The sequence below is a fragment of the Adiantum capillus-veneris genome, chromosome 3 (genome assembly GCF_014529385.1).
Source record: "Adiantum capillus-veneris isolate H3 chromosome 3, ASM1452938v2, whole genome shotgun sequence".
In the NCBI taxonomy this organism is placed as follows: domain Eukaryota; kingdom Viridiplantae; phylum Streptophyta; class Polypodiopsida; order Polypodiales; family Pteridaceae; genus Adiantum; species Adiantum capillus-veneris.
This window is the reverse complement of record NC_140933.1, coordinates 104,628,508-104,772,686: the sequence shown is the minus strand read 5'-3', so window position 1 is coordinate 104,772,686 and position 144,179 is coordinate 104,628,508. Positions and strand designations below refer to the sequence as shown.

General features: G+C 42.0%; 2 pseudogenes across 1 annotated transcript; one reads left to right on the top strand and one right to left on the bottom strand.

The window, feature by feature from the left end:
• Positions 1-23,226: 23,226 nt before the first annotated feature.
• LOC147461441 (cytochrome P450 709B1-like) lies at positions 23,227-87,708 on the bottom strand (annotated as a pseudogene). Its single transcript, XR_015187594.1, has 5 exons — positions 87,302-87,708; positions 40,288-40,508; positions 39,926-40,170; positions 23,912-24,278; positions 23,227-23,836 (listed from the first exon to the last, which is right to left on the bottom strand). The product of XR_015187594.1 is annotated as a cytochrome P450 709B1-like (transcript).
• A 34,606-nt stretch (positions 87,709-122,314) lies between these two features.
• Positions 122,315-126,530, top strand: LOC147461440 (uncharacterized; annotated as a pseudogene).
• Positions 126,531-144,179: the final 17,649 nt, after the last annotated feature.

Below are 144,179 nucleotides of genomic sequence, written 5' to 3'. Positions count from 1 at the left end.
GTCTTTGCTGGATTGGTTTACCAGTGATAATCATTAGAATTGTATGTTGCACTACAAAAGATGGAACGCCCTTCATATCATGATGTGTCCAAGAAAATATGTCCTTGAATTCCTTGAGGAGCTCCTTAAGTACAACTTCCTCGGTCTCCATAAGGTCTTGAGCAATGAAAACAGGTTTGGACTCCTCACCTGAATTCCTTGAGAAGCTCCTTAAGTACAACTTCCTCGATCTCCGTGAGGTCTTGGGCAATGAAAAAAGGTTTGGACTCCTCACTTGAGTTTGCTAACCCTATTTCTTTATATATTGGTAGGCCATCATAGACTCCATTACTTCCATTGGTAGATGTTCTCTTGGCTTTGGTATACACAACTTTACACTCCCCGTGTTGTAAGATTTGAAATGCTCAAGTGTAGGGTGTAAGTCTGTGGATCTTGTTGTGCTATGGACTTTGATTTTATTTCTGCTTCCTTTTATTGTTGAGCTAACTCTTGGTTTTGGCATCTCCTTGCGGTACGACTCAATTTTGGCTTCTCTATGATCTCTAATTATGCAATGTTAAGGGGTCGCAGACTGCACCACATGACACTTTGAAGGCATTCGCCCCAATTTTCTACCAACTTCAGATGAGCATCACATGCCCCCAAATAACTGAGCCATTTTGTGGTGGAGTACTTCATTCATCCAAGCACACACATTTTCTCGATATCGCCGCCTCTTAAATCTTTTACTCGTCTTGTCTAATTTTTGCGAGTTGTCTCTAGTGAAAAATGATTGGATGAATTGCTCCTCATGTCCTCTTCTCTTTAGGATAGATTGTCATATAGGGTACTACTGGGCTCCAAATGGTTCGTTTCCATATTTGTGCCAATATTCAAGCCAAATTCTCCATAATCTCAGAGTCAATTTCAATTGATGATTCAAACTCTAAATCACATGGGCTACAGTTTTCAGAGACACTACTAGTTTCAACATCAATTAATCCTTCATCATGTATGTCATCAAGAGTTATAGGCATTGCTCCTATCATATTTGAAGATACAAGTTGCGACACTCCATTCCCCTCAGGTGTTACCCAAGTTGTCCCTCTATTTCCCCAAGTATCTATGGTTGTTGCTAGGTGGACCGAGTCCACATTGTCTGACTCCACCATTCTAGGCACAGCATCCTTATAAGGGGAATCTTCCCCAATATCAATGTCCTTTTTACATGTGAACAATACTAAAATGGGTTTGTGTGTATTGCGGTGTCATATTGATGGTCAATTATACATTTATCTCCTAGAGGATGTGCTTGATTGTTTACAAGATCATCTCAAATGATAGAGTCTTGGAACTGTAGGTAGATGTGGTCTTTAGACCAGTCATGCACCATTTTTTCTTCCCTCAGGAAAGGACATTCTAAGATCATCTCAAATGACATAAGATGCTTGGAAAAGTCCATGACAATGAAGGCATGCCTTTCTGTGCATCATGTGTGAGCCACTGAGGCTGCAAACACACAGCTAGGATACAAGTAAGCTCAATAGATACAGTCAGTGTGTTGCTCACCTCTGTGTGGTTGTTGATGAAGTAATCCCATGTGTACAGAGAGGAAGAAGCCCGTAGCTACTGCTCAATCGCCACATCCTCTCTCTCTCATGCTCGCACACTCACACTCACACACAGCAAGGAGATAACACAAGAGAGGAGGAGAGAAAGAGATCTCAATACATTCGAGAATGAGCAAAAACTAGGTTACAAGCCACTTATGTGGGTCATCTCGTTCACGTATGGATGCCCTCACTTGGTCAATGGTCAAAATATGTTATCTATCTCTACTAAATCTGGTGTGCACCTATCATCGACAATCATCGATGATTACAAATGTGGAATCAACAAGCCCGACCCATGACTCAATACAAAGAATAAGAATGATGCTTAAAGCTATTAGAGCTTTTCATTATTCTCAAGATGGGATACATAAAAATACTAGCCTTTGTTTTTCCCATGCATGGTTAGCCATAGATGGCCTCAAACAAGCTTCAAGGATGGGCACATGTGTAGGTCCAACCATGGCTCCTACATGAGAGCTAGTTTTAACAAATATCTACTGATAACAAATGTACAGTAAATGCTAGTAGATTTGTTAACAAATGTAATGGGACGATGATTAAAAAATGGTAACAAATGCACACATTGATAACAAATGTACAAATAATGTTAGTTTCTCTATCGTTGTTGCTTTGTTCATTAGGAAGAGAATGGGGTCTAGGACAGCCTCTTTATTTGGCACTTTAAGGAAGTCAAACCTTTAATATTAAGAAAGTAATCAAAGGAAAGCTTTTGTATTCAAACAAGCAAAACGGCTTGTTTATTTGAATTCAAAGTCTCCCCCCAAAATGGAATTGAAAATCTAGTGAGTAAAATCATATCATTTAGCATATCTCTGGAAAGAGCTCAATGCGTAGGCTGCAGATCTATGATCTCCGCTCAAATTGAAGATCATATGTGGGAGTTATGGAAGGCCGAAAATCATAAAATTATCCACCTCTTTTTTGGGGGGAAAAGTGCATCCTTTGGCCACTCTTATAGATCTCTTAAACACCCACCATTCTTGTACACATGGTGTACACCTATTTGTCAAAATGTTAATCACCTCCATAAGCTCATGACACCCATCCTCTTCCTAATGTCCCCACTATCTTTATATTTCTTTGCAGAATCCCACCTTCTTCTTCCACTGCTCTTGCTTCGGGCTTGTAGCTCCTTAGCCATATCCAATCTTTGATACCATGCTCATACCATGTAAGGACAAATCTTGAGCTCTTCCAAGCAAACATTCACACAATGGAAATGGAGGTTGGAAGTTTCTTCTTCTTCTTTGCTACTCAAAATGATAAGAAGTTCTACAAAGCACACAGGAAAATATAACATAATAAGGTGAATATGTACAATAGACAATACAAACCGATGGAGAGTGAACTTAGAAGATAAGGCCATCACTCTTTGTGAGTAGATCACCATCCATATTAGCAATGATCCTCATGACTCCTGTTGCTTCATACAAATAGATGAATGTAAGTGATAAGTGTGGAGCTTGGTACCTCAAAAAAGGGCAATGTAAGAGGAAACTTAGGTGCAAGAAGATGTTAGCAACCTGGCGATATGTGTAATTGGTGTATGGGCACTCCAGAATCCATATGCCAGTGAGAGTGTTGCACACTCTAAGCTTGGCACCAATAAGATTTACTAAAACTAAAGGAATGACAAGATTGGCTTCTCCACTAACATATATCTCACTCTTTTGAGCATAAACTTCTTTACATAGTTTAGGTTGAGAAGTATTTTTAAACCATAGGTTAAAGTTGAATTCATAGCCAACTTAATGAATCAAACACTTCAAAATTCATTATACCTCTATTGCAAAATTCCAAGAAATTCCTTAGTTGTGAGGATGTAAGAGTGTTTGATTGTTGTCAACTTAAAGCATCAACTCTTTGTGGCTACTTACTTCTTCTCTATTTCTTAAATAAAATACTAAAATGTATCCTATAGGTAGCTATTTTAGTACATAAGAGGTGTTGATATCTATATCTTTCATATAATACACTACTACTCAGTAAATTTTTGTATATCTTTTCATGTGTCTAACCTTAATTGTACAATACATTGTAAAACATTGAACATACTATAAGTAGCAGTCATAGCTATCTATATGGTTTATCAAGATCACTTGCTAATTGTCAAGGCACATTTGTCTACGTCATTGAGGCATGACCATCATGGATGCATAGTAACATACACCAATCATGCTTATCAATGTACCTTATTGATCATGGATGCATATAAACATATGTTTATCGATGTACCTTATTGATCGCTTACTAGCTAGCTATTTTCAAATCAGTCTCTATATATCTATATGTCAAAAGACATTATCGATTGTCAAGACATCTAGCATCATGAAGATGTAAATTGATATATAATTTCTTGTCTTTGTTTTCCGATTCCATCACATGTGATTCTTTTGCAAAAAAAATGGTCTCATAGGTGGTAGTCTAGTTAGTACTAGCTAGAATTTGGTGCTAAACATCCTCTTTCATTTGTATGTAGAATATATATCACAAACAAAATCATGAATACCTATGGTTTTCTAATGTATTGTATTGTTTTGTAGAAGGATGTGTAAATGTGGTATTTTGGAATACAATGTGAGTATTAATGTATTGAAGAAAGGCTATATAATTTTGTAAAAGGTTATCAATCGTTTCAAGAACTTAAAGAGTCCAAGAGCAAGCATGCATGCATGATTGATAATCACTTATATGTAACATTATTATTTTCCTAATTGCAAACAATGATAACTATTCACATGTCCCTTTACTTCATAAGCGTTTTAAGATACGGACCTTCAACACAATTGCAATTTTCCTAATTGCAAACAATGATAACTATTCACATGTCCCTTTACTTCATAAGCGTTTTAAGATACGGACCTTCAACACAATAAAACTCCATTGACGTGAGGTTAATATTATAGGTGGTATAAAGGTCAAGAGATTGGTTGTATACATACACAAGGCTTAGCAGGTTGCAATCAACTTCACACCTTTGATACATGTGCTAACTTTTTCATCTTTGTCTTTAATTTATAACTTTATGTACAACAATTTATGTGCAGCTTTATGTTTTTCTATTTCTTTATTAGTATATCAAATTGATGTATGAACTAATTAAGACGAGGTGATCAATTACTACAATTCTTGTTGCAATTAGCAATTTACAAGACCAATTAAATTTTCATTGAATGGAATATCGAGGGATGTATAAACTTGCTACGATAAGAGATTACCAAAGTGGAAGCGTACCCATTTCAACAAAGCCTTCCTACCTAGAAGTTGAGAAACTACTAGATGAGGAATTCAAAGACCACACTACTATATATAAGTTTATGGCTTATTGAAGCTCTATAGTAAGTAGAAGATTACCAGATGAAACATAACCTTGCTACAAAGGAGTTCAAGAAACTACTAGATGAGGATGTCCAAGAGAAAGATCCTACATATATGAACTTACTAAATGAGCAAGACAATTATTGGCTCAATTGCTGGATAAAATGTTGAAACTCCTATCTATATCTAAGAAGTAAGGAGCATCTAATCTCACTTCCAAAGTTTCTTGTGGGAGGAAAGTTGCCATTGAGTCACACACACAGGCAGATATGTAGCATGAGATTGGAGGCAACAGGGGCTTTTTAGTGGGAACGATGTTCAATAGTACGTACAATGGTGTAGGGCTATGGAAGGGGGATGGAGCCGCATGATAGTCGTGTGGAAATTTGGAAGTGGGTCCTTGGTGATGCAAGTACACTTCAATGACACGTAAGAAAGAAAAAAGAGAGGGCTTGTAAGAAATGCACTTGAGCTTGTAGCAAAGAGCACAGGCAAAACGAAAGAAGAAGAGAGAGTAAAACGGAGAGGAGAGGATTGTGGATTGTGTGGCCATCAAGGGTATGAAGGCTTTGTTTGATTCACAAATTGTCCTACAAGAATTTGTGATCACTGTAACAACTAACTACCAATCTTGCAACAAGTAATTTTGTGGCAAGATCCATCACACAACAATTTTTTCACCATGTTGTTCATGGCCTCTATGAATGTCTTCCATTGGCTTGAAGTTGCCATTTTGGCAGCCATTACAACATGTTAAACAACCAGCTTGCCATTTTTTGTTCAATCAGTGTTCTATTGGGAACATTGATTTAAAGAAATATGGAGATATAGCAAAGCTAGATGTTTCAAACCAGTTGGCATCAGGTCTCTGATAATGTTAGGTTTTTGATTGTAGCATCTTGGCATGTTTGATACATTGAGTGCAAAAGCGGTTTGCAATGTGCTTCATGCTCTAGGGTCACGTAAGGATTTTGCATGGGTCATGGATCAATCATAAAATAATAAATGATGCTACCATCACACTTCCAGGTACCAAAGACAGCATGCCCAGATATCACTCAATGTGAAGTTCTTGCAACTTCTTAGTCAGAAGCACAAATGCTAGGAACCATTGATTAGCCTTGTGCATCTTACCTTCTCCCTACAAAATAATCCAGTATGGAAGGTATAGTCCTAAAATGACCTTGAATATGTGATCGATGTAAGATGATTCTGGTTATGAATAGATATTGGCAGGCATCTTAGCACTAGTTCTGTAATTGGACACTCAAATGTCCTAGGACACTAAAGTGTCCTACTTTTTCACCAACTTTTGGCATTTATTTCTATGAGATAACGATTGACTTTTCATCTCTTGCTCACTGTGTGCATAGGCTATGAGGTGAAAAAAGTACACCATTTTTGTCACATCAAAATATGTACTATAGAGAAAGATATACGATAAGTTTTACAATGAAAATTCACGCAAATTTTTGAGCTGTTTTTAGTTTTAAAAAAACATAAAAACTCTATAACTTTCTAAAGAAATTGTATTTGTCATACTTATAAACCCTTATTGATAGCAAATTCCATCTTGAATGGAAGGTATCATATTTGAAAGCATATATTTACCATTTACTATAAGTAGTAAATGAGAGACTGCTTTTTACAAATGTTGTTTAAGAGGTAATTTTCAGCCTTTCAGAGCTCTTTTCAAACAATTCATGCTATGTTTTTGCAAACTCTTACTCCAAGCTGAATCTATGGGTTAAAAACAAGATACTACATATTTTTTGGGAACTTTAGGAAGCATAAATCCTATAAATAAATTTGGATTTTGAAATTTTATGAGATACGTTTTATAGTTGATTTACTCTTTTCATCTAAAAGATCAAGCAATTGAGTATTGAGATGCTCCAAATGCCTTGTTATCAAGGAATTAGCTATACTTTATTGGTTTTGTCAAAATTTCCAAGTATTACAGGAGTTTTATGCTACTACCTTATGCACAAAGTACCAAGAATGTTTAGCGTGTGCAATGTTACAGCAAAGGAAAAAGTACCTCATTTAGTTTCTTCAATGCTCTTCGATTGTAATCTCACCGAGAATTTAGAATCATACATGTATATATAACATAGTCAAGACTTTATTTCATGTATAGAATTTGTTTTACTTTATATACGATCCAATTCATAAAATACGTCTGTTTGACCCACATAGGTAAGCATAATTAAATACAAATGCAAACTATTTTTTTGAACAAAAGCCTACACACAATTACATAGCATTGGTATAAAGGAGCAATCTAAATTTTTTTCCTAGGCCTTTGGAGTTTTTTTACACTTATGGTACCTATTCTTTGCAAAATTTGAATGCAAATTTGCGCGACTATAATTATGGGTCAATTTGGTTATCCATGTAGGCTCAAATATGTAGAGAGATAAGTTTTAATAACTCTATCACTAGTTTACAAATGCTTCTTAAAGGGAATTGTTTAGATTCTTTCTTTCAAGAACATGGTTTTTTTTTTCAAAAATTAGGTAAAAGGATGTTAAAGTGTCCTTTTAGGTACCAAACTAGTGCTAATTAGTGGATAATATAGAATATCAAATGGGAAGCATGGATAACTTGTTTGCTGAAATAACAAGGATGGTCCCACTGATGCTTGTCTCTCTCTCCTCTATGGAACCTGGGAGATTTGAGAGTGTTCTCTCTCTCTCTCTCTCTCAGTCCCCTAACAGCTTAACGAGCACTCTCTTCTGATCTTCATTTCATTTTCAACGCATTCATGTCATGTACCTACTCGTCTTGGCCTTCATCTCAAATTACTGCACCTCCAACTCATAAAGCACAAATGCTGAAGCACAAATCTCTTGCTTTTGAGAAGTTGCGACCAAGTAAATGTAGCACCTCTTTTCTCCACAATTGTACACATCTTGCCCAATGCCGATCATTATGTGGGGAATCTTTCCCTTCTCTACATTACAAGGCCATCGGATGTTCTAGTGCTTTTGCAATTAATAAATTTAGAGTCTCTCTTAGTGACTTCCTTCACACATTCTTGAGAATGTTTGGCTCTCAATGACTCTCACATAGCAGCTTGTAAGTTTTTGTTATATCACCATGAATATATTACATGAATGTTTGTTATATCACAAACATTCATTTGCACATGAATCCAAGTGCACATGCATGTTTGTGTAGACACATGTGTGCCCTCCAAGAATCGTAATGTGGTGCTATGTTCCATGAATGCATATCTAAATTTAGTCCACATTGACTGTCAAAGGGAGAAATGGCAAGCGATGGAAAAGTGAGAATATGCTCGGTATGTGTTATCGCATATGATATGGTGTTTATCAATGGTAGCTATTACACTATCATCGAGACAGAGAAGTCAATTATGGGATCTTGGAGTTGGTGGGCTTCACATCATGAAATTGTTAAATGGAAAAGACACTTGGTAGGTGATCTTGAGTCACAAAGCAAGAACCTCATTCTTTTTTTAGCAATGGTGTTTTCTTATTAATTGGATAATGGGGTAAATTGTTAAATGGAAAATGCACTTGATGGGTGATCTTGCATCCTCTTAAATGCTGATGATAGGCGTGGCCACAATGGCTAGGCTTAGGTAAGGCACACCCTCTTTTATGTATGTATATTTGCACCCTCTCCTCTAATTATGCATTGTACCAGCTTGATTTGTAGCTTTCTAGCTAGCCATTTTCCCTGATGAATCTTTGCGAGTGTAGATAGGTACAATTATGTTAATGAGAATAGTAGTCATCTATCAATGACGCTTAGCATCGACATGTGTGCATGTACCCATGTGCATGTGTCCCTATCATAGGTTTTGTATAAACTATTGTCAAATGCAATGGAGTGGGATAGAGACTATGGCTAAACCACTAGAGTTACTTTATATGAACACATCCTTACTTTGAACTTCCCCACCTATACCCATATAGAAGAAGTCTAATCAGCACAATTTGGATAAGAAGTTATTTAAAAATTCATAGGCATGAGTTATTCAAGTTTCATATGACTCTCTCTCTCTCTCTCTCTCTCTCTCTCTCTCTCTCTCTCTCTCTCTCTCACTCTCTCTCTCACACACACACACACACACACACACACACACTCACATAATGCAACGTGATTAAGTAAAAAAACATGGAGACAGAGAGAGAGAGAGAGAGAGAGAGAGAGAGAGAGAGAGAGAGAGAGAGAGATGGCAAGGGTTGAAATGAGTGTTCACAACGACTACACTTTATCTTTCCTATGCGATTCACCAATAGTAATGATTAGGATTGTAGTGCACAAAAGGAGAGATTTGGTGGGTAACGTGTGGTGTAGGAAGGTAGCTTGCTAATGATGAAACAAGACTAGATTTTTATCAAATGGATGGGTTGGATAAAGAAAAGAAGTTTTAAGAAGACATCAAAAGATGTAGCTTGAACCAGTGCTTACAAAAATTGACCTAAAGTGTATTTTTTATCGGTTGAGATTACAAAATCTCGACAAGGATTTAAGCTTGTTTTGAAGGAAATTGGCTAAAATTTTACACATTCTAGTGTAAAAACTAGCAAATCCTTCATGTTTTTGACACTAAAATCAAGAAGATTTTAGATGTGTCCTTTTTCCCACTAGCTTGGAATAAAGTTTTTGGTGAGCACTGGCTTGAACAAATTGTACACCATCTACCTATTCTTGGTAGGTAATTCTTATAGTAGTCCTTTGGTGAATCAAACTCCCTTAAATGTTTTGGGTAAGATTCGTAGGCCAATTTGGGCATACATGAGTTTGCACGGTCTCTCTCAATTTTTATTTTTATTTTTATTTCGAGAGGCATTTGGTTTACTTATAGATTAAAAGAATAGTATGACCTTAGCACACAAGCATGGTCAATGCTTATAGCTAGTAAGCAATCAGAGCTCAAAGCCTTTGTGTGACTTGCACTACCCTTCAAAGAGCATCTCAACCTTAACAAAGAGTTCCCTCATCTACTTTTCAATGGGATCTCCCTTAGCTATAGACCCTTTTGGGCTCAATTTGATCTCTCTCTCTCTCTCTCTCTCTCTCTCTCTCTCTCTCTCTCTCTCTCTCTCTCTCTCTCTCTCTCACACACACACACACACACACACAATGCAACACAGAATAGAAATAAACCTACTTCAATGGACAGCTCAAGTCATGTAACGCTAACATTTAGAGAGAATACAAACTATCTAAGGTAGCCAAGGGGAATAATTTGTTATTTGGGTGAATCTAACAACATAGTGTGATGACCACACGTCATGAGAATAGTTATTGTTATTTGGAAAGGGGGGGTAGAGCAACTGCACCTCAAAAGGGTGCAGTTGGTTCACCGCGCTGCTCAAAAAATTAGTTATCTCTCTTGGGATCCTCTACATGGGAATAAAAAAAACTGAACCTCTCCTAGATTTTCCAACTCCATGTTGAGGACATTTGTTTCTAGGGAAAATTACCAAAATATTCCTCTAATTTTTGGAAATTCCCAAAATACCCCTCAAATTTCTAAAATTCCCCAAATATCCTTATATTTGTTTTGGTTGGATTCTTCAAGATTTTTTTATCTTTATTCCTTTTTGACAATTGAGATCCATTTTTGAGTGCTTAGAATGTAATTTGTCACAAATTACCTCACAAAAAAGAGCAATTATGTTTAAAAATAATGAAGCAGTTTGTCTCCAAAACCTACATAACCAACTCAAATTCTAGTTTTAGCATCTGGTATTGATAGACAATTAGTCTTCTTATGAAAAACTACAAATTTTCTAACCTTTGGAGAAATTTAATCTCAAAACCAGGGGTATTTTGGGAAATTTGGAAAATTTGAAGGGCATGTTGGGAATTAATGACAAAATATTGGGGCTAATTTGGGAATTTTTTTAATTTGAGGGGTATTTTGGGAATTTCCACAAATTAGAGGGGTATTTTGGTAGTTTTTCCTTGTTTCTATGTGCAATTTTCACTTTCACTCCTCCCCTTTCACTTCCCACTCCTCCCAAGCTCATTCTAGGTCGTTGCAGATGAAGGTTTGTGCAATGTGCATGGGCGCGAACACCGTGTCTATGCAAGACCATGTAATGTGACCCTATTATGCTTATGGAAGAGATGCATTGGATAACAATATGATGTGCAATATGTACGCACTGAATTGAGTGTTCAGGGGTTTTTTTTTGGGAGGTTTCAGTTAAATTATGTTTTCCGAACAAAAGCTTTTGAAGATGGGATGCTCGTTCCTTATTGGTTGGTTTTGTGAGTATTGGTGTCAAGTTGGAGATTTTACCTGGCTTAGTAGGTATCCACCACTTGTAGTTTGGTTTTGAAGACTGCAATGGCTTTGGTCATGTTGGTTGTTTTAATCTCCATTGCCAAGTTGGTTTTTTGGCAGTTGGTGGCGTCTCGAAGTTTGATTTTGTCCATTTATACTTGGCTTGAGTTGATGTAAAGTTGAGTCGATGTGTGGATTTTTTCTAACAAGTATAATTGCTTTGAGTTGTTGTGTTTCCTTTTTGGACTAAAATGGAAGATTGATTTGAGCTTATGTGCTTGGTTAGCCTATATTTACTTCAGTTTTCACCATTATTGATTTCTTTACCCAAACTTGTTTGACTTATTGCCCATGGTTTTGTGTAGATGGTTGGGGTTTGATTGTGAGCGGTATTGTTTGTGATTATTGTACATTCCAAATATGATCTACATGTGCCAAGGAGTGACATATGACTTGCCCTTAAGGTTGTACGTTAGAGTGTCATCTTGTCAATTTGGAACAACTTTATAAATTTGCATCCATGAGACTCCTAATATGATTGATTCATTCATATCATTGTCTACCATGAGACTCCTAAGATGATTGATTCATTCAGATTAGTGTCTACCATGACGTGAAATTGATGTGGGCATTGATTGTCGTCAATGCTGATTAATACATTGGCTTGTCCTAAGCTGACCATTTTCCCCTTGTTGGCTGCTTTGAAATCAATTTTATTTGGTGTCACTATTTCATAAGACAGCTTGAGGTACATCAAATACTTCATGACATTGACTCATGCACCAGTATCCACAAGTGCTCTTTTCATTGATCCATCTGTAAGCTGGATATTGATTCGCATGTCCATACCTCCAAGCCAATCATCGGACTCGATCTTAATTGATTTGAAAGGAGGAGATAGTATTTCCATATAGCAAATTTGAGTTGTGTTATGTCGTTCTTTGTGCTTCAAAATCCACAACTTTGCTTCCTCCTTGGAATGGTCTTGGAAATCTAGAGCTTTCTGCTTCTGCTCCTTTGCCTGATGAATCTTGTTTAGCATGTTAGCAGCAGTGAGGGGTAAATGGTATCTCTTTAATCTACAACCATTGATCCAATTGGTCATCTCCTGTCCCTCTAATGTTGTAAGTTTACAGCTCCACTAGGTGATATACCGATCATGAATGGGCCATTACCTTGCTTTTTCAACTTGGCGTGTTGCTTCAAGGTATAGACTAATACATAGTCTCCCTTTTTAAACTCCTTGTTGATCACATGCTGGTAATGGAATTATTTCATATACTGCTTTTGCGCATATATGGCCTCAACAGCCTTAAGTCGCAATTAACCTAACTTGGTTAGCTGGACAACTCTGTCTGACAATTCATGTTCAGCCCATCTTAAGTCTTCGGCTACTCGTAGTGTGGGAATAGAGAATTCTAAGGGCAATATGGCATTGATCCCAAACACCAAATTGAAAGGTGTTGTGTCCAATTTTGTTTTGTATGCTACCCTATACGCCCAAAGAGTTCAAGGAAACTTGTGGTCCCAGTCTTCTCTCGAGTCGTCCACAATTTTGGTGAGCATATACATAAAACATTGTTTGTGCTCTTTGCTTGTCTGTTTGCTTGAGGATGATACGGTGTTGACTTCAAACGAAGCACCATGAACCCATGCAATAAAAAACCAATCATTTTTTTTACAATGTGGGTCTCTCGGCCACTCCCTATTTGAATCAAAAGCCCATATTTGGTGAATATGTTCTCATATACAACTACATTGTCATTGTGGCATCGTTCCATTATGTTTCTTTGGCCTCTACCCACTTGGATAGATAATTTGTGGTCACTATGATGTATTGAGCATGTGTCCTATAGGCAGGTGGTGAGATAGGTCCAACGAAGTCTATCCCCCACTTGGTGAAAGCCCTTGCTCCCATAATCGTTCGTAATGGAATTTCATCGCGTCTCATAGGTGCTTTGGTGCGCTAGAAATTGTCGCATCGTTTCACATATTGTATTGCATCCATATACAAGGTTGGCCACCAAATTTCTGCAAGAAGTATCGCTTTTGGAGTTTTTGTTTGTAGGAAAGTGACCGCCTACTAGTCTGGTATGTGCTTGCTCAAGAATTAGTAGGTACTCTTTTTTCGTAGCATAGATCCACAAATGGTTATCATTTTCTCTTTGATAAAGGTTATCTTCAATTATTACGTAGTCTTTTGCTTCCTTTTGGATTGATTTTTGTTGGGATCTACTCATGTCCTCTATCAAGAGTCCCTTTTCTAGGTAATCTATAATATATTTACCCCACTTGGGTACGGCTGCTATTTTGATTAGTGTCGCATGTTCTACTGGAGCCTTAATTGCACGAGTGTCACAAGAACCAACATAATTATGAACACTTTGCTGCATATGAGCCCAATACACTTCAAGTCTCATCAATTGCTAAAATGTTTGCGTTCTTGCATTGTGAATTCCCATGAATGGTACATGAGCTTGTCTCAAGTACACACTTTTCTCCAATGACTCTATACATAGCCTTAGTATTCCATCATTTTTGTGCTTATATAGACATCTTGTTATTAGCACAATTAAGTATGTTTGCACAATGACTGATGGTTGCCTTTCAATATGCAGAGAACCAATGGTGAGCAATGGTATTACATGTTTGCTTCACCTCGGTACCATCTCAATATTAAATAGATACAAGTCAGGTAGGTCATCATCAACTCCATGAGGTGTTTCTCCATGAGTTAATCGAAACAAATGGTCCACCCTCTGATGCGTAGTTCCTTTTTTTACTACTATGATGAAATCAAACTCGAGAAATATAATAAACCATCGAAAAATTTGTCATGTATTGCATTGTTTTTTTTACTAAGTACAATAGTGCTTCATGGTCCACAAAAAACATAAATTTGTTCGCAAGAAGGTAGTGTTTGAACTTTTTGACAATATATACCATTCCCAATCCTTCTCTTTCTGTGGTCGTGTAATTTCTCTCTGCATCATTAAGTTGTCTGTTGGAGTAACAAATAGGAAAATCCATATCGTTCTCTCCAAGTTGTGCCAAGATGCATCTGATTGCATATGCCGATGCATCTATGTGAACATGAAAGATCTTCTCCTAATCAGGAGACTTCAAAATTGGGGTAGAAATCAATCTTTGCTTCAATTGTGGGAACGCTTTTTTGCACTCTTCCGTCCACTCAAACTTTGTGATGAGAGCATAGAGAGGTTTTGGAATGACTGCATACATATAGATGAACCTTTGGTAGTAGAAGCAATGGCCTCTCAAACTTTTGTGGTTCTTGGAAGAGAAAAGATGACTTTTATCTTCTCAAGATTTGTAGATATGCCACTTTTGGACACAATGTATCTCAAAATCTTCCCCTGTCTTACCATGAAGACACATTTTTTTGGATTCAATCAGGTATGATAAGTCTTGCACTTATCGAAGACCTTTTTAAGGTGTTGTACGTGTTCATTTCTTACAAGAGAATGCACACGTAATTTGTCCATGTAAATTTCTAAGAATTGTCTTAGATACTCTTTGAAAGCGTGGCTCATTAGCCTCGTCACTTTTGTCATTAATGTCTCGAATGGAAACATCATCCACTATTTGCCTACAATCAACCGTCTTTTGAGTTTCCATTGTCTCAGTTTCGATTTTTAGTTCCAAGATAGCATTCACCATCTAAAAGGGCATTATATTGAAACAGTCCTCATCACAAAATTTCACGGTTGTTAGTTCATTCATACAAACATCTAGAGTCACCAATGTTTGATCCCATCCAAGGGCTTGAGACAAGTCCTCTGGAAATGGTTCTTGCATGTAGCTTTTATCCTCTACCAATTTCTTTAGGATGCAATCCTCCTTTCTCAAGCTTTCACATTCAGAAGAATCGCACATCCAAATATGTGTTTGTTTTGTCAACCAAGCAAGTAATTGTTCGTTGAAATCTGTAGTTACATCAAATTATTCCACACGGGTTCGATTAATGTCTCTGTAACTATGGTCCTTTGTGTTGACCCTCGTTGTTATGCCCTTATGCATCAAGTAGAGGTGGTCATAGCCCCAATATTAAACCATTTTGATTTGACGCATAAAGTTTGTCCAAAAATAACGCTCATACCCAATTCGACAAGAGGATACAATTATTTATTCAAGCATACCAAAGGGTCTCTCTACAAATCCATCTGCTAGTTGTAATTTCATCGGTGTCTTCCTAAGAGCTAGTATGTCCCACTTCTCCCAAATGTCTTTTGTAGCTATGTCTACACTAGTCCCATTCTCAAGTACGGCTATCGTTTTTACTCCTTTGTACTCTAGTGATAAGGTGGTGTTCCCTTATTTTCCTTCACAATAGTCACCCACCTTGTTTACTGGCACAGGATTTGCTTTCAGTTTCTCAGGTTGAGTTTTTTCCACATTCTCATTTATCGGCACATTTTCAGGAGGGATTTTAATCCCCATCCTTTCCATTTTTTTTTCCCGTTTGATCCCATAAATACGATATGATCTTTAGAAGTTCTAAGAGAGTAATGGTGCATCTTATAGGAGTTGATATCAATTCAAGGAGGATTTTTTTGTCCATCATCTGGAGCTAGACTCCATTGACATGGCACTACCTTCACCTTTGATTTTGTGTCGTGCTCCACTATAAAAGAAGGTAAAGTCATTAATGTTCCACGTTTACTCTCTGCAAATACTTCAATCCTTGAATCTCTGTATAATGATTGTATATCCCCAGGATAAATCTCATGATCCATGATGATTTTTAAAATCGATGCTAATTGTAAAATAGCACTACTATCTTTTGGGTTTTCGATTGTTTCCCACAAGGATTGTGGCCACGGATCTTCCACTTCAGGGATAGGCTATATCACCTGAGACTTGGCCTCATATGTTGTATTTGCAACTACCCTTGTATACATTGGTGTTACGTTTCCCAGTTTCATTGGTTCACTCATTTTGTTTCCATTGTGTGAGCTTTTGTCTTCCTTTTCAAGTATCGGCACTACTTGTTTAGGACTATTAAATGTTTATGGCTGTATTAGAGCTTGGGCTACCTCTATGAGCTGTCTACACATTTTCAGTCAATTTGTCTCAACTTCTAAATGCGGATACGTCAACCATCTTTGTGCTAATGTTGTCTAGTTTTTTTCACTCTTGGCTAGTAGGCTTGCATCAATTAAGACTAAACCACTTGATAAAGTTTTTGACACTTTCACTCTCACACTTTTACCTTTGTTTCCTTGATCACCCTTAAGCTATTTCCTTGTTCGTTGAAGCTCAGTCTCTAAGGAAACCTTTTCTCTTAGCCTTTTTGCTTTACATTTGTCTCTTTTTTCTTTTCAGGATTTTCTTTGTCCTTACCATTAAGCTCTCTAATTCAATTTGTTCAAGAAGTTTTGGCTCGTCTACTACCATTAGGGAAAATTTGGACTCTAAAAGGGGGTCCATAAGGAGGTTTTACTTTTCCTCTCTTGTCCAAAGTGAGCAACCTGGTGAGTACCTAAGCGGATTGTCAAAACCCTATCAACCAACATATCATTGGAACGATATTAGAAAGTAGGTTCTAAAATCTCCCAACGCCGACAAATTTGGACTTGATTTGTAGAAGTTATGGCCTCCTCACTAAAGCTAAATTGTGGGGAGAGATTCCATTTATAAGATAGAGTTGTCGCATCAAAAAATAGAATCTTCTAGAATTTAAGGAATCTCAAAGCATGTTATATATCAATTGATAGATCTCGATGAGTACATTCTAAATTCAAAAGGTCTAACAAGTTTTGATTTTGTTTGTAAAAAATTTACCGTGCACCCATTTTGGACAAGAGAGAGAGAAAGTCAAAGTCCTTATAGGGCCACTTTGAGAGTCCAAAATGTGCCTAATGCGGCATGCTTTTTACTCCTTCCTGAGCTTAGCTCTACTCACTACATTGACAAGAACTATTAGCTCTGACTCAGATCCACTTGAACAAGGCAAAACTCCAATGACGTTCACAGTTCCAGTTACCTTGTTTTCTGGGTTCTTTGGGCATTGTTGGATCAAGTGATCTTTTTTGCAACCCTTGCAAAACCCTTTTTTTTGTATTGCACTTGTGTGTACAAACTCATACCCAATGGTTACCTCCACATTCATAACAAGGACCTTCTTGCTAAGCAGCTAGTGGTGCCCCCATTGGTTGTCCTGTTCTAGAAGGATATCCTCTCGGCTTTTAGTTTTGGTTTGCTATGAACATGAGCATGTTTTCATCCATTGTGTAATTGTTTTTTTGTTTTTTGAGCCACATATGAAGGTTCTATAGCCTCATTTAGGCTTAGCTAAAAAGAATACTCCTCATTGGTATAGGTCACTCCTTCAGACTCTCTCTCGTAAGTTTCCACTGGCTCTTTAATAGGACGTTGGTGGCAACATCTGTTGACTCATGAGTGGTTCCAGTGGATGTGTATAATGAACAATGGCCTATTTTCTTGATTTGAAGGGGATTGTTGGCCCAACACAGGTTGTGGCTTATCTCTTGCTTGTCCTGCATTATTCAGTCCTATTGGGTACCTCGATGGTGGTGGCAAAGGTTGCACCCCTAGAGGTCCATATGGCCTGTTTTTTACGTAATTTTGGTTGTAAAACACACATTCTTCTCGTGATTAGTGTATTTATGTTTGATTGCACTCTACTTCAATGCTCTTGGTACATTTTTTGCCTACAGCGGTTATTGAGGTTAAGATTTTATTGGTAAGCTTGATTCATTCTCTAGATCACTTCCTCGAGCACTTGGTCAACATTTTGTGTGATTGAAGTAGAAGCATTGCATTTTGTTGATGTCTCGATGGCAACTCAAGAGGTATTGTTTGTTTTTGTGTCTGTATCTTCTGATACCTCTTCATAGGTCTTGCAATTGTCAACTAGATACAATGCTTTTCTAGTGACTTGCTGGAATTTGGTGCATGCCGTCAAGTGAAAATCTTTCTTGAAAGTCTCATTTCTCAAGACCTCTATGAAGAGAACTGACAATCGTTAGTCTTGCAATAACTCTCTCGCATGGCATCTCTCAATATATTGCTTGAAGCGAAGAGAAGCTTCCTTCACCTTTTCGTTCCCCTTTTGCTTAAAGGCATAGATTTGGGAAATTGTATTGTGTTTGATTCCTCTTTTGGATAATTTGTCGGCAAACTCTTGCAAGAGTTGCTCGATGTTTGGGAAATCTCTACTATTCATTGGTTGGAACCAAGTCGATGTTGCTCTTTCTAAACCCAAATCCCTCGTACTAACGGAATCTGCAACTTGCTTAGCTCTTAAAACTTACTTAAAAAGTGTAACATGTGCCCTCATCCCATTGTACTTCTTAGCAACACATTTTGCCACTTGAGATGTTTGCATCCTGCCTGTTTAATCTACCATCCCATTGTACTCTTATCAACACATTTTTCCACTTAAGATGTTTGCATCCCCCATGTTTTAGCTACCATTATCATTACTATAGGATCTTCTAATAGGACATCTCTCGCTTCATATCCACCGTTAGGAACTCTGGTGCAAGTTCTTTTAGTCATTCTCTCATTGGCATGTGTGTCTGTAGCTTCACTCTATGTGACTAGAACTCTCGTAGTATGGATAGCTTCTAGAGCATCGCTATCCCAATGTGTGGTCATTGGAACCCTAGAACTCAAGGATCCTACCGGTTTAGGTGCAAAAAAGTGTGGTTGACTGAAAGAATCTTTCACTATAGTTCTACAAGGACTTGCTCTTGTTGTTTCTCGCCTTGACTTTGAGACAGTTTGTCTAAGTGTGCTAGGAATGACATAGTATTGATGAAGCGGTCCTTCAGAGTACGTTTATCTCTCCAACTCCTTACGGTCTACGACCCTGACTAGTTGCAAGAGTTAGAGTAAGCGGCTCAGAGTACTTTCATTCACAAGATTTGGATGCTTGGCAGTTTTTGGTCTTGAATTGCTTTTGTCCACTTTTATCCTACTTTTTGAACTTTATTGGCTACCTTGCTTTTGCAAGTGTTTTTGTAATGTTGTTTGCTATAAGCTAGTAGGATCTCTATCCAAAAAATCAAAAAATGTACATGGATCGCGATCCATGTTCCATTAGATCTCGACCCCAAATTTGGTCTATTAATACTTGTAATCTATTCCCAAACTTTGTTTTTTATTTAAACAAGTTTTGGCCAATCAAAAGCAAGCATTTGTGTATGCATGCGGTTTTAGGCAAGCTTCTATTTTTTTATTGATTTGACAAACTTCTTGTAATTTTTTTCTATGGTGCTCTTTCAGAAAGTTATTTCTAATGGTATCACCTACCTGCTGCTCAAATCTCAGCCTCAAATACTCAAAAGGTACATGGATCGCAATCCATGTTTGACAGCATTTTGGCATAAAACATGTCCAGCTATTTCTTTATGCTATGTAGAGGTCAATTCCCACCCCTTTTTAAATTTGCATCTTAAAAGTTGAAAACCCCAAAAAAATTTATCAATTTTTTAAGATTTTGCCTGGTTTTTCCAATCTCTTGATTTTGAGCGTATTTTCAGTGTCAATTTCACTCCAATGTTGTGGATTGAGTTGCTAGGAGCCACCCTTGACCCACTAGTATCAATCTCTAGTCAAACTCTCACAGAGGTACATGGATAGCAATCCATGCTCCTTCCCCAAACAGGATGAAACTTTGCAATTCGCTTCTTATGGGTTTGGTAATCCCCTTTTGCACCAAATTTTTTAGTTTTGATCATCTTTCAAGCTCTGACAATCAAATTTTCCAATTTTCAGCATTATGGTCATGTTTACCAAAATATGGTTTTAGACAATTTTTGCCCTAAACTTTTTAACCCAATTGGATGGTAATGGTTGCTACTTATCCTACTCCTAAGTGCTGAAATGAATCTAGGAACAAAAACTAACAAACAATGCAAATTTGAAGGCGAAACGGATAATGGAGCAGTACTTTCAAAGTGTCAAGAGAAATGCAGAATGAAATGCTTTTCGTATCTCACTCATAAACCTCTATGCCTATCATGAGTAGCAAGTCCCCGACTTCTAGCCTCTACCAAGCACATAACCCCGCCTCTACTTGCTTGATAGATAAGGTGTAAACGGAATGTATATCAAAATCTAAAGACAAGAAGGCTACAAACACGTCTGGGTCACTTGCCACCTAAGGATCACTATCCATCGATACTAGTACATCTATCACTCTCTACTCAGTCAAATCGCCCTATGTCATGTCTCATCGCTCTCCGTCGTCACGTCATTTCGACACTCGAACGGATTCGAAATACAACGAAACTTTAGAAGGAGGTATAATATACCTAGGGGCACTATCTCAGGGGCCAACCTCATTTGAATTTTTCACCTCTGCCACATGCACATTTGGATCTCGCAAAGGTGGAACTTCTTCCACTCCTCCTGTTAAGGTCTCACTTCATTTGGTCTCTGCAAAAGCATTGGTTGTTGACTAGTTCCTTCACCTACATTCATCACTAGATAATTCAAGTTACGTCTCCCTGACTCCTCACGGGGCCAAGGACAATTATACATCCCATGCCCCAAATTCTCCACAATTTCAACATTGTAATACTTGCCTAGGTTGTGGATCTCGTTCCCCACATTTCTTTGTTTGTCTCTTGGAACCTACAGCTTGTGCAAGGTGAATTGACAAGTTGCTCAAGGATTACTTTTCAATTATCTCAAATGTTACCTCAGACATCTCCCTGGAAGTTGATGCTTGTATTGTATCTTTATGTTTATGACCGTCTATCAGAATCTCTCCTTGAATATACATACTTCAATGTAGTCCTAGTTTCGGCAATATCAAAGGTGTCAGATGAACCTGCTTTAACTTTTACTTTGAGTGTGAGAAATAGACCTGCTATGAATCTCTCCTTCTTTAGAAATTATGCACTATCTATAGAGTTAACAATATTCCTTATCCATATAACTCAAAAGCATAGAAACTCATGCTTGTAGATGTAGTAGTCATCTATGTTTTTTTGCTTGTGGACAACAATGTCTTCCCATACTTTCTGAGTGTTTTAGGGGTTGAAAAAGTATCTCTTGAAGTGATCTAAGACCTCTTTATAGCTTCCCTAACTTCCTCATTCAGAGAGGAAAACCAAGTACAAGTATCTTCCTTAGAACTACCTCAAACATTTCCAAGCGTTCATCATCACCTATCACCCTTTTTATGCGACAAGCCATGTTGAAATTTACTAAAAATAGCTCAACATGCTCACCAAGCTCTCCAAAAAAGAGGAGATATCGTGATATTTGGTGTTGGACCTCCATTGAAGTAATCTCAAAGTGAAAACAAGTTTCTTTCTTTTTCTTTCTTAAAAAGATTAACACACACAATATTTGTTAAGCTGCAATCTATTCTAAAGCAAAATAAAAATGTGCACATCAAATGATCTGTGATAGTAAAAAAGAAGCAAGATAACAGGTTGTGGTGATGCAAAGATTTTTTCTACTCTTTGCACGCCAAACATAAACACCATACGTTGTTGAAAATAGATATTTCTACTTACGACAACGTTTATCCTAATATGTGGTGTAGAGTGTAATGGATAAATCTCTATTCATAATCCATTATCCATGATGCATGCATAACCTAATGCTTAAAATAGAACTAAAATAAAAACATCCAAACTAAAGTTGTACCTAATGAGAGGCAATATAAACAAATTCACTGGTGCATTTATTAGGTCACTTGGAATGTATCGATTGCAAGAAATGTCCAACATGGCTATGGAAAGGAAACAATTCGTTGTTTTAACCAGATGCAAAGTGAGGATTTCTTGCCATACGAAGTCCTTGGAGTGCTCTTATGAGAGGATATACCTAGCAAGACTGATTGAGGAAGCTCTGGGTGGGTTGATTGCAAGATATGTCCAACATGGCTGCAGAAATAAAGCTCCAACACTGCAATAGGTTAAGAGATGATGATGGAGATAGTAGTAGACATGAGCGACATGATGATGGAGAGAGAAGTGATGATAATGGAGATCACAATAGACATGATCGACATGAAGAAGACCATGGTTGACATGGAAAAAGATCACTTGGAATGTATTGATTGCAAGATATACCCCCACCATGGTTGTGCAATGGAAGCTTTTGGCTATTCAAACCAGATGCAGAGTGAGGGTTTCTCTACCAAGATAGAGAAAGGAAGCAAAGAATTGCTCTTATGCAGGGATATGGCCAACAGTACCGGTAGAGGAAGATTCGGCGAAGTGAAGGCATGATATGTTTTCCCAATGTGGTGCCCATACAAAGAACAAGAATGATTCATGAGCCTTTTGTGCAAAACTACATACATGGAGCACATTGATTGCAGGATATGCCCAACATAGCTATGGAAAGGAAGCTCTTGGCTGTTTTAACCAGATGTGAAGTGAGGGTTTCTTGCTAGATGATGTCCTTGGAATGCTCACATAGGAGTATATACACAACAAGGCTGGCTGACGAAGCTTTGGGCGCATTGATTGCTCTTGGCTGTTTTAACCACATGTAACTGAGGATTTCTTGCTAGACAAAGTCCTTGGAGTGCTATTATGAGAGGATACACCGAGCAAGGCTTGCCAAGGAAGCTGTGGGCACGCTGATAACAGGACATGCCCAACATGGCTATGGAAAGGAAGCTATGGCAGTTTTTAACCAAATGCGAAGAGACCGTTTCTTGCCAGATTGCTATTCTGCACTTGATTATGTAAGGCACTTATGTAGTTTGTGCCATATGCCATTACAAAGTTCATCTGATTTTCCTAAAGATATGCAAGGGACACCTTTATCATGAGGTCAGTGCCTCCCTTACATCAAAAATATCATATGGTCAAATATGGGTACTTCCTGTGTCTTGGAATGCGTCAAATGCAGCATGCAGCCCCGTTAGCAATTCTGAACGCGTGCCTAAACAACCCCATGTGGTCTCAACCTACTTTCTATTTCAACGATCAAAATATTTACTTCTCTGAGAAATTGAAAGTCAAGAGTTTCGAACATGTTCATGAATGGAAATGAAAAATAGAATTCCCTAAATAGTAATTTTGAAAAAAGATGAAAAAATAAAAGATTTGAGGTTCTTCACAACATGTGCATTGAAATTTCAGCAGGTTGGGTGTATAACCACAATATACTGGGTTGCTTGCTACAGAATCAACATGGGTCACTTGCTCTGAAACCATCCTGGAACACTCCGCATACTTGACTATACAACAAGAGGCTCCAGCAAGATCTGCATACCATATTCTGGCTGTAAAGTTATCCGACTTATTGGCGCATGTCTGTAGCCCAGAGAAACCCGAAATCGGAACTTCTGTAAGACCATACAAAGAACAATCTTGGCCTCCATCATGGCAAAGTTCTGGCCAACACAAATCCGCGGACCACCCCCAAAAGGCAGAAAAGCTGATGGATGTTTGCAAGCGTTCAAGACCCCATTCGCAAATCGTAGAGGATTGAACTCAAGAGCATCTGCACCCCACAGTTCGCAATCAACATGCAAAGGCAGAATAGGAATCGTCAATCCAGTGCCCTTTGGCATTAAGATGCCACCAAGCTTTTGATCTTTGATGACTTTTCTAAAAGTATTTACAGCAGGTGGATACAGCCGTAGGGATTCTTGTAAAACCATTCCTACCTGCAAAAACCACACATGCATCAGGCCAAAAATGTAGACAAATGTCTGCATGTAAATCTTATTAGCAGAACTTACAATCTTCAAACGATTCAACGAGTCTGCATCTGGGTGCCTGCTGCCAAGGAGGGAAAGAACTTCTTCCCGAGCTCGCTCTTGCCATTCAGAATGGTTGGCAAGAAGCATGATCGTCCAAGTGAGCAGTACAGAGGTTGTCTCATGACCAGCAAAGAAAAAAGTCTTGCATTCATCCATAATTTCCTCCAAACTCATTGTAAGATTCTTCTGGCCTCCCTCTCTAAGAGCAGAGAGCATTAATCCCAACAAGTCACTTCCATAAGCATCACTGGGAAGACTCACGCGCTTTTTCACAATCCCTTCCAAAGTAGATGTGATTTGTTTCCTTAATTTCCACCGATACCTGTTCGTTGCTGTAGGTAGGAACCTACATTTTATGTGAAACAAGAATTCTATACCAATTGCACACATTTTTTGACAAATTTCACATGATCACCCCCAAATCTGAGAAAGGAAATAACTCAGGCTCAGGTCAAGATCTTAAATTCAGACCCTCTACTAAATTTTTTCCGGCATCGCCACATTCAGACGTAATTTTCCACACATGCCTACCCTAGAAAAAAAAAATTCTTCAAATACCCTTTTCAAACAGGAACGATGCTGCTAACTTATACAATCATAATTTAAACAAATAAAAAACAGCCCTCTCTACTGGAAAATGTTCCACGCTTGAGGAGGTTCCATGAGATCTTGTAAAACATCATTTATTACATGCAATCACATATCAAGGGGAAAATGGCAGGCAGTTTTAGAGTTACACGTCATTTGCCCCCTGATTTGATCACTTGCAAGGCACATCTTTTCATGTGTGTTAATTCTCTCTTTTGCTTTCCCATCTACTGCAATGCACTTTTCTCTCCTCAATTCTCTCTCGTGCACGCATTCTAAATTAGATTGGGCTGCCAGATGCCAACTAGTACAGATACTTTTTTAGTATCAAGTGTCAACAAGCATGTCCAATCGCTCAGTGAAACCATCATAATAGGTCCTGGACATGTGTCCAACCGCTAAGCCACGTCTAAGGTAACCTCGTAGCGGGACTGAGGACTTTGTCCGACCGCTACACCAGGTCTATTGTACGGGTCCGAGGACTCTGCCCAACTGTGCAGGTAATCCTTACATCAAGTCAAAAACAGCTCGGAGCGGTTCTTGTAATTTCTCAGATTCCGTAAGTCCAAACAAGTTTAAACAAAGTCAGACAGAGTGAGACGGATTCCAAAAAAACCCAAAGCTCTCTCTCTCTACTGGGGAGAGCTAGAGAGAGGCAGTCCCAGAGACACATTACAGATTTCTTTTCACTAGATATGGGACAGCCAGAGGAGCAGCCACCACTGCAGAGCTCGTCCCACACTCATTCGACCACTACTGGCACTCTCATCGACCGAGCATTGGAGCTACAGAGATACAGACGACCGCGACTGAGGAGAGGAGCTACACAGCATCGACGGAGACTACAACAGAAGATTCGAGCCATACTCTCTCGACATCCAGAGTGCAGATGAGGATGGATCCTCACCATTTCTTCCATCTTTGTTTCACACACTGTTACATCCAGTTTACCGGGTACCTATTGTATCAGCTGCTACACCCACGTAGTTTTAGATTGTAGTAGTAGTAGTAGTAGTATTTTGTTCCACTTCTAGTTCTTTTCTAGTTCTTTTGTACCCAGACATGGTATTAGATTCACTATTTTGTAACTGATTGGTCTCATAGGTCATTTTGGCCTTTTGAAGACGTTAATATAACATTTCATTTCTCTCTCTCTCTCTCTCACTCTCTCTCACACACACACACACACACAAGTGCGGTAGATTGGTTATGCCATTTCCCTCTTGAATAATAGATCTTAAGTTCAACTCTCGTCAGCTGGTAGACATTTGAGCTCTCGTGGATAGTTTCCTACGACGTTAAAAATTCTCTTCTTTTCGGGGGGCAAGGGGCAGGGGGGGGGGGGGGGGGGGGGGGGGGGGGTTAATAAGAAGAGGAATAACCTTTCTATCACCCAATAGAGGTAGATTGTTATTCAAGAGGGAAACATAACCGGTCTTGAGTTCGACTCCCGTCGGACAGACCTTTGAAGTCTCTTGGAATAGTTTCCTACGACGTTAAAAATTATCTTCTTCTCGGGTGTGTGTGTAGGAGTGAGTGTGTTAATAAAAAGAGGAAAATGGTATAACCTTTCTATCACCAAGTGTGGTAGATTGGTTATGCCATTTCCGTCTTGAATAATAGGTCTTGAGTTCAACTCTCGTTAGATAGACCTTTGAGGTCTCTTGGGATAGTTTCCTAAGACTTTGAAATTTCTCTCCTCCTCCTCCTCCTCCTCCTCTCTCTCTCTCTCTCTCTCTCTCTCTCTCTCTCTCTCTCTCTCTCTCTCTCTCTCTCTCTCTCTCTCTCTCGCAAAAGAAGTGGGGCTAGGTACCCTTTTATACTACACAATCAAAATTACAGTCCCGTAGGCATTCAAGGATAACGAATCTGAGAGTGAAAAAACCCTTGAGATATTCAATAATTACAAACCCTACGGGAAAAACTACCAGAGATGCAAAGTTACAAAAGATGGGTGTTATAACAAAAGCTAGAAGCAAGGGAGTGAGGTAAGAAAGTAGTAGAGAGCTCAAGCCACCTTGACCTCAAGAGAAGGCCGAAAACTCCAAATAATCTCCAATAGCCAACTCCAGATCTCCAAGGCCATATGCAACTGCGTATCCCAACAGAAGAGACGACACCACCGCAAGAAGACTCTGCACCAAAAATGAGTGAGAGAGAGAGAGAGAGAGAGAGAGAGAGAGAGAGAGAGAGAGAGAGTGTGTCTAGCCATCCCTTGCAATGGTCAATAAGGCCATGACATTCTTCAACCTGCAAGCTGAAGCAATATATGGTGCAAATCTGAAGGCAAGGCAAAAACCGCCTAACAGACCCCCAACCCACACCCACCAAACTAATTCCAAACCTAAATCACCCATCAAACAGGAGAAAAGAAACAAAGCTAGAAACAAGCAAAATAGGTTAACATACACGCGCACATACCTCAACCACAAGCAAGCATGCAAAACACACTCACTCCAAGCACATGCAGATCCACAAGCACAAGCATCACACAGAAAAGAAACAAGGTGCATACAAGAAATCAAGCTAAACAAACAGAAATCAGGAGAAACAAAGAAAAATACCTCCGAAAGGATAGCAAACAAAACGTAAGGAAAGAAACCGTCGCAGGTAGCACAGGTGACATAAGAAGGGAACCGACATATGGTGAAGGCGACCAAGTGGAGCCCCGCGGCCACCGTAGTCGGAAGTACAGTGGTTGCTCAAGGTAGAGAGATGTTTGTCACAGTGAAAAATGAATCCACTATGTCCAAGGCACCACCACATGGAGGTCACTCCCCTGGGACCTCTCTCTCTCTCTCTCTCTCTCTCTCTCTCTCTCTCTCTCTCTCTCTCTCTCTCTCTCTCTCTCTGCGAGCTCGTCGAAACCCTAAGCTCTCCTCTATGCGTCTCCCCCTGGGCAAGGGCGGCCCTGTGGGGGGGCGTTACTGCCTCAGCCCCGCCCAAGGCCAGCGAGTCAAGGCCCCGCCGACCTGCATCTCTCGGCGAGCTCAAGCACCTACTGACCTGCGCGCTACCCTGTCTGCCGAATCTCTGTACACCCCACCACTAGTGGTGCATCCCGTCACCGGCGTCACTGTGCTGCCCTGTACCCCCCCCTTCCTTTTCGACAGCGCGGCCTCTGTGCCCCAGCCTACCACCGTTTTTTTTTTCCTTTGGAAAAATATTTTTGTAAACCTACCTTCAACAGTAAAAGAGCATGTTCCCCCGAATGGCCACCCATGCCTCATCCCGAAGCAAGCCCACCTTCGCGGGGATCGTGACAACACCCCCTAAAACAGACAGTATTATCCGCCTTCAGCATGAAGTTGACAGGCTCCGCCAAGAGAATGACGAGCTGAAACAAAAGCTCATTGCCATCGAGACCCGGGTAATCGCAGTGGAACCGCCAAAAGGAAGAAATGGAACAGATGCAGACCGAGTTTGACAAACCAAAGGAAGCAGTGGAGACGACCCTTACAAAGGCGGTCAAAAATCAAGTACAGGAAGCCATTATCCACAAGGTGGCCGATCCTGTGGCGGCCACACTACGCGAACGACAACGGCGAGAGGAGATCGCCCTCAATGTTCGCATTGGTGGGCTGCCAAGTGATTGGAAAGGGGAGGGAGACCTCAACCACGAATCCATTGCCCACATCCAAACAACAACCCACATGATAGAGTGGGATCCAGCAACAATCGAGTCCATCACACATGAGCATCGCACCAATCATGCGATCCTCACTTTCAAGACCAAAGTGGACCGAAATAAATTCCTTGAGCAATCAAGGCTTCTCAAGGGCACTAAAATCTGGTTTGCGGAAGATCTTACCCTCGGCCAACTCAATCAACAGAAGATAGAACTACAAAAGGTGCGAGAAGCGCGTACGGCAGGAAAATGGGCAGTTTATCGAGAAGGTAAAGCCATTATTCAGGAGTTCCGCACTCCCAAAATGGTTCCCCTCTCACCCACCCTGTCACGTGGACGTGGCAACTGTTAACTATGTCACGAGAATGGCAACTGCTGACTTTACTTGTTGGTTTCTTTCCAAGGGGTTTTGTTTCATTTTTGAGACCCTCTTCTTGAAGTAGCAAACGGTCGGACATTGCATGGCCAATGTGAACGGTAGTTTCACCCGCAGATGGGTAGTGGTCGGCACTGGAATTCGTATGGTAAGAGGATGTCTAGGCTCAGAGCAAGATCATATAGGTTCCCCTGTCGCACTTGGCAAGTTGTGGATACTAGGAAGCGAACTCAATAAAGGCCTAAAATCAAGATGCGAGTACCAACTGAAAGTATCCGATAGTTGGGCCACATTGCATTTTTGGATGCGGTCCCAATGAGGATAGATGGTCAGAAGACCAGTGGGAGCCCAACGGAAGCATCTCCTAAAATTTAGGGAACTACTATTTTGGGCCGAGAAAGGTGTTCGCGTCATTACCTCCGGTATGACTAGGGGAACATTTTATAACTCTGCCGCGAAGTCAACTCGACAACCGGTCAGGATATTTTTAAGCGGCGAACCCGAAACGGGAAAATGCTTGTAAATGCACCAAGTGGCACATTTCTGTGCACTTGCCTCTTCAAGAAGAAAGGGCGCTGAATTTTAAGCTGGGAGAGGCCTTCACTTGCATTCTATCTCACAGGTTAAGAGCTATGGTGTGCTTCCTTTCCCTCTCATGTACAGTGCGGTGCCAGGAATGATGCCCTGCACGCTACGCACTGCCCTCTCTCTCCCCTACGAGCAGTATGTTATGCCCCACTAGTGGGCTTTTCATTTGACCAATGTACAGTTATGTGGGTTCATGCGCGATTGCCGAGGCAAGAGCCTCTTGCACAGGTACTGGATTAGCTAGCGGCTAATCCCCCACAGGTGCAGGTGAATTCGGAGAGGTTTCACGCCAAAAATCTCGTCCGATTCAAAGGGCAAGTAGCCCTAAAGGTGCCGGAGCTCGAGGTCTTGCTACAGATGCGACCGGCACGCGAAACGGAGCCCAAAACAGGGAATTACAGCCTGCTGTGTATTTTTGCAGGTTTAGGGTTTCGGCCCTAAACGGACCCTAATACCCCCAGGAGGTTCGGGGACGCGAGGGGACCGCTATAAAGGTGAACTGGCCCATTTTCGGGGCAGAAAACAGAGAATTCAGCGTGATGCAGATTCTCGCCACGTTTTGCAAAGTGTCCATATGCATCGGGAAAGTTACCTATTGCGTGGGGATACTGACTGTGAAGCGTCCTAGTACAGTTATGCTGCCGAGATCGGGCCAGAACAAGTGTTTCTTAGCCTAGATTGTGCGGGGCAGCTTGTAGGAGATCACAGATTTTATTCCCTCTGTTAAAGAATAAAGAAATACCGAAAGGGGTGCCAATTTTGGGGCCTACAGGTTGTCGGTGTCTGCTCGGAGCATTCTAGCTTCCGAGCCCTGTGTGTGTCTAAAGGAAAGAATTTCGGGTGAAAGCCAACGTCTACCGCACTACGGGCCGGTTTCATGGTTCCGTTGCCGGGACATCAATCACTTTTTCCTTAAAGAGTGAGCCTGATTGTTTTGGGTAAAGACACAAAGTACAGGAACGCGGGGATTACACTATGGCCGACAAGGGGAAGGGAATTATGGAAGAGGGTTCCTCTTCAAAGGACATGCAGGAGATTCCTATGGTTTTTGAGATGGCGAGAGCTCACGGCCACATCAATCTGTACCTCCTGTCAACGTGAATGTCCCTCCAGTAGTACAGGGCTTTATGACTGGGCAACTTGAGGATGATGCGTTCAAGACTCAGTTAGTTGCCGCGGTGAATGTCTTTTCGCAGCTGGTGCAGAATCCGAGATTTATGGAGTTCTTGCAAGCGCCACCAGTGCAACAGCAAAATAGACAACCTACGCCGCGTACGGAGCTTGTTGATGGGCTTGAGCTTGTTGATGTTCAAGCCCAGGTACCTCATGTGGCGCAGGAGGAAAGGGAACACTCGCATGTTGCGGAGTCGGGGGGCTCCAAAGCAGGTTCCTCCCGAGCTTGAACAGGTGGCTAGAACGCCTATTCCACAGGTTATGCCAGTTCAGCCCGCCACCTTTCAGAGCCAGCATGCTGTCTTGAATGGACAGGGAGCTGGATACCAGGCAATGCACTCAGTTTTTCCACCACCCACGGTACATCCTGGGTATTTCGGGGGTAGATCAGTGTTCCAAAGTATGGCTGGTTATGCGCCTGGAAGTCAGCCGTACATGCCAAGAACAGTGTTCGAGGGTATGCAAGGCATCATGCCAAACCCCATGTATGGTAGTATCGGCATGCAGCAAGGTTTCCACTGCAACCAGGGCCAGTTTGGGGTGCCACAAGGTCATTTTGGCATGGCTGGTTTTTCTGGACAGCAGCCAGATATCGCACCTCTGACGCAAAATGTGAATGGCCAAGATGTGCCGATCATGCCTACTACAGTGCCCATGTTGCAGACCATTCCGTATGACAACTTGGGGGCACTAGAGAAGCCGAAGGCTTACAAAGAAGGTGGTGCAGCGGTAAAGTTCAGTACCTTCAATGGTTTCGAGGATAAGACAAAGGCCCTCACTTTCCTCCAGCAGTTTGATACAGCTTATGCGGGAGGGAATTTTGCAGAGGCCTCGAAGGTCAGGAAAGCTGCCACTTTCTTAAAGGACAATGCGCTTACATGGTGGACGACATTGTTAATGCAAGGACAGGCACCCGCCACTTGGGTTTACTTCAAGCAAATGTTTGCATCTGCTTGGCTATCAAATGAATTTGAAGCTGACGTCATGACAGATTGGCACCAACTTACTTCAGCTTCATGCAAGAGCTTGCCGGAGTACAATAGGAGGTTTTGTAAAGCGTTACTCTCAATGACCTCCTACAGATTTGTGCCATTGACAGAGCAGATAGAGAAGTACTGTTGTGGGCTGCCTAAAGGGCTTCGCGATTATTGTACAAAGAACAGAGTGGCTACCCTTACTCAGCTTATGGAAGTTGCGAGCACTTGTCTTGCCTAGTTGAAAGGAGAGGACAGTGGATTTCCGAGCAGTGACAAAGGAGGGCAGCAAAAGAAAAATTCAGCGAAGAAGCCCTTTGTGAAAACGGCTCCTCATGCATCACAAGGGTCAGAAAAGGCCATTCAGCCGGGACTTCTGGAGCGCAGGCAAAGAAACAGAAAAGAAGCCTTTTGTCCGCAAGTCGCTCGAGGAAAAGAAGGTCCTAATGGCTGAGAACAAATGCTTTATATGCGAGCAGCCTGGTCACTTTTCTATCAATTGTCCACAAAGGAAAAGACCAGCTGACTCAAAGGATAAAGAAGACCAGAAAGGCAAGAAGCCTAAACCCACGACAGGTTTAGTGCCAGACATGGTGGGTGACAGGCCTAGCACAGATGCCAGTGAGTTATGTAGGGCATGGGGTAAAGTTAGGGATCAGACGGCACTCATCTTCTTTGATCCAGGTGCCAAAGCCAACTTTATCTCACCGGAGTTAGCTATGAAGCTGGGCATCAGAGCTGAAGAGATGGGGTACTCAGCAGAGGCAAGGTTGGCATGTCCTGGCCACTTAGAGTGTGTTACTCCCATCATTGGAAAACTGCGTCTGCATATTCAGTCGTATGTGGACACTAAAGAGTTTTACATCATGCCGCTGGAAGGTTGTGACGCCTTGTTAGGGATCCCGTGGATGTTCCGAGTGCATGGAGTCTTGGATGTCTACAACAAAAAGATCACTGTACAGCATAGGGGCAAAACTCACATCTTGGATGTAAAGCTTAGAGGAGAGTCTGTCCCTATTGTATTTGCTTCTGCTATCACTTCTGTAATAAAGAATCATCTTTCTGTGTACTTGATTTTTGCATGTGATGTCTCAGATAGTGATCAGTCAAATTTATATGTGTTAGATAAAGAAAGGTCAGCATTTTTGCAAAAGTTTAGTGACTGTTTTTCTGATTCATTACCGTTGCAATTGCCGCCAGAGAGACCTGAGGACCATCAAATAGATTTGGTGCCAGGGTGTAGCCCACCAAATAGACCTCCCTACAGGGTTAGTGCGGCGCAGCAGAAAGAGATTATGGCCCAGGTTGAGGAGTTATTAGAGAAGGGGCTGATTCAGCCTAGTTCTTCACCCTTTTGCTCCCCAGTGCTCCTAGTGCAGAAGAAGGATGGCTCATGGCGCATGTGTAATGATTACCGTGCGTTGAATAAGAATACCATCAAGAATAGGTTCCCTATTCCTAGAATTGATGATATTCTCGATCGTTTAGAGGGTGTTGCAATTTTCAACGGGATAGACCTTAAGAGTGGGTACCATCAGATTCATATAAGGCCAGAGGATGTGCACAAGACTGCGTTTAGAACGACATTTGGTTTTTATGAGTTTCTAGTGATGCCGTTTGGGCTAACAAATGCTCCTGCCACGTTCAACAGAATGATGGACCGGATTTTCCGCTCGCATCAACAGTTTGTTGGAACATTCTTCGATGACATGATAGTGTATTCGAAGAATGAAGAGGAGCATAGGCGTCACTTGACCATTGTGTTCGAAGAGCTGCGCAGTCTCACAGGTTACTTGTCAATCCTAAGAAAAGTGAATTCTTCCTCGAAGAGATCCACTTTCTTGGCCACATAGTCTCAAAGGATGGTGTTAGAATGGATCCCGCAAAGGTCGAAGCTATCAAGACATGGCCAGACTTGAAGACTGTGCATGATGTCAGAAGCTTCTTGGGATTGTGTTCCTACTATAGAAGGTTTATCAGAAATTTTGCAAAGATAGCATCGCCTCTTCACGCTTTGCAAAAGAAAGAGGTCACTTTCAGATGGACCCAAAAAGAGATTTCAGCTTTTAGTCTCTTAAAGGAAAAGTTGACTTCAGATCCAGTTATTGTTTTGCCAGATCTCAGGAAGTCATTTGTGGTCCAGTGTGACGCGTGTGGCAGTAGTATCGGAGCAGTGCTAATGCAAGATGGACGGGTAGTAGCTTATGAAAGCCGAATTTCGCAAGGGCCAGAGAGGACTATGCAAGTATATGAGAAAGAGCTCTTGGTCGTGATTTATGCGCTTTCTAGTTGGAAGCACTACCTCTTAGGTGTTGATTTTGTTGTCCAAACAGATCATCAGACCGTTCGATACTACTTGACACAGTCAAAGTTATCCAAAAAGCATATGCGATGGGCAAACATTCTTTCCATGTTCCACTTCCAGATTATGCATATGGAAGGCAAGAAGAATGTTGTGGCTGATGCATTATCAAGAAAGCCACAAGTTTCAGCTGTGTCAATTCCTTATCATCATGAGTTAGATGACATGAAGGAACAGTATACTGCTGATGAAGATTTTGCAAGGATCTTTGAGCAGTTACAAGAGGGGCAACATCACGAGCACTACCTCCTCAGAGATGGTTTTATGATGATGCATGGCAGACTTTGTGTCACTAGGCCACTGCGACATAAGGTCATGGAAGAGAGTCATGTCCCACCGTACGCAGGGCATCGTGGCATTGATGCAACAGTTAAAGCAGTAGAGACATTCTTCTATTGGCCTACCTTGAGGAGAGATGTGGATGCGAGCATGCATAGTTTGCCAAAAGGTCAAGTTTGACAGGCAAAAGGCACGAGGGTTGTTACAACCACTGCCGATTCCGGATAGGCCATGGGAAAGCATTGCTATGGACTTTATCTTTGATCTTCCAAGGACGCCAATAGGGAGTGATGGTATATGGACCATTATCTACAGGTTCAGCAAGCAGGCCCATTTTATCCCTGTCAGGAAGAAGATAAAATCTGATCAGATGGCACGCTTGTTCATGTACAATGTGTTTAAGTACCATGGTATGCCACAATCGATTATCAGTGATCGTGATCCTCGCATGACCTGTTTGTTCTGGAGAGGATTGTTTGAGAACATGGGCACTACGCTCAAGTTCTCCTCTTCGTTTCATCCACAAACTGATGGACAATCAAAAGAGACTAATTCTACTGTCTTAGATCTGCTGAAATGCTATGTGTCAGATAATAAGGGCAAGTGGGAACAGTATTTGCCTATGCTTGAGTATGCGTACAATAATACGGTGCATTCATCTACTGGCAAAGCACCTTTTGAGATTGTTGAAGGCGGCAAAAAGGTTCCTCCCATTTTGCATACAAAGGCAAGATCTTTGAGGTAGATCGATATGTTGAGAACATGGATGAGATGTATAAGAAGATTAAAGTTGCCTTGGAGAAGACTCGGGCAAAGCAGAAAAAGGCTGCTGATCGTCACCGTCGTGAATTGTTGTTATCACCTGGTGATTGGGTTCTGTTAAGGTTCGAAAAGGCAAGGTTAAAGAAGATGAAGGGCAAGGAACGGCTGTTTCCTAAGCTCAGCATGCGTTACTATGGGCCTTTTCAAGTGCTTGACAAGATCAGCGATGTGGCTTACAGGCTGAAATTGCCTGATGCGTGGAAGATTCATAGTGCGTTTCACGTGAGTCTTCTAAGACCCTTCGTGGGTGATGTGCCAGACGATATACCAGATGAGGATCAGCCAGAAGTTGAGGAACTTGATGAGATCCTGGTACCTGAGCAAGTTTTGGCACATAAGGACAGAAAAGTTGAAGGACAAGTTGCAAGACGCTATTTGGTGAAGTTCAAGAACTATCCGCCTATGGATGCAAAGTGGATGGAAGAGCATTAACTATCAAAGTCACCAAATGTATTGCAACTTTACCTTGAAGCCTTTGGGTTACAACCTACTTATGCCCCAACCCAACGTGTGCAAATGAGGGCTAATGATAGAGCTAGTACATCAAATGTACATATGAATTCAGTGTAATAGATGGAAATGACAAAAGTATGAAGGCCTCATTAAGTCGTTTGTATCTATATGTTATGACCTTTCTTGCCGATACATGCGATGATAAAAGAGTGTTAATAGCACAAGATCATCAGTGGCGTGTATTTATAATATGCAATCGAGGACGTTTGCGATTTCAAGAAGGGGGTATGTCACGGGGACGTGGCAACTGTTAACTATGTCACAAGGACGTGGCACCTGCTAAATTTAGTTGTTGGTTTCTTTCCAAGGGGTTTTGTTTTATTTTTGAGACCCTCTTCTTGAAGTAGCAAACAATCGGACATTGCATGGCCAATGTGAACGATAGTTTCACCCGCAGATGGGTAGTGGTCGGCACTGGAATTCGTATGGTAAGAGGATGTCTAGGCTCAGAGCAAGATCATATAGGTTCCCCCGTCGCACTCAGCAAGTTGGTGGATACTAGGAAGCGAACTGAATAAAGGCCTAAAGTCAAGGTGTGACTACCAACTGAAAGTATCCGATAGTTGGGCCACATTGCATTTTTGGATGCGGTCCCAATGAGGATAGATGGTCAGAAGACCAGTGGGAGCCCAACGGAAGCATCTCCTAAAATTTAGGGAACTACTATTTTGGGCCGAGAAATGTGTTCGCATCATTACCTCCGGTATGACTAGCAAGGTGGAAAGGTACGTAAGGTACGGTACGTAAGGTACGGTACGTAAGGTACGGTACGTATTCGGTACGTCCTGACGTAGTACCGAATGGATTGAGTTGTTAGGTACGTAAAATTCGTATGGTTTTTTTTTTTTAAGCCAAAAACCTACAATACAGTCTGTACTTGATAGTATATTCATAAGTATAATAAACTACAAAGAGCTTCATAGTGATCTTGATTTAGTATTTACACACTGCATGATTACACACTACACAACAGACGAGACTCGAAAAGTTTAAAGTATTGGCATGACATACTTCATAAATGGTAAACCATAATCTCATCAAACAAAAGGTACATCCAATGATAATTCATCCACAATAAACAAAGGTGGAACAAAGCAAGAACTAGAGACATGGAAAGAGCAAGAGGAAGGCAAAGAAAAGCAAATCCCACCGCAGATCCTCTTCTGAGAGTTCTGACTCTGAGGACCATATGTTTTATTCAAAGAGGAAGCATTTTTATAGAGCAAATCAATATGACTTTCTCGAAGATAAGAACAGAAGAACAAAGAATTCTAGGAGGGTGGACAAGTAGTCAAATTTAATACCTTTTCAGGGTTTAGAGATGCTCACAAAGCCCTTGCTTTTCTTCAGCATTTGACATAGCTTTTTCCAAAGGGCGCTACTCAAAGCACTCAAAGATTAGAAGGGCGACATCGTATTTGAAAGGAAATGCACGGACATGATGGTCCACTCTTCTCTTACGAAAGGAAGCACCAACAAAGGGGCTAAAATTCAAACGAATTTTTATTTCCCCTTGGCTCACTCAGAAGTACGAACATGATTACCCGCCTCTTCCTTCAAAAAGATCAGTCTTAAGCAGCAAATTGAGCGATTTTGTTGTGGACTTCCCAAAGAGATTCGACATTATTGTTTACTACAAAAGTCCGAGTCCATCCAACAAAAACTGATGGGACATGCTAAGCAAGGGTTTGCTATGCATTCGGGTAACCTAACTTATCCAACAGATCAATAGTTGACACCAAGGACCGGACAAAATTCGACCAACGACAACAGAAGGAAAAGAAAGTTTCAAAAAAAGAAAGATACTCATTCTCGATTGACGGAGGAGCAGAAATCCGAGTATCTCAAAGAAGCCAAGTGTTTTGGCTATGGAGAACAAGGGCATATTGCTACACGGTTCCCAAAGGACCTTCGAAAGATAGGCCAGAGAGTTGCAGAGCAGCCGAAGAACACGGAAGAAAAGTAAAGATGAAACCAAGATTGGTACCAGATTGTGTAGGGACCGACCCAGATCAGATGGATGAAAGCACAAAACTTTGTCGAGCATGGGGCAAAGTACGAGATCAAGAAGCCCTTATCTTCTTTGACGGAGGAGCCAAGACCAACTTCATTTCACCCGAATCGGCGGCTCGACTTGGAATTACGCCCGACAGAATGGGGCCACAGGTAGAGGTTGTTCTAGCGGCACCCGAACGAGATGTTTCCATTACACCTGTCATAGGCAAACATTGTTTGCATTGTCAGGGGTATTTAGGGCACAAGGACTTCTACATCATGCCTTTGGAAGGGTGTGCCGTCCTCCTAGGGATCCCTTGGTTCCACAAGAACAATGCACTGGTCGATTATAGGGCCAGGAAAGCGACTTTGAAGAATGAGAAGGGCACAGAAATTGTATTTGATGTAAAACTGAAGGGCGAGTCTGTCCCACTTGTATCAACTTCAGCCATTTCTAAATTAATGCAATCTAGTCTTTTTGTTTACTCGATCTTCTTGAAAGAACTACATGATGAACAACGATCAAATATGTCTGAATTGGTAAAGGAACGACAAGAATTTCTACACGCACACGCTGACTGTTTCTCTTAAGGTCTACCAGGTGAGTTACCTCCTTCTCGTCTTGAGGATCACACGATTGATTTGATTCCCTGTAGTACACAAAAAAAGGTGAGGAACCATGCCGCATGGTGGAGCATACGGTAAGGGCAAGCCACGAGGAGGGCAAGGTTGATCGTAGGGTCAAGGGCACGAGGAGGATGGGACAGAAGGTAAGGGCAAGGCACGAGGAGGGTGGGGCGGGTGGGAGAAGCAGGGATGAGCCAAGGCAACATAGCGCCCACGATGTCCAAAGTAGGCAGTTTGCGAAGGAGGCAAGCAGGCAATGCACGCTAGCAGCAGGCGACTGCAAGGTTTCCTACTCTCTCTCTCTCTCTCTCTCTCTCTCTCTCTCTCTCTCTCTCTCTCTCTCTCTCTCTCTCTCTCTCTCTCTCCATTCCTTCAAAAGCAAGGATATCATCCAAAGCAGATGCCTCCTCATAAGCTTTTTCATTATTGGCCTATGTTTCTCAGTCTATTTCTCTATATATCATTAAATGAAATCATCACAACACATCCATTAGATGTAAGGACAACCTTATTGTTAGTGCTCTCAGGCATTACAAAAAAGCATCAACCTAATATGCAACCATGCATAGACAATCATTGCTTTCATCTCAGCACTGTATGTACAAATTAAATCTAAGTTGTTGGCATTGTTGTACAAGTGAAAACTTCTAAGACAATGCTAGCAAGTTTCTCATAATAGATAGAAATGAAGGTTCACGTAACTTATCGGTTCTCCTTTTCCAAGCATTCTGTGTGTATTCTTTTGACCCATAATACAACATGATGACAAAAACCTACCTACTTCCACTCCCACTATTGGGCACTGAAGATGTTAGTGGGGTAAAAGCTTGTTAAAGCGAAAGGAAAGCTCATTTGGTAGGCCGATAAGGAGGCTTTCATAGAACAACGACTATTACTTAGTGTTCAAGTACAAAGATAATGTAGCCCTAGAATGATGGGCATATATACGAGACACGAGAAAACACCCGCCAAGTTACGAAAAAAGTGCACCAGCCATTCTATGCATGTTCACACATATCATTACAAAATATGATAACAAATTCCCCTAAATGACGCAATGAGTGAGAGCTGTCACATAACGTATAGCGAAGCATCAACCCATCAATTCACAAAGGAAAGGAGGCCTAGCCAATGGCCTCACATTCTTTTGTATTCTTTGCCATGATAGTTCTAGATGACCTTTAACAAGACATGGGGACAAGGAATACCGAATTCAGTGCTCTTCGAGTTGTGTGCCGCCCTTAAGGGTACACCATACTTGGCATCAACAACGACCAAAACATGGTCAAGCATGATGTTGTTTTGCAATTTGACTAACAATCTTATCATGGATTTGTTTGCCACATCAATGCCTTGCATATAGCGCCACATGCCTCCAAAATGCAAGCATAGGTGATCACCTTTTGAAAGAGCCCCTTGGTTTGCATTTGCTTGAAATAGTTCAGAGCACAGTAATGGACATTACCTTTGATGTTATTTGCTGCAGATCCAGTTACTCCGGAGATTTTGCAGGCTAGAGAGCAGATATGGTCTCGCTTACAGCCATCTATTAGAGAGGACATATGTTTCCAGCTTATGGCACCTTTCTTTTATACAAAGTTATATGATACAGTATGCAGTTTGGATGCATCTACTTGCCCAGGGGAGGATGGGTTTACCAGAGGCTGCGTCTTGACACACTCGGAAGTATTGCATAGGTGCTTGTTGAGAGGTTGTCAGGATATCGTCATATCTGGGCATATGCATTAGTCTACTGGATCTTATACATGGCTCACAGACAGGTTTTGCCCTCAGGTTTTATCCGCATTCTCTACATATACCTAAGCAGAGAAGAAGATAAACCAGACATGCTATTAAGGTACCAGGTGTCTGCATCTGTGACACATTGACTTTTACCAATAAGACTATTGCCCCTTCCACATTTGTTGAATCAAAGCTGCAGTATCTATCAACCTGTTTACAATTCAAAGATGCATACACCACACTTCCTACGTACAAGAATGCCTCAAGATATGTAAGTTGAACTTTGAAAGAGCAGCTGATGATGACAAAAGAGTACCAAACGGACCTTATTCCTGGAATAATAGCTGAAACTCCAAGCCTAAAAAACAGACACTGTTGCTCATGTTGTAGCAGAAATACTTGTTTCCCTTCAGCAGAACTACTACCAAACGCAGTATGAGCAATGACATCTGCTGTCAAAGCACGGAACTCATCCCAAGCGTCGATTTCCTTGCATGTAGAATTTTCGGACTCTAATTTCCATTTCTCCAACATCGTACTTGCCAAGTTTGCAATTGTAGGAACCATTGCCTGTCAAAGTACTTGCTATCAACCCCCATGCAGCTCAACAACTTACCAACTGTTTTTTAGCAAAAACTATCAACAGGTGCTCAATTTAGCCAGAAAAACTACAGAATCACTCTTCACCTTCAATTTATCCAAAAAAAATGCAGGGCTCACTATTCTCCTGTGTCGTGCCCACTTCTCTCCTTCTATAGACACAAGCCCCTTTGCAAATAGGTCCTCCAGATGAATTGGAAGAGCCGTCCTTGGATAGGTGCCAATGTTAGACAAGACTTCTTTACAAAACTCAGGATCGACAACGGTCAATCTAGGAGTCCAGCCCAACCAAAAAAAGTATGGTTTGCCTGCCCAAAAAAAAATGGCTTTGATTACTTGTATCTCTCAAGGACATGAAGCTGGATGCAACAAGGTCAAATAGGAAGTGAATCAAAAAGAAGCTAAGACTGTGACCAAAATGTTTGATATCGATGTGCACAATGTCAACACTTGTAAATGTAGAGAATGTGTCATTATAAACATCACTTACACTGATTGCAATTCTTAACCGTATAAAAGGATTGATACTACAGATAAATGAAGCATTACACATTGTCAGCACTTGTCATGTAATTGTCAAGATAATGATAAGAATGCTTCACTAAGACGTCGCTCACACCTTGCCCTTCTATCCAGACAAGAATAAACACTACTACTTGGGGCCTGACTCTGTGTGTAGTTGGGGTGGACGTGGGTTGTCTTTGGTTTTTTCTTTATTTTGGGCCCAGGGGGGGGGGGGGGGGGGGGGGGGGGGGGGGGGGGGGGGGGGCGCATTCACTTGGATTCCGGTCTCTCCTGGTTATTCAATCCAGCGGCATACGAACCCTTCCTCTAAACATTTTTTTCTCCGCATGGGTGCGCAGGCGTATGGAGATGCACGCATGTGTGTGCGTACGCGCGCGCACATACTCTCAAACAGATAACTCCTTGAGACTTGAAGTATACATTGGAGCACCTTTTTTTCTCAAGCCCTGGCTGAAAAAGAACCCCATAGAGCATACTTCATTTCTCAAAAGAATGCAAGGATGATCGAGGACATGGCCAATTATCAAGGCCAGGTCTTTGCTTGTGAGTAAATACAGTCTTGTATGGCATTATAGGCCCTTATGGCACATAATCCAGGAGATATTGTCTCCTTTTTCACTAGTTCCCCCTCTTACAAGTGTTGATAGACATAAGGATTGGCATATTATGCGGGTTTCACTCACGCAAATTTCAGCAGAACATCTCTATCAAAAGATGCAACTTAATCCTGGAATTGCTGAACATACGCATTATGGAACATAAATAAACCAATATGTTGGCGGCCGATAAGGCTACAAGATGCTTCGAAAAGTAGTCTTCCCCTAAAAGAGAGGTTATTCTTGTGAAGATGCATTATAGTGGTATTGCCTCTTGGATGTTCCTTCAAATCTCGCCACATTACTTCAAGGAATCTGTGAGATGTTCTCTTCATGCTGAGACTCTTGCACACTTGCTTTGGAGTTGTCAACATATTAGAAATTGCTCGATCCCTAAGATTACGCTTTCCCTCATTATAGTTTGGAAAACACTCTTGATTGTTTAGAGTGTCACATGCACATGGCTCTGTGTGCCACGTGGACATGCTTCATCGACTTCCAGAGCCATTTTTCCACCTTTCCCTACATAGGAGTGTCTAGAATCCTAGGAGGATTAGTACCGGTAATTTTGTGAGCCTGTTCGCAAGACCTGCACGTTTGGACGAGTCCATTAAATTGGGTTTTCCAGCTTTAGAACCTTCTTGCATAAATGGATTGTACAAGCGTTTTGACAGATATTATACTTCGGTGGGCATCTAGCATGGCATGCATAAAGTTTTAGGATAGAGGAATCCAACAAGCCATTCCCCGCGTGATAGGATTCCCGTGTGGGCAAATGTGCAACAATTTCACCCAGAATTTTGCCGAAGACAAAATAATTTGAATGATTTATTTTTATAACTTTGTCTTTCAAGTTTGCCATACCTAAGTTCTAAAAATTTCTTAAGCCTTTACAAACAACGTTTGGCCTTTACGAATTTTTAGTGATGCCCTTTGGTCTCACAAATGCTCCTGCTACGTTCAATAGGATGATGGACAGAATTTTCCGTCCACACCAGCAGTTTGTTGGTACATTCTTTGATAACATGATAGTCTACTCAAAGAATGAAGAGGAGCATACGCATCACTTGGCCATTGTGTTCAAAGAGCTACGCAGTCATAGGTTGCTCATCAATGCAAAGAAAACTGAGTTTTTCCTGGAAGAGATTCACTTTCTGGGACACATTGTCTCAAAGGATGGTGTATGAATGGATCCTGCAAAAGTTGAAGCGATCAAGTCATGGCCAAATTTGAAGACGGTGCATGATGTCCGAAGCTTTTTGGGACTATGCTCCTATTACAGAAGGTTTATCCGAAATTTCGTTGAGATTGCTTCACCTTTACATGCTCTTCAAAAGAAGGCAGTCACCTTTAGCTGGACACAAAAAGAGATTTCAACTTTTAATCTCTTAAAGGAAAAGATGACTTCAGATCCAGTCATTGTGTGGCCAGATCTTAGGAAGTCATTTGTGGTCCAGTGTGATGCCTGCGGTAGTAGCATTGGTGCAGTGCTAATGCAAGATGGCAGGGTAGTAGCCTATGAGAGCAGAATTTTGCAAGGGCCAGAGATGACCATGCAAGTCTCTGAGAAAGAGTTACTGGCTGTGATTCATGCGCTCTTAAGTTGGAAACACTACCTGCTAGGTGCAGATTTCGTTGTCCAAACGGATCATCAGAGCTTGCGATACTTCTTGACACAAACAAAGTTATCTGAGAAGCATATGCGATGGGCAAATATCTTGTCCATGTTCCATTTTCAGATTGTGCATGTGGAAGGCAAGAAGAACGTTGTGGTTGATGCCTTGTCGAGGAAGCCACAAATTTCAGCTGTGTCGATTCCTTATCATCATGAACTTGATGATATGAGAGAACAGTATGCAAATGATGAAGATTTTGCAAGGGTCTTCGAGCAACTAATGGATGGACAACGTCATGAACACTATCTTCTTAAAGACGGGTTCATGATGATGCATGGCAAATTATGTGTCACAAAGCCATTGCGACGCAAAGCTATGGAAGAGAGTCGTGTCCCACCGTATGCGGGGCATCGTGGTATTGATGCTACAGTTAAAGCGGTTGAGACATTCTTCTACTGGCCTACATTGAGAAGAGATGTGGATGCCTTTGTGCGAGAATGCCTAATATGCCAAAAGGTCAAGTTTGACAGGCAAAAGGCACCAGGGTTATTGCAACCACTACCTATTCCAGATAAACCATGGGAAAGTACTGCTATGGATTTTATCTTTGATCTTCCGAGAACGCAGACAGGAAACGATGGTATTTGGACCATTATTTGCAGATTCAGCAAACAGGCTCATTTTATTCCTGTCACGAAGAAGATAAAGCCAGATCAGATGGCACGCTTGTTTATGAGCAATATTTTCAAGTATCATGGCATGCCACAGTCGATTGTTAGCGACCGTGATCCACGCATGACAAGTTTGTTCTGGAGAGGCTTGTTTGAGAATATGGGCACCACGCTCAAATTCTCTTCGTCCTTTCATCCTCAAACAGATGGGCAGTCAGAAGAGGCAAATTCTACTGTCCTAGATCTACTGAAGTGTTATGTGTCAAAGCATAAAGGAAAGTGGGAGCAGTATTTGCCATTGGTGGAGTATGCATACAATAATACAGTGCATTCATCCACTGGCAAGGCACCCTTTGAGATAGTTGAAGGTGGCAAGAAAGTTCCTCCCATACTGCATACAAAGGACAAGATATTTGAAGCAGATAAGTATGTTCAGGACATGGATGAAATGTACAAGAAGGTCAAAGTGACCTTGGAAAAGACTCGGGCAAAGCAAAAGAAAGCAGCTGATCGTCACCGTCGTGAAGTGGTATATTCACTTGGTGATTGGGTGCTTTTGCGCTTTGAAAAGGCAAGGTTAAAGAAGATGAAGGGCAAGGAAAGACTGTTTCCAAAGCTCAGCATGCATTACTATGGGCCTTTTCAAGTGTGCGACATAATCAGTGATGTTGCATATAGGCTGAAATTGCCTGACAGTTGGAAGATTCACAATGCGTTTCATGTGAGTCTTCTCAGATCCTATGTGGGTGATGTGCCAGAAGATATGCCAGCTGAAGATCAGCCGAAAGTCGAGGAACTTGACGAGATCTTGGTCCCGGAACAGATTTTGGCACACAAAGAAAGGAAAGTGAAAGGCAAGGTTGCTAGGCGTTACTTGGTAAAGTTCAGAAACTATCCACCAATGGATGCTAAGTGGATGGAAGAAGGTGAACTTGCAGAGTCACCAACTGTGTTATCACTTTACCTGGAAGCCTTCGATTTGCAACCTACCTTGACCCCTTGAGTTTCAAAGCTACATGGATTGTCAGTGTGACAATGGCTTCTGAAACAAATGATGTACAAGGTATTTAAAGTGAGCTCAAATGGAATACCTGTTACATGAATGTTAGAGCTGTACAGATTGTCAGTTTGGCAATTGCTCTTATGGAATGTCCAAAAGTTTGGTTAGTGCTATAGAAGTGAGTATTTCTTGTCAGTTTGTCAAGGATACAGTGATTGCTTCTATTCAAGAGTACATGTGTAACTGCATTCTTAAACTGTCGGTTTGGGTATGCTCGAAAGTGTTACGGGATCCAACGTGTACTATAAGACACTGGCAAAATGTGCAAGTACCATTTTGTCATTGGAAAGTTAGTGACTCAAAGCAATGGCAGAGTGCGCAGCTACCACTATGTCATTGGGATAGGGTTCACACGCAGGCAATACATGAGTCGACGAGGTGTTGAATACACCAGGGTTGACAATGAGCATGTATGTGTCGTATATGTGTCGACAAGTGTTGAATACATCAGTGTTGACAGTAAGCATGTACGACATACATGCAAACGAGGACGTTTGAGAATTCAAGAGGGGTTATGTCACCAACGTGTGACTACTATCTATCCTTTTTGTTGATTTCTTTTTTATTATCTATTTACTTTCACTTTTTGGAAACACCCCTCGGGAAATCTAACTGGCCTGCATTGCATAGCTAGTGTGGAACTGTCCAGAGGGAGTCCAGGCCTGAGGGCAAGAGAGCACTAAAGTTGGACAAGGACTATGGTTAGCCAAAGTGGGGTCATTGACTAGCCAAAGTGGGGTCATTGACTAGCCAAAGTGGAATCCTTTGCTACAGAGGCTACATTTCAGTTCTGGATGTGGCCGCAGTGTACAAAGAGGGTCGGATGACCTAGAAAGATACAATGGCAACATCTCCTAAAATTTAGGGAACTGCTATTTTGGGACCTGAAAATGTGTTGGCGTCGTTACCTCCGGAATGACAAGGGGAACATTTTCTTACTCTGCCGTGAAGTCAACTAGGCAACCGGTTGGGAGATTTTTAGGCGGCAACCTCGAAACGGGAAAATGCTTGTAAATGTGCCAAGTGGCACCTTCTGGTGTACTTGCCTCATGCAACAAGAAGTGGCGCTGAATTTAGGAGGGGGAGAGCCTCATTTCCAGATTTGTCACAGGTTAAGAGCTATGGAGTGCTTGCTTTCCCTCTTATGCACAGTGCGGTGCCAGGAGTCATGCCCTGCACGCTACGCAGTGCCCTCTCTCTCCCCTTTGGCAGTATGTTATGCCCCTCTAGTGGGCTTTTCATTTGACCAATGTATAGTTGTGTGGGTTCATGCGCGATTGCCGAGGCAAGAGCCTCTTGCACAGGTACTGGATTAGCTAGCGGCTAATCCCCCGCAGGTACAGGTGAATTCGGAGAGGTTTCACGCCAAAAATCTCGTCCGATTCAAAGGGCAAGTAGCCCTACAGGTGCGGGAGCTCGAGGACTTGCTACGGATGCGACCGGCACGCAAAACGGAGCCTGAGACAGTAAATTACAGCCTGCTGTGTATTTTTGCAGGTTTAGGGTTTTGGCCCTAAACGGACCCTTATACCCCCAGGAAGTTCGGGGACGCAAGGGGACCGCTGTACAGGTGATCTGGCGCATTTTCAGGGCTGAAAACAGAGAATTCAGCGCGCTGCAGATTCTCGCCAGGTTTTGCAAATTGCCCGTATGCGTCGGGAAAGTCATTTAATGCGTGGGAATACTGACCGTGAAGGGTTCTAGTACAGTTATGCTGCCGAAATCAGGCCGGAACAGTTGAAATTCAGCCAAGTTTGTGCGGGGCAGCTTGTAGGGATCCACAGCATTTATTCCCTCTTTTGAACAATAAAGAAATACCGAAAGGGGCGCCTAAGTTAGGGGCCAATCTGGTGTCGGTCTACTCATACAGGTGCAATCTAGCAGCCTGTATCCCTCTCCCCTTTGTTGTGTCTTGAAAGTACAGGTAAAATAGACGACTAATAATGGGTGAAAGCTAAATCAAGGTTTGAAGTAAAGTCTACCGCCCTTTTTGGATTGAACAGGCTGGTTTCATGGTTCTATCGACGGGATTAAATCACTTTTTCCCATAGAAGTGAGCCTTGGTCAGTTTTGGGCTTGAAGACACAGGGGATCATAGACCAGGCACAGGGAATTGCAATTATGGCTGACAGACCAGATGATGTGACTGAAGAGGTTTCCTCTTCACAGGGTCAACAGACATATGAAGTGGGTGAGTCGTCAAGACCACCACAGACAGATGACGATATATTCAGGACCCAGTTGGCTACTGCTGTGGCTATGTTCACACAAGTAATGCAGAACCCGAGGTTTTTAGCCTTTCTGCAACCTCCTGTTCCGTCTCAGCAAGTTGGGTCACTGGATCATATTCAAAAGCCTGTTAACGCTCGAGCACAGGTGATCCATACCGCACAGTCAATGGAAACACCTGTACACTTGACGGAGAACATGCAGTCTCCACAACCTATGCCTAAGGTGCAAGAACAGGTGGCTGAGATGCCAGTCTTTCAAGTTGTACCAGTTCAGCCCGCCACCTTTCAACAGCCTATAGTTGGTTCTAATGGGCAGGGAAGCAACTTACAGGCTATGCAACAGGTCTTCCCACCACCTTCAGTAAACCCTGGCTATTTTGGAGGTGGATCGGTATTCCAGAGCATGGCTGGCCAGGAACAGTGTTCGGGGGTGCTCAAACGATGATGCCTAACCCCATCTACAGTGTCATGGGTATGCAACCAAGGTTTCAGAGCACTCAGGGCCAATTTGGGATGCCACAGGCAAATTTTGGTATGGCTGGAATTACAAATCAACAGCCAAATATGGCATTTCCAAGTCAAGTTAATAGCGGCCAAGGAACACAGATGAACCCTAATAGTTGGCAGGCAGCTAGATGAGTCCAAGAGCGCTGCAACGCACTTGTCGTTGTTTACAGGTACTTTGTCGCAGTTACAGGATTCAGGTTTGCCTCCTTTTGATGATAAGCTGAAAGCTATCTTCTTGCTTATGACCTTACCTGATTCATGGGAAACATTGGTGGTTTCATTGTCGAATAACCCCAATTTGACCTTTGATGGTGTTAGGGGTTCTATCTTGAATGAAGAAATCAGGAGGAAAGCAGGTGGAGAGGGAGGCAGCTCTGCCAACATGGTTAGAGGCACGACAAAGAAGAAGAATGTCTATGCACAAAGGAGTAAGAGTAAGAGTAAGAGTAAGGAAAGGGGAAATGCCAGCAAAGGCAAGGGTGATGTGACTTGCTATCAGTGTGGCAGAAAAGGTCACAAGAAACCCGATTGCAGGTACTACAAAGCCGAGTTAGGACAGAAAAAGAATGGCCGAGACAAAAAGAAGGAGAAGAAGGAAGTCAAGACAGATGCACAGGACAGCTCAAAGGACAAAGAGAAGGCCAATGTGGCTTCTAGTGTTGTGATTGAGGAGCTGTCAGATGTAGAGGAAATCTTGTGTGCCACTTTGTCAGATGATGATGCTTATGACCTTGATGCCTCTCTTAATGTTCATTCACAGGACCTGCAGATCACCAAGAGTGACCTTATTGATGCTTTGTTGACTTTCAATGATGCATTATCCAAGAGTTGGATAGTTGATTCCGGTGCTTCATTTCATGTGACTCCTATCAAGGAGTGTTTCTCTACTTTTGATACAGGCAAGCATGACCATGTATACCTTGGAAACAATCATGCATGTTCCATTGAGGATATTGGCACTGTGCATCTCTCCATAGATGGCACAAATGAGCTTGTCTTGCATGATGTTAGATATGTGCCGGGAATCAAGAAGAGTCTGCTTTCTGTTGGTCAGATGGATATGCATGGTTACAGCATCTTGTTTGAGAGAGGATCATGGAAAATGACTAAAGGCTCAAGGCTGATTGTAAAGGGCACAAAGAAAGGGACACTTTATTGCATGCATGGAAAGGCCATGTTGGGCAAGTTTATTGCGTTGGCTGAAATTAACTCTCACATGGAGTTATGGCACAAGAGGCTTGGCCATATGAACCAAAAGGGCCTTTCTAAGCTATATACTTTGAACAAGCTTGATGCTAAAGGCACAAAGCTTGACTTTTGTAACAAATGTCAATATGGCAAGCAAGTAAAGCGTTCTTATTACTCCGGTGTCTCTCGTAATCTTGTGTGCTTGATCTTGTACATTCTGATGTATGTAGCATGCCTACTAAGTCTATGGGAGGTGCATGCTATTTTGTCTCCTTTGTTGATGATCATTCTAGGAAAATTTGGGTTTATTTGCTTAAATCTAAGGATGAAGCCTTTGCTGCGTTTAAGAAATTTCATGCATTTGTGACCACCCAAACAGATAGAAAGCTGAAATACTTGCGTACGGACAATGGGGGAGAGTTCACAAGTGTTGAATTCAACAAATTTTGTGAAAATTTGGGCATTAAGAGGGAGCTTACTGTGCCATACAGCCCCTCTTCTAATGGTGTGGCTGAAAGATTCAATAGGACACTTTGTGAGAGGGTGAGATGCATACTGTCCACAGCTAATTTCTCTCATGGATTTTGGGGAGAAGCTTTGAAAACTGCAGTGCATATATGCAATCGATCCCCTCACATGTCTTTGAAAGGTGACATCCCTGAAGAGGTTTGGTGTGGCAAGACTGCTTCATATGATCACTTACGCAATTTTGGTTGCGAAGCTTTTTTGCATATTAGACCTGAGTTGAGAAGCAAACTAGATGCCAAGTCCATTAAAGGCCTCTTCATGGGATATGGTGAAGGAGCCGAAATGGGTTATATGATTTGGTTACCTCAGCTCAAAAGGGTTGTACGCAGCCGGGATGTTGTTTTTAATGAGGCAAGGCTGCTTCAAAACAATTGTGCCTCAAAGCATGACCATAAAAGGGTCAAATTTCAGTATGACCAGCCACCATTCTTGACCCTCAGGATGCACCACATATGGTTGAAAATGTAGATGATCCAGTGGTGTTTGAGCCAGATGATGTTGGGCACCAAATTGAGGCTCCTGAAGGGCATTTGCAGCCACAAAACAATGCTGAAAATGATGTACAGCAGCCCATTGTTGATGATTTTATCATGCCACCTGATGTAGACCCATTACCGGATAATGTGGGTCATTGGGTGAGGTGGTCTACTCGTCCAAGATGGACAGTGAGTAGATATGATCCCTCTTTGCATTACATTATGTTGACAGATGAGGGAGAGCCTCTTACGTATAAAGAGGCAAAGACATGTGAGCACAGCGACAAGTGGGAGCTTGCTATGCAGGAAGAGATTAAAGCTTTACATGCTAATCATACTTGGGATTTGGTGGAATTGCCCAAAGGTAGGAAGGCTATTCCTAACAAATGGGTGTATAAAATCAAGACAGTTGATGCAAAACCCCAAGTATAAGGTAAGCCTGGTTGCAAAGGGATATGTTCAAACCAAGGGCATAGATTTTCACGAAGTGTTCTCTCCTATAGTGAAGATGACCACTTCGCGTGTATTGTTTGCCTTAGTGGCTACCCTTGATTTGGAATTGGACCAAATGGATGTACATACTGAAATCTGCATTTTCAATGAAAGACCTTGGAGCAGCTGAACATATACTTGGAGTGAGGGTTAGAAGGCAAAGGGACCAACGCATATTGTATTTGTCGCAAGAAAAGTACATTGAAAAGGTGCTTGACAGATTTAACATGGCTGAAGCAAAGCCTCTTGGCGTGCCATTACAGCCATATGTCAAAATCTCCAAGGATGATTGCCCCAAGTCAAAGGAAGAAGCCAATGACATGCAAAGTGTGCCTTACGCTTCAGCTTGTGGTTCACTTATGTATGCTATGGTTGCTACTAGGCCTGACATAGCCCATGCAGTGGGAGTTGTGAACCGGTTTATGGCTAATCCAGGCAGGTTGCATTGGGATGCAGTGAAGTCCATTATGAGGTACTTGAAAGGGACTAAAAACAAATGCCTCTGCTATGGTAAAGGACCATTGAAGTTGAAGGGATTTTGTGACTCTGACATGGCTGGTGATGTGGATACACGGAAATCCACAAGTGGTTATGTGTTTACTCTTGCAAGAGGTGCTATTTCATGGTGTTCTACATTGCAAAAGATAGTTGCATTGTCTACTACAGAGTCTAAATATATTTCAGCCACCGAGGCTTCCAAAGAAGCCATTTGGTTAGCACGTCTATGCAATGATTTTGGTTTGCCTGACAAGGCACCTATGCTTGGTTGTGATAGCCAGAGTGCCATATGTCTGGCAAAGAATGCCATGTTTCATGCACACACAAAGCATATTGATGTGCCGTATCACTTCATTCGAGAAGTGATTGAGGATGGCCTTATTACATTGGTTAAGGTCCATACATCACAAAATCCAGCAGATGCTCTCACTAAGTGCTTACCCAAAGCACAACATCAGCTATGCATACAGATGGTGGGAGTCACGTAGCTTAAAGGCGCCATTTATGCCTTTAAGTGGGAGGTTGTTGGGTTAAAGGCCCAAATGGCTAGCCCAAATGACCCCTTTTGTGTATAGTTTTTAAAGGTTACTAACCTATTGGCCAAGTTCCCATTGGCCACTAACTTAAAAATGGTCCTATACTTTAATAAAGGGAATGAGAGCCCAATCTGCTCTCAACTTATTCCCCTTACAAAAGCGTGCAGCCTCTCTCTCTCTCCTACTTCAATTTCTCACACCCCCATCTCTGCATATCAACGCCTCCTCTCCAAGGCTCAAGTCTTGCACATCTCCTCGTGCTCTATCACTTGCACACATTGCTACGCACTCATCACTTTGCATGACAGATTTGCTACATTTTGCATGCCAGATCCACATTTTTGCAGCCAGCTTTCAGCCCTTGTTTCCTCTCACATCAGGAGCGCAAATCAGCCCCAGAACTACCCTTGGTGGCCATCAACAACCCCTCATTGAGATGAATCCAAAGGTGCATCAAATCAGCCCGGAGGTGCTTCATTTTGAAGAGTTACTGCAACGACATTCCCCATTCAAGTCAGTTGAGTCTGCATTGAGGTATTGCATGTATGTACATTTCATTTATGCAATCAAAAGTAGATACCACATCGGCAACGGTGTGGGGGGCCCTTGAGAGAGTTGGTTGGGAGCCCATCGGGTCTCTCTCTCTCTCTCTCTCTCTCTCTCTCTCTCTCTCTCTCTCTCTCTCTCTCTCTGACATGGAGCCTGAGACAGTTGCACTACACATGCCACTGCCCCGTCTACTACGAGATACGAGGCCGCTTCCACTGCTTGTTCAGAGAGGGATTTGGACTACTCTCTAGAGATATGCGGTACGAGGATCAAAGATGCCTGGGTTTGTTTTTGCTCAAGCTGCGCAGACACAGAGAGAGCCTGACGAGAGGACAGGCTAGGCAGTCTCAGAGACAGAGCATAGACTTCTTTAGAGCAGACACTCGACACCCGGAGGAGCTACCAGCACAGCAGAGCTCGTCGCCTTACACCGGAGGCACATTGATCGATCGAGCGACCGAGATGGGGAGATCCAGACACCCACGACTGCGGAGGACTACACAGCATCGACGGAGGCTGCATCAGAGGATCCGGATCACTTGGCCCGACATGCACGACGCCCAGTCAGACTACTGACCATGGAGGACATTGATGAGATCCGCCAGTGACCGATGCTGGATCTCTTGTGATTTAGCTATCCCAGCTAGCTGCTTAGTTAGTTCACACCTAGCAGTTTAGGATTCCATAGCATAGTATTTTTATTTTGTCATTTTGTTACTTTTGCTACTCTAACTTTGTATCAGATCCACCACATTGTAACTTTCTGGTCTCATAGGTCACTTTGGCCTTTTGAAGACGTTAATATAATATTTCATTTCATTTTTCTCTGTGCCCATTCTACCTCTCCCTCTCATTCCCTCTCTTCAGGGAAATAAAAGGAACCATCTCTCATGCTAAGTAGCAATCATTAACGCAAGGAAAGAAGTAAAGATTTGTGGAAGTGTGAAGTCTAGAACTTGTCAACCATTTCAATTCCGTTGCACCTGACAAGAGTGCTTTCTACTCCTCTCAGATCTCATAAGGTATTCTTGACCTGGGTAAGCTTTCAGTTACTTTGGGACCTAGAACTTCAGAAATTAGTTGATGTTTTGATAACCTCGATCAGATATCTTTGCTACATTCAAGATCTCCTTGAGACCGACATTATAGTTCTCCTTTATCATTGGTGAAATATCCTTGGAGAATTTGGAGCTATTCTCCATCTGTTTCTAGAACTCTACTTAGGCATGCATACACTTGATGCATCTAGTTACTCCCTTGTATATTCTTCCCTTTTCTGTGGGTTTTCCCTCTCTTTGAGGTTTCCCACCAGTAAAATAGAATTACAAAATGTGCGCACGTGCGTGCGTGTGTGGGTATGGGTGTGGGTGTGGGTGTTTTACCATTTTATGTGTCTCGTTAATTTTTGTGTCGAATGAATTCTCGTACACATTCAATGTATGAAGTGAGACTGTGGGCTCTCAATTTCCTCAATATATGCAAGTTATCAGAGCATGTTTGTGGAAAGATGTCGAGACCCAATGTGATGCATGGGATGGCAAGAGCCCCACGGCTTGAAGTTCAAATTCTTCTTCATTACCTGATGGAGCTTGTAATAAGATATGCCTTGAATGCTATGATCATCTTTTTTCCAAGTAAAACACCCTACTGAGGTATAATCGTAAAACAACCCTATATCAATACAAGGATAAATAGACCTAGCACCTAGTTAGGGCATGAAAACAACTCATGTGAGTGAGAGCATCATCCATACAAATGAGAAAGATGACTTTGTGAGCAAAGAAGAAGGTAGAATCAAAGCCATCGCATGGCTTCCTTCCCTCTTCATCTAAAACCACCACTCTCAAGCCACACACACATGTCAAGATGTGTGCTATCTTGATACTACTCCTACACACCCTCTACAACAAGCACACACATGAAAAAGAGAAAGAGGTGCAAGCAAAACCTAGATACAATATACAGATTCTACTATACTCTCCTTTTCACCTTGTGCTTGGGTTCTTTTGAGATTTGAAAAGGCAAGATTAAAGAAGATGAAGAACAAGGAGAGGTTGTTTCCCAAGCTCAGCATGCACTACTATGGGCCTTTTCAAGTATAAACAAGATCAACGATGTTGCTTACATGCTGAAATTGTTAGACAATTGGAAGGTTCATAATGCTCTTGCCTTGCTCCAAAAAGGCTGCATCAAGTCGCTGTGGGTTCCATCTGAAAGGCTTCAAGATACAATTGCAATAGCTGAGGTGAATCAACCAATTCAGAGTCTTCCATCCATTTGGCATCTAACGATGGATAGTTTTTGAACTTCACCAAATAGCATCTTGCAACTTTTCCTCTAACCTTTCTTTCTTTATGTGCCAATATCTGTTCAGGAACAAGGATTTCATCCAATTCTTCCACTTCGAGTTGTTCCTCATCAAGCATATTCTCTAGCACATCACCAACAAAGGGCCTTAGAAGGCTGACATGAAAAGCATTATGTATTTTCCAGCCTTCTGGTAGCTTTAACCTGTAAGCTACATCGCTGATCTTTTCTGAAATCTGAAAAGGACCATAATATCGCATATTGAGCTTAGGAAACAAGCGTTCCTTGCCTTTCCTTTTCCTTAACCTGGCCTTTTCAAAGCGCAAAAGCACCCAATCACCAAGTGAAAATACAAGTTCACGACGGTGACGATCAGCAGCTTTCTTTTGCTTAGCCTGAGTCTTCTCAAGAGCAATCTTTATCTTCCTGTATGTTTCATCCATATCTTGCACATACTTGTCTGCCTCAAATATCTTGTCCTTAGTCTGCAAAATGGGCGGGACTTTCTTTCCTCCTTCCACTATCTCAAATGGTGCCTTACCTGTTGACGTATGCACAGTGTTATTGTAAGCATATTCAACCAATGGGAGATGGTGTTCCCAAGTTGCCTTGTGCTCTGAGACATAACATTTGAGCAGGTCCAAGACAGTAGAATTTGCCTCTTCTGACTGTCCATCAGTTTGCGGATGAAACGAAGAAGAGAACTTGAGCGTAGTGCCCATGTTCTCAAACAATGCCTTCCAGAAAAGACTTGTCATACGTGGATCCCTGTCACTGACAATTGACTGAGGCATCCCATGATATTTAAAGATATTGCTCATGAATATCTGTGGCTTTATCTTCTTCCTAACAGGAATGAAATGGGCCTGCTTACTGAACCTACAAATGATAGTCCAAATCCCATCATTTCTTGTTTGCGTCCTTGGAAGATCAAAGATAAAGTCCATTACTATACTTTCCCATGGCCTATCAGGGATCGGCAATGGCTGCAACAATCCCGGTTGCTTTTGTCTGTCAAATTTGACTTTTTGGCATACTAAGCATGATCTTACAAATGTGTCAACATCTTGACGCAAAGCTGGCCAATAGAAGAATGCCTCAACCCCTTTCACTGTCGCATCAATTCCATGATGCCCAGCATAAGGTGGAGCATGACTTTCCATCAAAATCTTTGGCCGTAACTGTTTAGTAACGCATAACTTTCCATGCATCATGAGAAAGTCATTCTTAAGCATATAGTGCTCATGATGTTGCCCATCAACAAGCTGGTCATAGATCCTTGCAAAATCTGAATCTTCAGCATATTGTGTCTTCATTTCGTCTAGTTCACAATGGTACGGAATTGACACTGCTGAAATTTGGGGCTTTTGTGACAACGCATCAGCCACCACGTTCTTTTTCCCTTGCACATGCACAATCTGAAAATGGAACATTGACAAGATGTTTGCCCATCGCATGTGCTTCTCAGACAACTTCGTCTGTGTAAGAAAATATCGCAAGGTTTGATGATCCGTTTGGACAACTAAATCAGCCCCTAGCAAATAGTGTTTCCAACTAGTGAGAGCATGAATTACTGCCAGCAATTCTTTCTCATAGACTTGCAAGTTCCTTTCAGTCTTCAAAAGAATTCTGCTCTCATATGCGACTACTCGGCCATTCTGCATTAGAACTGCACCAAGACTTTGGCCACACGCATCACATTGAACCACAAAAGGTTTAGAAAGATCTGGCAAAATAATTACCTGATCTGAAGTCAGCTTCTCTTTCAAGTGTTTGGACGCTAAAATTTCCTTGGCTGTCCACTTGAAAGTAACTCCTTTTCCTTGCAGTGCATAGAGTGGGGAAGCAATCTGAGCAAAATTTCGGATGAACCTCCTGTAATAGGAACATAAGCCAAGAAAGCTTCGAATGTCATGTACGGACTTCAAGTCTGGCCATGACCTAATTGCTTCCACTTTAGCGGGATCGATGCGTACCCCATCCTTTGAAACAATGTGCCCAAGGAAGTGAATCTCTTGCAAAAAGAACTCACTTTTCTTCGCATTAATGAGTAGCCTATTCTTGCGTAGCTCATTGAAAACTGCGGTCAAGTGATCCCTATGCTCCTCTTCAGACTTTGAGTAGACAATCATGTCATCAAAGAAGGTACCCACGAAGTTTCTATGTGGTCTAAAAATTCTATCCATCATTCTATTAAATGTGGCAGGAGCATTTGTGAGACCAAATGGCATGACAAGAAACTCATAGAGACCAAATGTCGTCCTGAACGCAGTCTTATGGACATCTTCTGGTCTAATGCGTATCTGATGATACCCGCTCTTTAGGTCTATTCTTGTAAACAATGACGCTCCCTCAAGCCGATCAAGAATGTCATCTATCCTCGGTATGGGGAACCTGTTCTTGATGGTATTCTTATTCAAGGCGCGATAGTCAATGCACATGCGCCATGAACCATCCTTCTTCTGCACTAAGAGTACAGGCGAACAAAAAGGGGATGAACTGGGCTGAATCAGCCCCTTCTCTAAAAGCTCGTTGACCTGACCCATAATCTCTTTCTACTGGGCTGCACTAACCCTGTATGGTGGTCTATTCGGTGGACTAGAACCTGGCACAAGATCTATAGTATGATCCTCAGGTCTCTCAGGAGGTAACTCCCCTGACTAAGAGTCCGAAAAACAATCACTGAAACCACACAAAAAAGTTGACCTGTCTTTATCTAAGGTAGACAAATTAGATACAACTTGAGGTACTTCTTTTGCAAAGATCAAGTACGCAGAAAGATGATTCTTTATTACAAATGAAATAGCAGAAGCAGAAACAACTGGAACAGACTCGCCTTTAAGCTTTACATCAAGGACATGAGTCTTTCCTCTATGTACAAGGGTAATCTTTTTGTTGTAAGTATCCACCATAGCATGCAACCTGTAACACCATGGGATACCCAATAACACATCGCAGCCCTCAAGCGGCATAATATGAAATTCTTCCGCATCCACATAGCTCTGAATGTGTAGACGAAGCTTTCCCAGAATGGGAGTAACAGGCTCTGAATGTCCTGGGCATGCCAAACCTGCTTCGCTTGTCGTACCCATCTCCTCTGCACGAATGCCCAACTTTGATGCCAATTCTGGTGATATGAAATTTGCACGGGCTCCTGGATCAAAGAAAACCAGCACTATCTGGTCTCTAACTTTGCCCCAAGCTCTGCACAGCTCCGTGGCATCTGTGTTTGGCTGATCTCCAACCAAATCAGGAACAAGTCCTGCACTCGGCTTTGGCTTCTTCCCTTTATGGTCTGACTTGTCATCCTTATCCTGTGACTTCTTCTGTGGGCACTCATTTGCAAAGTGTCCTTCATGTTCACAAATGTAGCATTTCTTGGCCTCCCTAAGAGCTTTCCTTTCTTGAAAAGTTTTGCCAGAAAAATGCCTTTTTTGTCCTTGTCCTCGTTCCGAAGAAGATTTAGACTGCTTCTTGGACGTATCAACTTCTTCAGTGGAGGGCTTCTTTGCAGGAGACTCAGAAGGCTTTGTTGCAACATTGCCCTTGGCTGAAAACTGTTTGCCCTGGGCCCCTTTCTTGTGGCTATTAAATCCATCGGAATCTCCCTTCGACAGATTGTTGGCCACTCTTGCATTCTCTATCAATTGAAACGTATTCATGACAGTAGTCTTTGTGCAGTAGTCCCTGATTTTCTTGGACAATCCGCAACGGTACTTCTCAATCTGTTCTGACAATGGCACAAACTTGTAAGAGGTGACTGGCAACAGTGCGGCCCAAAACCGTTTATTGTACTCTTCCAGATTCGCACACTGTTTAGCATTCAACTCGTGCCATTCCATCATCACATCCACTTCAAAAGTGTTTGTCAACCATGCAGGCGCAAAAAGTTCTTTGAATTGGACCCACGTTGTTGGGGCTTGACCCTAGTTCAACAATGCGGTCCACCATTGAAGCGCATTCCCTTTCAAGAAAGTGGCAGCCTTGCGTATCTTTGAAGATTCCGTGAAGTTGCCTCCAGCATAAGCTGCATCGAACTGCTGTATGAAGGTCAAAGCCTTTAATTGGTCCTCAGTTCCTCTGAAAGTTTCAAACTTCACTCCCTGCCCACCTTCCTTGTAATCCTTAGGCTGACTCAAAGGAGCCACATTATCATAAACAGGTGCCTGTAACAGTGGTGCTCCATGAGTGTTCATTCCAGCACTCGCATCAACTGTTTTCCCTGTCATATCTGCATTTTGTACGTATGGCTGCGAAAAACCAGCCATACCAAATTGTGTTCCAGGCACTTGAAACTGGCCATAGGTACCCTGACAACCTGGTTGGACACCCATGTTCGCATACATAGGGTTACCCATGCCTGTTTGCATTGTCCTGAACACATTCCCTGGCAAATAACATGTGGAAGGTCCAGCCATAGCTTGAAACACTAAACCACCTCCAAAATAACCAGGATAAGTATTAGGTAATGGAAGGGTCTGACACATAGCCTGTTCATTGCTCCCTTGACCATTCACAAACGGTTCCTGTCCAGCTAAAGCAAGTTGCTTTGGATCATTGGACACCGCTAGTTGCTCAACCACATGGGCTTTCCCTCGAGCATCATGAGTCCTCTACACATTGGAAATCTCCTTTTCCTACAATGGCTCAGTCATGCCCTCGGTAAGAGGCTGAAAACCCTGTGTCGGAGCCTGTAAGAACTCTTGCATCCTTGCGTTGTTAGCCAACTGTTGTAACATGTCCATGCAGCAGCACAGTTGAGTTCTAAACAACCTGTCCTCTTCTTGAAGAGTTGAAAGAATTTTCTCTGTGCCATGTGAGGAAGATCCCTCTTCAGGTACTTGGTCTCTCTTCTCTGCCATATCCACAAGCTCTGTGTTGCTTTCACCCACAACAATCCACACTGCACTTTTTGAAATAAACAGACTATCCCGTCGATGGAACCATATAACCGGCCTATACAACGTAGAGGGCGGTACTATTTCAATTACCTGTTAACTTTACACAGAGCACTGAGAAGGGAAGAGAGCAAAGTTGCATCCAGCGATTAGAATGTCACTGCGCACACGAGACCGACACCCTATAGGCCCCAAAGACTGGTGCCCCTTTCGGTATTTCTTTAATTTAGAGAGCGGGAATTACAAAAAGAGAGTCCTTGGAAGATAACACCTGCATCCAGCTAGTACGCTCCAGATTCGGCAAAATTTCGGCAACATAACGATACCGAAATTAATCCAAATCAGTTTCCAAGCTCAAGACTCTATCCCACTAACGTTATCCCTCAGTCGGGAGCACAAAACAGTAAATTCCAGGTCGCTGTAATTCCTGGTTCAGTCCTGTTTTTGACCTGATTTGGGCACACGACGGTCCCTACACTGTTCCCTGCACCTTGGGCTTGGTGTCCCTTGATTCTGGAAGCATCCCGGGCACAAAACAGTCTCAAAACAGAGTAAAAACAGCAAGCAAACAGTGCTGAATTTACTGCGCAATCGAGAGGTTATCACCCTCTCGTGTACCTGCTTTGGTGCAGTAGCTAGCTACACCGGTTCCTGTGCAAAGAGGCTCTTGCCTCGGCACGAAAGCATATTTCCCCACAGCTGTACATAGGTCAAATGAGAAGCCCACTAGTGGGGCATAACATACTGTACGTAGGGGAGAAAGAGAGCAGTATGTAGCGTGCGGGGCATCACTCCCGTCACCATATTGTGCATAGAGGGCAAGGTAAGCATTCCATAGCTTCTGTACCTGCTACAATCCACCTGAGGCTGAAAATGGCGCCCCCTTTGTTGATATGCAGCTCGTTTTTGCCTCCCAGAGTGGCAGAATCGCTCACAGGCTCACAGGTCGCCCAGTTTCCGAGTTTGGGCTTTCCCTGCTAAAAATATCTCAACTGGTGCGTCAGTTGACTTGGCAACAGAGCAATAAAATGTTCCCCTTATCATTCCAGAGCTAATGACGCGAACACATTTTCCGGTCAAAAATAGCAGTTCCCTAAATTTTAGGAGATGCTTCCATGGCGTCCCTATCGGTCTCCAGACCATCATTGAAGACTACCATTTGACCAACATCTACAATGTGGGTTAATTTACTGGCCCCTTTCAACTTATAAAGTTGCAATGACTTGACGAGTGGCCCAAATTCCAGTTTGGCGCACACGAGCTTCCATACTCATCAGAATTCAGTGCTAACTGGCCTAGGCAGTCCCTGTCTGACCGACCTAGATCCCCGATGTGAGAAACCCATTTGGCTGCAGCCGTTTCACACTGGCCATGCAATGTCCACTTGCACCTTTTCAAGGGTTCCGGGACAAACAAGTAAAAATAAAATAAATATATCTAATACTTATTTACGAAAGGTAACAGGAAAAATACACCTCCTGGTGACAAGTTCCTGCCAAAAACTCTCTGTAGCTAGGCTACACATTCACTCTATATGGAAAGACAGTCACAATTGGTCGTGGGTTCACACTTGGGAGACTTGACACTTGGTAGTGGGTTCACACTCGTGGACTTGACACGTGGCAGAAGTGGTGGTTAGGACGACATCATGGCCCTTTCTTCTCCGCCACAGTTTAGGGATATGTGCCGCTGGACAGTCAGAGATATTTGATGTTATCTGTTGGTTACCTTTTTGGGGGGTTGTCTATATTCTCACATCGCTTCAGTCGGAGAGATGGTTCTAGGTATAGTTTTGAGTCTAGCGTCAAGTCAATCTACGTCACACACAACACCCTCCCTGCACATCGTGAGCCTCGACACCCCCATTGTACCTGTGAGTTCTGGGCTTGGAGCAGAGTGTATGCTGCTATGCCAGAGCCTGTACTGGTCCACCTCACTTAGTCGAGTCCCATGTTGTTCAGGTTCTATGTTGAGTTTGAAAGTTCTGTTGAGTTACTTGTTGTTACATTATTCATCGTCTGCAGTGTAGTGTTTTCATTTTGTTAGTGTTTTCATTTTGTTGGAGTTAGATTTCATGCACATTGCAGTAAGGAGTATCCACAGTAGAGAGCACGACACATTATTCTCGCTACAGGTGCTCTCATTTTGGCACGCCCGGTGGGACCTCAACTGAAGTTTCACTCCACTCCACTGTGCCTACAAGTCGAGGAGCTAGCTCGTTTAAGCTCTCGCCTGTGTTGGTCTGGACTAGAGTAGTCCAGCATGGTCTATCCAGCTCCCTACTAGTCCAACTAGTCTAGTCACTCGTCTAGGCTCGTCTTGGTCTAAGTCACTCGCCCTCGTCCAGGTCTAGCCAAGAGGTCTAGTCACTCGCCTAGTCTAGTAGAGTCTTGTCTAGTCACTTATCCTGGTCCAGGTCTAGCCAGGAGGTCCAATCACTCGCCATGGTCTAGTAGAGTCTAGACCATGTGCAGTAAGTAAAGGTCTTCTTGCTCACATCTTGGAAGGGCTTCTGGGTACTACATGGCACACACAAGGCAGTCAAAAGAGTGACAAAGCCCACTACTAAGCCCTTTGAAGTACCACCACAGGAAGCGTCAACCCAAGCAAAAGTCCACCAGCCCCATTACCCCTACCTTCCCTTCAACCACTTCTACACCTCCCCAGTCACCCTCATCAATAAACTTCTCATCCATTGTGTTACAGCAAGCTCCAGTACAACAAGCTCCTGCGCAGACAGCCATGGAGGAGCTCACCAGCGTTCTCGCTAAGGTGAATATTAAGTTTTCGACTTTCAAGGGTCTCTCCACAGAGGATGCTAACGATCATGCTTGAAGGTTTGTTTCTCTCTGCAGAGGTCGTGGCCTCAACCGAGAAGATGCCTACTTAGTACTCTTCCCATCTACCTTGGATGGACTAGCACACAAGTGGTACAGTCAGTTTGCAGAGAACCACTTTACTACTTGGGCTACATTAAGACAACAATTTTGTGGAGCTTTCAGACCAGGCGACTTCCAAGAAAGGCATCTGGATGAGTTGGCCAACCTGATGCTTCAGCCCAAAGAGACTTTTGCAAAACTCATGACCCGCACATCTCTTGTTGCCAAGCTTCCTCAGCAACCAGGGGGAGTTTATGGTCAAGAAATGGGTAGAGAAGGCTCTTCCAAAGACTTCTCAGCAAAAACTCGGAGAGAATCTCCGACCTGACGCCAACCTAGAGGAGTTTGTTGCGGCTGCTACTAGGATAGAGGGGGCAAGGAAACTGTTTACCGACTCTTCTCAGGTAGAGACTGCCTCTATACTCTTGGAGAGTCCATCTGACCCTTTGACTTCTTTACGTAGGGAACTAGAAGCCCTAAAACTACAACACGCTCTTCAAGAAGAGAAATCGATCTCTCTTAGACAGGAGAAGCCTCCACATCACGAGGCTTTGGATCAAATCAAGAGAGAGATAAAAGAGCTTAGGTCTCAGCAGGAGACTAAGGCTATGGTATGGTGCAGCTCATGCCGCTCTCCAGGCTACTATATCAAGGGATTGCGGCAAATACAACAAAGTCTCGGTCCTTCTCTCCAACAAGGGCTAGCACCAACATCCAATATGGTTTCCCGATATGGCCATCCAAATTACATGCCACCTTTGCTCAATACCCCCACTGCACAAGGTATGTCAGGTACTGTTCCGTCTCAAAATTTTTATCATACTCATGCTCCCTCGGCCGCCCCTCATAGCTTCTACACCTCAGCTTCCAACTCCATACAACAAGAGCAGAGACCACCTCGTCCCCCGTTTCGTCCATCAAATCGGCCCATCTTATGCTACAAATGTGGAGAATATGGGCATTACCAAAGCAAGTGTCCTTTACCTGAAGGGTCTCCTCCTTGTCGTCATTGTCCGGAGTCTAAAGACCACTACAGTAAGGATTGTCCCAAGCAACGGGCATCCTCATCTTCACGCCCAACTCAGAACCAACAAGAATTCACATTCCCGAAGATCAATCTGATCACAGTGAACACCATCCCTCAGCCATCACCTGCTACTAATACGGTTAGGCCACAACAAGTGGGGGAGCCCGCTGGCGTCCTCACTCGAGCACAAAGAGCAGCTCTTGGTCTCAGCTTGCCAACAAGTTCATCTCATCCATCTCCACTGCCACAACCTGACCCAGCTGACGAGCCCTTCATTGGTACTAAGAGCAGGCCAGTCTATGCTTTCAGACATTGATGGAGCCTTCTTAGAAGCAGTGGCCGACTTAGAACAGGTCAAAGTTCAAGAGGAAGCCCAGATTGAAGGAGCTAAGCCCATAGCGGAAGCAATCTTGAAGAACACCTTTCAAAAAGTGTCCCTTTACGATATGCTCTGGCTCGATGCAACCCACACAAGTGACACCCTCTCAATCATTCAGTCTCTGTACCCAGGTGCCGGGCCTAGTGGCAGGCACCTCCCCGTACAACCCTCAAAGTCTTACATGATTTCTTATCGAGCTGCTCCCCTCACCGATTACAAAAGTCCTCGTCTCACTATATCTATTCTTGGGAATCAATCCTCAAGCGTCATAGTGGATGGTGGATCTGGGATCAATCTGATGCAAGAGTTCACGTCTGCAGCCTACCCACCCTACTCCATTCACTGTTACATTGGCCGACCAGAGGACAATCTATCCAGTGGGCATAGTAGACAAGGTGCCTCTGAAGGTACAAGACTTCACCTTTAACTTGGATTTTGTGGTGGTCAGTCTTCCTTAAGTGAAGGGAGGATTTCCTTTGCTTATTGGTAGACCATGGTTGAGGCACACTAAGGCACTTCATGATTGGGGAAACGACGCCATGTAGATACATACTCCTGGTTCCCCCATGCAACCAATTCGACTCGAAGGAGGCATGGATCCAGTTGTTCATCACATCTCTTTGGCAGTACAGTCCAACCCGGACTTCGAGCAGCCTACCCAAACTGACGGGTGACGAAGACCTAGTGCAGTGGTTGGAAGCTACCACATCGATGCCGTGCTATGTGGTCTCTATTCAAGCCTTGCCTGTGGATACACCCTCTTTCCCGGAACCTCAGGCTGGAACGGTTGACCCAAGTCATCCAAAAGAAAGTGTGTCGATCCCAGATGCAAGTGTGGTAGTTCCTCCTGATGGTCATGCTTCGAGTGTGTCCCTAATGGAAGTTGTCGGTCTTGGTGAACCTATAACACATCATAGAAGGGAAAAGAAATCTCCTCTGCATAAGTTTGCCACGTTCCACCTTTTCCCTCAACATCCCTTGGGTCTGACACCCCGCCCACTCCAAAGCACTCTGCTATGTCTAAAGACTTACCCTTCGAGGAGCTTCCACCAGGATGGTTACAAGAGGAGTATGCGGGGTTTCCAATCGATCAAACACCAGCCCGTGATGTCTTGAAGCTCCAAGAGGCAGCTCACTCTTCATTTTCTGAGGCACCCTCTCCAAGTACACCTCCTGATCCGGTCAAAGAAGTCAACCTAGGCGACCTGACAACCCTCAGAATATCCTCTTAGCCGCTTGGTTATGGGAGCATCCCGCGCTACTCAATTAAGTAGTCTCTTTCATGCACTCTTTTAAAGGTGTGTTTGCTTGGTCAAACAAGGATTTGGAAGAGATCCCACCAGAATTGGGTGTCCATACTATCCCTCTAGTTGAAGGGGCTCAGCCTGTCAGAGGCCAAGCTTACAAGCTCAACCGTATGTAGACGCTGTCAAATCAGAGCTAGAAAAAATGCAAGAGGCAAGGATGATTGTACCTGTGGAGCACTCTGAGTGGTTATCACCCATGGTGATAGCGCCTAAGAAGCAGTCCGATAAAATCCGTGTGTGCGTAGATTACCGCGCTCTGAACAAGGTAACTATCCCATACGGTTTTCCCACACCTTTCACTGAGCGTGTGCTCGAAGATGTGGCAAGGCATGTATTGTACAATTTCATGGATGGGTTTAGTGGATACAATCAGTTGGGCATCCATCCACGTGATCAGATCAAAACAACGTTTGTGACTCCCTGGGGTATTTTTATCTACACTAGAATGTCGTTTGGGTTGAAAAATGTTCCACCTTCCTTCAATCGCACAGTATATCTCATATTCTAACCCTTGCTTACGAATCATCTTCGCATCTTCATGGACGATTTTTCAACCTTCTTGCGTACTCAGTGTTCAACCCCGGTGGAAAATCTAGAGGAGTACCTTGCTCTTGTCTTTCTCAGGTGCAGAGAGGCATGCCTGAAGCTCATTCCGAACAAATGTCATTTTTTGGACACTGAGGGGCACACTTCTAGGCCATGTGGTGTCTGCTAAAGGTTTAGCGAATGACCCAAAGAAGATAGTTGCCATCTTGAAGTTACCACCTCCCATCAACCCAAAAGGTGTTCAGAGCTTTGTAGGCCACACGGGCTATCATCGCAAGTTTATACGCATGTATGCACAGATGGCTTGATGTCACGTGTACATCTAACCCTATGTGTACGTGGACAAGCTACTTGAAGACATGGGTTCAGTTCAGTTCAGTCAGCCTAGATTAGGAAGTGTTCTGGCACTTTTGTGAGTCTGTTCGCAGACCGTGCATCTCCAGACACTTACAGTAGATGCATATCCTCTCGTTGCACACAGCACGATCATCAGATTTCCATTAGAACACATAAGGAGCATTTCTACAGTGCATAGACCTATTTTCCAATCTGCTCGCAGACCGTGCATGTCCAGACACTTAGAGTAGATACATATCCTTTGGTTGCACACAGCATGATCATCACATTTCGATCAGGCGCATTTCTACAGTGCATAGACCTATTTTCCCTATTTTAGCCAATTTTCACTTATTATTTTTCAGTGACTTTTGTTGGGAACTAGGTAGGGCAATTTAGCAAGCCAAGTACATAAGAAACCCTAGCGCTAGCACTTTCTGGCAAAAGAGGCGGCAAGAACCGCGTGTTCAACAGGCACCTTCTCAGCAAGATTCCCCAACAGCAAACCTAGCGTTTTTGCCGACAGCAGAAGCCTAGCGTTTTTCATCAACAGCAGACCCTAGCGTTTTTGCATGGCAAATCAGCCTCGGTAGTATGAAACCACAGCAGGACACCTAGCATTTTTGCATATGCACAACATTCAGCCCTAGCGTTTTTGCATCAGCATGACAACCTAGAGTTTTGCAGATTCTCCGCGACAAGACCACAAGTTGCACCAACGTTTTCAGTTTTCAACAGTCAGACACCGCAATAGAAGTCTCGAACCTCGCAGATCTCACCTTCCCGTAGCAGATCCTCGACGCACGATCAAATCAACGAGCGTTTGCAGTTTCAGCCCGGAAAATGCAGATTTCGACATCTACGTTTTCAGCGTGTCGTTTCAACCATTAGCGTTTTCAGATCTCAGCTCGTCTCGCCGTCGTCCTCACCATCGTCGGCAAGTCCAAGCATTGTAGAGAATTGTGCAATCAATAGTAGACCGCTCTCGCCATAGAGAGTGGGGCCTTCGGAGGAGGGTTTGACAACATTCTGGTGTCATATTCTTCTCTCTCTATCTCTCAGTCTCAGCACCTTCATTCACAGTGTTTACCACTTTGTTTGTGATCATTTGCACTCTCTTACTAAAGGAACGGAAGGCTCTCCCTTTAGTAAGTAAAAGGAACCCTTGAGCACAGTTCGGAGCACTCATCTTGAGCAAAGTTCAACATTCACTTCCGTTGCACCTCACATTGGTATGAGAGCTTTGACAATGTTCTGTATCACTCAAGGAAAGAACCACAGAAAAAAAAAAATTGCTTGTTGTGGTCGCACGTAACCCAAGTCCTCTTGGGCGTGTCGATTCCTAATCGTGTTTTTGAAGAGTGACAGGAAACCCAAGAAAGAAGGGCTTGTCCAGCCTCCCCTTGTTTCTCTTTTCACTCATTGAGAGCGGACCATGCACTTAGCGGCCGGCCAATCAACGTGAGGTGGGAAAAAGCAACCTTGGTGTGAGCGCAAGGCCGCTAAGGGGTGCGCCCACAGGAAAGAGAAGAGCTTGGGTAAGAGAAGATCCTTTCTAACACAGATTGCAAGCGAAAGAGAACCTCAAGACTCCAAAACCTCAAGAACCTCAAGACTCGAGAACCCAAGAAACCAAGAACCACAAGACGCCCAAGTTCCTCGTGAACTTAAGAACCCACGACTTCAGTGTATGGTCATTACCTGAAGCGAAATGGATACTTCGCATGGAGGTGATGAGCATGGCAGTGGCGAAGAAGAATTTTCCCCACCAGGAGGTTTTTATGACCCTCCCCCTTCCCCATCTACGCCAAGGATTGCACCAGATCCTATGGAGGCTTTTGTCACGATGATGATGGACATGATGAGACAACAAGAAGCGTGGCACGAAGAAAGAATGGCAGCCTTAGCGCGTGAGCGCGAGCAAGCACGCTTGGCGGACGAAGAAAAAATAGCAGCCATAGAGTGTGAGCTCGAGCAACTACGCTTGCCGGCCACAGAAAGAAAAACAGAATTGGATCGCGAGCAAGTTGTTCATTCTTCATCTCTCATTTCTAATGTGAAGGCGAAGATTGCAAAGAATCAGGAGAAGGAGACTCTCTCAGTCTTTTCTTCTCCAAAGCACGACCCACATGATTTGCATAGTGATAAGCATGATGATTTGCATGATAATGATGTGATTACTCACAAACATGATGATTTGCAAAATAATGATGTGATTGTTCACAAGGATGATGGTTTAGTTGATGCTTTTTCTAGCGAGGCTAAACTCATTGCAGATTCGATCGATCACGACGAACCGATCTTGGCTCTAGAGTCGAGGTCCAAAGAACCCCCACAGGAAGTATTATGTGTTCGAATGATTAGTCAGCACCCATTGTTCAAGTGTTTCATTTGTGATGCTTTCCTGTATTTTAGTCACCGTCCTTATGTGATCCCTTTTCACAGGCATGCCATATTGCACGTTGAACACTATTCACTCATGAATGAGCGCAAATGTATGCGGATTACTCATGGAAAGATGAAATGTTTGCATTCAAGGAATTCACATTCCATGTCTCTTCCTTGGCATGACACAGTATCAGAAAGAGCACAAGAAGGATTGAGCATCCAGCATCGGCATTTCCATCGTGTTTTGCCACAATTGATTGATTTAGATCAGAAAGTCAAGATTCGACCTTGCGTGTGTTTGATGAACGGTTTGGCACTCCATCACTTTGTTCATCTGCATTGCATGCACAGTTTTTTCGAAGGAATAGTATTTTTGTAGTCACTTTACATGGAATAGGTAAGTTCATGTTTTTTGTGTTGAAAGTGGTTTCAAGAATTTTCATCCTCGGAGATTCTTGAAGAAGGTATATGCATTACTATAGACAAAGTTGAAGCACTGAAGGAGCCACAGATGAATTTGTGTCGCTTTCGGCGAGGCCCAAACAAGCAAGCGTTGCACACCTTTATGAAGTTCAAGTATCGCATGACCCACGCATCAGAGTGGGCCGACGAAGAGTATCTCCCTCGACGCCATACAGTTCGGTACAATTGCCTCACTTGGAAAAGGAGGGGATGTCACGTGCACATCTAACCCTATGTGTACGTGGACAAGCTACTTCATGACATGGGATCTGTCACCAGCGTGTGACTACTATCTATCCTTTTTGTTGATTTCTTTCTTATTATCTATTTACTTTCACTTTTTGGAAACACCCCTCGGGAAATCCTCCATTGCATAGCTAGTGTGGAACTGTCCAGAGGGAGTCCAGGCCTGAGGGCAAGAGAGCACTAAAGTTGGACAAGGACTATGGTTAGCCAAGTGGGGTCATTGACTAGCCAAACTGGAATCCTTTGTTACAGAGGCTACATTTCAGTTCTGGGTGTGGCTGCAGTGTACAAAGAGGGTCAGATGACCTAGAAAGATACAATGGCAACATCTCCTAAAATTTAGGGAACTGCTATTTTGAGACTTGAAAATGTGTTTGCGTCATTACCTCTGGAATGACAAGGAGAACGTTTTCTTACTCTGCCGTGAAGTCAGCTGGGCGACCGGTTGGGAGATTTTTAGGCGGCAACCCCGAAACGGGAAAATGCTTATAAATGTGCCAAGTGGCACCTTCTGGTGCACTTTCCTCATGCAAGAGAAGGGGGCGCTGATTTTAGAGAGGAGAAGAGCCTCATTTTCGGATTTTGTCACAGGTTAGGACCTATGGAGTGCTTGCTTTCCCTCTTATGCACAGTGCGGTGCCAGGAGTGATGCCCTGCACGCTACGCACTGCCCTCTCTCTCCTCTATGGCAGTATGTTATGCCCCTCTAGTGGGCTTTTCAATTGACCAATGTACAGTTGTGTGGGTTCATGCGCGATTGCCGAGGCAAGAGCCTCTTGCACACGTACTGGATTAGCTAGCGGCTAATCCCCCCGCAGGTACAGGTGAATTCGGAGAGGTTTCACGCCAGAAATCTCGTCCGATTCAAAGGGCAAGTAGCCCTACAGGTGCGGGAGCTCGAGGACTTGCTACGGATGCGACCGGCACGCGAAACGGAGCCCGAAACAGTAAATTACAGCCTGCTGTGTATTTTTGCAGGTTTAGGGTTTTGGCCCTAAACGGTCCCTAATACCCCCAAGAGGTTCGGGGACGCGAGGGGACCGCTGTACAGGTGATCTGGCGCATTTTCGGGGCTGAAAACAGAGAATTCAGCGTGCTGCAGATTCTCGCCAGGTCTTGCAAAGTGCCCGTATGCGTCGGGAAAGTCAGTCAATGCGTGGGAATACTGACTGTGAAGGGTCCTAATACAATTATGCTGCCGAAATCGGGCCGGAACAGTGGAAATCCAGCCGAGTTTGTGCGGGGCAGCTTGTAGGGAACCACAGCTTTTATTCCCTCTTTTGAACAATAAAGAAATACCGAAAAGGGTGCCTAAGTTAGGGGCCAATCTGGTGTCGGTCTACTCATACAGGTGCAATCTAGCAACCTGTATCCCTCTCCCCTTTGTTGTGTCTTGAAAGTACAGCTAAAGTGGACGACAAATTAAATGGGTGAAAGCAAATAAGGTTTAAGTTTAAAGTCTACCGCCCTTTTTGAAAGTACACGCCGGTTTCATGGTTCCATCGATGGGATTAAATCACTTTTTCCCATAGAAGTGAGCCTTGGTCAGTTTGGGCTTGAAGACACAGGGGATCATAGACCAGACACAAGGAATTGCAATTATAGCCATACAGAGGCTGTGACACCCATCATTGGAAAGTTGCGCCTACATATCCAGTCCTATGTAGATGCTGAAGAATTTTACATCATGCCACTGGACGGATGTGATGTGTTGTTAGGTATTCCTTGGTTGTTTCGTGTATAGGGAATCATGGATGCCTACAACAAAAAGATCAATGTACAGAGCAAGGGAAAGACTCACATTATGGATGTAAAGCTTAAAGGGGAGTCTATTCCCACTGTATCAGCTTCTGCTGTTACTTTTGTAATGAAAAAGCATCTTTCTTCGTACTTGGTTTTTGCACATGAAGTGTCAGATTGTGATGAATCAAATTTACATGTGCTAGATAAAGAAAGGTCAATGTTTTTACAACAGTATAGTGACTGTTTTTCCGATTCATTACCGTCTCAATTACCGCCAGAGAGACCCGAGGACCATGCGATAGATTTGGCGCCAGGCAGTAGCCCACCGAATAAGCCTCCGTACAGGGTTAGTGCGGCTCAGCAGAAAGAGATAATGGGCCACGTACAGGAGCTGTTAGAAAAGGGGCTGATTCAGCCCAGTTCATCTCCATTCTGTTCTCCAGTGTTGTTGGTGCAGAAAAAGGATGGCTCATGGCGTATGTGCATCGACTACCGTGCACTGAACAAGAATACCATCAAGAATAGGTTCCCTAAACCTAGAATTGATGATATTATGGACAAATTAGAAGGAGCAGCTATGTTTAGCAGGATAGATCTAAAGAGTGGGTACCATCAGATCCGCCTTCGATCAGAGGATGTGCACAAGACTGCTTTTAGAACGACGTTTGGCCTTTACGAATTTTTAGTGATGCCCTTTGGTCTCACAAATGCTCCTGCTACGTTCAATAGGATGATGGACAGAATTTTCCGTCCACACCAGCAGTTTGTTGGTACATTCTTTGATGACATGATAGTCTACTCAAAGAATGAAGAGGAGCATAGGCATCACTTGGCCATTGTGTTCAAACAGCTACGCAATCATAGGTTGCTCATCAATGCAAAGAAAAGTGAATTTTTTCTGGAAGAGATCCACTTTTTGGGACACATTGTCTCAAAGGATGGTGTCAGAATGGATCCTGCAAAAGTTGAAGCGATCAAGTCATGGCCAGATTTGAAGACGGTGCACGATGTCCGAAGTTTCTTGGGACTATGCTCCTATTACAGAAGGTTTATCCGAGATTTCGTTGAGATTGCTTCACCTTTACATGCTCTTCAAAAGAAGGCAGTCACCTTTAGATGGACACAGAAAGAGATTTCAGCTTTTAATCTCTTAAAGGAAAAGATGACTTCAGATCCAGTCATTGTCTTGCCAGATCTTAGGAAGTCATTTGTGGTCCAATGCGACGCCTATGGTAGTAGCATTGGTGCAGTGCTAATGCAAGATGGCAGGGTAGTAGCCTATGAGAGCAGAATTTTGCAAGGGCCAGAGATGACCATGCAAGTCTATGAGAAAGAGTTACTGGCTGTGATTCATGCGCTCTTAAGTTGGAAACACTACCTGCTAGGTGCAGATTTCATTGTCCAAACGGACCATCAACCCTTGCGATACTTCTTGACACAGACAAAGTTATCTGAGAAGCATATGCGATGGGCAAATATCTTGTCCATGTTCCATTTTCAGATTGTGCATGTGGAAGGCAAGAAGAACGTTGTGGCTGATGCCTTGTCAAGGAAGCCACAAATTTCAGCTGTGTCAATTCCTTATCATCATGAACTTGATGATATGAGAGAACAGTATGCAAATGATGAAGATTTTGCAAGGGTCTTCGAGCAGCTAATGGATGGACAACGTCATGAACACTATCTTCTTAAAGACGGGTTCATGATGATGCATGGCAGATTGTGTGTCACACAGCCATTGCGACGCAAAGTTATGGAAGAGAGTCATGTCCCACCGTATGCAGGGCATCGTGGTATCAATGCTATAGTTAAAGCGGTTGAGACATTCTTCTATTGGCCTACATTGAGAAGGGATATGGATGCCTTTGTGCGAGAATGCCTAATTTGCCAGAAGGTCAAGTTTGACAGGCAAAAGGCACCAGGATTATTGCAACCACTACCTATTCCAGATAAACCATGGGAAAGTATTGCTATGGATTTTATCTTTGATCTTCCGAGAACGCAGACAGGAAACGATGGTATTTGGACCATTATTTGCAGATTCAGCAAACAGGCCCATTTTATTCCTGTCAAGAAGAAGATAAAGCCAGATCAGATGGCACGTTTGTTTATGAGCAATATTTTCAAGTATCATGGCATGCCACAGTCGATTGTTAGCGACCGTGATCCACGCATGACAAGTTTGTTCTGGAGAGGCTTGTTTGAGAATATGGGCACCACGCTCAAATTCTCTTCGTCATTTCATCCTCAAACAGATGGGCAGTCAGAAGAGGCAAATTCTACTGTCCTAGATCTGCTGAAGTGTTATGTGTCAGAGCATAAAGGAAAGTGGGAGCAGTATTTGCCATTGGTGGAGTATGCATACAATAATACAGTGCATTCATCCACTGGCAAGGCACCTTTTGAAATAGTTGAAGGTGGCAAGAAAGTTCCTCCCATATTGCATACAAAGGACAAGATATTTGAAGCAGATAAGTATGTTCAGGACATGGATGAAATGTACAAGAAGGTCAAAGTGACCTTGGAAAAGACTCGGGCAAAGCAAAAGAAAGCAGCTGATCGTCACCGTCGTGAAGTGGTATATTCACTTGGTGATTGGGTGCTTTTGCGCTTTGAAAAGGCAAGGTTAAAGAAGATGAAGGGCAAGGAAAGACTGTTTCCAAAGCTCAGCATGCGTTACTATGGGCCTTTTCAAGTGTGCGACATAATCAGTGATGTTGCATATAGGCTGAAATTGCCTGACAGTTGGAAGATTCACAATGCGTTTCATGTGAGTCTTCTCAGACCCTATGTGGGTGATGTGCCAGAGGATATGCCAGCTGAAGATCAGCCGGAAGTCGAGGAACTTGACGAGATCTTGGTCCCGGAACAGATTTTGGCACATAAGGAAAGGAAAGTGAAAGGCAAGGTTGCTAGGCGTTACTTGGTAAAGTTCAGAAACTATCCACCAATGGATGCTAAGTGGATGGAAGAAGGTGAACATGCAGAGTCACCAACTGTGTTATCACTTTACCTGGAAGCCTTCGATTTGCAACCTACCTTGACCCCTTGAGTTTCAGAGCTACATGGATTGTCAGTGTGACAATGGCTTTTGAAACAAATGATGTACATGGTAGTTAAAGTGAGCTCAAATGAAATACCTGTTACATGAATGTTAGAGCTGTACAGATTGTCAGTTTGGCAATTGCTCTTATGGAATGTCCAAAAGTTTGGTTAGTGCTATAGAAGTGAGTATTTCTTGTCAGTTTGTCAAGGATACAGTAATTGCTTCTATTAAAGAGTACATGTGTAACTGCATTCTTAAACTGTCGATTTGGGTATGCTCGAAAGTGTTACAGGATCCAACGTGTACTATAAGACAGTGGCAAAATGTGCAGCTACCATTTTGTCATTGGAAAGTTAGTACTCAAAGCAATGACACAGTGCGAAGCTACCACTATGTCATTGGGACAGGGTTCACACGCAGGCAATACATGAGTCGCCGAGCTGTTGAATACACCAGGGTTGACAATGAGCATGTATGTGTCGTACATGTGTCGACGGGTGTTGAATACATTAGTGTTGACTGTGAGCATGTACGACATAGATGCAAACGAGGATGTTTGAGATTTCAAGAGGGGGGTATGTCACCAGCGTGTGACTACTATCTATCCTTTTTGTTGATTTCTTTCTTATTATCTATTTACTTTCACTTTTTGGAAACACCCCTCGGGAAATCTAACTGGCCTGCATTGCATAACTAGTGTGGAACTGTCCAGAGGGAGTCCAGGCCTTAGGGCAAGAGAGCACTAAAGTTGGACAAGGACTATGGTTAGCCAAGTGGGGTCATTGACTAGCCAAACTGGAATCCTTTGTTACAGAGGCTACATTTCAGTTCTGGGTGTGGCTGCAGTGTACAAAGAGGGTCAGATGACCTAGAAAGATACAATGGCAGCATCTCCTAAAATTTAGGGAACTGCTATTTTGAGACTTGAAAATGTGTTTGCGTCATTACCTCCGGAATGACAAGGAGAACATTTTCTTACTCTGCCGTGAAGTCAACTGGGCGACCGGTTGGGAGATTTTTAGGCGGCAACCCCGAAACGGGAAAATGCTTATAAATGTGCCAAGTGGCACCTTCTGGTGCACTTTCCTCATGCAAGAGAAGGGGGCGCTGATTTTAGAGAGGAGAAGAGCCTCATTTTCGGATTTTGTCACAGGTTAGGAGCTATGGAGTGCTTGCTTTCCCTCTTATGCACAGTGCGGTGCCAGGAGTGATGCCCTGCACGCTACGCACTACCCTCTCTCTCCTCTATGGCAGTATGTTATGCCCCTCTAGTGGGCTTTTCAATTGACCAATGTACAGTTGTGTGGGTTCATGCGCGATTGCCGAGGCAAGAGCCTCTTGCACAGGTACTGGATTAGCTAGCGACTAATCCCCCCGCAGGTACAGGTGAATTCGGAGAGGTTTCACGCCAGAAATCTCGTCCGATTCAAAGGGCAAGTAGCCCTACAGGTGCGGGAGCTCGAGGACTTGCTACGGATGCGACCGGCACGCGAAACGGAGCCCGAAACAGTAAATTACAGCCTGCTGTGTATTTTTGCAGGTTTAGGGTTTTGGCCCTAAACGGTGCCTAATACCCCTAGGAGGTTCAGGGACGCGAGGGGACCGCTGTACAGGTGATCTGGCGCATTTTCGGGGCTGAAAACAGAGAATTCAGCGTGCTGCAGATTCTCGCCAGGTCTTGCAAAGTGCCCGTATGCGTCGGGAAAGTCAGTCAATGCGTGGGAATACTGACTGTGAAGGGTCCTACTACAGTTATGCTGCCGAAATCGGGCCGGAACAGTGGAAATCCAGCCAAGTTTGTGCGGGGCAGCTTGTAGGGAACCACAGCTTTTATTCCCTCTTTTGAACAATAAAGAAATACCGAAAGGGGCGCCTAAGTTAAGGGCCAATCTGGTGTCGGTCTACTCATACAGGTGCAATCTAGCAGCCTGTATCCCTCTCCCCTTTTTTGTGTCTTGAAAGTACAGGTAAAGTGGACGACAAATTAAATGGTTGAAAGCAAATAAGGTTTACGTTTAAAGTCTACTGCCCTTTTTGAAAGTACAGGCCGGTTTCATGATCAGTCCAGTTCAGTCACCCTAGATTAGGAAGTGTTCTGGCACTTTTGTGAGTCTGTTCGTAGACCGTGCATGTCCAGACACTTAAGAGTAGATGCATATCCTATGGTTGCACATAGCATGATCATCAAACTTCCATCAAAACCCATCAGGAGCATTTCTACAGTGCATAGACCTATTTTCCCTATTTTAGCCAATTTTCACTTATTAATTTTAAGTGACTTTTGTTGGGAGCTAGGTAGGACAATTTAGCAAGCCAAGTACATAAGAAACCCTAGCGCTCGCACTTTCTAGCAAAAGCGGCAGCAGGAACCGTGTGTTCAACAAGCACCTTCTCAGCAAGACTTCCCAACAACAAACCTAGCGTTTTTGCCAACAGCAGAAGCCTAGCATTTTTCATCAACAGTAGACCCTGGCGTTTTTGCATGGCAGATCAGCCTCGGCAGTAGCAGACCACAGCATGACACCTAGCGTTTTTGCATATGCACAATATTCAGCCCTAGCGTTTTTGCATCAGCATGACAGCCTAGCTTTTGCAAATTCTCCGTGACAAGACCACAAGTTGCACCACCGTTTTCAGTTTTCAGCAGTCACACACCGCAGTAGAAGTCCCGAACCTCGCAGATCTCACCTTCCCGTAGCAGATCCTCGACGCACGATCAGATCAACAAGCGTTTTCAGCGTTTTGAGCGTCGTTGTTGCATCGTCATCATCGCCGTCGTCATTGACATAGATTCAGAATTCAGCAGATAAAGATCTGCAGATTTCAGCCATTAGCTTTTTCAGATTTCAGCCCGTCTCGTCATCAACCATCGTCGGCAAGTCCAAGCATTGTAGAGATTTGTGCAATCAATAGTAGACCGCTCTCGCCAGAGAGAGTGGGGCCTTCGGAGAAGGGTTTGACAACATTCTGGTGTCGTATTCTTCTCTCTCTATCTCTCCATCTCAACAACTTCATTCACAGTGTTTACCACTTTGTTTATGATCATTTGCACTCTCTCACTAAAGGAACGGAAGGCTCTCCCTTCCGTAAGTAAAAGGAACCCTTGAGCACAGTTCGGAGCACTCATCTTGAGCAAAGTTCAACATTCACTATCGTTGCACCTTACACTCAACCATTGACCCGACTCACTAGTGCTATTGTACCCTTCCAATGGTCAAAGCTGAGGCTGAAGCATTTGCATACCTCCACAAACGCCTCATTGAAGCACCTATTCTAGTTGCTCCCGATTGATCTATCCCTTTTCATGTGCATACTGATGCCAATCAACTAGTTGTGGGTGTTGTGCTGACTCAGCCTAGTAAGGAGTACAACCTGGATCGCCCTGTTCACTATGCAAGTCGCCTGCTCACCAAAGCAGAGCGCAACTATAGCACCACAAAAGGGAAGGTTTGGCTACTGTGTATGCTCGACAAAAATTTCGCCATTATTTGTTAGGGGTCCACTTCACAATTATTACTGATCAACAAGCCCTGCGCTATCTGCTTAATAAGCCACAAGTTGCAGGTCGAGTATGGCGATGGCTACTCTTATTTTAAGAGTTTGATTTCGAGGTGGTACTCAGACCCGGCAAACATCATGTCCTTGCTGACCACCTCTCTCGCATCCCAACTAGTGAAGCAGCTATGCAGGGGTTGCGGATGACTTTCCCGATAGCAGTCTCTTTGAGGTGGATACCACTTCGGAATGGTACGGTGATGTCTTGCATTTGCTCTCTACTGGCCTGTACCCAGAGAATGCATCTCCACTTCAGAAGAGACGACTGTTGTTGAAGTCTAGGCCATTCTCTCTGATTGGAGGCGAGCTCTACAAGTCAGGACCAAATGGTATTCTGAGGCGGTGTGTCTCCCCTCATGAAGTTGAATATATTCTGAGGACGCCCACACTGGTCCCACTGGTGGCCATTACCCTCGTCATATCGCTGCCCAGAAGATTCTCCGAAGTGGTCTATGGTGGCCCTATGTTTTTGGGGATGCAATCGCCTATGTAAAAGTCTGTGATGTGTGTCAGCGTTATGGACCTAAACCAAGCAAGCAGTCCAACCGTCCTCTGCAAGTCTCTATGGCATGGCAGCCCTTTGAGAGATGGGGAATGGATTTTGTGGGTCCAATTGGTCCCCCCGCCCAGCCAGGTAATCGGAAGTATCTGTTGGTGGCTACAGAGTATGCAACCAAGTGGCCAGAGGTACTGGCGACAACTGATTGCATTGGCAATACTGTAGCCAAGTTTCTGTATGAAAATATTTTGTGCAGGTTTGGATGTCCCTTAGAGATCACCAGTGATAGGGGCAGTCACTTTGTTAATGAAATGATTTCAACCTTGCTCGCCAACTACAAGATTTTTCATCGTAAGTCTTGTTCCTATTATCCTAGAGCAAATGGGCACGCCGAGAGCACCAACAAGGTTCTGATAGCCCTTCTGCGGAAAGCATGTCAACTCCATCCAGCGTCTTGGGCTCAAGCTATCCACGGCACCCTTTGGGCATACCGCACTTCTTTCAAAGCCACAACCAATCACGCCCCATTTCAGTTAGCTTTCGATTTGGAAGTGATAGCACCCTTCGAATTCAACTCACGATCTCCGCGAGTAGGTAGTCTGTGTGCCAATGGGGGTTTGGGGTCTTCCTCTGTCTCCCGTCTCTACCTTTTGGAAGAAAGCAAAAGATTGGCTTCTCAAGCTTTGCAAGCAGAGCAGCTTCGTCGCAAAACATGGCATGATCGCGATCTTCGTAAGCCAAAAATCATGCACGGATCACTAGTGCTACTTTATCAAGCTCGATATCAGAAAAAAGCAAAGAAGTTGGTCCCAGCCTGGCGAGGACCATACAAGGTGCAAGAGATTCTACCCCAAGGGGCCGTACAATTATCCACCCTAGAAGGAGTTCCGTTGCCTTAGTTAATGGGTCTAGGATCAAATGCTATCATTCAGTATGTTGACGGTAAAAACGGTTCTCGAATCAGGTGTTGATCTTACTAGCCGCCTCCTCAACCCTAAACTTGATCTTGATGTTCCCTATCACTATCTCAGATACCCTCTCCTTCTGCTGCTCTGGTGGGCATGGTTCTAGATTTTGTATGACTCTTTCCTTCACTTTTTCTTTGTGTGTTGGTCGTATTAAAGTTGATCACTCTTGTTGTGGTTCGCTTTGAGGTCCTCCATTGTAGTTGGTTGTTCTTCGATTAACTCTGCTCACTTCGTTGACTTTTTTTTCGCCTACCCACTCTCTCAACCCTTACTAATGAGTTACTAACGCTTCTAATGATCTCTAGCGCTCCTCACATGGCACTAAGTTCTCTTGCTCTTTATATAGGTCTCTTTGCTCTTCATTTGGGTATCTTGTGGGTGTGCCATTTACATGTTCATTAGCAATTTAACTTCGCATTTTCATATACCACGGGATTCAATACTCACGTTACCCATATCTTCCGATGAGTTAGATTACCTCATTCTCTGCTTCCCTGTTAATCTTTCCATGCTTCCATGTTGTTGCTAATCTTTCCATGCTTCCATGCTGTTGCTAGTCCCTTTGCCTGTTGCTTGATGCTTCTGGTGTACTCACAAATTGCTCTAGGAATAATCGCATCTTCCTCTCCTTCCCGCCTTCTAGCTTGTTGGTATGATCGTGCTCGCCCTGAAGCTTAGTTGTGCTCGCCTTTGGCCTCGCCCTCGCCCCCGCCACTGTCTGGTTTCATCCTCGCCCTTGTCTCGCTCCCGTCCTAGACCTTGGCCTCGACCTCGCCCCTGTTGGCCTCGCCCTCGCCGTGCTGGCGTAGGCCATCGCCTGTGCTCTCGCCCTCGCCTTGCCGTGCTGGGCTCGACCTCTCCCCTGCTAGCCTCGCCCTTGCCTGTGCTCTCGCCCTCAACCTTCCTTGCCTTGACCTCGCCCTCGCCCTGCACCGAGCGGCTGGCCTCGCCCTCATCCTTCGCAGCTCGCCTATGATCGTGCTCGCCCTGAAGCTTAGTTGTGCTCGCCTTTGGCCTCGCCCTCGCCCCCGCCATTGTCTGGTTTCATCCTCGCCCTTGTCTCGCTCCCGTCCTAGACCTTGGCCTCGACCTCGCCCCTGTTGGCCTCGCCCTCGCCGTGCTGGCGTAGGCCATCGCCTGTGCTCTCGCCCTCGCCTTGCCGTGCTGGGCTCGACCTCTCCCCTGCTAGCCTCGCCCTCGCCTGTGCTCTCGCCCTCAACCTTCCTTGCCTTGACCTCGCCCTCGCCCTGCGCCGAGCGGCTGGCCTCGCCCTCATCCTTCGCAGCTCGCCTCGTCAATTTGTTTGCCTTTGCAAGCCACGTAAGTTTAAAACCTGACTTGGCATTTATTTTTACCTCAGCCAAAGTAAGCCAAGCCAACGTATCAAATTTAGCCGTCGTCTCAAAGTTCACGCACTTTCTTTGCATATGACTTTCAGCCCGGGCCTGCATCTCACGAAAAATCTCAGCTTCCATCGCCAAGCCTCCTCTCTCTCCGTGCTCCCTGGCCACCCGAGCACTGAATAGCACTCTGAAACTGATCTTTTGAACAGCGTTAAATTCACACTTGACCTTGCTACAGTAACACTAGTACCTGTACAATGTATTTGGGTGTGGTTGAGAACATGTATCTGGGTGTGGTTTAGGGCGCCAACTCTACTCAATTGTGGAAAATAGTTGTAGCTGTATCCAGGTGCCGATTGAGCAGCACATGTTTTGGATGATTCATCAATTGCAGACTTGAATTACAAAAAATTTCTCTGATACATTTTATCATTATGGTTCGTACTCGGAATCGCGAGCAGCACCTCCAGTCGAAGCAAGAGTCCTCTGCCTCCTCTGGGGATAGCAGTGAAAGTAAATCAGACTATGCCCCGAGTTCAGAGCAACTGTCCGAAGAATCTCCCGAGGAAGATACACCCCAATCAGTCACTCCTAGCAAGGTCACCACTCTCCAGGTGCCCCGTCCTTCTGGTGCCATCTCGAAGGTACCCTTACTAATGATATATCACTTACAGGCGTCCAACCTAGTACTCAAAGATGTTTTTCCTCAGTAGCAGTTACTACACCTTGGTCTCCAAAATCTGGCTCAAGTCGATATGTCTTGCACTATTTCCAATGCCAAGCTGAGTGCCCTTTTACTCACGTTTCCGAAACTAAATGGAGTTACTCTTACAGTGGAGGATGTTGGGCGTGCGATGGGGATACTGAATGTGCTTGCACTTTGCCCACCACTAAAACCTTCTCCAATCTCTCCCCTAAAGACACTGCTAATGCGTGCCAAGAGCTGTTGCTACACTCACATGTGGACTATCACACGAATCAGCAGTTGTACTCCATTCTACAATATTACTTTTTATTGTGCACGCACCGAAAAGAGCAGTGGTTCCTTCCTCTCTAGTTATATGTGATGCATTTTTTTGTCTCTGCCACTGTCTGCCCTATCCATTTCACCATCTGCTCTTTAAGGCGCTGCAGGACAGGGCAAATCGATTTCGGACCCAACGAAAGGGAAAAGCTAAGAGTTTTAATTGCTATGCAATCCCCATTATGTATTGGGTAGTGCAATCTATGCAACAGAAAGCAAATGATGCCATAGAACAGTCAGGCCCATCCAAAATGTCCAAAGGGAAAGGCACTTTACGCGAGAAGGCTAAAGTACAAAAGGACTCAATCAAAGAGCTAGCATCAATACCATTCTCTGAATCACAGGTTAAAATCTCTGACGTCGATACTACAAACCCAAGAAATGTGAGCATCACCACTTCCAGGGCCACCTCTACATTTACACCACCTATTGTTAGTGTTGCAGGCATCCAAACACACGCTCCAATTGTGTCGGCAGTACCACCTACTACTACTACTACTACTAGTGCAGGGGCACATAGGAGTAGTGCAGGGACACCTAGCTCTGGGCAACTTGACATGTTTGTCAACTTTTCGCCTCAGGCCGACAGACTTCTAGATGCGGACGAGCAATTTCAAACTATTATAGATGCAACCATCTCCTTGCAGGGTACTAACGGCCTGCATCGCGTTGTATATGACAGTATGCAAAGGGAAGTGTGCAGCCACCTTCAACAATCGATAGATAGGGATATGTTAATTGCTCAGGCTCAAGATCGCATAAGAATTCTCACTCAACAGGTACAGGACCTCAAACACGTAGTCCACACATTACAAATGCAGCTAAAAGAAGCAAATGATATGGCCACAATTCAGGAACTTTCCCCTATGGTAAATTCAATGTGTCCTTCCTGTGCCCAACGTCAGTCTATAGCCGTTTCACAAACAACTACAGCTACAGCTCCAAGTTCTACGCAAGTTCCTGCTATGGCACTACAAGCGGACGCTTCCAAAGATCATTCGGGGGATTCTCAAGCAGTTGAGAAACCACCACCTGCTATGGAGTCTGGGCACCCAAGGTCTGCTTCCTCACAGTTTCATGGACCCTTCATGGCCTCCCTCTCCCAATCCACCTCGTTCCCTCCTCCCTTCTATAGCGGCTTCCCTTGGTTTCCACCAACTGTCCCACCTTCCCACCCTACTCAGTCTATTGCTCATGGGGTTGCTACTCCCTATCCAATGTATCCTCCTCATGGCCACTACCCTCCAGCATACACCTAGTCTCCATCTCCTTACCCACCTTTCTACCCACCTCCCCCTCACCCTCCATCATCCGACCACGTACATAGGAGTATACCTGGTTGCAGCTCTTTCAGTTCTCCACTCTCCGGGACGGGGAGTGGTCTTGTGACAGGCAACCTGTAGCTAGGCTACAGAGTCACTCTATACGGAAAGACAGTTACAGTTGGTCGTGGGTTCACACTTGGTGGACTTGACACTGGGTAGTAGGTTCACACTCGTGGACTTGACACGTGGCAAGAGTGGTGGTTAGGACGACACAGTGGCCCTTTCTTCTCCGCCACAGTTTAGGGATATGTGCGGCTGGACAGTCAGAGATATTTGATTCATCTGTTGAAAACCTTTTTGGGGGGTTGTATATATTCTCACATTGCTTCAATCGGAGGGATGTGTCTAGGTATAGTTTTGAGTCTAGCGTTAAGTCAGTCTACGTCACACACAACACCCTCCGTGCACATCTTGAGCCTTGACACCCCCATTGTACATGTGAGTTATGGGCTTGGGGCAAAGTGTATGCTGCCATGCCAGAGTCTGTACTGGTCCACCTGAGTTAGTCGAGTCCCATGTTGTTCAGGTTCTATGTTGAGTCTGTCGTTCTATTGAGTTACTTGTTGTTACACTATTCATTGTCTGCAGTGTAGTGTTTTCATTTTGTTAGCCTTTTCATTCTGTTGGAGTGAGATTCATGCACATTGCACTAAGGAGTATACACAGTAGAAAGCACGGCATATTATTCTCGCTACACTCTCATTAAGGATCCGCCTCTGCAAGTGCTTTGTAGGCTCCTCTTGGGATTTAGACATGTGCCGCCATTTTGGATCCACAATTGTCTAAAGAAGTGGATCTCTAAGCTTGTAGAGCCTCTGCAAAACCAAGTAAATGTACGCAAACCTAGTTTTGGAAGGTCGTACCATATCCAAAGTGCTATGGCTGCGGAAAGTAGTAAGAGCCTAATGCTTTTTGCTTAAATACGTGGTGACCTTTGTAGCATCTGCAACTATGGGCTGCACCCATGAAAGTTTCCCAATATCCTCCATAAGCAAATCCAAACAATGTGTAGCACATGGAGTCTACACTATGCCGGGAAACACTTGCTCGACCATCATTCCCATTGCCCTGCAATTAGCCGCATTATCTATCACCACCTGCACAACATTCTCCTTGCCAAATGGAGCCGAACATACAATATTGTGCGTATTCGGTACGTAAGGTACACAATCCTGTATGGATTGAGGTTTAAGGTACGTAAAAATACGCACTACTAGTAAAAATCCCTTAAAAATTAGGAAGAAAATAGGAATTTCATGAGAGAAGCCTACAAATATATCACTCTATATGTCTAAATGGCCTTAAACATCAATCAAGTGACCTACCATGGTCCATGATACGAACTTGGGACACTATACCACATTTCAATAATAGCAATGGAACTTAAGAGGGGAAATTTATTTATTAAAAAAAAAAAGTCCGTATGGATTCAATCCGTAAGGATACAGTCCGTACTTACGTATGGTCCAACCTTGCTCCTTGCCAACCTCCTGTATCGTTGCTTTGATGTGATATAAACTCAGTTGTGATCTTCTCCCCTGCTTTTCCTGCATCCACAGCACGCAAGAAATAGGTGCCCAAACAAGAGGACACAAGAATATTTATTATGTGGCGTCTGCGAATGTCGGCCCACCCATCTGAGATAATGGTGCATCCAAACTCATACCATCCTGCTTTCACTAAAGTAAGTGCCTTTTCAATTAAGGCCTTTTGCTCATCTAACAAGGTGGTCCGCATCTTGGTGTAATCAAGACCGGTCCATGTGTCAGTAGGCCCAACCTATGCAATTGCTTTTACCATTCTTTTCCATTGATCTGTGTGCAAAACATTGAAAGATATGTTGCACTCAATAAGAGTGCGACATATCTCCATCTCTACCACCCTCTAACACTCTTTAACCCAAGTCTGCGAAGAGATGCGACTAGGCAAAGTGGTCTGCTTTGGTTTGTCAGATGTACCTGTATCACGTGGCAAGAGGTCATCATCGTTGCCAACACATGCCCTCTTTCTACTAGCAGGGGGTTGGGTGGAAGCCGAACCTTCTCCCACCTATGTCTGCGTTCCCAAACTCTCCAACTCTCCAAAAGCATCGTGTAAAGCATCCTACATGTTGGGAGTACCTTGCACAGTAGGTGCAGCACCCGGAAAATACTCCTCAATGAGTTGCTCCCTAAAAGGCTTTGGTATTTTTTCACATGCACCAATTTGATCAGTGCACCCAATGTCGGTCAAGTGCCTCTTGACTCACATTATGGTACTAGTGTGCTAGACCCCGCAATACTTGCATTGCCATAATCGTGTGTTTGCTCAATACGTAAGTGTGGAGCTGCCGGTTGGGGTTGGGGTTGGTCTTGCGCAACATGATGAATTCCTGCGAAGAGTGCAAACACATGAGGAATAGAGCGAGGGGGTTGCAAAGAGTAAGCGCAACGTAGGAAGAAAGAGTGGAAGGAGCATATGAGAGAGTGGAGCTTACCTTCTACGCGGGAAAGTCTCAAGTAGAAGTCTCTATGCTACTGTCTGTGAAGTTCTCTGCAAAAACTTGCTCTCTAGAAATCTGGAAATCATTAGTTGCAATAAGTATTAAGTTGTAACCTTTGGCTATTAGCATTCCAGACCACCCAAAAGCCCAAAACGGCTCGCGTTCAGATCCCACACCCAATCACTGGAGTTTCGCGCAAATTGGACAGTACATCTGGTACTGTACCATACGATTGTGGCGTACGGAAAGGTACTGTACGGACGAGCGGATGCAACCTTGTATGTACATATGTTATACCATAATATGTGATGTTATGGTTAAAATTCCAAATTTTGGAATTAATTTGTTGTACACTTTCAAACTATATGTTTTGTTTGGGTATCTGTGAGGTAGAATGTCTGCAACATTTTATCTATTTTCAAGAATCGGGGTGATAATGATGGTTAGAATGATGAATTCAACGCATGGAAACATCTATGAGAGATCAATGAGGCCTAGATGTGATGGCTAAATGATTTAGTGTGATCACAACTCATGTTTGAGGTCTCAATGGGGACTAAGATGTCCATGTAAATGTTAATTGCTATGTGTTCTTTTTACTAGCACATGCTTTGAGATCGTATTATGTTGTGAGTGATGGTCAAAATGCATGTATGCATGCAGTCATTGCCAAAAAAATGGTCCATAAAAGGTCTAAAATGATTGGTTATTCTCTAATATAAAATGTTGAATATCAAACAGATCTCAGATCTACGACCACAAAGTGATATGTGTGTATGGTGTGCTAAGTATCCCATACAAATTACCCATGATTGAAGTAAAGATATCGGAAAACTCATAAACAAATAGTTGCTCTACAGCGATGTGTAGTATTAACCGCACGCTATCTCACTTTCTTCTATGTAATAAATATACCACATCTTTCAATATGAGCCATAGTGTGGCATTCTCCCTAAACGACAATTGAGTCTACAAATTTGGCTACAATTTCAAGAAAGCATTTTAATGCCAAAACCCCATGCAAGGAACTGCAATCCAAATGTGGATGGATGTCACAGGACAGCTGAGACGACCTGTGAAAGCCTTTGAATTGGGGCACCCATTTGGAGATTCATCGGGTGGTCAAACTTTCTATAACCTCCAACAAAACCAGGAGACAGTTAAATGAAAGTGTCATGTGTCACGAGGACGTGGCAGTTGCTAACTTGAGTTGTTGGTTTCTTTCCGATGATTTTTGTTTGATTTTTGGGACCCTCTTTTTGAAGTTGCAAATGGCCGCACATTGTATGGCCAGTGTGAAACAGTAGTTTCACCCGCAGACAGGAAGTTGTACGGCATTGGAATTCCAGTAGTAAAAGGGTGCCTAGGCTCAGTTCAAAGTCATCTAAGTCCCCTCGCCGCACTTAATAATCTGGTGGATACTAGGAAATTAACTCCATAGAGGCACGGCGACAAGGTGGGGTCACCCAGAGAAAATCACCTGAGAACCGGGATACATTGCATTTTTGGACGACCGGTGAGAGTCCAATGGAAGCATCTGATCAAAATTTAGGAAACTGGTATTTTGGGCCATGAAATTTGCTCGCGTCATTAGCTCCGGAATGACAAGAGAAACATTTCATTACTCTGCCGCTACTGAGCAACCGGTTGAGATATTTTTAGACCAAAAGGTCCAAAAGCAAGGAATAATGCATGAGTGCCACTTAGGCACATTTTTGGGCATTTTCCAACTTACGAGAGAGAAGCATTAAAACAAAATGTGGGCTGCATTTTTCAGCCGTATGGTGGATTGTTGCAGGTACCAAAGCTACTGTGTGCTTGCCTACCCTCTACGTACAGTGAAGTGCAAGACCTGAAGCCTTGCACAACATTCATTGCTCTCTCTCTCTCCTCCATGCAATCATGTGATTCCCCACAAGAGGGCTCTTCATTTGACCTATGTACAATTGTGTGGATTCATGCACGATTGCCGAGACAAGAGCCTCTTGCACAGGTACTGAATTAGCTAGTTGCTAATCCCCCGCAGGTAAAGGTGAATTCGAAGAGGTTTCACGTGAAAAATATTGTTCGATTCAAAGGGCAAGTAGCATTCAAGGTGCGGGAGCTCGAGGACTTGCTACAGATGCGACCAGCTTGCGAAACAGAGCCCAAAACACGAATATACAACCTGCTATGTATTTTTGCAGGTTAAGGGTTTCGGCCCTAAAAGGTCCTTAATACCCGCAGGAAGTCCGGGGTCGCGAGGGGACCGTTGTACAGGTGATTTGACGCATTTTCAGGGCAAAAAACAAAGAATTCAACGTGCTGCAAATTCACACCAGGTTTTGCAAAGTGTCCGTATACGTCGGGAAAGTCATCTATTGCATGGGGATACTGTCTGTGAAACGTCCCAGTACAGTTATGCTGCCAAAATCGGGCCAAAACATGTCACTTTCACCCCAGATTATGCGGAACATCTCGTAGAAAATCACAGATTTTATTCCCTCTTTAAATACAATAAAGAAATACCGAAAGGGGCGCCAGTCTTTGGGGCCAACAGGTGTCGACGTCTGCTTGGTAGCGCTCTAGCTTCCAAGCCATGTGTGTTTGAAGTATCAATTCCCGTTACAGATTTTCTTTTGCAAAGTTTCTCTGTGTCCTAAAGTCTGAAGTAAAGTTTCGGGTGAAAGCCTACGTCTACCGCCCTTCGGGCCAATTTCAATCATAATTAGCCACAGAGCGCAATTAACAATCCACATGCATTAATCAACAGTTTCGCCTAACATCTTTACACTGTTCACACATCAGAACGCATTTACAAACAGTATTTAAAGAAATTCTCGTTTATGGATTTCAACCCTCACCTTGATGGAAAAGAGGAGCACATACCATACTGTTTAGACCATACAGAATGAGTAGGGAGGGCGCGAGGCATAATATCATGGGTGATGTGAGGAAAGGGAGAGGCTCGGCTGGCTTTGTTCAGGGCGGAGATCTCAGGATAGTTACCCAAAAAAATGCGGTAAGAAGGGCCGCTGATTCCTTGAGCTCTCAAGCACTTCTGAATGCGCAACGGCGCCCATACAAGCAAAGAAAGTGCCTTGTGTGTGAGAAGCACCAGAAAAAGCAAGAGCGGCAGAGCCGCTACTGTCCACAAGACCATAGCGAAGCAGTCTAGAGCTGCACGCGAAGCAGAAGAAGCTGGGCTCTTTCAGCTCCACACGCTCTATGCTGCTGTCATTCATGCTCCACAGAAGGGGCGATCACAGCCTTCATTATTAGCAATGTCCACAGTTAAAACTTTGAAGTACGGTAGGCCTGGCTGCTGCAATACTTTAGGGCGTGTACACATTGCCAGTTGCAAAAGAGTGGGTGCCCAAAATATGGCAACTGCCAACCAGGGCTAGGGAAACATTTTTTGTGGCAGACGTTAACTTTTTGGCCTGCTAAAGGCCTAAGGTCGCGTTCAGACCACACGGTCGAAGAGGAGAGAAGCAGCTAGTACCCTGCGCTTGTTGGTTCATACGACACCGATAGAAGAGAGGAGACGAAAACAAGGTTTTGCCATACAATACAAGCGCGCACTCGCAAATTCATTGGTCTGCTCAACTATATTTTGTCTTGTTCTGTGCAGTAATACTCTCTTCCGAGGGGGGGTAGCGAAAAAGAAATGGCAGGTCACGTGGCCGCATTCGAGCTGATGACCCTGGTCACCAAGGACGAATGCTCAAACAACCAAGCTAGCTCCTTTGCAAAGGGGCCTCAAAAGTCTTGTGAATAGAAAGCTATTCTCCAAAGCTCCATTTAATTTTTTGGCATGCTTGAAAAAGTCTCTAGAGAACAAAAGAATAAACAATATATTCATAGGAGTTTGATCCCATGATGTGAGGACCTTAGTGTTCGAGAAAGGTTTGCCTGCCCTTAGCCTTGAGCCAGTTGAAAATCAAGATCAGCCGGTTGCAAAGGATCGTAAAGGAAAAAAACTTGATAAAATATACTAGAAAATAGTTCAAACATCTTGCAAATTTGAAAATTTCTACTAGTATTTCTAGTTTGCATATGTATAAGGAGAAAACTCATTGCTTAGGTAAAACAACTTTTATGAACATTGTGTGAGATATTGATAAAGGGTCCTTTTATTTATGAATTTCAAAAAAAAAACATTTCACTAAATTGTTTTATTATTTTCTATGCTTATTAAATCTATCTCTTCTTATAATATGAAAGCATTAAAGTATTCTTTTGTTTTTTAAAAGGTGTTCCTAATGGCTTCAAAAAAATTAAAAGGTGTTCCTAACTCAAAGATTCCTTTAAACTCTCATATGAAATCCTTTCAATAAAAAATTAAATTCCATTGTTAAAATTTAAGCATCTTACATTGCAATTAGATCAAAGTACAGGAGTTGCATCCTAGGCTAAGTCGCAACACCTTGAGATCCTTTTCAACTCTAAATATCTTGGTGAAAATACTACTAGAATAGTTATTGGCCTGCAGATGCCCCTTTCCTTGGTTTTTTTTTTTAATTCAAACTCCCGAAGCAGGGTTTTCTTTTCTCTTTTGTTAACGCCCTCTTCATATGTAACTCGGGCTCTCTCAATTGCCTACAGTTGATGACCTCATGCTTGTGGCGGCATTCCAACTCTATGTCACCTGCAGCCCCCTTCATGCATTCAACTCTCAACCCTCCTCAACAGCGGCGCCCCACTTCTCCCCTTGCAACCTCTCCTCATGTGCACCCAAGCAACAAATAAATATTCTTTTGTTTTTTAAAAGGTGTTCCTAAATGGCTTCAAAAAAATTAAAAGGTGTTCCTAACTCAAAGATTCCTTTAAACTCTCATATGAAATCCTTTCAATAAAAAATTAAATTCCATTGTTAAAATTTTAGCATCTTACATTGCAATTAGATCAAAGTACAGGAGTTGCATCCTAGGCTAAGTCGCAACACCTTGAGATCCTTTTCAACTCTAAATATCTTGGTGAAAATACTACTAGAATAGTTATTGGCCTGCAGATGCCCCTTTCCTTGGTTTTTTTTTTTAATTCAAACTCCCGAAGCAGGGTTTTCTTTTCTCTTTTGTTAACGCCCTCTTCATATGTAACTCGGGCTCTCTCAATTGCCTACAGTTGATGACCTCAAGCTTGTGGCGGCATTCCAACTTTGTGTCACCTGCAGCCCCCTTCATGCATTCAACTCTCAACCCTCCTCAACAGCGGCGCCCCACTTCTCCCCTTGCAACCTCTCCTCATGTGCACCCAAGCAACAGATAAATATACTCTCCAATTCACGCTCTTGGAGGGTCTGCACAGTTCGTGTAGGTCACCCTCCTGCTTCCTCTGTATTTCTCATGGCCAGCCCTTCAGACATTGCCTTCCATTCTCTGGTTTTGGCCCTCGAGCTTTCTCCCAATGGCGTAGCCGTGTAGCCCACCAACCTACACGCTACGATCCTGATGCAACTTCTCCCTCGACACCTTTACATGCACCCTCAAAAGTCCCCCTCTCGATGTATCCTTTCCCCTGCGATTGCGATGTCTACTCATCACACACACACACACACACACACACACACACACAGAGAGAACATTCAATGATAACACTGCCAAAGCGAGCAACAAAATACATGTGCGAAAGCAATCCCCTTTAATACAATAAAAATAAAAATATTTTCACCTTCCAAATTCTCTACAGAAAACCTTTCAATACCTTTTAACACTTCTTCAAATTCCACCTTTTAATTCCTTTCTCACTAAATATTCTATGTTTTCTTAATAGTTTATCTTTTTTTGAAATTGGGGGAACCTACTTCATTTGTTTTAATTTTTAATGTGTTTTTTATTTTATTTTATTTTTATCTTATTTTATGTCAAAATGCTGATGTGCAATATGCACCTTTTGCCTTATAATTTAAGTGGAGCCCTTCATAATATATAAACCATTTGTGAGTAAGGTGTACAGATTGGAACAAAATTAAAAAATGACCCATTAGTGGAGATGACAAGAAGATGCTTGAGGAGGTCTAGAGGTAGAGGAGTGACAAGGGGAGGGCAATCCACGTGGAGGCCATGCCTCCCAATTAGGGATCTCTCTCTCTCTCTCTCTCTCTCTCTCTCTCTCTCTCTCTCGCATCCTTCCTTGACATAGGCATAGTGGGTAGGAACTTATTTAAACTTACTGTCCCTCGTCCCTCCTTAACTTAGCAGACCTTTGTGTCCCTTCACCTTGTGTGGGTTTAGTTACATATTCTCCGGAGATACAAATAATGGTGTGGTTCTAAAGCATGGTTATTAGTAAGACAAATGGGACTCTTGTTGTCATAAAATCTAATATCTAACCAACCCAAATGGTTTTCTCATATTAAAATGATCATTTAATGTGGGGTAATAAATGGGAACAAGGGTTAGAATAAAAACATGTACTTACGGATCTATCTCAACACAAGGCCAATGGTAAAGGGGTCCAAATGAGAGATGGTCTATCAAAGAGAAAGGCTATCTAATGGAGCTTAAAAGACCTTAGGGTTAGCTTCATTAAATACCTCCACTGGTGGTTGGTGTTAAAAGTCCTTTGACCTTAGGCAAGCTAGGGCTGAGCTTGAGATGGGAACCCGACCTAAGCTTGAGGTGCTTGTCGTGCTTGATGACTAAGGTGCTTGAGGTGCTTGTCGTGCTTGATGACTAAGGTGCTTGTTGTGCTTGATGAGGAAGGTGCTCGAGAAGCTTCCCATGCATGGGGGGTAAAGTGCTTGAGTCAAAAAGAGACCCTACAAAGGAGGGGGAAAGCCCCAAAGTTAGGAGAATCTTTGACTTAACCTCCCACTCACCCAAAGGGCACCCCCTTTCTCAAGGGTACACATGGACACATGTCAGACTCTCCCTATGCTTAGCCACATGGTGTGCTTGAATCCTATTGGTTGGGCTAAAGAGGGGTCCAATGAGCTTCTAGTTCAATTCAACAAATATCTAAAAATTTTGGAAGCTCTCTCTCTCTCAAAGGGGTAAAGAGGGCACTTGTCCAAAGACTACCCATGTGCTTGAAATACATGGTACATGTGATTGTCTAGGGGGAGAGGGGTCCAATAAGCTTCAAGCTTGAGCAAAAAGGGGGGCTCGCCCAAAGCAACCAAGGGGTATGCTTGGGGGGGTATACACCTCACACACACTCATTTTTTTTCAAGTATTCTCACTTGGTGAAAGTAGAGGAACTCCACCTCCTTCTCTGAGGTGGTTGAGAAGTTGAGTGCCTACACCAACACTCTTGGCTATGGAATGCAAATCCAACCAAGATCCATGATTCAATGCTTAAGCTTGTCATCTTCTCCACCTTCATTACTATGCTATTATGTATGCTAGCAAGAAGAGTGATGATAAGTGAGGAGCTATTTCTTTCTCCTATGAAATGTTTCTTCTTCCTCTTCCCTACCCTCATTCCCCTATAGCTCTCTCCACCTTCGTAGGTGTTTGAGGCCTTGGGACTGATGCTTGGGATAGTTAATCCTTTCTACAAAGTTTATGTTATGCTCGTGATGCATGAAGCTTTCCATCTTCATTGCATCACCTAGGTCACAAGGAACACAAAGATTATATTGTACCAAGTCTCTCTTGATGGGAGAAACTATAATACAAATGCCTATTGGAGGGAAACCGGCTCCGTATGAATCCGGTCCTCAACTATTGTCGTGTTCTCTAAACTCTCTCTCTTGCAAAGGTATTGTTCATGCCAAGTTAACTAAGTACCATGTTTATGTTTCTACCATCAACTAAGTTCACCCGCTATGCTCACAACGGTGCTTTATTTAATTCCCTAATTCCGCTACTTTCAAAGCTCATAGGTCATTTCCATTACATTGGTATCAGAGAATTTGGTTTCTCTTTTCTTGCTTAAGAAGAAAGGTTCTTAAGTATTCTATTAATGGTTGATTTTGTTAATTATCTTAGGGTAAGTGGGACTGGGATATATTATCGGTTTTGTTGAGCCTACTATGTGGGATATGGTGCACACCTCAGGAGCTTTGGTCTTAATAATGGAGTCTTTTTAGACTTGTCTATGGCTTTGCCATTATTGAGCCACAAGAAGTCCGAAAGGAGCTATCCCTCGGCAACTATGTTATACCCACTCCACTACTCTCTATAATTAACCAATTCAAGCCGTGGGTGTAGATACTTAAGTGTTGATTTTCAAAGGCTAAGAGGAGTAGCAACTAGAGTTTTGAATTGCCAAAGAATATATTAAGTAGACACATAAGTAAAATTAGCATGACTGACAATAACCAAGAGAGTAGAATGAACATTGATAACTTTGATTGTGCATATGAAGGTGCTAATGATGATGCCCCCATGTTTGTTAATTATCTTGTTACTAGGTTGCAACAAGCTATGGGCAACCCTGCTTTGCAAGCCGAAGTTAACAACTTCGTGCTTATGGGATTTCCCTTCCTCTCCAAGAGGAGAGAGAGCCTTGGAGGTCTCTTGATGAGACCCCCAAAAGAAGACTCTCTCCCATACGAGAGGAGGAATCCAAAGAACAAGAAAGTAATGAATCCCTAAGTTCCTCCAAAGATGTGGCTCCATGAAGACAGCGGACTAAAGGATTGCCAACTCCTCGCACGAGGAAACGGTTAGCCCATAGTCCTTCTCCTCATCACTCGGAAAGGGAAGAGAGGAAACAAAGGGCAAGAAAGAGATCACCCTCTTCTCCTTCTTCTTCACCTTCCTCCTCTTCCGACGAGAGCTATGGCTATTCTCCTAGAGAATACAAGAGGGGAGGACATCGCAAATCTTACCTTGAATGGCAAAGGTCCCAAAAGCTTAAGAAGTTCAAAGAGGGAGGAAAGAGTATCTCTTTTCTCACCTATGATGTCACCTTTGGTGCTACTGACAAAGTATTGGCCTTCATCCAACAATTTGATGCGGCCTTTGGAGACGAGGGCTTCACGGAGTCTTCCAAGCTACACCATGTAAAAAATCGGCGCGTCAATGGTGGGCTAGCCTTCGTGGTGAAGCCCCAAAGACATAAAAAACTCTACAAGTTTCCATCATGAAGCAATTCCTTGCAAGCAATGCAAAGGACAAAGTGCTCACCGAATGGCGCAGTTTGAAGCTTCTCTCTCATGAGTCTATCCACAAATACGTGGACAAGTTTTGGGATTTACATCTCAAGGCTACTGTCTTTCAAAAGATAGACTTTGTCGAGCAAAAGCAACAATTCTCTGCGGGATTACCTGAAGAGATGGCCGAGTACGTCAACTCCCAACGGCCTAGTTCTATTACCGAAGTAATCCACCACACAATGGTTGCTTCGCGCATCAATTTCCAACAAGGGGCTAGACGAAATGTCAAACCCATGGAAAGCAAAGACAAAAGTGATGCAAAGTGAAAAACCAATGCCCAAACTTCTTCCCAAGGCCATTTCAACAACAACAACAATCAGTCCAACGAGAAGGGAGTTTACAAAGGTAAAAATAAACTTTCTCCTGAAGAGCTTGAAGCTTTTCGCAAGGACCACAAATGTTTTAAGTGTGGGGAGCAAAGACATGGCTATCGTTCTTGCCCCAAGAGAAATGCCTGCAATGAGACTCCTAGAGCTTCCACCATTGAAGCTCCAAAAGAGGATGCTCATTACAAAGGATCACCTCTCTCCTATGCTTGGGGAAAGGTGAAGGAGCATGATTCCTTCATTTTCTTTGACCCTGGCTCTACTCACAACTTCGTATCAATGGAGTTAGCCACCAAGTTGGGCATTCAAGCTTTTGACATGGGAGATACTGTAACGGCCGACACAACTTTCAAGGGACAGCAAGCCTCTGTTACTCCCTTAATTGGGAAATTGAGGCTTCATGTCCAAATCTATGTTGACAAAGAAGACTTCTTTATCTCTCCTCTCCAACATGAGGATGCTATCCTAGGGCACCATGGTTCAACCGCATGGCTATCAACATGAAGTTCCTTGAAAGGAGAATCTACTTTACCTACAGGGGAAAGAATATGTTTATAGCTGCTAGAGAGTCTGGCCGTACTATACCACTTGTAAATCCTCTTGCTCTTGATAAATCAATGAAGAGCTCAGTTTTTTGCGTACATGATATTTTTTAATGAGTCCCTAAAAGGTCCTAATGTTTCATCAAATGTAAATGGTAGGAATCAAAAAGAGTTAGACTTGTCTAACTTTCTAAAAGGATTCCAAGATGTGTTCATCGATGATATCCCTATGGATTTGCCTCCAAAACGAGGGGATGATGACCATCAAATTGAGCTCCTACCAGGAATCTCACCGCCTAACAAGCCTCCTTATTGAGTTTCTTAAGCTCAACAAGAGGATATTATGAGGTAAGTACAAGAATTGGTAGACAAAGGGATGGTGAGGCCTAGCTCCTCTCCCTTTTGTTCTCCAATCCTTTTACTGCAAAAGAAAGATGGTACATATCGTATGTGTGTGGACTATCAAGCACTAAACCATATCACTATCAAAAACAGATTGCTCGTGCCTCGAGTAGAAGATCTATTTGATAAGCTACAAGGCTCTACCTACTTCAATAGGATTGACCTCAAAAGTGGCTACCATCAAATAAGGATAGCGAATAAAGATATCCTAAAGACTGTGTTTCGTTCAACGTTCGGTCTTTATGAGTATCTAGTCATGCCTTTTGGCTTGATTAATATGTAGACATGTAGTAGTGTTAGTGTGTATACGCGCTTCACTAGGGGCACTTTTCTCCCACTGGGTTTTTCCCCCTTGACATCTAGTGTGAAAGGACACCTTATCTCTTAGGGTCTCATATAAGCTTTGTAGCTCTGAGTTTGTAAATACTCTATTATTCTAATACAGAGAGATAGACTACAGAGATCTCGTACGCAAGCTCTGTGTCTTCTCCTTCTCCATCTTCTTCCTACTTTGAGTTGCTATCTTCCTTCTGTTTCCTGTTTCATCATCTTCAACAATTGGTATCAGAGCAAGGTGATTTCCAGAGCCTCTACTTGCATTTTCGCGTCCGCGTGCGCAATCGCAGTTTTCGGAAAATTTGCTCGTGGGAGCATCCTCGACGTTCCGAGAGTATTCTCAGTAGGTGACCTGGGGTTTTACCCCCCTTTTGAAGCCGTTCGAGCATTCAGAATTTTGTTCTCAGCAACGTAGCAAAAGTTACTTTTCGGAGGCGTTTAGATCAAGAGGGTGTGCTTTTTGACAGATTTTCTTTATGTAAACAGTTCTTTTGGGAAGCAGCTTGTCTTAGCTTTGTGCTGAGATTTTGTGTAGAGTTTTGCTTGCATTGGAGAGGAGATTTGTGAATCTCTTGGAGGTTCTTTTGCTCTCTTGTGTGCATCCACAATATGGCTCAATCTACGGAGAAAGAGATTTTTGGTGCGTTTACATCTGAAGACAAATTGGATGGTACCAACTATTCTCTTTGGTCTTTTATGGTACCAACTATTCTCTTTGGTCTTTTATGGCCAAAAATGTTTTGGTTGGTAAAGGATTGTGGGATTATGAATCTGGAGATGAAGTTCATCCCAGGTAGCATTGCACCTGCCACGCCTGGTTGTGGTGCAGTTGTTGGTGCAGGACCCTCACAAGTCACTCCAGAGCAAAAGAAATAGGATACTAAAGATGCACAAGCTATGGTTGTGATTGCCTTAACCATAAAGAGGAAAATCACACCACATATCAGATCTTGCAGAACTTCTAAGGATGCTTGGGACACTCTGCAAGCTATGTTTGGAGGAAGAAACACTGCCAAAATAGAGTTTTTGAAGAAACAACTTGACAAAATACAAATGGACGAAGGTGACGATATCGTCGAGCATCTTACAAAAATCAGGGATCTTAAAGAGCAATTGCTTAGCATTGATGAAGTGATTCCAGAGAAGGACTTGGTTTCCAAAACACTCAATTCACTACCACTATCTTATTTGACTTTTCAGACTTCTTTGAATCTGTCTTTGCGAGCTAATCCTGAGCCTCTTCGTTTTGAAGAGTTAGTGGCTTTGCTATTGCAGGAGGATCAATCACGTAAGAACAAGTCTTTACAGGTGGATGGTATGGATCATGCTCTTGTTGTACAAAACAAAAACAAGGGTAAAGAGAGTGCTCATCACTCCAAGTCTGGTGCAGGACAGTCTTCAGAGAAGTCTAAAGGTGATTCCAACAAGTCCAAGAAGAAAGATAAATGTCACTACTGCAAGAAACCTGGTCACTACATTAGTGAGTGTAAAAAGCAAATTTCTAAAGAAAAGAAGAAAGAGTCAAGTTTAGTTCTTTCAGCTTCTGGTGATTCTTCTACAGCTAAAGAAGAGTCTGCAAACTTTGTGCAGGATTCTTATGCTTTCTTAGTATGTTCAGATTTTTCTGCTTACAGTGTTGACGAGACACAAATGATTTGGTACTTTGATAGTGGTGCATCCAGGCATATTACTTCAAGGAAGGATTTGTTTTGTTCATTGGATGCAGCTCCAACAGGAAAGAGGGTGACATGTGCAAATAATGCTTCTTATCCAATCAAAGGCGTTGGTAAGATTTTGATTACCATTTGAGATGGTTCAGATTTATGCTTGCCAAATGTCTTATATGTTCCAGGGATCAAGAAGAATTTGTTGTCTGTATCCTCTCTTGCAAAAAATGGTCTTCGGGTCATTTTTGAGGATGACAGATGTGTTGTACGAGATCGAGAGAATGGTTATTCTCTTATCACTACAGGTACGCTGGAAAATGGACTATTTGTGCTAGATTGTTATGAAAAGCAGATTCAGGTATGTATTGCAAAAACAAAGACTCAGGCCATACAGGATGCTTAGTTGTGGCATGCTAGATTTGGGCATGTTGGTTATGGCAGTTTGATGACTTTACAACGTCATAATATGGTGCATGATTTGTCTTTATTGGAGATGCCACCAAGACATGTATGTGAAGGTTGCGTTCTTGGAAAGATGCACAAATTTGCATTTTCGCAGGATGGTTCAGTTAGAGGGACACGAAAGTTGCAGCTTGTACACAGTGATGTATGTGGTCCTATGAGGACGCCATCTATGGGAAATAGCCTTTATTTTGTGACCTTCATTGATGACTTTTCTAGGTTTTGTTGGGTGTATCCACTCAAAGCAAAGTCAGATGTGTTTGCAATTTTTCAACATTATGTCGCCATGGTTGAAAATGAAACAGGTTGCAAAGTACAGACTCTTCGTACCGATCGAGGAGGTGAATACATGTCAGGTGCATTTAAGGATTTTTTGGGAAAGAAAGGCATTAAACACCAATGCACTATGCCATACACACCACAACAGAATGGTGTTGCAGAAAGGAAGAACAGGTCTTTAATGGAGACGGCTAGATGTATGCTCAAGGCTAAGAGTTTGCCTCATAATCTATGGATGGAGGCAGTTGCTTGTGCAACACATGTTTTGAACATGTGTCCTACTCGTGCCTTGAAGACCATTACTCCATATGAAGCTTGGTATGACAGAAAACCTTCAGTCAATTATCTTCGTGTTTTTGGTTGTCTTGCTTATGCTCACATCCCTCAGCAGTTACGTGGGAAGCTTTATGATAAGGCAATCAAATGTATATTTGTGGGGTACAGTGGTGGAAGTAAAGGTTATAGACTTTACAATCCTGCTACAAACAAGATTTTTGAAAGTCGTGATGTAATTTTTGCAGAAACTACTGCTCAACCTATGGTTGCTTTTGATGTACCTCATATGCAGACACATGATATATTTGAAGGTTTGCTTCCTTCTTTTGTGGAGAATCAAGAATCACAACAGGTTGATAATCTTGATCAATCTTTTGATCAGCATGTGACACCTCATGATGTAGAGGAAATTGTGCGTGAAGAGCAAGAAGTTCTCAGGGAAGAAAGAACCTTGACTAAATGGGTTCAAAAAAGGGTGTAGGATAGCAAGTTGGATGCACCGTTGCCACGAAAAACACGTGTTGGTACTACTTTTGGCAGAGAGCAAGTAGATTTGGCTTGCTTTAGCACTCTTTGTGATGCAAATGAGCCTGATTCATTTGAACAAGCTTTAGAGTGTGTTCAGTGGAAAGATGCTATGCAGCAAGATATTGATTCTATTCATAAGAATCATACATGGGATCTAGTGGACTTGCCTACAGGTAAAAAGCCTATTGGTACAAAGTGGGTTTTTAAGGTAAAAAGGAAACAAGATGGTACTGTTGACAGGTACAAAGCAAGGCTTGTGGCAAAAGGCTATGCGCAATAGAAAGGCATAGATTATGATGAAACCTTTGCTCCTACTTCTCGTGCGTCCCCAGTTAGATCACTAGTTGCAATTGCTGCTCATCATGGTTGGAAAGTGCATCAGTTGGATATCAAAACTGCTTTTTTGAATGGTGATTTGCAGGAAGAAGTTTATGTAAGTCAACCAAGTGGTTTTGTTGTAAAAGGTCAAGAGCAAAAGGTATGTAGATTGCGTAAAGCTTTGTATGGTCTCAAACAGGCTCCAAGAGCATGGTATGAGAAGATACATACTTATTTGATTGGCCAGGGATTTCAGAATAGTCCAACAGAAAGTACTTTGTATGTCAAAAAGAGAGATAGAGTTCTCATTATGCTAACACTTTATATGGATGCTATGCTTCTTACAGGCAATACTGCAGATGAAATTGAAGCGTTTAAAGATGCTTTGAGAAAAACCTTTGAGATGTCTGATCTTGGTTTGCTACATTATTACTTGGGTATTCAGTTTGTACAATCGGAGGATGGCATATACATGTTGTAGGCAAAATATTTGCATAAAATTTTGGACAAGTTTGGTATGCAAAATTGTAAACCAATCTCTACACCCGTAGAAATTGGATCAAAGTTGAGCATGCACAATGCTGGAGAACCTTTTGATGTACATACTTATGCAGCAGCGGTTGGTTGCTTGATATATTTGGCAGGCAACACTCATCCAGACATTCAATTTGGGGTTTCACAAGCAAGCAGATTTATGCACAGCCCAGGTATGCATCATTGGCAGGCTGTGAAGCGCATACTTTGTTACCTTTCAGGTACCCCTAAGCTTTCCATGTTCTTTCCAAGGGGGGATATGTATGGAAAGCACAGTTCTATGCAGCTTCTTGGTTACAGCGATTCAGATTGGGATGGTGATTTTGACACACGACATTCCACAAGTGGAAATTGTTTTTTCTTGGGAAATGCATGTATATCTTGGCTAAGCAAGAAGCAACCCACAGTGGCTACATCAACTTGTGAAGCTGAGTACAGGGAAGCTTTCACGACAACAGTTGATTGTGTATGGATACGCAGGTTATTAGTCAGCAAGCACGACAAGCACCTCAAGCTGGGTTCCCACCTCAAGCTCAGCCCTAGTTTTCTTAAGGTCAAAGGACTTTGAACACTAACCATTGGAGGTCTTTAATGAAGATAACCCTAAGGTATTTAAGGTCCATTATCTATCCTTGATCTTTGATAGACCATTTCTCATTTGGACCCCTTTACCATTGGCCCCGTGGTAGAGATAGATTTGTAAGCATGTGTCTATATTCTAACCCTTGTTCCTGTTTATTCTCCCACATTAAATGATTAGTTTAATATAAGAAAATCATTAGAGTTGGTTAGATATTAAATTTAATGACAGAATGACTCTTTCATTTCACTATATTGGATATTACTGAAACAATTGGCATATCTACTTGTGGCAAAGGTCCATACTGTGTATGACTAGTATTGAGGTTGTCATCTCTTGTGTTGGCATTGTCCTCTGTTTTTTCAAGGTTCTTCTCCTTACGCAATTTTGCTTCCGCAGTCCAAGAGTCATGTGTTTCCATGGCAAAGTTGCGTGCTTCTTGAGCTTTATGGTCCTATGTTTGAGACTCAACCATTGTTTCAACCTTAGGAGATTCACGCTCTTTTGTTTCAATGGGAGTGGACTTTGGTTGAGGCTTGGGAGTATCCATTGTCGAGAAATCTTCATCTCCTTTCTCCTCATTTGCCCCTCTCTCCACATGATGAATAATTTCTTTTTTCTCTTGTGCCTTTTGTCCATCTTGCATTGGCTTTCCAGGGACCCGGTCTCCTAAAGAGAACTTGTTCCTCACCACCCATTATCATCAAGTTGTCATATGCACTGCTTGCTCGCCCACAAATTTTTCTTTTGCATCCAAAATTTGATGAGCAAAGACAACGAGAGGATGATGGATAAGCGTAGTGCAGTATTATTGTAGGTATTCTAAGGTGTATCTATCCATTGCATTTGGCAAAATTAAAAGAAAATTAGGTGAGTCCTTCAATCTATACAACCACCAGGTTATTGTAATACATTGCAAAATGCACACCTTTGACATGAATGGCTTTAATGTAAAGAGGCTCTGCACTATGTACTCACTTGGAGGAGACATCTCCATCCACATGACTTTACATCTGTTTAATTTGGTACTATGACATCTTTTATTTTTTCCTTGTATAGATCAAAATTTCCAGATAGCCTCCCATATGCATGCAATGCTCTCTTTATGCAGCTGCAAACAAACAAACTAGTTGGTCAGGAACAATAATTGCTTTATGTATATCTAGCTATAAAAGAAAACTAATTTCAAATTTTGGACATTCACAATCTTAGTTCTAGATGGTTTCTTGGATTTAATTGAGAGATCAAACCACTAGCTTGTCAAGCTCAATGCATATGAGGCTCTAGTGATTGTTGCTTTTGTATGAAAACAATCATTGCTACCTGAAGCACAAGGCAATGAGAAAATCACCTCTCCAATGTACCCTAAGGGGTTTTCCTGCAAGGACATTTGTGAATCCAAAATATATATCTCAATTTGGTTTTATTGAGAAAGTTTTCTCTTTATTAAACTACAAACAATAAGTACAAGTTATTCTTCAATCCAAAGCCAGAATTTAATAAGTAAGTTAAAGCAAGATCATAGGATTTACTATAGGCATATATATATAATCAAATTGAACATTTAGATCCTGCAATATATATATCCACAGAGTCGCTTGCTGAATTCCTTGACCCATCAGCTAGTAAAATCTCTGCTAACAATTTTTCTTTTTTAAGTACTATATTTCTTAATTTCTCTCATCTATCTTAGAGGTGATTGTGTGGCATCTTTTCTTCTGAGCTTTTGCAACAACTAATTGATTTTCCTTATCCCTTACTTTTTTAGCATCCTCAATGGAATGGACTTTCTGCTCGGCTTTGGCCCTAGTGTTCCCTTCCTGGGGGGTAGATTCTATAATTTTTACTTTTGGTTGTGCCCGTGCTGGAGGTATCATCAAAATCTCCCTCATTTTGGTGTCAATGAATTCATTGGGCACGAGAAGTTTTCATATCTCCACCTTATTCTCTTCAAGGTCTCTGAGTCTTTGTTTATAATACTCAATCAGTGTGCATGTGCTTCCACAAGGAAAGCATCGTTGAAGTATTCCAAGAAAAAGTTCTCGTGAAGAGCCAGCATGGCAACATTTTTCCACCTCTTTTTACCTGCACATGCCTCTTCACAAATAGACATGACAACCCTCTGAAATGGGAGCTTGGGTACACATGCAATTTCCTCATTCTTCACCCTTCAAAATCTTCATTGGCTTTCTAGTCCTCTTTTTTTTGCTGGTCCCCTACCTTTGTAGCTAAACTTGGCCCTTTGCCTTCCTTGCAGTTTCCTTGGTTCTTGCCATTATTCTAAATATGAACCAAGTTCTCTCTCTCTCTCTCTCTCTCTCTCTCTCTCTCTCTCTCTCTCTCTCTCTCTCTCTCTCTCTCTCTCTCTCTCTCTCTCTCTCTCAATTGAGTGGCATTACGGCACACAAGGGACTGTTTGGAATGCACGAAATGTAACCCGCACATCATTGGAAGAAAACAATATATGTATGTGCAGTGGGTGAGGTGTGGGGGGTGTGGGGTGCCAATCCCTCTTTTTCTCTCTACAAAGAGTGGAATTACGGTGCACGGGGGAGCTTTTGGAATGAATGGAAGCTCACTCGTGTGCCATTAGGAGAAGATATGTATTAAACAATATATATACAAGATGCTTGATGTATATGAATTCTGACTACCTCTCTCAATGTGTGTGTGTGTGTGTGTTTTTAAGAATGATTTATCTAACAATAGTTTGATTTCACAAACTATTGAACCATACAATGGGACTAGAGACCAGTCAAAGTGTAAATAACCAAACCTTATGTTACAGTATACATTAGTAGATAAAGTATGTGGATACATATTTCACACTTAATATAACATGTTATAAATTTCAAAACTACTTGTAATCATTCAACGACTATACTTGAGTGTATGTTCAGTGTGATAAATGTATCTACATGCTGTAAAAGCTAAGAACAACACTATTGATATGGTTTAGAGTTATCGTATTGGTGAATTCATAGCCATACCCCATAAAAACTGAAAAAGTACTACAAACCAGAGAATTCTCATATATATGCAGGCAAAAAAGTCTAAAGCTCTTGAGTAGGTGCACAAGCACCTACATGTATGTAAATCATGATGCTACACAAGCATGATCTGGTGAAGAGATGTCCAAGGTTTGAAGCCAATATCTAGCTGGTAGGTCATATTATAACACATATATAATGTCCATGCCCATACATAGAGGTGCCAAAACGAAGCCAATTTTTTTTCAAAAAACAGCTAATGAACTAGATACCAAAAAAAAATTTGGCATCTCATTTGTATTATCGACAACATGTCAAAAAGGACGAGTAAGTATACCTCATGCCTGAGACTGGAATATATATAAAACAAACCATTTTCTGTAGACGTGATCCAGAACCTAGCCGTTGAATTAGATTTAAAAGAGAATTTTTTGTATCGAGTTTGTTTCACTGACAAATTCATAGAAAAGACTAGTACTAATATCTTATTGAGCCTGCCAATATCTATTCAGGCTATACATTATCGAAGCCAAAGACCAGTAGGTAAGGTCTTATGGCACGACATCAAATCTTAGCCATAACCATGTAGGTTGCTTACAGTGTACAAATTAATCAGAAGCAACAACCCAGATTTGACAGATAATAGAAGCATCATCAAATTTCTCTTAACAAATCCTCAATTTTCGAATCAATGATTGAACCCGATTGTGTGTTTAAGTGTCAAATATGTATCCACATGCTACAAAATCTATGCACCCCCGCATACCTCAAGAAAGCCCCTCATATGAGGTTTAGGATTATTATATGGAATCCAAAACTAACAAAGAACTACTTAGTAGATATGATATATAGTAGTAAAAAATTATCGTATACATCATATGCTAGTTCCAATAATCTTGCAGAAAGATTAAAGAGACTGCCCAGCAAATGGAAAGTGAAAAGACAACATTACGAACTAGTCAGCACCTTATTTATTTATACCAAATTGATTATATTGTCGAGCATTTATTTGAAGTCTCATATCACCAAGGACACAAAAATCTTATATCCAATCTAATACATTATCACTGTCAAGATCACTAATGACACTTTAATCGAGGCATTGCACATAGATTTCATCTCTAATGTCTTGAGTATAAAATATTAAAATCAACATATCTAACCACATGTTTGTATATCAAAAACAATCTCATAATTAAGAATTATCTTAGATTCTATTCAGCCAGATTAAGAACATTTATCAAAATTTATTTCAAAAAATCACAAAAATTGCTAGACTGAGTAGGTGTAGATGCACCTACCTTTTTTGTTTACCATAATTGATGAATCAGGGGTTGTGTGTGATAACGTATGCAACAGGAGCCCGTAGATACTCCACACTAGATGCCACAAGAAATTCAACCTTGCTTGCCAAGACAATTTGTTGTATGCACTGAGAAACATATGGCGATGGGAGCAATCGTGTGTGTGTGTGTGCGTGTGCGTGTGTGAGAATAAGTGTGTGTGTGCATACGTGTGTGTGTGTGCGTGCGCCCTTTTCACAATGATGCAGACAACTCGCAAGAGCAAACCCTCAATGGAGGTGGGTGTGTGAGTACGTACGCTTTGCAGGGCTGCTTTGTTGTGTGTGTGTGTGGGGTCGCGCGTTTGGATACCTGCCTCTATAAGGCAAAGGTAGGTATTGCGCTCAAAAAATGGAGGCTAAGCTAGCACAAAAAGTTGCTTAGAAATTCAAGGGCATCTTTCCATCAGTGGTGTTTCTTTATACCATATAGATTGTGGCTCCCTCATACCTACATGCCACTAAGCCCAATTCTCGGGGGGGTGCACTATGTAACCATGTTAACGTATAACGTGAGTTCAAAAGGAGGGGTTTTAAAATACCAAAAAAATTGGCAATTTAACAGAGACATTAAAATAAGGGGTTTTAATATTCAATTTTGGAAAAATTTCCTAAAATAAGGGGTCATTTTATTCATTCAAACGTGTTAAAAGAGGGGTTTTTTGAGTACCTCATAAATGCATGTTATATAGGGGGTACTGAACGGTGAACCCCCCGAGGCCCAATTGAAGACAATATAGAGTGAGTGTGGCTCATATCCAGATATCACCATATCTAGTGCAGTAGGTGTAGACTTTAGCAGATTCCATCATTGATATAAACCCGAGACAACGTTATGAAACTGCGTGTATTAAATTTCCAAGAGGGTAGCGGTGTTAGATCACATGCCATTTTTTGGCATGTTCCCAAGGTAACACATAGAAAGAGACGGAGAGAAATAAAGGTGAAACCCAAATGACTCAATTAATATAAATCAAGTCGTGTGTGTGTGTGTGTGTGTGGCCCTCCCCGATCCCAAGGGTAGGGTCTACATGGTGGGAAGCCAATCCTTGTCAAGGATACTCATAAATGAAAATACATGATAGGAATTCCAAACAAGAATTTGGAATGAGACAGAAAGCTCTCATCTACTAAGGGTAAAAACAAACTGTCATGTTTAAATGTTTAACTGCCATAGAATAGGGGCCTACCACCTCAAGAAGTGTTTGTATTAATTTGCAACAAGCTATGCTGAGGTTAGATTCATTCTGATTTAAGTAGACTTATCAAATTTTGTAAGTCAAACTTAAGGTAGGTCCAGTTGTGTTTTTCTAAGGAGTTGCAGATGCATGCAACAAGGTCTTTTTCTGTAAACCCGATCTTAATGAACTTGGTAATCAAAGTTTCGATCTCTTCATATGCTCTAAAACAGTAGAAGAGGCATACATTATAAGAAAAAGCATTCCTAGACGAGTGTGTAGAGAATTTTTGTACAATCTATTGCTTTTTTTCTTCGTAAATTCAGAGGACACAAGCTTAAGCTTTTCTCTTTTCCAAAAAAAACGAGCATAAAAGTTTCCCAAAAATGGGGAAGTTAACGTAAACTCAATATTCAGGAAGTGTGTTCTAGAAATGATCCATTTATCCTGCCATAGTACTCTCTCAGAGAATGTAGGTTCAATACTTAAGCAAGGTGGATAAATATCTTTAAGAGTAATCTCAAATATGGGGTTGTTGATGCTACATAGGTCATCCATAAATCTGAATGAATGTGCAAAGTGTGTGAGTAATGAATTACTTGCTGGGTTATTTAATATTTTTAGGAGCCATTGATATTCGAAGTAACAGAGATAAAGATTACACATAATCGGAGAGCATGCAAAACCCATTGGGATCCCTAGAGTTTGTTTGTAGTAGCAGGTATTACCTAATTGGATACAACTATTATTCAATAGCCAAAAGATATACTTATATAGATCTTCCTCTTTAAAGATGAAAGGTGCAGATTTATTCGATTTTTTTACCCAACCTTTATTCCCTTTTTGTGAGATGCATGTATACCCAAGTTCCTTTCTGTGGGCGAAGGCAATCTTTATAAGACACGATAAGGTATAAATAAGCCCAAACGGCCCATCTTAAGGGATATTTTATAGCATTGAGTTATGTCTGCCGTGAAGATAGAGTAAATGCTTTCTGGGAGGTTGATAAATACCTCAATTGCATTTTTTATGACCCAAAAAGGGAAATAATCTACATTTCTGAATCTCTTTATATCTCTGTGTTTGATGGCACAGATATTTTTTATTTATAGTAGGACAAAATTTAAGCAGTGGGTGATATCATTTATAACACAAGAGAACAGGCTTTTTGAAGCATCAGAAATCCATCTAAATTTATGCTTATGATTCTTATATGTTGGGAAGAGTACAGGAATATTCAGAGATTTAGGACTATAACCGAGTCCTGATAATTCATTATTTAATGTTGTAGCTACGCAAAGCGGAGAGTAATCAAGTTTAAGAAAGTCATTACTATTAAGTCTTGAACTGGCAGCCTCAAATGCCAATTTTTTACATATAAAGGATGCAGTGTTTGAAGCTTTATCTAGGCCAATAATGAGCCATTTCTTTTTAATATCATAGATAGAGGTCTTTATTTTTGGCGTAAGCCAGGTAGTATCAGTGCTTAGCCATACTTGTGGCAAAAGACTGATCTTTTTCCAAAAAATTCTTTTGAGTGTTGATGTAAGTTGGAAGTGAACTTCCTCCTCCAGTTGGAGTTTTAAGGCCAAGTCAGCGAGGCATTCAAGTAGTGTTGATAAGGCACTTTGAGGATTTAGTGGAAAAGGAGGAATATGATTCAAGCCATTACTCAAGAGACTCCTTACTTGAGGATCTGAAATGATTTATAAGTTAGATGTACAAACGTGTAAACCAAAATCAGTAAAGTTTTTACAGAATTTTTGAAATAGATGACAAGAGCAGATAGGTATCTCATTATTATGGAGAAACTCATTGGAATAAAAAAGATTCTTAATATGCGGCGAGTATTTCCAACCAATCATCACATCCTTTAGTAATAAATTCAACCCAAAAATATGTCCAAAACATTCTGCAAAGACAGTAAAGAAATCCAAAATTTTGCTTGTAAACAAGCAATGTGAGAAAATCCTGTTACACACTTCTTCCTTTGGAGGTAGGTAACGTCTTCCGCAAGCAATCCTTCGATCCTGCATATTACATATCCAAAAGGTTTCTGACTGGTAGGTTTCTTCCCCTACCTCTCACATAACTTCTACCTCTCCCTCTTCCAAACACAGATTCACTCGAGGAGGGAGTTAAGAAAGAGGTGTAAGACGCCGCCGGAGAGACAAGAGTATTAGAAGGTTTGGAAACTTGAGATTCATCCTCTTCAATATTCAGTTTAATTTGGACAACTATACTTTTGATACCTTTAAATCCGCCATAAGTGGTTAGCAGAGTCCCACATCCATCAGATCCAAGCTCTTCAAGTGTGTCACGCATAATTGATCTGTACTGAATAAAGGAAATTTGAGCTAAGACCGGATCCTTCGCTTGTCCACCAAGCCAAGAGCAAAAGAGGGAAAGGTGAAATTCTTCTGCTTTATCAGGAAAGATACTAGGCAGATTGTTGAGGGCATACCAAATAGCATGGTCAAACCAAATTATGCTTGACTCGCAAGAAGCTTTGGGGTCTAAGAATCTGCAAGCACACTTAAGGTAAGGCATGAACACATTCCACACTGTCTCGGTGTAGTAATTAGCATTGCTTTTACTAAAGGTCATCACTCCTTTAGTTCTTGCATACAACCCTGTATTCAAACTACATTTTTTATCATCAAGGAAACTCATATTGAAAGGAGATTTAATCAGATCCCCTTTGTCCAAGAGCTGGATCCCTTTCAGAACTTTAAGTTTGCATTCCTCAATAGTAGCAGGGGCCAAGTTGGCAAGGAAGACCCAGGTTTCCATGGATATGGGTGCAAGAAATCCTTTGTTCAGAAACATCCACAGCCTGTGCTCTACTCCCAAGGATTCTACCTCAACTTGTCGTGACGGTAAAAAAGGAAAGGCCCTAGAGACTTTCGGTACCATGTTCAAAAGCGAAGCTTCACTGAGTGAACAAAGGTCTTTCTGAAATTCATTTACTGCTTCTAAAGCGGCTACATCTCTACAGAAGAGGCTATTTGGTGGAGGGACAATAGGCGTAGAGGGAGCAGTAACAAAGATCGGACTAAGCCCACAAAATTTTCTAAGAAGATTGGATAGTTCAGAACCTTTGGAAGAAAAAGACACTAAGTCTTGAATATGTGCTTTGGAAAGTCCGGCCAGATTCGAAGTAAATTCCATCAAAAGGTTGATACCATCATATTTATTTTTTCAAGGAGAGCTAGTACTTTAACCCATAGGTCAAATGAAATCAGCTGGACGAGAGATAGACTAGACTCCTTCGAAGCATCATAAATTAGGGCAGAAGCTTCTCTATCTTGTATACATTTTAGTACAAGAAGAGAGGCAAGGGAAAGGGGTTCCACAGGAAGAGCCAGTCCTTGGGAAAGGGAAACATTCTGCAAAATTATCATTAGTTAGAATTCCATAGTCTAGGAAGAGGAGTATAGACCTGAAGATCTAATACAAAGAGTTACATCATTTTGAATTTTACAGCCCTATGAAGATAAGGCCTAGTCCTATGTGAGATACAATGGAAGGTCTTTTCTATTTCTTTAGCTAGACGTAATTTCTCTGAAATCAGAGCTCTTTTTTCAAGGTCAGAGCAGACTTTCATTCTTGCAGTGAGCTTTCCCACGATTGGTTAACATAAGTAATAGATTATGTAAATGATAGTATTTAAAGTAAAGTGAGAAAAATGAATATAAAGTGGAATGGTAGTGCTAGCAACCTTATCACCAGTCAGGTTAAAAAAACCACAGAGACTCGTGGGATAAACAGAAGTAATAGATTATGTAAATGATAGTATTTAAAGTAAAGTGAGAAAAATGAATATAAAGTGGAATGGTAGTGCTAGCAACCTTATCACCAGTCAGGTTAAAAAAAGCCAGATCACAGTTCTATTAAGGACCACCTCTTCCTTGTGGTTTGAAGTATAGAAAAAAACAATCTTTTGGAACAGATCCTACTTCAAGAACCCTTTTATAAACACGCTGAGATATCTTCAAAGAAACTTCTAAGAATTTACAAATTTATAAACCTGAGCTCCCCCTTTTTTTAAATTAAAAAAAGCTTTATTTCTCAAGAAATATCTATGTTTATTATGTCATGTCTGACATACTGTAGCCCAAGCCAGTTAACTGTTTTTCATATCATAAAACCCTAGATGAGTCAGTCCCTAGATCCAACTCAAACCTTGTCCGAGAAAGATACGACAAAAGATTAACCAGCAAAGATCAGCTAAAGGGAAATATATGACTTTCCTTATAATACCAAGAACCTTTTAAACCAGCCTTCTAGAAGCTTTTTTGTATATAGTGCAAGATGGTAGGTAAAGATCAGTTCATATATACTTGAGTGAAATTAGGAAGCGAGCAGATGATGACAAGCAAATTTTATTGAATAGTCGAGGGTCAAACCAACCAAGACCTTCAGAACTCCGTCACTATGTTGAAGTAGTGATAAGTCACCGAACACTATCACTAAACTTCATAGTATGTGATGTAAAAAAGATCAAGTAAATTTGAAACCAGTTTTTTTTTTAAAAAAAAAAACTCACTCCGGTATGTGTTGCCACTCTTAGCTCTATAAAAAATCAAAGAAAGGGCAACATATCAGAAGCTAGTACTTAGTAAATACAAAATAACTTTTAGCCGATTTAGTGAGATAGGCATCTGCTCTAAAAACAATTCAATCTTACTAGTAGGTGATGTAATATGGTAAAAAAGGTTAAGTCAATTTGCAAAAACAATATTTACTCCTACAATTGGGTATGTGATACCACATACTACCTACCTAATATGAGAAAATAGGACACCATTTCCGAAACCTGTATTTAGTGCCTTGAGAATAATCTTCAGCCGATTCAATAGAATAGGCACCAGAACTAGAAAATGAATCAGTCTAGGGACTGTCCTCTTACTCAAAAGACCTCAGCAATGTAGTGTTACAAGAAACCAAAATATCTTTTAAATCTTATAAGATCATTATAGCTCATTTTTTGTGAAATTCTGGTTTTTTTTCCGGATCTGCAGTATCCCTTTCAAGAGTACATTACATCTATTGAATAGTTTTTTTACAGAACATAACATCATCACCCATATATACAAATCCTTTCCTTTAAGTACCATACCATCCTCTGTTCTGAGCAGCCATAATCCCTCATACTTGGCAGTCTCCCCATTTTTCTTTTTTCTTTTTTTATTATAGATTTTTCCTCAAAAAACCGATTTTACAGCACATTTTACGGAAACCAGACTTATTACTACCATCATTAAAAAAAACTAGGTAGTTCTTAATTTTAACTGAGCCATTCACACTTCTTCCCATAACCAGTAAGAGCCAGTATCCAGAACTAGGTTATATATATATTTTTTGTTTATTTTACGAAAACAAACACCATTAGTAAAAGAGAATCACAATTTCCCATCTGTCCCAGAGCAGACATATACTCCCACTCATATTTCTCCCATAAACCAGTAAGAACAGTTTCCAAAACATTTTTCCTTTAAAAAATCTATATTACTGGTTTTTCGAAGCCTTTCAAAACTTTTTTCATCATAGCTTCATAACATCAATTGACAGTCTCTAGAGCAAGAAATATTTTCTGTTTGACCTGTAGATTAGGAGACGCAGACGCCTCCACGATGTCCTTCCCATTCTTTTTTGGCATTTTGAGCACACAGTAGTAAAATAGCTTCTAACTCACACAGTATAGAATGCTCACACAAGTGAATACAAAGCACGATGCTAAGCGAGTATGAATACTCACCTTTAAGAGGCTTTTATATCTGTTGATGTCCATCAGAAGAAGATACGCCAGACTCGGACAGGCTTCCGCCACTCGAGGTTGCCCATACGGGCCATATACTCATCAACTAGAGATCCGGATGCTCCATACAGTGTCGCACCACATTCACTGCTAGTATCTCATGCCAACCAAACCCTAGCCCACATGCGGTAGCGTGCAGCAGGAAGCACGACTACGAAATGGAGAGAAGAGTTTAAACGCTACATAGTACACTATTGTGTATAAAGCTCTATTGTGTATAAAGCTGAGATTTTTATTAAGTTAAACGCAAGGTCCAGTCCCCTTCTCCTCAGTTACACCCTGGCAACCGATAAAACACCGTTCACATTGTCGATATACGGTCCGAAATCCATTATGTGATTATTGTACCAAACCCCCAGGTTGATGATACACAACCCGTTATCCATACTACAGAACCTACACTGAGTTTTATTTCATACAGTACTCCACTAGGGTAAAGTATCCATGCCCCGATCTTAACGGTGTGAGTTACTCTACATAGAGACAGTGATTTTAAGTAATCATTTATTATTTCCAATTTTGTCTTGAAGTCAAAAGGTGGTTCTATAAAAGATAGATGACATTTTTACACAACCAAGTCCATAGTATTGGTATGGAGTAACTTTTCCTGCGTTACTATACCCAACTTATTTGCTCCTCAGGTGTATCTATCCTAATATGGCTGACCGTCAAGAACTGGTTTTTGCCATAGCAACAGCTCATCTTTATCAGTCAAGTGAATCTACTCGGAGAGCGGCTTTACTCCGTTATGAACTTCATTTATTTTCACAATTAGGAACCTCTGTATCTCAAACTAAATGGTGGACATATCAGTACCGAGTGACGCGTGTAACCCTTTGGGGTCGCGAGCATTTTAGGAACAATATTAGATTGGCGATGGTAACTGAGGCTCTGGGCCTAGGGCCACAGTATTATTACATAGAACATTCATTGAATCCAGGTTTTTCTGAGCGGTTATACCTGCTAGCCCAATTCCTTCCACCTCATAAGATTTTTTTGTATCATAGTTATGGTCATCTATTAAGAGGATATTTTAACAGTACTCCACGCACCCGGGAGTATGGGTTAGTCTTGGCGACTCATATCTTGCCTTTAGCAGAGCGTCCAAACACCTCCTTTACTGCGACAGCTGTTTGTGTGATCATGTAATGGGCGGTTTAATAGACATGTAGATGAGGGGATCCCAAAATCCTTATCAGCCCGGCTTCTTTTTGTCAAATTTAATAGAAGAGTCAGTTGAAAGACCTCATGTTATTTTGTGTGTGTGTGTGTGTGTGTGTGTGTGTGTGTGTGAGAGAGAGAGAGAGAGAGAGAGAGAGAGAGAGAGAGAGAGAGAGAGAGAGAGAGAGAGAGAGAGAGAGAGAGAGACACGTTTTGAATTGGAAAAAACATGTGTGTGTGTGTACATATGTTTGAAATTATAAAAACGTTTATCATACAAATTCAACATTTTTCATTGTATTGAATCTAATTAACTCTTCTCACATGTTGCACAAGGCAAATATTGGTCCATTTGCAAAAACCTATGATACCCGCGATACCAAAAGACTTAAACTTTGCATTTCAAAAAGTTTAGTACCTGCTGGGTTGCGGAGCTCGAAAGGAAAGTCAAATGCTCTGTCTTGTGGAGATAAAATATTGTAGTTGCCTTCTTTGTATAAGTCCTTCCTTGAATAACTTGAGGTATAGTTTCTCCCGTGTTGTGATGGAATACTCTCTCTCTCTGTGTGTGTGTGTGTGTGTGGGGGGGGGGGATTTGCTAGTCAAGTTGTTGTACAGTAACTGTAACAAACTCAGGCTCTTTTTTTTGCTGAAGGGATGTTCGTTATCCATGCCCACCAAATGTGGTATGTCAAGTTAGGTGGAAATGTGACAAAAAGTGATTAGACACATACAATAATTGACCACTAGTTATCATTAGGCAACTTACACGTGTAATGCTGTAAATTAATAGTGGGCCATGCATCACACCAACGGACAAAAAAGTTATTGTCGTCGTGTTGTGTGTGTGTTTATCAAATCGGTAGAAGCTCACCTTTTCTGTCAACTCTCTCTTCTCTCTCAATTGTATCTCTCTTCTCTTCTCTCTCTCTCTCTCTCACACACACACACACACGTGTGTGTGTGTGTGTGTGTGTGTGTGTGTGTGTGTGTGTGAGAGAGAGAGAGAGAGAGAGAGAGAGAGAGAGAGAGAGAGAGAGAGAGAGGACAAAGCTCAAGGTGGAGACATCACAAAGAGAGAGGAGTAAGGCAACCATTTGTTGCCTCTTTGTAACAACCAACATAGATCTCTCATAGAGGAAGAAAGAGGAAAAGGGGTTACAAAGCCCTAGGAAAAGGTCTTTTTTTCATAATTGTTGTTCTTTCCTTCTTGTCAATTGTATAGGTAGCGTTTTGGTCAACAATGCACATAAATGAATCAACATTTAACGGATACATTTACGTGCAACATAGGAGGAAAGGTAAGAAGGAGACAAAGAAGCAGTTCACTTTCCTCCTACATTGTGCAAGGATGTGTATTATTGATACTAGGGGGGCAAAGGACCTTGCCAAGATCTTAGATGTGGATGCTTCACATGTGAACTCAGAATCTTGTGCTATTGAGGAGGACCCCTAAGGTCCATCTATAGACCTAAAAAAAGAGGTACATTGATTTTTCTACTCTTTCCCCTGGGTCCAACCACCAAAACTATGATAGAAAGCAAGGGGAAAAAGAGGCAGTTGTTGTAGAAGAGCTTGCAGTCGTTGATGAAAGACTTTTTGACTTTTCAATGTCTTCAAGAGCTATTGATAAATTTCACAAGGTATCCTCTAGCTTTAATGCACCCTTCAGTCTTAATGATCTTCTAGCTCAACACGAAAATTTCATAAAGCCTGAAAGAGAGAGGTTTGAGGTGGACGTTCAAAAGGGGCGAGTCTTCATTGATGACATGGTTGTGGTTCATTTAAGAGATTTTGATAGTAAAGGAGATAAAGTATCATCAAATACCGCTTTCCTATAGATCCTTCTGTCGCTCATGCATGAAAGGGACTGCAAGCTAGTCCAAGAATCCTTTGGCTTTCTTATATACCTTAATTGACTATGTGGTAGTCTTGTGAAGAAGCCTGAGGAGTTTATAAAGGAAGAGGATTTACCACCATATCAACATAAGGATTCAGACAAGGACAACAATGAAGTGGTTGAGATTGAGGAGGTCCTTAACCTTAAGGAAGAAGCAAAAGAGGTGGAATGAAGTAAAATGTTGAAATCAAGATACCTTTAGATGCATCTGGGTTTAATGAGAGACAAGTTGTTTTCATGTTGTCTAGTGTACCAAATTTTAAAATTGGTGATAGGTCATACATTATTCTCTATGACATTCAAACTATTTTCTTTCTATGGGAAGACATTGCAGTAGCCACCATCTCAAAATTCCAAGCGAAGAGGATTGGATTTGTTTCTAAAGACAATATTGACAACGAGGCAATCAAAAGCTCCATAACTCACTTGAGTGCCTCAAACTCTACTTTGAGAAGGCAAAAAAGTAAAGAGAGATGCTCTTCGATGAGGACACCTTCCAAGAAATAAAAAAAACAAGGAAAAAAATCGGCTGCCCATTTTTGCTGACATGACATCATATAATACGTACGTATAATATGAGGTCATGTAAAATACACCCGATTATGACATATTATACGTTTTTCATATAACGTATAATGCAACTTAGGTGAGGTATGGAGATGAATGTGTGTGTGTGTGTGTGTGTAGAAGTGTGAAAGGAGGTTAGAGAAGACTAGGGTGACTTGTGAGAAAAAAGTGGACAGACTAGGGTCCACCAAAAAAATCATATCTCACTGGTGGTAGCTCCAAAACTTATAAAAACATTTGAAGCAATTATTCAACTTGTGGGATATATTTTGTCTTTTAATGACTTTATCAAATTTGGAGTGGAGATGGACGCCAAAAATTTCACCAAAACGCCTGTTTTTCCTCCTTGCAAAAGTCTTCAGTGGTTGAATTTCCATAATCCTCCAAGAGTGAGCCCCTCCTTGTATGAGAGCATGACCTAATAGATTCATAGGCATTGAAAACATGTATGTATGTGGATTATTCACAAATATGATATATGGATATGATGAAAAAAAGCAAGTTCGTATATAAACAATTCATGAAATCTATAATAGTGTCAGTTGTTTTTAAATATAAATGAAAAAATATATATATATGAAAATATAGGGAATCAAATGAGGGGACTTCATTTGTTTTATTGATGTAGAACTATTTACAAGAAGTATGAAAAAAATGCATGTAGAAAAATGATAATTTAGTAAAAGGGAATGACTGGGTGAAATATTTTTGTGATTTTTTCTCGAAGTGGATTCACACAAAGATTTAGAGAGGCTTGCATGAAAATATTTATTTATATAATAAAAGTATGCACACTGGTACAAAAAATTGTGGTAATGGTGAGTTAATGTTACATAGCAAACTTAGGCAATAGCGCACACCTAGATAAAAATATTTATATAAATATCAAAATAATTGTAATAAAAATCCCTATATTTAAACCCTCCATAAAATCAAATATTTACATACTTTGTCTCTATTTTTGGTTCATCAAGCCAAGTAATTAGCTAGTCGAGGTTTTTTTAGGAGATATTGGGAAAGTCCACTAATTCACACACTCCTATGTACAATGACAAGGTAGGGATAGTCACAATGTTTGGGTGATTTTGGTAGGGTGAGGTAGCTCAATATGACAAATATGAACAGCCAAAAAAACGGCTATCAATGTCTTGATTCTCTAAGCAAACCCAATGTAGAGATTTACTAACTTCTCCAAAATTTGGCATAAGGCATGCATTGTATAAATGTGGACATTAACAAGTGGAATATCTAGAGTTGGGTGGAAATTACGATCTTCAATGTGATGAGTAGAAGCATTTCTCCACCACTTTTGGCCCATCACGTTTATAGACTCCAAGCAAAACAAGCACGGTGACCTAGCCATGGCACCCATTTCACAATTATACATACACTTCAATGTTTTAAGATCACCTGCAAGATGCCATTGGACTTGAAAGTCTCCCCCGTCCATGCATATCCAACACCTCTCCTTGATTTATTTGTCTATCAATTATAGGGGTTTGATAGAAGATCCAAAATAAAATGTCATGGTCCTCTTTCTTTACCAACAAGATTAGTCCGTATGTGATGTGAAATTCAACGTAGAAGTTGAGCACAAAAGTCGGCTCATTAGAGCTACAAAGTTGGTAGAAAATGAATTATCTTCAAAACACCAAGCCACCATATGTTTATTTTTTACTAAACATTGAAGTATAAAGGATCATTGGTAAGATATTTTGAATGTTTCATATTCATTATTGTGATTGTGACTCTCTCTAGGTTCTTATCTTTAAGAATCTCACACTCATCTAACTTCAAAATAAAACAAAGCACCCCACGAGCCTCTTCAAATTGACATTGTAGAACTCTATTATTTGAGTTTGCAACATATCAAGGTCCATGCAATAGCCAAGCAAGCTCTCCATCACCAATAAAGGTCAATAAACCAATAATCATAGTATTCAAAGGATGAAACAAAAAAGGTGACCAAACATGTACATGTTTTTCTCCCTCTTCTCTGAGTCTTTCTTTCTTTGCGAGTATCCCTTGTGTGTTAGTTTTGCTTCACTTACATAATGGCTCATATTGAGGATCCAAGTCAATGTGTAGAGGACGTTTAGCGAGGAGGTTTGTGGGTGTGGATGAGAAAGCCATAATTCTTAACTGCAAGAAAAACAAGAGAAGAACGTTGTGGAGATGTTACAAATAAAGAGAAGATATCTATTGAGTCCTTGAATCTTTTTCCAAGCCGATGAGGTTCATTCATTGTAATTGAAAAGAGGCATTCTTCAATTATCAGAGCGATATTATAGCAATGTTTCTCTTTTCAAATGGTTGTACTAAGATCTCTTTTCTTTTATACCACCTATTTTCTAGAGAGAGAACGCCAAAAAAAAATTGTTTTTTCTTAGAAGGCCCTCCAAATGACCTCCAAAATTTTCTAATGGATCTCTTTATGAAGTGTGAAGAACAAATGTTTTCCACATTATGGTACATCTACCAACCAAAGGGATTCACGTCTATGTTCATAGTTAAGATCTATACATGTATAAAGGTGTACCAGCATAATAGTTCAAGAGAGAACATAGAGAAAGAGAGATGAGAGACATTGTGAGGCATTAGATCATCTTGTATTGAGTGTTTTTAAGCTGAGAAAACACACTCATTGTACTCGACAAAAAGCCTTTACGTTGGGTTTGGGGATCAACCCTTTAGTCTCTCACTAAGTACGAGTACTATGTATCTAGGGGGTTCACAGTATGTGCTTTGATACTTACATTGTATGGAATCGATCTGCTTTAGTACTTATATTACCCAACCTTGGTACTTGTAGAGTACCAAAATCATATATTTTGGTATTGTTTAAGGATTTGTTTTACCCAACTACAATACATGTTTTGGTAGTTTGCAATAGGTTTGTGAGTACTTGAAAGTACGTTAGAGTACCAACATTGTATCCCAACGTAGTTGGGATATGATAAAGCTTTCTACTTCTCTCATACATCTTGGCACAAAGATTCCTTCACATCTCCACACTTTTTCAAATGGTATCGGAGTGGGTTGTAGTGCCTAAGTAGAGATTTAGAGAGACTACAAAAATTTCCCTTCATTACATCACTTGTGAAAAGTTCAAGATGGCACCGAATATACAAAACTTACATTTGGAGGGAGTTGAAAAGCTTAATGGCAACAACTATACAACTTGGAAGATGAAGATGGAGTCTCTTCTCTTCTTCATGAATGGTGGGAAGGTTGTTTCCATGACTGGGAATAAAATTAGTTAGGGACTAATCAGCTTGTTGGTAAAGAAAGAGACCATGACATTTTATTTTGGATCTTCTGTCAAATCCCTATAATTGATAGACAAATAAATCAAGGAGAGGTGTTGGATGTGCATGGACAGGGAGACTTTCAAGTCCAATGGCATCTTGCAGGTGATCTCAAAACATTGAAGTGTATGTACAATTGTGAAATGGGTGCCATGGCTAGGTCTCCGTGCTTGTTTTGCATGGAGTCTACAAACGTGATGGACCAAAAGTGGTGGAGAAAGGATTCTACTCATCACATTGAAGACTGTAATTTCCACCCAGCTCTGGATATTCCACTTGTTGATGTCCACATTTATACAATGCATGCCCTCTGCCAGTATGTGACCCGCGCGTTGCTGCGACCAAAGAAACATCACTTCTATTCTTGTAGGGATATATTCTCTTCCAAGTGAAACACTGTCAATACTCTGTTCCTACATGTATATTCTATTGCATTTCTAAAAGTAATGCACTACACAACCTCTTGAAGATTCTAACAAACATAAATATATGTAAGATTCTACAAAGCATTCTTTGATACCAAGCTTGGGAGCTTCTCATAGACATTCATGAGGTGCTATCCCTTGTTCAAAAAAATTAGGAGTGCTCTACTTCTATTGTGGTAGAGAGAGAGACAGTCTCCTCCTTCTGGTGTATCTTGGTTTAGCAATGCTACTAACGTTGATTATACAAATTAGGTAAGCTAGTATGGTGTGAAGAGATGAAAGCCTTCTGAAATCAATGTAAAAATAAAGTTTTTTTTCAAATGGAGTGGGTTCTAGGTTTGGTTTCAACAATATGAACACAATTGTATTCAATGTCTCTATTCCACTCTCTTACTTACTTCTATCCTCGTGTCTTCCTTATGAGCAAGACATGGTAGACATGTACATCATAACTTTTTATATGGCAAGAAGACCATCTTTCCCTTGGTCTACCTAGACTTGACATAAGTGCTACCAAGTTGAGAAGTACAAATTGGGTAATCCAGCAAGTTTTTAAAGATGAAGGCTTGCAATTGCTACAATGTGTAATCATAAAACTTTTCAAGTCTAAGAGTAGATTTTTGAAAATATTAGGGCTCATAGTTTCCAATGTACCAAAAAAGCTTCAAGTTTCAAAGAGATAAGCTAACGTTCTTTTAATATTAAGAATGTGATTACATCTATGCTACTCTCTAGATGCTTCTCTTGGATCTCTATCTATGTTCACAAGCATGGTAATTGTTTATGTCATCACTTAATCACAACAATACATAAGCAGCTTAGTATGATAAGGTGCACATTATTTGTTCATGTACACTTTCACATCATTTGCATCTTAAAATGTGATAGAAATGAAAGCAAAGTAAGGTTGCTCAATTGTTTATTTTTGTAGGAGTTTTGGCCATTATGCTAAACTGAAGGACGTGGGTAAAATTGAGGCTGTGACTAAAATCATGCATGCCATTGATCTCTATCTATCTTGATCCTTTAATTACAAAAGCATATTTTTCTTTGAGAGAGCAAATTGTGTTCAACCAGCTTGAGCCTATTTCCTTGCGCACAATCTATACTATACCAACCATTTGACTTAATTGTTGCTCTGTTAAATGTGTGATTGGACATTGAGGCAATATAGGACAATCTCTTTTTGTGTACACATTAGGTTCCTTGAAAATTTGAGAATAGGAGTATCATATCCTACTTGAGTACGAGTGCACACACACACACACACACACACACACATATGTGTATATGTGTATTTGTGTGTGTGTGTGTGCATTTGTATACATACAAACATACATACATACATATACATGTGTGTGTGTATTCTTATACATACATACATATACATACATATTCATGTGTGTGTGTATTCTTATACATACATACATACATACATATACATGTGTGTGTGTGTGTATTCTTATATGGAAGATTTGTCACATAGGTCTTGAAGCCTCTTGTTGTTGTTAAAGAGAGAGAGAGAGAGAGAGAGAGAGAGAGTTAGAAGATGAAACAAAAATAACTTTATTCTTACCCAAGTTTCCAGATATATCTTATGGGATTATTCCTATGGGATTAAAAATTTTGTTATTCTTCTTTTTCTCTCTCTCTTGAAGGGTGTCCTTGGTGAGACGGAGCCCCGTGAGCTCGAAAGGAAAATCTCAATCTCTCTCTCTCTCTCTCTCTCTCTCTCTCTCTCTCTCTCTCTCTCATGGTCAATAGCATGGATAACTACTCCTTCATTTGCATATATTTTCACAAAGTGAAACCATCCCAAGTCGACACCACATGAGCTTTTTTTTTTCTTTTTTCAATCTCTTTAAAGAAATAAAACTTTTTTTTAAAAAATATCAATATTGATCTTGAAAAAAACCTCTTGAAAAGATAAAGCCAAGCATATCTTCAAAAATTAGATTCTCATCAAATAATAAAATCTCCACTAAATTTATCTCCTTTTTGTTATGTGCATTCCAACCAATACATTTATTTTATGTAGAGTAAAAAGTCTTTGACTTTCTATTACTAAAACCCTTTCTACTACTAAAGAAAAAGAATTTCTTTTGATTTTACATTTTGACAAAAGCCGAAAAGCTGCTTGTTATTTCTTACAATCTTAGGGCATGGTCACACGAGGCTTAGTTAGAACTAAGCCCTGACATCCTCTGGCAGGAGCTCAACGCGAGGACCGTCTACAGATAGAGAGAGGAACAGCAAAGCGCAAGCAAGAGAGAGAAAGATGGCACTGACCGACAATGGGTGGACATAGTTGTGTGACTATGCCTTTTTAGGCATAATTAGCCTACTATGCCGGTGGATGCATGCAAAAAGCTGCCTCGTGTCAGACCTTGCCGGCTCAACTTACGAGAAACTAAGCTTCACATGACCATATCTTACTCTATCTTTTGCATTTTAGAGAGGTTTTCTTTTAAGTGAACCAGTGAGTGACACATGGAAGGTCTCTCCTTCCTTGAGAAATTTAAGCCCCTTCATATATAGTATAGATGTGCACCAAAAGGAAGGGCAAGATCTTTTGTCAATGAAAAGAAACTCCTCTCCACTTGGCTCCGAGTTGCTCTCCTCTTATTCGATCCTCTCCTCTTATTCGATCCGTAATGCACCATCATATATAAACATATTTGAAGAATTACACATATTCATCTCTCATGAAAATGTCCTAGTGTATACCTTACCTACCCTTTCCTTCCACATTTGAGAAACATATATAATCCAACTTTCACTCTAACCAAATTTGATAACATTTGGCTTCTTTAAAACATAAATCTATGGCCATCTCCTAGATTAAAACGACCTTCTATCTACTTACTCTGTTTCTATAATGATGGTGGTCTTGAATTCTATTGAATCGACAAGGATTTATAGGGCAAGTGGACACTAGGGGTTGCATAAATGGTGCATCTTATGACCTCTCTCTCTCTCTCTCTCTCTCTCTCGCGCGCGCGCCTAAAAGTTCATGGCGTGAGGTTTTGCCAAGGGAGCATCCGGAAGGAAGTCCAACAAAGAGGGTAGCCATCATGTGTACTGAGGGTAGCAACACATAATGCAAATCAAGATAAGGGGCTCGTTAGTAGTTACTCATTTTTGCAAGATGTAAGAGGTTAACTCAAAGGGTAGCTATGGCATTAAAGCTAGCATGTCCCCCTACTTGGCTCATAATACTCTTTCCCATTTTCACTTTTGCATATTGTATGATTGAGATTTAACGCATGTGAAAAATTTCATGATTTCAACATTTGTTGCAAGGTGATTTTTGAATAATTGGTTATTTTGGTTTTTGATGTTTGTACTGATAGGACAATGTGAGAGTGATTGAAAATACCTAGGTAGTTGGGTGGAGATGTGATGGAGTTTATTTGCATGCACCATTCAGAAGTTGGATGTGTTGTGGCAAGGAAAGCAAAAAAACAAGTTTGCCTAGCTTTGGGTAGGAAGAACGGACAGTTTGGTAACGGCCTTAGAGATGCCTTCTCTTTTTCCTAGCTAAGAATAGATTTTGTTTATTTTTAGAAAAAATAATGATTTCTGATATTGACGAATGGAAATTATAACTTTTTTAGAGGCCCACCACCTTTGATCATCATGATACAATAGAGGATCTAAATTGTGTATATTTTCCTGACCGCGGTGTGGGAGGACACATGGTAAATGAGCACACAAGCATGAGAAGATGGCACTGCTTTCATGGGCAACCAACAAAGGATACCCAGGCATAGTCTAGTGGTGGACTTCATAAGGCAAGCATGCATGCATGGTGACAAGTTGGCGGCAGATTGAGTAGAGGTTTTGATGTCATGGCTAGCCTCAAAAGAGAAGTAATTCGAGTGAAGGTTGCTTCTTGGAGTGGAAAACAGAGGAGGTAGGTTATGTGGGCACTATTGATCTAGGCAAATCTACAAGGCACAATGCAAAGATGTGTTAGCCCTATTGATCTAGGCAAATCTACAAGGCAAATGCAAAGATGTGTTGGTCATGAGGCTCTCTCTAAATATCGGACTCTCAAGGATGTGGCACTCTTGAGAGTCGTCCAAGTGGAAATCGTGTTGACCTGTTGGGTCAGTGCAGCAGGTCACATTTCGACCCTTAGCTTTTTCGCAAGCCTCTTAGTTTGCACAAATGATGACATACTCAATCAAAAAAAGTCCAATATCTAGGACGAGTCGTGGCACAAGGTCAATAGAAGGTGTTGGTAGCAACTGACGCAACGACAAAAAAAGAGGCAAGCAATAGGTGGGTGGATGACATGTTTGGGTGCTAGCGGCACAGCGCACGAGGGTGTTGTTTGTTTTGTATACAATCAGCAACAAGTCACAACAAGGAGCTTTGGACACACTTATATGGCAAAAAATATAAACTTGCCAATAACTTGCCATTTCAAAAACACATAACTAGTAAGAGGGAGAACATTCCCATATGCTCAATTCGGAAAGTTTATTACCAAATAGCAATTATGTGAGGTCCCCAACCCCGAGAAGATTGGGACGACTTTGATAGATAGCCTTCTTTTATTCTCCTTTTCCATTGACGACACTCTACTCTGTTTCCACAAAGTAGAGATACGAGCAATAGAAGAGAGGAAGTCCTCTATCCATCGTTTACGTGGTTATAAGGGTCATATGTGTTGGGGTATAAAGCCCAATGTGGTCGCCCAGGTAAGTGGGCGGGCCGCCAGTATGTACACATATTCTTTTGTAAAAACCTAATAAGAACTCACTATGCTCTACATATTACAGTAGAGAGAGTTCACCATATCGTCGTGCTCTTCTTCTCGCACTCTCTCTCGCGTCGCACTTCCGCTCGTACTCCTTCAACTGGTATCAGAGCTCAGATCGAGGCTCGGGGCAGCATTTGCAGGTAGCCAGAGTCACCTGCTCAGATTGGAGTGAGATTCGACAGGCGAAGACACGACCCCAAATCTCTGAGGTCATCTCGGCCACCGTTCGGCTTCGACAAAGTTCTGCGCATGCCATTTTCGACTACGTGGTCTCAGCGGGTGCAGATCCGACTCTGCAAATTTGGGGTTTCGGCCTACGACTGCAGGTCCTGAGGATATCGGCACTCCCAGAGTGTTGATTTGTGGCTGTCTACACATCGAAGGACGGCTCACAGTTCTTGGAGGCGTGTCACATACGGCACGGGCGCATCTACACACAGACTGTACTTCCACATGGGATGTATTGTCAGAGATGATGTATGTGTGTTGAGGGTTTGCTGGCTGTGAGTCACGCAGCAAACAACCGCTGCAACGGTTACAGCATATAGTGGGAAATTTGTGGATGTATGACTTTGTGGGAAGTCTATGTACTGTCAGATTTACTGCAGCACATCCCAAATTACTAATAGTCCTTACATGAGGATATTTTGAATAGCTAAACGAGCAAGTTAAATTCATGTGAATAAATAAATTGAAATTTCCATGGGAAGCACTAATAATTATTAGATTTTTAATCAACAACATAAAACATTATACCCACTTAACCCATAATAATGGATAGATCATTAGCACAAGATAAGATTTCCAATTAAACTCTTGAATTGCATGCATTATCTAAGTGGCATCCTTGTTACGCCCACCAACCTGAATCTCTACAGGCATCTTTGATATGAAGAACCACTTCTTGTCAAAAAGTCATCCCACGCCTGCAAACACAGGAATGTTGACCAACAATTTACACTTGCAATAATTAGAATTCTTTTTCTCTGCTTATTCATCTCTCTTAATAAATGACATAACATTTAAAAAGATAAAACATATAACAAATTGGAATTAATTAGACAAAACATAACCATAATATGATTCATCAAACCCATCTATTGCCAAAACAACAAAACCCTCACTTTGTAAACAAGCAACCAGTGACGCTCGGCACTAGGAAAATATTGTCATTCTTGAAACATTCAAATTGTTTGCCGTTTTGAAGATTTATGAAATCGCCCCAATTGACCTAACTTGGTGTTACAGGCACTTGGACACTCCAAGCGAGAAATCAATAGCAACGCACGAACACAAACTTAAAGAATCACTCTCGAATCACTTAAATTTAAGAGAGAGAGAGAGAGAGAGAGAGAGAGAGAGAGAGAGAGAGAGAGAGAGAGAGAGAGAGAGAGTCAACATGGCACGACGGAGTTCTGCATCTAGGAGCACTTGCCCCAAAAACTGGCGCCCCTTTCGATATTTCTTTATTATTGATCACAACAAGGTACAACTCCGAGGGTCCTCTACTCTCAAACTCTGCTTCCAGATGCCCTACAAAGTGAGGCCCCAAGGGCTCTTATAAAGAGTACAAGGGATGCCCAAAAGCAGACCTCCAAAGCATTGAGTTCAAAAGCACTGGACCCCAAAAGCATCTGCTCCTAAAAGCTAGCACTAAAACCAGGCCAAAACAGCCGTCACTTTTTGCAAAAATTCGTATAGCCTGCCCCATGGCATAGCCAACGTGAAATGCAAAAAATTCGTACAACCTTGCCACGTCAGCATTCGTACGATTTGCCACGTCAACATCTGTATGATATGCCATGTCAGCATGTCAACACGATTTACGAGAATCCTCAAAAAGCTTTTGGTCTTTTTAAGGTTTTGGACCCCACGGCTGGTGCTTCAAAGGTTCTTTCAGCTAGTTGGCCTAGTTTCTCTTGCCCACTCGGCCATTTCTCTTCTAATTGAGCATGCCACATCATCATTTTGTGACACTTGGCGTTGCTTAGCTTGGTGCATAGTGGTGTGCAAACTCTCAACACAACCATCATACCACTTGAACCAAGCAACTTCTCTAAGTAAGCATTTTCAAAACAATTCACAACTCAAAGATTCTAGCTGATGAACAAAGGATCGTTCATTTTCCCACATTATTGTTATGTTTGTGCGAATAAACTAGCTTATCCTCAGATTATGCTCTATATACATATTTATGTAATTACCTCAAGGGTCACCTCACAAAGCATTGGACCAAAAAGTCATAGACCCAGGCATCTCTCTTTTGAGGGGCAGTGGAGTCTCTTCTCAAGTCTGAGCTTCATATCAAGCTTCTCATTCTACACCTCATGCTCGACAATGATGGTTGTTGGTACGACAAGCTCTTGCAAACACTATCTGCCCAATAAATTTCTTGGATTGTGAGTTTGCTTGGAAATTAGATGTTTGCTTGGATTGGGAGTTTGCTTAGTTTGACTCAAAGCAATTCTCACATCACTTTGAAAGCACTATAGACTTGCAACTCGCAACAAAGGCTTGGCTGAGTCCATAGATGCAGATGAGTCATATGTTAAACCAAAAAGTAATGGTGACATGGTCAACTTTTTTGAGAAACATGACACTCACTGATGAGGCAATGAGTAGAGTCACACATACTTGGTCAGAACATGTGGTGGAAAAGTTTTTGAAAGTGCTCGATCTTGGTGGTCTTTCTATTATTCAGGTCAGAGACAATATCAAATTTTATTTGGTCTAAATGCAAGGACAAGTCATGGACTCACACATGCACTAAATTCACTCTTTAAAGAATTAAGTATCAATACAAGGCCCCCTATGGATTGCCAAAATCAAGATTGTTGACATCATTTTCAAATGTTCCAACAATGGTCTTTGATATAAACAATGCAAAAATTGAGTCTAAAAGAATTCAAGTAGCACTTGAGGAGGGACATGACCAAGGATATCTTATGTTATTTCCCTTGACAGAAATGAGTATAGCCAACCAAGGTACAAATGAAGACAACACACTGGTGATAATTGATACAAGCTGAATTTTGTAATAAACTTGTTGATACTTTATGGGTACCCACCTGAAAGATGAGCAAGATGAGCCGAGGCGTCCTTGTCCATGGGTGTGGGACGTAGAGGCCATCAAGAAGATGCCGTGTCAGTAAGAGTGTGAGGAAAGACATTCAGATGAAATGTTGCAGTACTTGCAACCCCTTGAGCTCTCCTCTAGCTTTGCACCACCCCATGCCAACTTATCCTTAACAAAGACTCTATGCACATATACAATACACAAAGATCAATATGCTTGAGCCACCAACCCAACTTATCCTGAAAGAAGAACTATATGTACATATACAATACAAAAACAAAGCTGTAAGAGTTACTAAGTTTATCAAGTCTGACACTTTGAATCAATGCTTGGTTGTTAGGGAACATCATCATCGTTGGTGTCGAAAAAGCCATTGAGACTCTCCAACACTAGTGTCCTTTAGCAGATATTTGACTTATCATAAAAACAAGCCTAGAGCTCAAGGTCTCAATAAAACTAGTAACATGCTAGTGAACCGACATAAATAAGAGAACCTATCTTGCAATAATGTATGCTCTTGCTCCATTAGCACTGCAGTTAGTCACATCTTTCACCAGGGCATACATCAGCTTACATGACATCTTGGAAATTTCAATACATTAAATAACACGAATTAGAGAGCAAAACCTCAGTATAACTGTCATCCTAAATAAATCCTCCAAGAACAAAACCTCCTTCACATACACATGTTTGCATTCCATAAATATAATTTTTTTTGGAAGTATATCCTAATCTGACATGCAACTAGATACCTCTCTCGGTTGCAGTTGTTGCAAAACCTCAGTATAACTGTCATCCTAAATAAATCCTCCAAGAACAAAACCTCCTTCACACACACATGTTTGCATTCCATAAATATAATTTTTTTTGGAAGTATATCCTAAGCTGACACGCAACTAGATACCTCTCTCGGTTCTAGTTGCCATCTCTGTATCTTTCCCACCAATCCAAAACCCTAAGTGTATGTCTTTCATAATCTTTAATCCATTACCCTATTTCTTACCTCACTAGAGAATACAATCTAGCTTGTGTCATGTCATTCTTTTTTGTCAGATTTGTGTTTCTTCCTGCAAATCCCTCTCCAACTTCTTCAAGGCCAGCTCACATGCTGCATGTTGCCATTAGCGGAACAATCATGATTGTACTCATCCTCCTGTTGTTGCTTGTATTCTTCTGGCAGAGTTTTAAGCAACAATTTTAGAATTAAGAACGCTTCGTAGTCCTCCGGGAACTCCACAATTCCATAGGCCTAGGCTCATCAATCTTGCACTCAAGAAGGCTCATGATTTGTCCCACTTCCTATTGCTATGTGTCTGCTGATTTAGGGTTATGTCAAGCTTTTGCGCCAAATGTATCTTTGGTTTTCTTGATATGGTGACATGTTAGGTAGGGTTCTCAACGTTGCCCAATAACATTTTCTTAACGAGTGAAAACAAGGACCATCACTACTGCGCGCACACACACACAAAGAGAGAGAGAGAGAGAGAGAGATTTGACTCCAGAGGTAGTCTTAGCACATGGGGCTGGATGGCCGCCGTGTGGTGGTTCCTTTATTCCAAGAATATACTCCGGCCGGCTGGCGATTTTGAGCACATGATAGCCGATCGGCGCCCAATTATTGGCCGACCGCTAAGCCGATGGGAGCTTTGATCACATGTATAGTGGCCGGACGAAATTAATAAGCCCCACGTCTCCCTAAAAATTATTTACATGAGCTTTTATTTTTGTTGTAGTTGCGTAGACGTGTGCTACGGGGGAGATTCACTCCGTCAAAGTCACGTGGGATTCGAACCAGCCCCTCCACAGGCCATGCACACGTTCTCCTCAAGGGTTGCCCAAGCCTTTTAAGGATAGAAGACTTTTTTATTAAAAAAGGACATCCAAGCATATGTCAATCAAACAATCAAATAGCACACACAAACAAACAAAGAAACACACAAATTGATAAAATACGCAAAGCAAGCATATGAAACAATCAAATGATACATTATGCACACATGTAGAAACATGCAACTATGCAAAAATAAAACATAAAAAAGCGTACCGTTGGATCCAGCCTGGATGACACACAAAAAACAATTCATTTTGATTCGTTCAATCAACACACACACATTAAGATTTGTACTCTCAATATTTTGCAATTCGCCTATTGAAATCTGTATATAGTGTCGTGCGCATTCTTAGGCCTACTGCATACTGACGCATCATCACATGCCACCTCAAGGCCTCCTCCGCATTGGGGTGTGGGTCATTTGCTTCAAAGGCTCCCGTTCACCCTTCAAGTGCACAAAATTGTGCAGCACGTAGCAAGCACTAACAACCAAGGGAGCAAAGGGGAGATTTACATTGAGGTCACGGAGAATGCGCCATCAATTTTTCAATATACCAAAGGCGTTCTCAACCTTAACCTTACCCTTTGCAATGTGTATCAAAAACATTCTTATGTGGCAGGTCTTGGCCTCCTTTGTATTTATAAGCTTTGAGAAGAAAACTCAATGGCTTATACGCTGAATTTTCCACAAAATATGTCCTCACTCTCAAACCACTCACTTCCACAAGAGGTGTATTCAAAACCTCATTCCTCTTCGTTTGAGCATATATTGTAGACCCCTTGAAGACTGTGGAATCGTGTGTGCCTTCCGGTGCACTACAAACCACATTCCAAAATATTTTCCTGGAGTCAACAATGCCCTGAAGAAGAATGTTGTGGAATCCATGGCAACTAACATACTGTGTTGGATAAAAATTTCTCTAAGACTTGCATGCAAACTTTATGTGAGTGCCATCAATTGCACCACACATGTTCGGTAAGTCCATAATGTCCTGAAAATCTTTTATGATCTTTGCTAATTGCCTTCTTGAAGGCGTCTCTAAGTGGGTCCGGACAAGCATCTCTTGAATTGTGAGTGCTCTAATGATAAGGTTGGTGTACTTCCTAATGGTAGAATCTCCCATTCCAAACAATTGACATAAAGTTCTTGCGGAATGGCCATGTGCAAGTCTTCATAGCACACAACTAAGTTCTTGATCATCTTGGATGGGCACTCTAGACCACTCCATGCACATCAAGGCATGAGAGATGGGGAAAAATCAGTTCTTTTAGCTCATGAATTGCCTCATAAGACATCCTATAGTACATCCTAAAAATAGCTTGACACTTTACTCATCTTGATGTCCAAATAGCCGAGTGAATGACATTCCAAAATGTCACTTGCCTAGGAAGCACCACCACATCCATGGCTCCATCCCAATCAAACCCTCCTCTATCAAACCAAACATGGATGCAATGCAACAGAGTACACAACCAAGCAAACAAAACTACATAGAGTGCATTCTGTGCCTCCTAGATCCTGCCTTGGGTCTTCCTCATTAGAGGAAATGTGATGCCAATTTAGCAACAACACAAGAAGCAATTCTGCTACAACAACATCATCCATCCTACATTTCCAAAAAAAAAAACGCATTAAAGAATAATACCAAGAAAAAGTTCCATTTAATTCCTCCCGCCCTCCACACAATTTTCAGTCGATTAGTAAAGTACCTTAGATTTGGTGACAATCTTTGCGAGGTCCACTTGAAATTTTATGTACATCTTCATTCCTCGAGCCTCCTTGTCCATCCTCAGCTTCAGCTATCTTTCCTCTTGGGTAGCCCGGTCCTTCTCGCAGTCTTTCATTGTTTGGACCATCTGGCATCCCTTCATCCCCTCCCCAAGCACTTTGGCAATAGTGTGTTTGGGCTCTTTCACTTTTTGCGCTTTAACTCCTGGAAGGTCTTGTACCTGAGGGATCCGTGTTGCATCCCCCACATCGGTTGTGCCACCCACACTCGCAGTCTCCTCTACAATAGTCTCACCCTCACCTCCACCTTCACCCCTTGCCTCCCTCCCAATCTCCCCCTCCGCTTCATCCTCTCCATCATTGCCTCCCATCTCCCTCTTGAGCGCCCTGACCCACTACATGAGTGCTTTGTGAGCTACCACTATCAAAGGCTCTCGGAATCCCGACACAACATGGAGTGGATGACCACAAAGTGTCGACCACTTCAGAGTATTCCCATGTGGACATCACCCCACCAGTGGTTGTTGTTTGTGACTTTTCTTTTTAATATTTTTTTCCTTCTGAAGCAACTGCATAAACCCTAGGTCTCTATTCAATTGTGTTTCAAACATTGTTTTGTGACCACACAACCCACTAGGCTCTCTCGCAAGAACACTCTCTTGGCTGCCTAACTCTCCCTCATTTACCCTAGTCATTCGATGAGTACCTCTAGGTCGCTTGGGGATGCGTGAATTGTAGCGACTCAATGGATTTTGTCCTGAAAATATCCCTAACAATCAATGACATGCATTCATAGACTCAAGCAGGAAAACATGCATTTCAACTATTAGGAGAAAAATTCTAGAACCAAAAAGCAATTATAAAAGCCGATAAAACAAGCTGTTTTCTTCAATTACATAAACCAATACTCATAAACCAATACATGACGCAAAAACCAGCTCTCAAATTATCAACCACATTGCAGCAAAACTCAAATTTGCTTACGATGAGCGTTAAAGCAATAGTGAGTGAGTGAATGAGTGAGTGTGTGTGTGTGTGTGTGTGTGTGTGGGGGGGGGGGGGGGGGGGGGGGGGGGGGGGGGGAGAGGGGAGCAGAGAATACCTCGATGCATGGATACTAGATGAGTGCAAGCTGCTTGTGGAGAATATTCAAACTGGCTACACAAACAGTTGTAGTGCGAGCTTGTGGAGAATTTGCAAAGTTGCAGCAGTGGATGGTTGATTATGAAGATATGCAAGGAGCAGGCCATTGCGCAAATGTCGGCAAGGAGATGGAGGGCCGTTGCGTGCTCTTGCATTTGATTGGCTAGCCAAATATGGCATGGCTGGATGGAGTGGGGGAGGCGTAGCTCTTCTCGGTGAGCGGCCAACAGAAAAGCACATGCCACGTCAATTTTTTTGCAACACGTTGCAGAGCTCATGACCCTCACTACAACAAAGCTCCACTCGACCCTCCACTTTCACCCTCTTCCCGGGTTTATAACACTATTCACCACATTTCCCATTTTTTTTTAGCTGGGTACCCCCTACACTCCTGGGTACATGCTACTACTGAATTGTCTTCGGTTTTATTCATTTGTTGCAAGATTCTTATGAATCTTATGTCTTTGGAATTCATACTCCTCAACACTCACCCCCTAAAATGGGATGATGGATTCGAACACGGACGTGCAGAGAAATCGACTATGTCAAAGGCTGTGTAGACCATAAGCCCAGAAAACTGCAAATTATGTTTACAGAAATAAAGCATTCGCCTCCCTCGCCTTGGCCTATGACTTATGTACCACCCCCCCCCCCCCCCCCCCCCCCCCCCCCCCCCCCCCCCCCCCCCCCCCCCCCCCGCCGGCATGCATACCCTGCTAATGAGGGATTTTATGAATTTCCCTCGACCAGTACCTCCTATTTGGTGCCTCTGCTTGCGACTCATACCGATAACGTAACATAAATTAGCAGGATGCTCGTGAATATTCCCTGCCCCTCTCCCTCTCCACGTCGAACCTGCTGTGGGGAGAGAGAGAGAGAGAGAGAGAGAGAATGTGTGTGCCGTGGCTCCCCCCTTCACCTGCCTCCCCAGTCCAAGAGACAGAGGTTGGTTAGACCGCCCAAGCTCTTCTGGAGCACCTCGAGATAGAGAGCCACCCATTGTTGCTCTAGAAACAAGCTTCGCAAGAGAGCAAGAACGTCGAGAGGCTTGTTGCGAGAGAGAGCGCCACCTGGTGCTCTTTGCAAGAGACCAAGAGAGAGAAACCTCTCGAATCTGCCGCAAATTGGACGCGTAAAACAAACTACCCAGAGAGAGAGAGAGAGAGAGAGAGAGTATGAGGAAGATACTACTTAAAAACTACTTTTTATTTCCAGCATTGAGCACAAAATACTAAGCTAGCAGGTTCATAATTTTATTAGATAGAATCTTGTTTCAATCATGTCAATTTCCCTCGCAAAACAGAGGCAGCACTGCCTTGGAGGTATCGAACCGGTGCGGACTAAGGATAACGACTCCTAACCAGAGCTAGCCAATCCATGCGATTGTCCTTGGTGCTGTCATTTCACTGCGAACACAAATAAGAAAAAGATCAAACTACGACAACCGCCCTCTGCGTCGTTTGCCTTGCTACTCCCCTTCAACTCTTCCACTTCCAGCTCCCGTCGTCCAAAATAGTGGGTACGTACTTTTCATCATCTCGTGCACTGCTCATCAAACTACGACAACCGCCCTCTGCGTCGTCTGCCTTGCTCCTCCCCTTCAACTCTTCCACTTCCAGCTCCCGTCGTCCAAAATAGTGGGTACATACTTTTCATCATCTCGTGCACTGCTCATCCTCTCCCGTCGTCCAAAATAGTGGGTACATACTTTTCATCATCTCGTGCACTGCTCATCAAACTACGACAACCGCCCTCTGCGTCGTCTGCCTTGCTCCTCCCCTTCAACTCTTCCACTTCCAGCTCCCGTCGTCCAAAATAGTGGGTACATACTTTTCATCATCTCGTACACTGCTCATCGACCTCTCCTGCACTTTGCCTGCTTCAACACATGACACTAGCAATTCCCCTTTGGAAAAGGGATCTCAATTGATTCTCTTCTTTTTCAAAATTTACCCCAATTGGTACCCCCTAGTTACTCCAACACTATTTTTATTACTAGCATAAGCATCGCTAAAAAGGAATGCTATGAAAAAAACCATCTTAAAATAGCTTCTAAAAGCCTAAAAAATATGTACAACATTTGATAGGTACCATGTTGGCACGCCTATATCACCTCCTGCAAGCAGGCAGTGCCAACAAAGGCATACTTGAGATGCTTATCAAAAGTTCTATGCAAGATTCAACGCATACATAGATACTGGCACACTAAAAAACAATTCAATTTTTTATTTTGAGATCCCCAAAAATCCCCCTCTCCTAACCACAATTCCTCCCAAAATTTCCCAAGAACTCTTAGGATATTGTCATGCTAACAATAAAATATCAATTTCTATTACACCACACTCCATAGGATAGCAAATTATGTTGAGCTCATGTGTCCCATAATGCATTATATAGCACTTTTCCATAGGAGCTGTTTAACTTGATTTGGTACCGTAGAGGTAGGTCACAGTCTACCAAATTGTCATCTGTATCAACTTGAAATGCATGTGTAACTCCAAGTTTAGCCTCTAGTTGGCACCTAATACGTTGTTTTCGCTCTTGAGCCTCATCTTGAGCGTGTATTCTTTTCAAATCTGTTTGTGCATTGGCTACCTTCTTTTGATGGATGGCACATAGCTTCTCTTACCTTAAAGGATCATAGTATCTTTTAAATTTACTCCCATTGAGAAATCTAATGGTTTCAACTCCATCTAAAGTTTCCATGCGAATGATATCTTGTGGGGCAATCTCACATACTCTATAAGGTCTTTTTCTTGCATATTCCTTTTTCTTTTCATTACGCACTCCATACATGAAGACTTTATCCCCAACCTTGATATCCTTGTTCTTTAAAAATGACGGTCAAACCACTTCTTTCTCTTATCCTTCTCCATCAGTGCATTTTGCACAGCCAATTGTCTTTCTTCATTTAACCTCTCTAGGATATATAAATGCTCAACTAAGGGGTTACCATTCCAACCTTCTTGTGAAGAGACTCAAAGACTAGGAATGATGAACTCTCGTGGCATAACTGCTTTTTGGTCATATACCATTTTGAATGGTATGCAATTAATAGCCACTTTATAAGCAGTACGATAAGCCCATAGAGCTGATGTGAGCTACAAATCCCAATCTATATTATGAGCCTCTACTGTCTTGCTTAAAATAGAGATTAGAGACTTGTTGGTGCTCTCAGTTTGGCCATTCGCGTGTGGATAATAAGGTAGAGACTTATGGTGGGATATCATGAAGCTTGTCGTGAGTTCGCTTATTACTTCATTTATAAAATGAGTACCATTGTCACTCATAATTTCAAAGGGACAATCGAATTGTGTAAAAATGTTTTTAAAGAGAAACTTAGTTGTTGTCCTTGCAATAGCCTTACGTGTAGCCTTAGCTTCATCCCACTTTGTCACATAGTAAGTGGCAACAATAATGCACCGAGATTGAGTGTTGTGGGCTACACAACTAATCAAACCTACAAAGTCTAAGGCCCATTTTTCAAATGATTGAGTCATTTTAATAGGATGTAATGGCATCTTATCCTTTCGTTGTGTAGTTTTGTAACGTTGGCATTTATCACACCCTTTTGTAAAAAATGATGCATCCTTAAATAATGTGGACCACCAATAGCCGGATTACATCTTTCTAGCAACTAGCTCTCCTAAAAAATACCCTCCAACTATGCCCATATTGCTTCTTGAAATATATACAAATACTCATCCTCACAGGCACAGCGTTTAAGAGTATCGTCTTACCCTACCTTGTAGAGAGTTCCAGCAATCACGCAATAAGGTTCACATTCCTTGAGTAGCTTCCGAGCTACATCCTTATGAAGCTCCTTGGGTGGGAAACCACTAACTTAAAAGTTTACAATCTTCTCACTCCCCTTGGGCATGGTCTCAACTAGGAATAGGGAAGTTTCGGGCAATTCATCATCAACTTCAGTAGGGGCTTCACCATGGGGTATCCAAGACAAATGATTAGCCATAGCACATCTTTTGCCGGGTCTCGTTACAATAGTGAAATCAAACTCAAGGATAATTAATAATCATCTTGTAATTCTTCTTGTGGAGCATGGTTTGTTTACCAGATAGACTAATGCTTGATGATCCACATAAAATACAAACTTGTTAGCAAGAAAATAATAGCAAAATTTCTTAATTAACTACATAAATCATGGCTAAACCTTCTTGCTCTATAGTGGAGTAGTTCCTTTCAGCATCGTTCAATTGCCGACTGCAAAAGCTAATGGGGTAGTCCAATTTATGCTCTCTTGGTTGAGTCAGAACACACCCGATAGCAAGGTTTGATGCATCAATATGCACATAGAAGATAGCATACCAGTTAGGTGCTCCTAAAATCGGGGCACTCGCTAGGTCTTTCTTTGATAGTCCATAGGCCTTGTCACACTCCATTAGGAAAAATAGGAATCCCAAAAGGCCCTTGTATGGATCCTTAATTTTAAGGGATTAAGGCCAAAAATGTGTGTGATTTACAAGACAAGGCCATTGAATGAGGGTATTCTCATAGGCTTTTTTAAGGCTATCATAGGCTTTTTATAGGTTGAAATAGAGGCTAGTGATGGAAGATAGGTACATTCTCTCTCTACCCAAAAGAGTGATGGTCCTTATGACAATAAGTACCCTTCCAACCTTTCTTTTGCCACATCATCAAGGGCGTCCATAGCCTCAGCCCAAAAAAGCACTTTTTTCAAAAAAAATAAAAAAACCCTCACTTTTACTCAAAACTTCTCCCCAACCTATATGTCTACTCAAAAATCAAATTTCTCTCTCAAAATCTCAGTGTCTGCTAGACCTCCAAAATATCAAACTTCTCACCTTTTTTTAATTTCTCTCCAAAGTCACTCCCCTCTCTCTCTTCTATCTCCTACTTTTCAGCACACACTCTTCCTCCTTCCCTCTCTCACTCTTCTCCCTCTCTCTCCTACTTTTTAGCACACACTCTTCCTCCTTCCCTCTCCTTGTTGTTGTAGGTCCACTCCATAGCTTTGCTGCAGATCTCCCCCCATAGCTGTCCACTCCATAGCCCTCCTCTCCACTCCGTAGCTCTCCCGCAACTCTCCACTCTGTAGCTCTCCTGAAGGAAGCTCTCCATCCCATAGCTCTTCACTCCATAGCTCACCTCCCACTCCATGGCTCTGTTGTAGCTCTCCACTCTTGCTTGAGGCCAACTTTATTCCCCTTTCCATGGAGCTAGGCAACAATACAAACCTCCCATCAACAACAAGATCGTCAAGTTCGAAAATGGTTTCTCTACATGTTTGCTTGCCAAAGGACTTCGCACCCTCAAAGCGTCAATACTGCAAACTGCACAACAACGTCGTGGTGCAAGTCACACCAATGTGGATCTTTGGGTGCATGGTTGCCTCTACCCTAATGATCCAGCCATCAATGTGTATCCAACATTCAATAGCCTTGCTTCATTCTTACAATATGTAGGTAGAGGGGAGCAAGGTCTTCTTGGATACTGTAAGCGATTGTCAACTATTGGAGTTGATAGCACACAATGGTCTTTGCATCAATGTCAACTTCTTTCCCATACCACTAGTGGATTGCGTAAAAGGATCGTTCATGCAAAGGAGGAAGTGGAAACTCTTAATGTATAGGTGGAAGAGAAGGATGCTAAGATTGCGAAGCTTGAAGATAAGATCCTGCATTTTAAAAAGATGCCCTTAGGTGCAAGGGAATGTAAGAGAAGCTTCAATGCCATAGAGACTTTAACCCTCAAAGGTGATGCTAGAAAAACAAGGGTTACAGCTACAAGGTACATTTTGCTACCCTCCAATCTGTGTTTTTGTGGTGAGCTTTTTTCCCATTCTTGTAGGAATTTTGTGGTAATGTTTTTGTTCATTCTTGTAGGAATTTTGTGGTAATGTTTTTTATTCATTCTTGTAGGAATTTTATCCAAGAGCTGTGTGGTGTCCACAGCCAGGAGGATCACATCCATTTGTTAAGTTTGTGCCTCAAGAAACTGGATGTCGTAGCCCTTTTACGAGCACCAAATATAAAACATTTAAACAATGATGTCACAAAGGAGGTGATGCAAAAGTTTTCAAATCTTGTGAGTGATGTTGATGTACAGACGGCTTGTGATGAAGTTGGAATTAGTACTAAGGCATACATTTCCTTATATGGTCTCCTTAAGGATGCTTTAAGGGAAAGAGGAATTACTGAAAATGTTTTTCCTATACCACTTAAGGTCAATCTTGCTAAGAAGGCCTTAAACAAAGATGTGTACTTTTGAATAGGAGGCTATTTGCACATAGAGGAGATAATGCCTTCATCCATCTTTACCAAGCGGTCAAAAGGAGTTAAGAAACGTGCCAATGCAAGCATAGGTGCAGACACGGTGGACAAGGGATTTCCTTACTCAATGTCAAATAATATTTTTGTTGATTTGAGAAGGCTTCAAATGAAAATGATACATTTTTATGGTATACCACCTAATGGTGAGGCTACAGTAACGCAATCCTTTTATTTTCAAATTATGGTTTTCCTTATGTTATTTTGGATATTTTGCAGTGCTAGTGCAAAGTTGGTGTTTGTGCTCAAGCTAAACGAGTGTAAGATTGTGAAGAAACGAAGACTAGAGAGGATGAGTATTACTCTCATGAACGAGGCATTATTTCATGCAAAACGTATAGCTATGAACGAGGGTTGTGCACCATCTTTTAGCGTGCAATCAGAGAAAGACATTTGGTGGCTTGGTGCTATTGAGGTTCCCAAGGAGACCCATGGAGTGCTTGCTTGGAGTTTTGAACGGATTCCGTGGATGACAGATGTCATTAAGGCCAACTAGTTGGGGAAAAACTCCAAGTAGATGGCATAGGGGAGTTTGAAATTGGCTGGTACTTACGTGGCGATTTGAAAACAATCAAGTGCATTCTAGGGTGCAACCAAGGGGCTGGAGCTTTGTATCCTTGTTCATTTTTCATTAAGGGTATAAGGGGAATGCATGCAAAATTGCAATAGTGGATGAAATAGAGGAAGATGACAATTCACAAATTACACATGTGTGGGAGCATTCGGTGCTACGATGTCCTATGTTGGAGGAGTCCTATTGTGCCACAAAAGACAGTGAATGGAACCCTATAATTAACTTCCCTCTCAAAAATGTGCATTTTTGCACACTTCATGCTTTTATGCGCATCTTTGATCGTTTATTAAAGCTTCATATTGATTATGCCTTTATAATGAAGCCTGTAGAGAGGTCGCTTGACGCTATCTCAAAAGTGAAAGGGCTCTTAAATTCAATAGGTTGCCATGGGACCAACACCTCCAGTGTTGCGCAAAAGAACAATGCAAGCGCTTAGGAAGTGGCCTAACCAGTGTCCATGAGTGGACTAAAGGCAAGGCACTTTTTGAAGAGGGTTCGGTCCAAGGAAAGTAGTGCTGCTTTTGGAACAACAACATTTGAAAGTGGATGGGAGTTGTGGAAGGATCTTTGCAAGTATACAATGGACAATTATAGCAATGCAAGCGTTGTGCTTAGCCAACAACATGTTTGGGCAGTATTCGACAAGATGATGAAGATACTACGACTTGCAAGCACAACCAGTGAGCAATGACAAGAATTCCAAAATTTGGTGATGGAGTTCACAAAGGCAGTCGTCTCACTGCATGGGGTGAATCAAACATTACACACTATATGGTGAGTGCTTGTTATTCTGACTTGGTCTGTACTATGCGTTAGTTTAGATCATCTATGTGTTGTGGTTTTATGGGTAGCACATCCTCTATGCCCATGGTGCATACTTTATGAACATGTATGGTTCATTGGATCTTTGGAGCACACAAGGTATGGAGAAGTCACACTATCGTGCTAGGAGTGTCTACTTCAAGAATACAAGACACGGAGGGGGTTTAGTGTGCTCATGCTATCTTCAGGAAATGTTCAACTGGCACCTTTGGACGCAAAGTGTCGATTGAACGTGCAAGGTCATCGCGCTTGGCAAAAGAAGCCCGTCGATTGGCCCATGTTCGTTCCTCAGAGCGCTAGAGATCCTCACAAGGTCCAGCACGGCATGCAATGTGGCGAGCATTAAGGACTAGGGTTGGAAAAGTTTGAGTCAAGAGGTAGTAGATGTATTTAGAATCTCATGATAATGGAAAATCCATTGCACTTGAATGCACATGTTATCCTTGTAATCTCTGAGCATTACATCATATTTTCTTGTGCCACAACCCTCTCTTTTTTTGGATCGAGTGTTTTCATTGTTTGATTGTTTACGCAATTTTACAAGTAGACATTTCGCTTTGTGTGTTTGAATAGTTCTCTAATTTCATGTATTTTTAAAATTCAAAAGATTATTTTTGCGTGCTTTTAGCGGCCCTTTTCCACCATGTGAACCCACCCTTATATGGCCACCCTATATAGAGAGGGAAAACCCCCCCTTCACAAACACATAACACTCTTTCCCTCACCGAACACCACAAGCTCTAAGAAGCCCCCCAAATGCACTTTCTAAATGGCAAGGACCAAACAAACTGCAAAGAAGAATCCAAAGACCAATGAGGTGTGCAGAAGGCAAAAGATGCGTGCAAATCGGTAACTAGAAGAGCTAGCTGACCCAGAATGCACAGAGACAAACAGGTCCAATGAGCATCTATCGTGGAAAGGGGAGGACATCCTAGTGAATCATAGGGTGGACAGAAAGACATTGCCAGGCTGAATGGGTGTGATGCCATTTGGCCCAGATCGCCAAACTGTGGCCGGCAAGTCACTGCCCAGGGGAATGGGTGTCATGCCTTCTGGTCAACCCAACAATGATGAGCAAAGCAGTGATGATGAAGATTATGATCCGGATAAGCGTCGTTGCAAGTCAAAGTTCTATAGGAAGCAGCAGAGAGCATGGCCACAAGGAGCGCAAAGGGCCCCACAACGCCGACCTCAAAGAGCGCGACGATTTTGTCGAGCGTTTGCTGAAATCCGACATTACCAGAAGACATCGGACCTGCTTATTAGGAAAGCACCATTCACACGGACATGTAAGGAAGTGCTACAAAGCTACAACACAGAGCTTTGGATGTTTGCTGTAACGTTTAATGGCCTAGTAACTTGTGTGTAGCGGAAAATAGCATGAACATAGTGAGCATTTCATTAGAATAGATTCCTAATGAGAATAACAAGAGTGCTTGGGTGGAGAGAGCAACAAAAAGCATAACACCTAGTTAGATAGCATGAACAATACTTCAAAAGAGAGAGAAATTAAGCTATTGACAATAGTTGAGACCGGATTTGCATGGAGCTGGCCCCCCCTCCAAAAGGCTTTGTATTATGGTTTCTCCCATCAAGAGAGACATTTTACAATACAATTCTTTGTGTTCCTTCAATACTAGCTAGTGCAATGAAGATAGAAGCTTCAAGCACTGAGCAAAACACTTATTAAACACAATGTCAATCTCCTCACGGTATCAGACCCAAGACCTCACACACCTTTGAAGATGGTGAGAGCTAGCAGGGTATGAGAGTAGATTGAGAGGAAGAAGGAGTAGTCTTACAAGAAAGATGTACATCTCCTCACATAATCACTCATATTAGCATAGCTTAGCTTAGTAATTAGCATGGTAGAGGAGATGAGCATGCTTTGAAGCTTGGATCTTGGTTGGATTTTCATCACAAAGCCAAGAGTTGTTGGTGTAGGCCTCCCTTCTCACAAGCTTGGAGTAGGTGATAAGCTTTCCATTAAAGCTTGAGAAGGAGAGAGAGAGTCTTCTTGCTTCACACATGAGTTTGTGTGGATTTGCCTTTAGAAAATCAGCCCCCTCTCTCTCTTGGTTGACCCCTCTTGCTATTTGCTCATGCTGCAACCCTATTGGCCCTTTCCATGCTTAGCCAATGAGTATTAAGCAGTATAAGTGATAGCCTTCTGACATGTGTCCTCCTTTCCCCTTTTGTGAGAGCTTTAGGTAATTAATAAATGCAACTAAACTCTCATTGGACCCCTTTGCCTCCTGGCCAATAGGAATCAGGCAAGCCATTGGGCTGCTGAATGCTCATTGGACCCCTTGGGAGACCGTCCAATAGTCTTCTATAGAGCTTAATTCTTATTGGTTCTTTTATTAAGTGTTTTTAAATTAATCAAACTAGATTCACTCTAGCCTAATTCTCATTGGTCCACCTCCATGGCCATCCAATAGGATTTGAGTACACCTTGTGGGCATCTGGGCTAGGAAGCTGACTTGTGTCCCTCTTTCCCCTTGTGTAAAGGAGGCTTGTGAGTGTGTGTGTGTGTGTGTGTGTGTGTGTGTGTGTGTGTGTGTTTCTCTCTCATCTCCTACTTCTAGGGCTCGCCCCCTCCTATGTAGGGATGCATGAAGACTTTTTGGGACACACAGAAAGCTTCCAATTTCCCTAGTGTTTGACCTTTGGACACAACCTTTGAATTTTGGAACCTCAGCATTTTGGAAGTCTTTTTGGGCTGAACCTTAGGGTATTTTAAGCCCATTGTTGCACATGCTCTTTTGCAAATGCCCCCCCCTCCCCTTTGGATCCCTACTGTGGCCGGTCTGCCAGCTTAACCAATATTCTAGATTTTTCTCCCTTGTTACTTCCCCATATTAAATGGTCAATTTCACATGAGAAAATCATTTAGGAGAATTAGATATTAGTTATTATGACATTACCTCTCTCTTGAAATCATAGTCATCCTCGACTATGTGGTAGAGAAGATAAAGCATATTCATTAGTCCTTTTCTTGGTGGGTAGAGGATCCCTTTGTTACCCTATGACATAGTTCCACAATAGATGACTAGTCCATTTGGCGCTTGGGAGCCTAAGCTCCCGCACTCATGTCTGCACATTAGTCCTATCAATCTTCCATTGTAGAGTGACAAGCTCTACTTGGTGTCCGGGAGACGTCGTCTCCGCAAACTTGATCTAAGCATGCATACTACTTCATTTTTGTGCACAATAAAGAAAAAGAGAGTTTTATAAGAAAAAAACTTTGTTCATTTTTAACATTTGTACATTTGCTTACTCTAGGGAAGCATTGTAAGAATTGACAAGGTTTAGGTTATCCTTTAATTGTATGTCTTGCATCCATCTAGCATCTTTAAAAGGATAATTCTTAAACTTAATAAGATATCGTCGGATAGTTTAACCGCCTCTTAGTACCTTGTCTTCATGTCGGAGAATGCCTCGAGCTGCAGCACCTCTTCTTGGTCCTGGATCTCCGGTGGGTCTTCAATAGTTGGTTCTTGAGGTGGCTCTCCTTTGTAAGGCTTTAGTAGGCTCACATGGAAAGCATTGTGTATGAGCAAATGGCTGGGCAACTTGATTTGATAGGCCATCTCGTTGATTGGCCTAAGAATCTAGAAGGGACCATAATACCTTTTTGCTAACTTAGCATACTACTTTGGTGTCCTGTAGGATTCTTGCCCGTCATGTGCCTTAATTGAGCCTTGGGAAATTTGAGTAAGATCCAATTATTTTCTTTAAAGGCTTTGGCTCTTCCATGCTTGTCAGCAGCAGCCTTTTTCCTTTGCTGTGAGATAGAGATAGCATCCTTAATCTTTTGAAAAGTTTCTTGTAAGTCTCAGCTATACTCATCTGTAGCGAAGATCTTCCCATGTACCTTAAGTAGCAGGGGACTTTTCGATCTTCCCCAATTACCTTAGAAGGTGCTTTTTCCGTGGAAGTATGTACAGTGTTATTGTAGGCATACTCCACTAAGTGTAAGTACTTCTCCCATTGGGATCTTTGAGCTACTTCCATTACATAGGCTTTTAGTAGATCGATAATTGTTAGGTTAGCTATTTCACTTCGGCCATCCGTTTGTGGGTGATAGGCCACATAGAAATTTAGCCTTGTTCCTAAATTCTTAAAGAGACCCTTCTAGAAATTACTGGTCATTCTAGGATCTCTATCTGATACTATGGACATTGGCAAGCCATGGCACTTGAAGATTTGTGAAATGAAGAGGGTTGCCATTTGATGGGATTTGATAGTCTTTTTGAAAGGTATAAAATGAGCTTGTTTACTGAACCTGTCTACTATCGTCCATATTCCCGTGTTCCCATGGATAGACTTAGGCAATACAAAGATAAAATCCATGGATATGCTCTCCCATGGTGAATTAGGGATTGGCAAAGGTTGAAGCAATCCAAGTTGCTTCCCTCTCTCAAACTTCATCTTTTGGCAAACCACACATTTAGAAACATACTCTTGTATGTTTTCTTTCATGGTAGGCCAATAGAAATATATTTCAATTTAGGATAGAGTGAATCCCTCTATGCCCCGCATAAGGAGGAGCATGAGATTCATACATTACTTTCTCACGGAGTGAGTTAGTAACGCATAGTCTATTGCCATAGAGAAGATAACCATCTTGTAAAGTAAATGGTTCCCCTTTCTTCCCTAGTGCGAGGGTTGAAATCACATCTCTAAAATTGGGATCAATAGCATACTCATCTATCATAGAAGATAGATTATTGTGAGTTTGTATGGAAACTGCATTCACTCTCGGCCGTCTTGAGAGTGTATCGGCTAGTTGATTATGCTTGCCAGCAATGTGAGCAATATGAAAATGAAATTGCGAAAGGAAATTTTCCCACCTCATTTGTTTGTCGGAGAGCTTGGTCTGCGTCATGAAGCACTTAGGACTTTGGTGATCCGTAAAATGAAAGGAGTCCCCAATAAATAGTGCTTCCATGAGTCTAAGGCATGTAGATTTGCAAGGAGTTCCTTTTCATATATGCCTAGAGCTTGCTCATGTTAAGTATGGAGCCTGATTTACCCTTGTAATTTTCTGTGGTAAAAGCGCACATTTGTAAGGCCCCCATTATGAGGAGAAGCCATCGTGCGTGAAGGAAAATCACTCACCGGAAACCAAAATTTTCACGGACAAGAATCAGGGGCAACTTTAAAGGCCTCGGGGGCGGAGGCCCCCGAGACTTTTTTTCGCCGGAATATTCCTTTTCGCCGGAATATTATGGCCGGACGGCGGTCGGAAAACAACCGGTCGGTTGGCCGGTGGCCGGTAGTCAATGGCCAATGGCCGGTGGTCGGAAGTCAATGGCCGGTGGCCGGTGGTCGGAAGTCAATGGCCGGTGGCCGGTGGCCGAATTCAATGGCCGGTGGCCGAATTCAAAAGCGGACTTGTCTTCTCAAGGGCGGCCACACATGGGCGGATTGGAGGGTCCGATTTGGACTTATTCGCA